We start from the raw sequence: 121,896 nt of genomic DNA, 5'->3' as shown, positions 1-121,896 counted from the left end.
CAGTTCAGATAAGAATGTGAGGTGCATTCACAGGCATTGGGTCATTACATAATTTTTTTCCCCAAGCAAAGACCCACTGAAAACAGCTCCGTGATCCACTTTTGGGTCCCGACCATCAGGTTGAGAACCACTGTTCTTGGGTATTCCCATATCCAAGCTCTACACTCATAAGCTTGGCAAAAATAAACTGGTTTAAAATGCAGGCCAAGACGAGAGGTAACTCACAGCTTGACACTGTTTCATTTTTATTCCAGGAATTTAAAAAAAATATGCTGTTGCAGCACATGATGTTTATCCAGTCCAACTGAGAGCACCTGGCTTAATTAATTCCTTTTAAAATTACATTTTGTTTTCTTCATGTCATCTCCTCTGTGGCTCTCATTTGCTGGCACTGGAGTAGCACCAGTCACGAGTCTGTGTGTGTGTGTGTGTGCATTTGAGTGAATCCAGGTCAGAATTTGGTGACAGCCGAGGCGATGTTTTCCAAGGCGGCTCGAGCCTCGGAGGAGGGGAAAGCCTGGATGGCCTCCACAGCCTTGTTGCCATGGTAACAGCATAAGTTGACCGCCAAGCTCACGCCTTTCTCCGATTTCACCGTTGCCACAAGCTGTTAAGAGATCAAAACACATATTAACTTGTCATGTTTGTGTCGCTCGTTTTGCTATGCAGCTTGGAAACAAACCAGCACAGTACAGGAACAAAACTTACAGTAGCATAGTAACTGTGAACCACTCGACAAAAACAACAATCGTGGGCGTTATAGTGTCAAAATGATATGTTCGAAAAGAAGAACCTGACACAAAACATACTTTTTACAATTATATTTGTCTTTACCTTGTTCCAGTACAGTTCTGTTTTCGTGTGTCTCATTTCAATGAGGCATCATGAATATTTACATAACCAAAAAAGGGCAAAGCCAGAGTATGAGAAATACTAAAAATACATTTAATCAGCCCCGACTAAGCACTTTAATTCACATAGTGATTTGGATGTCTTTCTGTGCCTGCTGCTTGTGTTGCTGCATTTCTTTTCGCACATAAATTCCAGAGGTGGTAAGCTCTATGGGCATTTTTTCTTCAAAAAAAGAGCAGATTTTCAGCTCAGCTTCACCCTGACTCTATATTTCATTTAGAAGATCTCTTTGTGCTCTCACTTCACACCAGCTGCTTCGCAAAATAAGTAAATTTCACCCATTCTTCCTTCACTGTGTGTGAGAGAAGCTAGTAGAGGTGACTTGGGCATCTAGTCCGGATGCCACCCTGGTGAGGTGTTCGGGGCATTCCCAACCAGGAGGAGGCAAACCTAGGATATGCTGGAGGGATTATGTCTCGCATCTGACCTGGGAACGCCTCTGTGTCCACTTCTTCCAAAGAGGTGATCAGGAACCAGGAAGTATAGACTTTCCTACTGAGACTGCTGCCCTCACAAACCGCACTCGGATAAGCAGAAGAAAATGGATGAATGGAGAACTTTTCATATCCTTTCCAATCCGATCCAAGTGTACTCCTTAAGCACATGGGTCGAACAAAGTGCTGTTTCATAAAATAAGGAGACAGAATATACAATATTTAGGGCTGTCAAATGATTAAACATTAAATTAATCAGGATTTTGGGCGGCACGGTGGTCGTGTGGTTAGCGCGCAGACCTCACAGCTTGGAGACCAGGGTTCAATTCCACCCTCGGCCATATCTGTGTGGAGTTTGCATGTTCTCCCGTGCATGCGTGGGTTTTCTCCGGGTACTCCGGTTTCCTCCCACATTCCAAAAACATGCTAGGTTAATTGGCGACTCCAAATTGTCCATAGGTATGAATGTGAGTGTGAATGGTTGTTTGTCTATATGTGCCCTGTGATTGGCTGGCGACCAGTCCAGGGTGTACCCCACCTCCCGCCCAAAGACAGCTGGGATAGGCTCCAGCACCCCCGTGACCCTCGTGAGGAAAAAGCGGTGGAAAATGAATGAATGAATGAATAATCATGATTTTCAAATTAATTAACCGCTTCCACCACATAAATGGCAACCGATTTCGGCCATGTTAGCTAGCGAAGGATGCTAACAGAGGCACTTTGTGATAAACACACGGTTGGACTCACACACTGTCTTAACAACACTACAAGACACAAAGCATATTGTAACCAAAACATGAACGCAAACCAAGGCAAAAAGTATGGAGTAAATTTCAAAACACGCTAACGGGGTGTATACATTTAAAGTCAAAGCCTTGCGTTATGACGTATTAGTATGACCACTTAAGCTGTTTGTCTTGATATTCTATCTAAGACTATCTAACTTCATTTTCACTGTGTATTTTTATTGTTGTTTGATTTGATATCTACTACGTGCAAGCCAGTAACAAACAAGGGTTTGCACTTCTGATTTAGAAGGTAAATTCAAAATAACAGGTTGAAGGTCATCAACCCCGTCGCATCATTTCTCCTTCCATGAAAACTTTGGCCCATGTGCCCTTTCCAGCTCAAGGAGATTGCCCCACAATGCGTCTTCGAGCCTCAGTGTCTCCTCCACAAATAGGCTTTGGTAACTAATCTATCCTGCTCTGGTTTCAGACAGGACTAGATAACCCTCCCAAACACCATCGGACCCCTCCTCTGGAGCATCCCACTCTTCTTGCGACCCATGGTTCCCCTCTTCTATTGCACTGACATTGAAAGTGATTTTTTTTAAACTAATGATGACAGTAAAATTGTCCAGCAACTCTTTTGGGGATTTGCATATGTTGTCTTATTTTGAGAAAAAGGAAACAATGATCCTTACTTTTGAGTAATCAAGTTGGTTTCTTGTTTTTGCCTGATGAAAAGGGAAAGAAAAAGTTAGGTAATAGTAATAGTAGTCGCAGCAAACAATCTAAAACTCTATCAAGTTGCTGCATTTGGTGTCACGGGCCAACCTCATAGTACCTGATGCAGTTGCTGCTGCCATCGCTCCTGGCCAACAATGTGACGGTGAAAAACCACAGGGGCGGCGCTAAAGCTGAAGGCCATCTGCTCTCCCATGTTGCTCTTCACAAATGGCTGCAGGTCAGAGTTTAGCTGGGGGGGAGAAAATCGAGGCAGTTTAACAAGCCCAGTGATGACATTTTGAATGATGCTAAGTTATACTCCAGGTGGCCTTGTTAAAGAGCAGCATGACGGATGGCCCTAGACAGCTAGCTAGATGAACATGGTTCTTTAAAATGCTCATTTTTGATATCAACCCATGTTGGAATCCTATATAGTTACACAGGCCTGCAGCAGGCTACAGCAAGAGCAGATGTAAAATGTTGAACTAACCTTGTGACCTAGGGACAAGTGTTTTCCATACTTGTAGGCCAATCTTTGGGACTTTTTGTCGTGTTGCGCCAGTTCCATGGCGGCTTGGCAGCTCTTAGCCAACAGCGCCCCGTGAGACAGGAATGTCTGTTCCTCCCATGCTGCTGTGTCCACACCATCGGTGAGATTATTCTCCTGCAAAATGGATGTGATGGCATGGATGTCGAGTTCTCACTGACCAGCAACATGGCTGTGACACCCTAGAACAAGTCACTCTACTGCTATGTAAAGCTGACATGCAAATATATCAGTTGTTATACAAAAACATCAATCATCCTGTCAAAATGCTAATTACATTATTCATTCATTTTCTACCGCTTTTTCTTCACGAGGGTCGCGGGGGTGCTGTAGCCTATCCCAGCTGTCTTTGGGCAAGAGGCGGGGTACACCCTGGACTGGTGGCCAGCCAATCACAGGGCACATATAGACAAACAACCATTCACACTCACATTCATACCTATGGACAATTTGTTTTTTTTTTTTTTTTTTTTTTTTTTTTTTTTGTCCCGTCCAGCCATTGGGGCAGATAGTATTGTTGATCTAAATGCCCTTACATGCTAGACAGATTTGCTCTGTGTCAGGAAAGGTGTTGGCTACAACTTCCCTGTACCATGAAATTTTATTTGCCGTTATTTGATGTCTTTGTTATGCCATTTGGGACGACCGGACCGGAGCAAGAAGAAGAACAGAAAAGAAGAAGAGAGAAGAGAAAGGTGGGGTCGGGGGGGGGGGGGGGGGGGCAGTAGAGGGAGAGACAAAAACAGCAGCAACAAGAATTCCCAAAACAACAACAGTGACAAACAGAACAGTTAAATGTCAATGATGGCTAAGGGTCACACTGGAGATGATATCAGTGGAATGAAACAGTCCAACTTACCAATAGCAATAGTAACAATGAGGACATGACCCATGATAGTAAACACAATTGCAACCATACAGTTACAGTAATTAAAATCTCATTGCTTGGCATCATTATTACTGTAATAATAGCATACCAATACTATATAAACATCAGGGATAAGAGAGTAGATTGTATAGAGAAGCACCCATGTGCTGTGAGTGCCCATATGGAGGTGTGTTGTGTATGTGAATGCGAGTGTGTGAATGTGTAATTGTCACTGAGAATGACAAAAGGAGAGAGACTGCCTTCTACCACCCAGCAAACCCCGCCCCGCGCAGCCAGGTCAAGCCCCCACCGCCAGAGATCCTCCGGCCCCGTGGGTGTGGGCAAAGCCAGGGCCGACTCCCCAAGACCCGCCCCCGAAGCAACTCCCCGAAGAGACCAGCAAGAGGCCATGGAGGAGCAATCCCAACCGGCAACAGGGCGCCAGCAGGCCGGAGGAGAGCCGCACCCCCGAGACCAGCGGGAGACCATACCCTACTAGGGCAGAAGGGCATCGAAGGCCACACACCCGTGGGCACAGGGGCGTCCCTGCCGGCCGGAAGGGAGCCCGTCCACGGCCGGAGGCACCGCCTCCCGCCCCCCACACACCCCCAGGAAGCAGAACCCGGCCCGCCCCAGGTAACCCCAGGCCCGACCACCGACATAGGACCGCCCCGGCCAGGACAGAAGAGGCCCGGGCACACTGCCCCATGGAGGACCGGGCGGTTGAGATGGAACACCCTACGCCAGACCCCCGCAGAGCCCCCCCCCCCGTATATCTACATGGCCATATACCCACATACACATCCACACATATACATATATATATACATATATATATAATTATAATAAAACTAATCATTAATTATCTAAGTATTTAAAACAATAAATACATAAAATAAACTCAGACACATGCACACCCCATCCACTCAATACACACACATGCTGTGGACGTCCCCGGGTGGGGTGTCCGGGGCATCACAGGGTGGGGGACCCAGGGGTCCCAGACCCACAACCAGGCCCCGAGCCCAGGGAGGTACGGACCGCCAAGGCATAGCACCCCCAGACTCCCCTCGACCACGGCATCAGGGCTACTGCAGTGTGGCAGACAAAGGAGCGGGCGAGGGGAGGAGGCCCGCACATGAGCAAGCGGAGGGGGCGAGCAGGCGAGTGGTGAGGCGCTCCACTGCGCCGGCCGACATCCACCGGGCAGCTCACCCCCGTGAGGGAGAGCCATAGCTCCAAGTCACGGGGAGGCCACGCACCAGAGCCGAGGAGTTAAGACCAGCGCAAGGCCCCCGAAGGACCCCACCATCCACCGGGAGGGCCAGCCCCCCCCGCCCCCAGAACCAGCAGCGCTCCGCCCACGTACCGGAGAACCATCCCCGACGAGCCCTAAGGCAAGACTGGGGATGGGCAAAGACAGGGACAGCGATGCGGCAGAGCATAGGACCAGTGGCAGCAGACACCCAAACGCCCGAAAGAGCACCGCCCCCCCAGCAGGCCCCACCCCGAGGAGCATGCTCCCCATCCCCACACGCCACCCCGGCCCCCGTACCCACGAGCAGGATCAGGTCCCCTCCCAACACACAGCCCGGTCCCCGCAGCAGCCACCACAGCGCAACAACCCCAAGCCACCACCGTAGACTTCAGGCCACCAGCAGCGCGGACCCCACTGCCTGGAGGCCGGTGAACGCCCCCCCGAGGGCACGTTGGCGCCCGCGACCCAGGACAGATCCAGGGAGGTAGCGCCAACCATGACACCAGGGCAAGCCCCGGCGTCAGCTGGTTCCAGCGGGACCCCCAGGAAGGCCAGGCAGACCAGACCAAAATATCCTGCAGCCCAGGGCACCCCGAGCGAGCCGCCAAGCCCCAGCAGCCAGCGGGCCAATCGCGGGGGTAGGCAGTAGGCTCTCCGGTCCAGCCCGCTACACCTGTGTGTGTGAAGATGGTATTGTGTAGATAGTGCAATTAAAAATAGGCCTGTCCCATAGGGCTGACCTATGTGTGTGGTGTATGTGTATGTGTGTGTGTGTGTGTGGAAGGAAGCTGAGCAATGGTGGGTCCCCTGCCTGCCCAGACCCCCCCCCAGAACTGAGTGTCTAAGGTGCGGTTAAAATTGAAGGGTGACCAGCCAGAGGAATGCCGAGGACAAAAGGGCATCCGCAAGGAAACCCTTCGCCCCCGGCAAAACCAGTTGCAGGCCACCCCCCAAAGTCCTACATGTATGTGAGGTGGTGCAGTGCAGCAGGGAGGATCGGGGCCCCACACACGCCCACCCCGCACTACCGGCCAACCGAGCCGGGCAAGCCAGCCGCCCGGAGCAAGCCCCGGGCCACAGGACCAACCACGGGCCCCACCCAGCCCATCGTGGCGGCCAGTCCGGCCTGCCAGCTCCCCCCCGGAGGGCCCCACCAGAGATTGAGCCAGCTATGCCACCCCCGGACCACCAGGAGCCGCGGACAAACCACACGCCCCGAGGCTGCTCCTACAACCACCAGAACAGCAGGAACCGCGCCCCGGCAACACATCCGTCACCATGGCAGCCCAGGGAGTGACACCACAGAGACCGCAGGAGAACCGGGACCCGCATGGGGAAGAGCCCAACCCCACCCCCCGGGCTCGTGAGCCAAGAGTGCCAGGGCGGGACAGAGACACACACACCAGGCAGCAGAGCCCACCAGGCAGACGATACCCCAACAGCCGCAAAAAGTGAATGCCCCCCCCAGTCCCACCCTCCACCACAGCGCCGACCCGTCTCCACCACATCTCCCATCCACCCACGGACCCGCCAAGTAGGACACCCCGGAGGCGGGAAGACCGCCACCAGACCGGAGACAGAAGGGGCCAACCAGACACCGGCAAATAGCAGGGGCCGCCCGTGAGCCACCGGCCAGCCCCACCCCCCAACCCTTGGTCGAGGCCCCCCCACGACCCAGAGCCCACCACCCCGCCCCCCAAGCAAGCCCCCCGCTAATTCCGGCCCACGCCGCGCAGAGCACCACCCCCACCGCTATCCGCCCCGCTACCCACGCACCCACAGCCAGCCCCCCACCCGCCCGCCCCACATCCACCACAACCCAGCCATCCCTCCACCGAGGGGAGGGAAGCAGGTAATGCCCCACCCCAGCACCGCACCTCCCCACCCAGAGCCCAAGCTGCACAAACGAGACCCCCCCTCCCGTATGAGCTTACCAGGCGCCCCACCCGGGGCCATACACCTACCATACACAAAAATTAAAATTGAGAATAAAAATAATAAAAAAAATAATAATAAATAAATAAATAAATAAAAATAAAGTAAAGTAATTGATAATAATAATAATAATAGTAACCATAATAATAATAGTAGTAATAATAATAATAATAATAATAATAATAACAATAATAATAATAATAACAATAATAGTAATAATAATAATATTTATTGATAGTTATGTATGTATAATAATGATACTACTATTGATACTTAATATATAATAATTTATATAAAATATATTTTCCAATAATTTAGATCTTTTAACTATTTTAGATATGATAATAATAAATATATACATGCATACCTACACACACACATATATAGCCATGTACATACCTAAGAGGGAAGGCTCTGCAAGGGCAGCGGGGTATAACCACCCGTACCTATGGACAATTTGGAGTCGCCAATTAACCTAGCATGTTTTTGGAATGTGGGAGGAAACCGGAGTACCCGGAGAAAACCCACGCATGCACAGGGAGAACATGCAAACTCTACACAGAGATGGCCGAGGGTGGGCTAATGACATTAATTACATTAATTTAAACATAGAACATCCAAAATCTATGACTATAAATGTTTCAAGTAACTACTGTACTTATCGACCTCCTGCATTGATGAAAAGTTGATGATTAGGTGAACTGGGCTTAGGGTTATGTTGTTATTTGTTATGTCACAATAATCAATAAATCAATTAACCAGACAATAAATAAAAACAAACTTGATACTTTTGCCGGCCTCGATATATTGACGTGCATACATGGCGTTGTTCCTGCTCGCTCTATGAAACAGGCTAGATGACAAGACACACTGTGCATCTGCCTCATAACCTAAGTGCATTGGTTCGAAAGCGGAATGAATAGAATGAGTGAACCCTCCTGCCAGTCGTTCAGTCTCTTTGTCCCAGTGGGGGGAGGCGAGGCACTAGTGAGTGTACACTAAGAGTGCTGCAAATGAGTGTTGTGTGGAGTAGCAAGCAAGCAAACGCAAATGGGTGAATTTCCTCAAAGTACCAGCGACAGTGCAGTTTGAGAGTCATGACACACAAATGATAGGGATTTGAGGCCATAACCATTTGATAATATACAACATTCAATGAACAGGGGAAACAGTACAGACAACATAATACCTCAAGTAGAATGAAGACTAAGTACTCTGTACAAGAGTAATTTACACCATGTACACCATGGCTCTGATGAGGAATTAATTTGAGTTGTTCAACATAGACAAGTTGGCGATCTAAGTCGGACTGACTGAAGTAGGTTCCACTGTATTATGTTAGATTGTCATTGTTACCTCATTGACTTAGCAGGTGAGAAATACTGAAGTATTGGTGAAGGTCTGTGCTTGCAGAGTGTTCTATTTGACCTTGCCAAAAATATCATTTTCTGTTATCACTGCATTCCTTCCATTAACTAAGAATAAAGACAGTTATTTACCTCATTGTTGTTGGAATTCTCAGAGTAGATTCCTTGAACTAAATCACCAATGGCACTGGAGATCAGTTCGACAACCTGTGGAACAAAACAAAAACATAAAGCAAAGCAGCAATTTGGGTTCAAATGCCCCCTGCCCAACCCCGACATACTCCCTTCAGCGACAGAAAACAAAGGTCAAGAACATAAAACGACATGGCAACAGGTGGAGGAACTGACAAGGTGACAACATATCTTTAATCACTAAGACTGCAGACAGAACCTACACAATGATAATCACGTCCTGCTGAAGTGTGCGCTGAATTGATAAGTGTCATTCAAGACATTAGTGCTGATCAGACCTGAAACATGGAGGTAAATAAGGTTCTTCAACTTTGACAAGTTAGTCAGTGAATCCAAGATATAATGCAATTTGCCTCGTCTGACTAAGAGGCATAAGGTGCTCTAATTTAATCAACAGGTTTGTGGAATTAATCAGAAGCAAGTTTAATAATGACGATGGCGATGGTGGTGTTCCATCATGCATTTTGTTCCATCAGCGTCAGATCACATTTAGTTTATAACAGGATGGAGTGAAGCTATAAGGAGTATAATGAGATGGAACAAGCAGACATTCATTTCACTGTAATACACAATTATCCCTGCGTATTAGCTATGTTTGGATGTATATTTTATTGAAAAAAAAAATATTTCGACATGCATTTATTTGCAGAGGCATCACAGTCCTCACTGCAACTCTCAAGGTTTCCTATTTTGTTTTGTTCAAGACTGCAGTTGCCAATTTCCTCTTACAGGGGGCATGCATGACTACATTTTAGCTTCCAGAATCACTGCTCTTTGTTTGCTTGTCATATGAGAGGCTGATTTGAATTTTCACAACAGAAACTATAGGAATAATTGAAGACACATTTACAGCTCATTGAGCTCAATCCAGACATCCTTAGTTGATCAGAAAAGTCTGGTGATGCTAATGCTTGCGGTGCCCTTAGGGTAACAGAATCCATCGGGGGAAAATATTGAGGAAACCCGAGCTTCACCCACTGAGCAGAAAGGACAATGTGCCTACAGTGTTACTCTGGTGTCTCTGCCTGTCTTGGGAAGTGGGGGCCCGGTGAGGTGGGCTTTTTTTGGAAAGTATCAGATAAGCTCTCGCTCGGCCTCAGCCTTATTCCATTCCCAAATCCAGCCGGATCGTGTTTTGCCGACAGGGCCTGCAAAAGGGAAGAAACCAGAGCTGCCGGGCGAGATTACTTTACAGTTTACACAAGTAACGGCATAGGTTACTTCTCAAGGCCATGACACCCGGTCTCCATCACAGCCTTACACTATCTCAAAGCCTTAAAATGCTCTCTGATAACCCATTTGCAGGTTTTCGTGTTGAACAGATGTTATTGGACAGACTACAAAAAATGTCATTTCAGTCGTGTTTTCCTGTAGGTTTCCAGATCATAGTAACATAGTAAATTAGTCGAGTAAAGCCACTTCTTGAAAATTATGTCAATAATGTGATCCACGGCTATTTCAATTAAAACCACATGTGCTCTGCCCCGCTTTTTCTCATGTTTTAACTGTGTATTAACGAATTAATGTAGTATTTTAATGTATCTTTTACTCTGTTTACTTGCTTTTATTCAACTCCATTTTTCTGTAAAGTGTCTTTGAGTATTTTGAAAAGCGCTATACAAATAAAATGTGTTATTGTTATTATGTACATATAAAAGAAGGACAAAATGACTCAACGTACATGAGATAAAACTTATCAACACATACAAAATATGCAAGACTTATAAGACTAATAATCCACATGACAGAATCCATATTATAACGTTCATCCTTAAATAGCATGGCTTAATAGCCTATTGTATGGAAAGTGTAGCTGATGAAGAGGCTTGCAAGATGATGAAGATGTGTGACGAAGGCAAGAAAAGGTTGGGGTCAACTGATCAACAAGAGAATATACACTGATGATAGTTTACAGCTTTCAATTAACCCTTTTATTCAATGTCCTCTCACGGCTACATTTTTTTCCCAGAACACCTGAATCACTTAAATGTCACATAACTATTATTTATAACGTTTCACCAGCTGGGTGAATTTATTCTGAACTCTATTAGATTTCAATGTTTCAAGTAAAGATATATTATATTGATAGCTATATAGATACCTCATTATACTACATACTGTACATATTTTCACAATGGATTATTCTGCCACCACGGGAATTTATAAGGAACTTTTCTAACTAGATGATGCGATCTTAGCAGACATTGCTAAGAGCGTGAATGCAGAAAAGCTGAAGCAAAATTGAAAAGCTTTGAAAAGTTACAAAAATCTACATTTAGAATGAACACGGTGGCCATTCAAAAGCTGAAGCTAGACTGAAATGCTGTGGAAATATGCTAAAACGTAGACTCAAAGTAAGAGTAAATTGCACTGTACTGTATAACCGTACTCACAGGTACAGTTAAATGTTTTTGATGACACACACATTACCTTAGTGTTGTTCAACTGGGCCAGTCCAGTACAAGCATTTGCAAGCAGGAAGTCGCCGCTCAGGACAGCCATTTTATTCCCAAACTCCATGTCCTTCAATGGGCCATCACAAGCCGTCAATTCTTTCAAATTGACAATCCCACGATGTACCAGGAAAGCCGTGTGGATTAACTCTGTGATTTCTGCCAAATTCCGCTGGCTAGGAAAGACAAAAAATAAAAATTCAAAAAGTCAAACAGATTTAAGGAGAAGCGTTCCAGAGATCTGACATTTAGAAAAGCTTTTGCAATGAAAGCTTGATTGTTGTCCTACCGGGAAAATATGCAGCAAGTATGATCACCAAACATAATATTCAATATCTACCTTGAATCAGTTATCACATTATTTATTATAGCAATGCCCTTTTAGAACAGTGCTTCGTCTTGTACTAAAATTAAAGACAATACATTTGCTTTTGTGGTGAGCAGTGTTCAAAATTAAAATACATTTATCATTAGCATAAAATAGCCATTTCTGATTGTGCACATCTCTGAATAGAGCCTTTCAGGGGAGCCTTGGGGAGGATATAATCAAATGTTGATTCAGTCATTGGTGGGGGATAATTAGGCTCCTCTCCATATGGAAGGTGCTCACGGTGTTGCGACAGAAGAGATTCATCCAGACAGGGTCGGGTGCCCTGATAGCCACTTACCTTTTTCTGCCACAGTGAGAAACTGATGAGCCACACACAAAGAGATGCACAAACGCACGCACACAAATCTTGGATGTAGCCAGGTAATTGCCGTGTTCCATGTCTTCCATGTTTTGTTTTTTTTTTAAAAAGATGTGATTAACATGCAATAATGTGATCTATTTTTGCTTTTCTCAATCACACACATTGTCTGTCTGGTTTCTATGCTGAGTGTTACAACTTAACACAATACTCTCCCTTGAGGAAAGTTAATATGTTCAAGCTTCAAATGTGCGGAAAAGATGTTTTGACAGTTGCTTGTTATCAAGGTGCCATGGGGGGCAAAATCGTAACAGCTTTCAACCATTGTTAAGGAGAGAAAGCAGTTGTGGCTCATTAAAATATCATTGTAAAATATAGCCATGTTCAATAAATGGCTAGAACATAACCAAAGATAAAACAGCCATGAGGACTGAATAGTCAAACTGGAGCAGTTATCTTGCATTAACACGATGCAAACTGTTGCACTAATACACTGGAGCTCTTGCAATGTAACGTCTAAATGATGACAAATTCTACATTTCACTTGAGGAGCTGCATCCCAAACCAAAGTAACAAAAGAGCTATCATTCATCGGCTTCTATGACTATTAATTGCATTCATTTATTGACTTGTCTTTTGACTTGTCTTTAATACATGCATGAATGTTCTGTCCAGTGTCCAGTATTTTTGACTTGAGAGATTACTTTTAAAAAAAGGAAAAAAAAACACCTTAAACTGTATTATGGAAAGCAGGAAGTAAACAAATGTAACAGTTACTGATTGTAAAAGTACCAGATGGAGGGGTAGGATTTAATAAGCTTTGCTTCTTCCTACTCCTTTTGGACATGTGGAACTGTGAACTGATTATGGGATGCACTCAATTGTAATCTGATGCATGTTCAAATGAAATAAAACCATTACCATTTATCTTTTTATTAATTTCCATTAAGAAAGTCCTTTCCTTCTGGGACCTCCGATGGACAACGACAAAGACCAATGGAAGTTATTCTTTCTGTAAAGTTACTCTTTACAGTAGGGAGTCTAATAAAAAGAGGAGCCTAATAATGTAATAATACTGATAACACTAATTACAAAATAGATACAATTTCTTTAATACATGTAATTCCATGACAGAAAATAGTCATTCTCATTTTTTTGCATAATCGTGCAGCCCTAATTCAAACTATTGCATTAGCATTTTCATGCTAGCCTGCAGAAGCTTGCAAACAAATAATTCAAAAATATATGAACACCATCACTGGCTAGCATATGTTATAAACAGTAAAAAAAACATTAAACATTTTGTTAGGCTATATATTCAATAGTTGCTGTATTATTATTAGTAGCTAAACTTTGTCAAATCGCTACCATTAGCTGCCAATAAACATAATTGATGTGCATGCATGCCTAACCAAATTTGGAAAAGGGTGTGTTGCAATGCTTTAAAAATGTTTTTTTGAAATTTAAATTAAAACATTGCTTATATAACAAGTCTGAACCTGTAACAAAGAATTCACTATGCGTTAGCTGTTCATCTTAATTTACTGGTAATTAGAATATGGGGCATTTTTAAGCCAGATTTGTAAAACAGATCTCTTTACTCTGCTATATCTAAGATCTTATTGTGTAACAAGTTCATGAATAAATTGCTTCAAGCATCATAATATAGGTATATTAAATTTCAAGAGTGCCCACAATAACCTCATCAAACTCAAGGTATTAAAATGATAGCTCGTATGGAGTTCATGAAATGTTCATACATTTTAATTGTCCTTTTATCTTCAGTAAACGCTTGTAGTGTCTCATAATGATCATGAAAAGATAAAGCAGAAACAAATAATTTGATAAAACATATACTGATTTTGAAGTAAAGTACAAAGTTTAGCCTCCAGGATGGCAGCTCAACTCTTTCTGCATCCACTACATCCCACACCTTATCTCTCAGTCCAGATCTGTGGCTTGGGGCTTTGGGAGGAAAAAGGGGGACAAGGGGGCCTGTGTATAAATAGCTTTGGTACCCGGTTGCATAGCAACTGATGCCATCTTGCTGAGTTGGAACGCCCCTCACCACGCCTCTCGTCCTGAGTGTTCTAAGCCATTTCCTCCCTCGAATGTCTGCCTTACCACCACAGCCTTGAAGATGTGAGTGTGACTTCAAAAAAGGAGGACTGTCCATCAGACAGGACAGTGTGATGTGTTCAATGGCATGCATATGAATATACAGTCATTTATTCATGCGACTGTCTCTCTCCCTTATGCTATATCTTATCTCTGTGTTTCTTATCTATCTGTATGTCCGATCTACCATACCTATCAACATATCCATCCATCCTAGCCGTCCATCCATCAATCATTGCTATATTTTGGTGAATCATCAGTGTCAGGCAGCAGAGTGGGGAATCTTTCACAAATGCTGCCTGTCAGGAGGGAGGACACCATCCCCCAGAGGTTTCAATCATCCCCCACCTTCCATCTCGCCATCAGCAGAGGTGTGCTAATGAGCCCGAGAGAGGTTAGAGGAAGAGCGCCAGGAAGCACAAATGAGGCGATCAAGTCATCCTACATGCACGTCTACGTGTGGGGTCAGGCTGCCCATCACACTACAGTGAGTGAATGCGTGTTATAAGTCAGTGATCCGGTATGACAAGGTGACGCCAGCACCAAGGCGAGAGTGGAACATCAAGCTACCAAAATGAGTTGACCAGAGTAGAGCACCTGTTCTGTATGTAGTTTATGGGAATTAATTCTAATATTAGGACCTTTGCACACAGACACTGCTCCAGTACAAACATACAAGTGTTGTGCCAGCCAGCAGTAAGAAAGAACCTTTTCAGGCATCCATATTACACGTCAAGCCAACCTCAGCAGCAGTCACTTCTGGAAACCACTTGGCACACACCCACATGCCTGTTCAGAGCCGCATTCTGCTACCCGATGATGTGTGTCAGAAAGGCAGAAAGAACCTGAGCCCAAAAGTGGAGGCCTTTTGACAGCCGGAAATGTAAACTAACACTTGACTTCTATAACATGAAAGTTTTACTCATAGAACAAATTATGACCATAAGGACAACTAATTGGATATTGGAAGCTATTTTACATCTCATACTACGTATTACTATGATCAAAAGTTATTGGAACGCGCATAAGCCCTCATGTTGCCTAACTCCTGAAGTCAGGGTCCACATTGTTCTTATTAAAAAGCGCCTGTTTTAGTCAACAACATCGACAACCATGGTTGACTGCTTTTGTTGACATAAAATTAGGGACTCAAGGGGGTAAAATTTGTATGAAAAATCTACCCATTTATGTTGACATACAGTGTGTTGTACTTTAGTCAACTTCCTTTTGTTACGCTAAGCAGCGTGAAAAGACAGCAGTTACTGCCGAGACAAGATTTTAAGATAAATTTAAAGAAAAGTACAATAAAAAAAATATGACTAACGTAAAGATTTTTACTTAACTGTCATAAAACAAGTGCGTTTTGAAATGTTAAATTTCCCAAATAAATGGTAGCGCTAGAATTTGCGCTGTTCTGTTTGTATTTAGTTTGTGTTGAAGGTTCTGTGGAGCTGGACAAGTAAGTTTTGTTCTTTTTTATGTTGTTGCCACTTTCATGCTGATGGGCTCACCCTAATCATTATTCATATTCCCACAGAAAAGAAATAAAAATACTTGCAAATGTTTACGAAGTTACTTTGCATTGCTCTTCACAACGCTCCCTCTTTTGCTGCAAGTATAGAGACAAAGTGCCTGTATAACTGACGAGATGTCTCACTTTGTTTGCCGTTGTAGATGGAGATGAGGAAAACAGGCATGCATGCCCAAGGCAATATATGGAGGATGACAAAATTTACTGCGTTCATAACAAAAAAAACTAAAACAACCATCTTCTCCCTGCACAAGTGGTTATGGCTCATTAGCATGGAGACAATGAGCAAAAGCAGCATGATTGAATCTACCCACCTCTGACCCTCATTTGACCTTACAGTAAAGTAAATGTCTTTATATATATTATTTTTCTAATAAAACAATCATCGTTACCTACAAATGAATTCATGACCAGTTTGTTACTAACTTTAATCTTTAATCGGTGTTAGTCACATGAGTGGATTTACCTGGGATAGATGCCACTGACCATGTCCTGGGCTAAGAGATCTGAAGCTGTGTGGCTCGGTCCGGCAGCTTTTGAAAGAAGCAGGACGACCAGTCCTCTCATTTGAAGGTTGTTCCTGCTGTCATAGACGAAACCTCTGCGAGAAAAAGAAAACAAATATATTTGAACAATCAACAAATGTCTTATTCAACTACAATGGAATGTGTACATTTTGATAAATGTATATGTCCACACGAGAGCAGAAAATCATTAATTAAAAAAAATTAAAATTTTATATTTTCTACTGTAGCATTAAGTCATTTATTCAGTCCCTGCAGGTCAACCACTTAGTGAGAAAATGTCATATCCAGCTCAATGTAAGTTCACTACCTAAATAAATTGGGGCTGCGCATGATAATACTGCTAGAATTTGTGACACAATACAAAAATGCCATGTATAGCGACAGGCACATACCTGCCTGGAACCTCCTGTTTGACCCAGGAAGATTTTACCCTTCTTTTGCTTGGATTGCTTGTGCTATTGGCATTTTTGGAAATATATTACTTTAATTACAAAGTTATGGATCTGCAATGATAATCTGTAATCTGATCGAATTGCAGCCCTCAGAGCCATAATGGAATCAAAAAAAGCCTAGCGATTCTCACTCTGATCTTCCCTGTAAAAGTGCGCCATGTCTGTCAGGCTGTGAGACTGTGTACAGCATGTCCAGTCATCCAACAGATTTTCCATTGGATTGAACACTGGCCTCTGGCAGCTGTGTACAGAATACTTAATAATTTAAAGAGTTTGAATGTGATGTGGTTATTTATGAACAAAACCAAGCCTGACTATTAAGCAGGTTAGGACAGTTTCTCAAAACTTTATTTTAAAGCTGCAACTATAAATCGATGGGCTCACACTGGATCCAGGCCGCGGCCGCCGGAAGCATTCTGTAAGATTGAAATGTCTGTAGTAGGCTCACGCCAGCTCTGTGTGGCGCTTATTTCTTTTGGTTGCAGCCCTACTTTAACAATTTTTTTGTATCCCTTAAGGATTTCCATTTGTGAGGTGAACAATACAAATGTCCTTTTCTACATAAACATTTATTCACCAGACAAAAAAAAATGCATCATTTTTGACAGTGATGCATACACATAGTATATTGTATGGCAATTATAAGGATATAGTAATAGGTTTTGCTTCTAAACTATATTTATTTTATGGACACAGAAATTCATGCACATAAACAACGACGGGCACGCACACAGCGCAATGGATGCAGCCTGTGTGGTGGCTAGATTAAATATCCTTTTAATGTCTCGGGGGAGCGCTTAGAGAGAGCACCTCTAATCCTGTCCCTATGGGAGCCCCTTGTGCAATGAATCAAGCTCTCGTTAGGGGCTCCGAGGCAGACAAGCGGCCACACCCCCACTGCTCAATGCCCACATTTCCCAGACATCAAGCTCACAACTCCCACCCACCGCCGTCAACCCAGCACCCCACTGCTCTAAGACCCACCCCTGCACCACAGGAGGAGGTGGAGGACAGAGTGGATGTGGGAGATGGAGCATGAAAAGAGGGAGGGAACGCAGAGAGCCATAGTGGGAAAAGAGCTTGGCCAGAAATGAGAATGCAAAAAAAAAAAAAAAAGACAGAATGAATACATGAGTGATTCAGTGTTGTGGTAATGGAAAAACACACAACATATGCAGGCAAAAGGTGCAAGTTATGCACCTTTCCTTAAAGCTTTTTCCAAAAACAGAGATGACTTTGTGGAGCACCAATTCTCCACCCTACTAAAAGGGTGCAATTATGGTCACTCTAATGTTTTTACCCTGTAGAACAATGAAACAAGGAACATGCTGCGTGCAAAACTGAAAAGATTTGGAGAGAGAATAATATGAAGCTGTCCTCCTCTGAGAGTCTGTATGGGCCAGTGACCTAAGGGTTGGAGATGATTAATATTTATGTCACTATCCACAACAGCATACATCAATCAATCAAAACTGGTCTTTTGAAGGGAATGTGACATGGATGGTATGAGAAAGTGAGCGAGATAGTGGCATAGATGGAGGAGAAAGAAATGGGCTGCTGTCATCTTTAAAAGGTTGTCAGCAGGTCACCGTGTATTCTTCTTCAAAGTGTGACACAAGAACTTTCACCAACCTACGAGGAACAGGAATTAACACCTGCAAAAATCCTGTCCATGAGAGAAAAAAAAATACATTTGGTGCATTTTCATAAAGCATATACACGGTATGTACAGATGCAAAACACGAAGAACAAGACTGTACTATGCTCATATATTAACAAAAGTGTCAGATTGCAAAGCTACACTAACTCTCTTTTTGGCGATTCAGTCCCTTCCTTCTGCAATATTCTTAGTCATTACTCACCCTCTTTTCAGCAACCAGTCTAGTTTGCATATTTTTCGTCCATAGGTTGTGACACAGTTACAGTATTGTGCAAGTGGAAAGGCAAAACATGTCGTTTTAGCAATACACAATCTACACCTCTTTATATAGGGATGTGGTTCCCATACAATGTATTCATTAATTTGTAGTGGCCCGTCCCAAATAGATATGGCACTACCTGTTCGCCCTAAACACATCATAATGGGACTGAATATTGCTTGCTTTTCCAAAACCGTACAGTAGATGGCATCGTATTTTCGCTTAAAAACACGTCAAATATGCACCTGGTCTGACAGAGAATAAGAAGACATGGCAGGAGAGACCACCAACTTAGCAACAATATATATGCGATATTTAGTATTCCAACCCCTCTAGGTTCTGTTTTTTGACTACTGAGAAATCTAGAGACTTTTTCTTATTGGATACTTTTGGAGACATTAAATCATGTATCACTTTTGTCAACGAGAAGCTGGTGCTGCTATCCAGGTGGCTTTATTTAGCTTATGAAATAAAATACAAAAATTAAGCTATACAAGAAAGTCCATTTGCAATTCTAAACTTTTTTTCATTTGATGTTTTTTTCTCACTTTTTGTCTTCCACAGCATCCATGAAAACTACACGCACATGCAAATTTGAGCATGACGTCATCTAGCCATCCATCAATTTTCTATGCCGCTTGTGCTCACTGGGGTCACAGGAGTATGCTGGAGCCTATCACAGCTGATTTTGGGTGAGAGGCTGGGTACACCCTGCGCTCGTCACCAGCCAATGCCAGACATATCATCTCGCCTCCCCACCAAAACCCATTGCCACAAATAGATTGTAATCCTGTGGGATTTTTATTTTTTTTTAAAAGAAACTCCTGATTTCAAAATACATCTAGAAGAATCTTCCACAGTCTTTGGTTTTGTATGGTTGATTTGCTCCTTTAAACCAAATCCCAAACTCAGTCGAGACTACTGACTGGCCACTCACATTCACCATTCACAAGCGTCGACATTAAAATGTTAAGAGGCGCTATCATGCAGGAAATGAAATCTGTCAATATTCACCCAAGTACTGATAACTAACTGTCCAGTCAAGATTATTATTAAAGAACAAACACAAAACTACGCTATTTTGTAAAACCTCAATGGCTTCAGTTTGCCATAGTCTGCGGCAATCGATTTCGGCGCGGTTGATCACTTCCTGAGCAAACCTTTTGCCATTCAACTTCAACTCATCACTCATCTTAACTAATAAAGTGTTAATAATAATTTCTCTATTACATTGCTGTGTGATGTATTAGCACTTTCTTGAAGACACCCTGAGAAGCAACAGTACGTGGAATATTAACCTGCCCGCAACTTCAATTAAGATGTTGAGTTACTTCTGAGCTCTGTTGTTACTCTGCTTGCTAAGTAAAGAATTACAGTTAAAACAGATTTCTTTTTAAACTAGAACTTCAAAACCTCTCTGTTCTCTAGATGTACAAACACACGGCACACTTCCACAAACTTCAGAAGACAGTTAACTTGGCCTCAATTCTACAGAATGAAATGAAAAACTGAAATCCCACACCAAGGGGACCTATCTGTCTGCTATTAAAGATATTTTTATCTGCTGCGTGTCTAAGTCAGAGACATAGTGGGAAATATGAACCAGCCTTACAATGATGACAGGAGTCAGACTATGAAGCGGTCTGAACCCCTGACACACACACACACACACACACACAATCGTTTTACAACACTCAAAAGGATTGTGATATCAGATTTAGGCATATAGGTTATTACACCCTTGAGGTTCTATTTCAAAAGACACAGGTATGTTCTCCAAGTCAATACCTGCAGAATATCAGTCAAACTACGCTGACATCTGAAGGTCTTTATCACTATCAATCGCTCACAAAGACTGCTTTTTGCTCCCATGTTTACAGTGAATAAAACTGATAAACTGTGATGACTTCTTTTAGAATTTGAAATGCTGCGATCATGTCAAGATACATAAATTTAACCAATACCTGAAAATGATGCACAGTCTTGCAACTTTGTCCAATGCTTACAACTTCCCTGCACATTATGGGTAATCATGATAATTTTCGCTAAAACGGTCAAACACGTGCTTGTTTCTTGTGTAAGCAGAGCTTGAACAGCAACGTGCTATTTAATTAACAAGAAATCAAAGAAATACGGATGGTCTAATAATTTTTTCAATGACTGTAGATTAAGTGCACATTTTTGTATTTATTTATGATGAGGGCTATTGGCTAATGGTACCGTATACAGGAAGGTTTGAACAATTCCAAGGTCCAAATAGGCAATTATTAAATTACACTGGTTATTTCGGGAGTTTTCACTTCATGGTAGGCTTGTGCCCTGGTAGTTCCTGGGTTGTATCTGTGCATCCTTACTGATTTCCTTTCAAATGCGGGTGACAGTATGGGTTTTCTTCCTAGTGACACAGCCAAGTAATTTGTATGTTCAAAACTATAATTTGAACCAATGATCTTGAAATCTGCAGTTACTTAGGAATTTACCTGTGTAAATTTACTATTATATTTCTTACATCTTTGCTGAGTTCCTGGACGTTCCCATTTTTGTAATTATAGGTAAAACCAAGAACTGTTGCCAAACCTTATTTACTTAAAGAGCGTTTTGCAAAGCTTTTATGGCAACAATAAAGCGTGGTTAGAAGTAATGATAGTCAACTTCACATAATTTCTTTACAGAATTGTCAGCTACTTTCGCATAATTTATTACATTTATTTCCTCCACCCGAAGACAAGGCCCCTGTTCTAATTTCCACCCGGAAATCAGGATAACATGTTTCATGCATACTGAATGATCCGAAGAACGATCGGTACAACCCACTTGTCTCAATCAGAAGAAGTTTGATCGGGTCTCAATATTCTGATTGACATTTTTAGGAGAATTATAAAAGGTAAGAAGAAACGTTAGTGTTACCTTGCTGTGTTGAGTAGAGGGTGTTGAGTTCCGACCAGCTTCCTGACATGCATGGCTACGTTACTGAGCTCATCGCTGAGCAGACAGCGCAGGCTCATAAAAGACGTTGGATAACCCACAATCTTCTCGGCGTCAGACACCACTTTAGTCCAGTTTGATGGCCCTGAGCTGGAGAAGAGGCTCAATGTCCGCTGTGCTGGTATGGACCAGACACGACAGGGAAGTCGCGTCCATATAGGTGCAATCATTCTAATCCCTGTAGCTCCAACTATACCACCATTTCTTGACAACCGTCTACACTGGCGGGCAAGTATTTAACGACATTTTACGACTTAGTCCTTTCATCGCGACACCCTGTTAAATAGTTTTCATGGGTTAATATGTGACAGACACAACTTACTGTCTCCTAACTAGCCGCTTTTCAACTCACGACCTGTCACAGGGCGCAGCCATCTTTACTGACGTCGAACGTGACATAATTCTACGAGTCGAACACGTCACTTCCGGAACTCCCAGCCTACTGGGCATTGGGCAAATCAGAACGTATTTTAGTTGCTTTAGCCAGATAGTTTGATAAGAACATGACTGTAAACATTAGATTTTAAGTTTTATATTTTAAGTTACAAGAGTAGAGAGGCCACTAGTAAGAAAACAATGTGGGAATTCTTATTTAACTCATTACAATTTGTAATCCTTGCAATGCAATGTCATTACTGCGTGCAAAATGTTACAGCGAAGCTAATGTTTTGAGGGGGAAATGACATTAAGGACATATTTTTCTTATTATTACAGATAATGATGTTTGGACTGTGAATTACCAGTCAAGTACACATTGAGAGGTACATCATAGAAACACTCACTTCCGTTTTCATTTTTCTGTACATTTCTGTAATATACAAATTTAAGTTAGCTTTAAAACATGTAATTCGAACCATGGTGATTAATTCATGATGTGCCTCCTCACATTTCTGCTAATATTTTATTTTATCTTTTCATGGGATAACAATGAAGAGACAACACTTAGTACTAAAGTAGTCTGTGGGCAGCTTGAATAACAGTGTCAATTTGCTGTCCCCTCAAAATAACTCAACACTCGACAATTAATGTATAAACCCCTGGTTCCTGTTAAACTATTAATTATGCCCAATTAGCCACTTTTCTTGTGTGAATGGGCAAATAAGCCTGTTCAATTTGATACTATCACTCTCACACTCTCTCATACTCTGCAATTGGTTGGCGACCAGTCCAGAGTGTACCCTGCCTCTCTGCCCGAGTCAGCTGTAATAGGCTCCAGCACACCCCCCTGGATCCTAATGAGGATAACTGGAAGTTTAACATGGCACCTGATGGCAGATAACTCTGAAGATGTGAAAAAGAAAACAATTGTTGGTGTACATCAATGGATCTCAATTAATCCAAGAATTTTGGATATCACCCTCATTTAAACCATGCAAACTCATAAAACAAGGGCACAAAAAAGTGACAAAATTAGTGCAATCATAAAAAGTCCCACCACCATTTTTCACAAGGATTGTCCAGTAGAATGAGTCCAGGTGATGACTAGCGAAGTTTAGCTGAAGCCTGGATGGCTGATGGAAGATGGAGATGAGGTGGTAGATGGAGGATGCAATCCACATTCACAGAGGATCCCAAAAGACCCTCCAAGCTGAGTACAAGAGGAGACAAAGATCTTCTCTAGAGTAGGATGATCACTCCTAACATATTTTTGTGTGCTTGAACTGCATTCATTCATTCTTTCATTTTCTACCGCTTATCCTCATAAGGGTCACAGGGGTGCTGGAGCCTATCCCAGCTGTCTTCAGGCAAGAGGCGGGGTAAACCCTGGACTGGTTGCCAGCCAATCACAGGGCACATATAGACAAACAACCATTCACACTCACATTCATACCTATGGATAATTTGGAGTTGCCAATTAATGCACGGGGAGAACATGCAGACTCTACACAGAGATGGCCGAGGGTGGAATTGAACTCGGGTCTCCTAGCTGTGAGCCCTGTACGCTTATCATTTGCAGCCCTTTTGGCGTGCATACATGAAGAGATAGTAACACAATATCAAACTAGTGCTATTTTTTGCCTTTTGACAGGTTGGTTGGTTTCAGGTTGGTAACAAGATTTATCCACATTTGCATGCAATTCATAAGACAACTTTAATGTGATGTTTTACTTGTTAATTTGTCAATTAATATAAACAATGTTTCCTTAGTTTCCTTAGGGATGGGCAACCTTTTTGCCGGCTACAGTGGGTTAGAAAATTTTGCAGGGCTGGACTCTGTAAAAAAATAAAAACCATAAAATATAACTTTACTGTAGAACTTTGTCGTAAAAAGCGAGCTTCTCTGCTCTGACCATTGCTATCAAACACGCTCGGGATGGTCTGCATGGACACTCCAACCCACTCAACTTTCTATCAGAATGCATTTATGTGTTATTTTGAGGTCACATCATTGGATTAAAATGTTAAGTCTGTTCACAGTGTGTGTTAGCGTCCGCCTCGGTTGACCTTTGTCGGTGGCATAAGGCCTCCATGGAATTCATAATCACATTGTTCATGAGTGTATTCTGTTCCAGATCATCAATCTTCCACATCATTTGAAATATAACGTGATTCTTTTCATCATTTTCCACCCTTGTATATTTGTATATTTACAATACTGGCACTGGATTTACTTGGGATGGATGGCTACCAACTTTGCACCATCTCCCCACCCCTAGATGTGACTACACTGATTGTACTCAATGGGAAAGCGAGAAGACACAGCTTTCCTGTGATCATCAACACGTCATATAATGTTTCAGCACAGGCTCCTCCCCCTGTCTCCATCGCCCCCCTCACTCAACCTCTGCTTGGACTCTTGGACAGAGAGGCGTCTCACCTACTGCTGCTGGGACCGCGGAGGGGACGGGTGGAAGATGGCTGACTTTTTAGCCGGGCACGGCGAGCCCTCGGCGGCATCAAAAGCGTCAAACGGGCCGCTGAAAAGCCACAAAACATCCGCCGTCTGGCGACTGTAAAGAGCTGCTTGTCGTAACCCCCCTCCTCCTTTCCACCTCACCGCAAATATTGACAGAAGTATCAACGAGAAAATATGGCAGAAACGGAGAAAGAGGGCAGACCTCCGGAAAATAAAAGAAGCCGAAAACCAGCTCACCCCGTGAAAAGGGAGATAAATGAAGAAATGAAGGTAACGAAGTCTGCATGCTATTACGCTTTTGTGAGGAGCATGTGTCAAAGCACCTACCGCCCTTATTGTAAATCATACACTTAAATGTAATATGTGGCATGAAACTTAAAATGTGTTTTGGTTCTTTATTATTCAAGTTATTTTGTTTTCAACAATAAGTTTTAATCTATCGCTTTGTGACGTATAATACACATGGTTAGTAGAAAATCCCGTGCACCATGAAGGCACCTCTACTACTATTAGAACGATCAACGCTACACGCGCACAATTAGGACAAATCAATAGGGGAACACTGCTCGTGATGCGTTTACGTGTCCATATGATGCCCGAGTAAGGTGCATTGGGGTGCATGTCTGCCCCTCTGCCCAGATGCGTGTGATCCAGATGTGCGTCTGCTGTGGACGCACATTGTCGCCTGTGTTGGGCCTTTAAGATTCGGTCCCCTCAATACACGTTGTTTCCATAAGAGGCTTTTAATCGGTGCATATTATGATATTTGAGCCTCGTGTGGTTAATTGAGGAGAAAGAAAGTGATGCTGGTATTTTGTGTGCGTGTGAGAGAGAGAGGAGCGGTCTGCTTTGTCTCCATCTGGGTATTGTTTGTACACATTTTGGCCCGTCACATGCAAAACACTCCTGAGGGTGGATGTACAGGGATCGCACTATAGGGATAATTGTGGAAATTAGATTTTTAATTGGGATGATAAGCAGTGTTGCTAGCCTTTTGATGTTTGGAGTTTTCCAAAATGCAGACGTCTCGTAGCCTCAAACTGTATTTCCCGGAGCAATTCAAATGCAATGTAGGTAATGTTAAATTATTATTACTATTTCCTTCTCATTTTCATTTGACAACACATATACACAATATCCATTCAATTAGAAAATGCTGAGTGACACTGGAGCAGAACAAACTTTTCAAGGTAAAAATCTAAACACACATGTTTATTAAATGTATAGTGTGAATGAATTATCAGTCATAGGTACGGCAAAGACTGGGATTAAATAAGATCTGCTTCGTACTCCCTTTTTGTGTGTGTTGAATAGTGCAATTGTAAATGTGGTGTTCCTCAATGTAACTTTCAAAACAAGTCCTGAACAAATAAACCACACCATAACAATAATGTTTTCAAATACATTTTTGATGCCTAGAGTGTAAAAAAAAAATCAGTTAATTTTGTTTTGAAACGGCATGAGAATTTTCCCAAGACAAACCTGTGTTTGGTCTTATCACACAGTGCAGGTGCACCTGAAGTCATTCACTATACAAACTGCATTACCGTATGTCACATCTGCCCAACATCGTGTTTGTTGTGTTGTGTTATGTCATATTTATTAAGATTAACTTGTTCATTGTTCAGGTGAACTTACAAAATCAGCAGGGAATCCACCCATCCATCCATTTTCTGTATCGCTTATCCTCACGAGGGTCGCGGGTACGCTGGAGCCTATCCCAGCTGTCTTCGGGCTACAGCCAACATATAGACAAACAACCATTCACACTCACATTCATACCTATGGACAATTTGGAGTCGCCAATTAATCTAGCATGTTTTTGGAATGTGGGAGGAAAACCCACGCATGCACAGGGAGAACATGCAAACTCCACACAGAGCAGGGAATCATTATAGTAAAAGTAAATAGGTCATTTAACACATGAACCTGTACTCATAGACTTGTACTTGTGTATTGCTGTAAATGTACTGAGTGGCGGGAAGACAGGAACTGATGCGGGGAGTTCAGGGTTGAGTTTTAGCTTGGCGTGGGTGACTGCCGCAACAGTAGCCTGTGTTTTTATTAGGGATTATTGGGTCTGATGTGAGATTATTCCAACTAATAAAAACAATAAAAACCTGTTTTTTTGTGTGGAATACTAAACATCATTTATATTGTGTTTGGATGCGCTTCTGAATGCCTTTAGTTTTACTTCATTTACCCAGTCTTATGCTTAATTTAGATTAAAAATATGTAACATTTGCTTCAATGTGCATGCAAGCCATGAGAGCGACGCTGCGAAATTTGAACTGTGGTTTACATGTTTTTAATTTTCTCAAGTACCCCAGGAGTGCCTTCAAGTACCCACAAATGCAGACAAGGACCCCCATTTGAGAATGTGTACAGTAGTACTGTAACTGCACTAGTCCTTACTAAATCCTTACCCTCAAATGATGAATTGCTGTGCTTCATTATGTAAATGACCAGATAATCAATTATTTGGGAAATAATTACATTTAAATTTAAATTTTTTATAGCTATCCTCAGATACAGTGTTGCACCGGTGATGTGTCGGGAAAGGAACACACTGCAGAATTTCCATCAATATGAGAAGAAGTATACGGTCAATGGATAGAATAGATGCGGTTAAAGTGTCAAAACACTTCTCAAATAAAAGACATGTTGGTAATGGTAGTTCAATATTCAAATCAAAGCTTACACAAACACCTTCATGGAAAAGTCTTCTTTTACCTGCAGATATGTAACTTATTAATTTATGTACAGTAAGTGATAGTATGAATGCATGCATTGAGGTTGTGTTGCTTTTCTGAAAACACTGTTCCACACAAAACTACAAAAAAGACCTGTCTATATTTTGATGTTGTTTCATCTTCAATATTTTACCCCAAAGCAAGAGGAAAAAATACACATGCACACACAGCTACACAATGTTCCCTTGTGAGGGTTCTTACTCCACAGGAAATCATAACAGTCTGACAGCGTTTGCTTCATCTGGCTGCAGATTAATGTGTGCCATGGCAAAGTAAGCCCTGGTGAGTAATCAGGAGCAAGAAGAGGAGTGGGCATGGAGGGGAGAAAGGAATGTATGGAGCATACATGGGGCAGGCTAAGCTGTAAAAACTGTAACCCGAGAGTCTCCATTGGATCCGATATCAAGGAAAGGAGAGGGAAATGAAAGCAGAGAGGCAGAAGCAGAGGGAAGGAGTAGGGGAGTGGAAAAAGGAGAGAAGGGAAAAGAGGAGGGGACATCTGTAAAAGGGAATGTTGGCGTATGGATTTGGGAATTGTATCATGGTGTTGTGTGACCTGCTCTGGTTTCTGCCCACCAAGTATCCAGTTATCACTATTATGGTAACTGCAAGGCACATTGGTTACTTTTGTTTTTGGAAACAGTTAAGAAACCCAGAGGATTTAAATATATTTTTTCTCATCAACTTTTAAAAAGGCCAGCATGCAAGGTGCATCATGTTCAAAATGTATTTGTCTTACAACTGAAACATGTACATGTACCTGTGTCAGAATATAGTCATGGATTTGCTTCATTCAGAGTATGCCTGACGTGAATTGACACTATTCTGTATAGTCAGACTTGGATCCAATTATTGGTGCCCTTAGAAAGAAAACACGTCAATGGTCACTATAACTCACACTACAGGAAATATTTGTGTGACAGACAAACTGGAGGTAACAGCTAAATGTTTACACATGCAAAAAAGAAACATACTCATAAAAGAACACTGTAGCCGCTATGAAACACGGAGGAGGCTGCTTTGCCGCATCTGGTACAGGGTCTCTTGACATTGTCCAGGGTACAATGACATTTCAAGACTATCAAGGTATTCTGGCGCAGAGTTTTCTCACCTTGACCAGCTGGTTCTCTTAGGTCACTCCCAACAGGATAATGACCCAAAACACACAAGAATGGCTAAGAACAAAGCACTCTACTATTGTGAAGTGGCCTTGAGCGCTGATGTAAATCCTGTCACACCTCTGTGGGAAACCTGAAACAGCTGGAGCACTTTGCTCATGAAGAGTGGGCCAAAATACGACATGATTGACAGGTGCAGAAGTGTTATTGAGTAAGATAAGATAAGATAAGATATGGCTTTATTCGTCCCTCAGTGGAGAAATTTGCATTGCACAATAGCAAAGAGGACAGAACCAGTTGGCGACTCCAAATTGTCCATAGGAATGAATGTGAGTGTGAATGGTTGTTTGTCTATATGTGCCCTGTGATTGGCTGGCGACTAGTCCAAGGTGTACCCTGCCTCTTGTCTGAAGACAGCTGGGATAGGCTCCAGCACCCCCGCGACCCTTGTGAGGATAAGCAGTATAAAATGAATGAATGAATGAAGATGTTTTGACAAGTCGTGATGTTGCGTAACTGCACGTTTTGGAAGTAGAATACAGCCATCCCTCATTTATTGCTGTTAAGCGGTTCCAGACCCAAGTGCAATAAGTGAATTTTCATGAAGTACAAATCAATATTAATAAATTGAATATTTTTGGTATTACAGCATAGAAAAACTTTCTAAATAGAGTTTTGAACATTATTAGAGCACTGTAGACATGAAATAACACCCCTACAGTCACCTTGACAGTCTGAATATTCTTTGTTCACACCACAATGTGCAGGTTACAGAATCACTTCGGACCCATAAGAGACAACCACCACTAACAAGATACTGACTAACTAGTTAGCCTCTCCGATTTACCGGTTTTAAACTTAAGTGGAAGTAAGGGAAGAAGGACACCTTACTGACACATTGTTGAGCAGTGTTTTTTGTCTTGGAACTTAGCCATGTCGGCAGAAAGTGAATGTAGACTAAACCCTCATAGATTTGATTTTTAAAAAGTATAAAAAGTAATAATGGTATTATCATGGATAACTGATCTTACATTGTACCGTCGTTTTGTCACTACGTCACTGAATTATTATGTTTCCCGTCATTAGTACATCACTCAATAATTAATTACTGGTATTTATAAATCAATGAAGAATCGTTCATGTGTATCTAAAAAAACATTTCTCCTCCCATTGCCTAAAACACATTACACAGTATAAAACCCATCAGTGGCTGATCGGTGCATTGCTGTCGCTTCCTCCCCAGCTTGCCCAAAGCCAAAGTTTATGCTGCTGCTCTGATGATCCGCCAACCAGGATTAGATTCCACTCTTAATAATCCTCCCACTTTCTCCAAGTAGTGGGGTGACACAGGGGACAGGGTGCTAGGAAGGAAAGTGAGGCAGAGAGCGAGAGAGATGCTTTTGTTTTTGTGAGAGGACATTCAGTTTGTCTGGAACTTGTTTTGCTCAGGGGAGAATTCTGGGTTCTATGGATTTGGCCGGGTGCTCTTGACGCTCACACAATACTTTGGGTTAAATACTGGTGAGTGGTGACTGTTTTTCTAATATGTATTTAAAATTAAACAGGGCATATGAGAACATCATAAAATAAGATATGAGAACATTAACATGGGCTAACACATGTTACAAACAGTGGTTAAAAGAACAAATGAAACAAAAAAAAGTATGTTTTTCCACTCTTGGAAGTTAATGTGCATGTGTGTGTAATGTTTGACAGTTAGCACCCTCTGAGCGGCCGCGTAACAGTTGAAAACGATCCTTTTACTTTGTATTTGATAAAACAAGTATTTCATCCAAGCAACCGGCAAGAAGTCTGATCCTCCACAACAGTTATGTTTGCATAAAGCTTATACACCAGTCCTGTCCTTTCAGCAAGAAGCTTTTTGAAAAATACAACTAACGGCACAATAATTCAGAAATGGACGAAAGAGCTTGTTAATGAGCTCAAGGGAGTTGCAACCACAGAAAAACACACTTAATGGTTGTTGCTGTAATGGATTTACATCCTACAGTTCCCACAAGGTCCCCATCTTTAAGATGACACAGGCAGAAAGACTTAATAAATGAGGCCATGAGGCATAGAATCCTAACATAACATACCCCGCCTCTCGCCCAAAATCAGCTGTGATAGGCTCCGCGACCCCAGTGAGGATAAGTGGTAAAAATAAATGCTTGGGCCAACTCCACACCTAACGTCACATCTTCTGAGCCATGCTCAAGTTCATAACACTTCCCCTCCTTTGAAGTTGAAAGTTGATCTAAGTGATACTTTGTCCTCAGTTAGGGCTGCAGGCCTGAATGCACAATACATGCAGGTTGTAGTCCAAACATGCACAACCCTGAATGCACCCTTTTGCATTGTTGTAAAAGAACACATATATTACAAGTTTATTTCAAACTCTGTTGAGTCACTCTGCAGTCAAAACACCTGATAGGTGTCTTTTTATGGGCCATAACAGTTGTTTATGTTACAGCCCATGAGGGCTCAAGCAACAAAACCTCAGTCAAACTGCTGCTTGCCATTTTTTACATGGCCATTTTTTACAAAGAACGTGCTTGAAAGACTGCTTAGACATTGTACAAATGAAGAGGTTGCAATGTTCGAGATGATTTTCTCAAGTATTTATCTCATCATACTAAAGTAGGCTCAAGTGTCCCTCTAAACAATTTCATCCTTCCTTGATTTGCAGCGTGGCTTACCTCTGTCGCGTCCGCCCATTGTCCTCACCACCACAGCGGTATTTCATATCAATACAGATCAATAGGTCCTGTCAGTGGTCATTAACAATGCCTGCTCAGCACCAAGTGTAAGATTAGTCATGAATTACCTACTGTATATTCTGCGTTGTGTAGTTTCAGAAGCTTAAACTGTAACTACATCGAATAAACAAATACACTTTTTAGTATTCTTTCTCAATTCTTGTAAAAAAAAAAATCTTTCCAGTTCAGTTTTCATGTAAATGAATGAAGAAGACATGTTTAACAACTGTGTAACTGTGGCCACTTGTAATTTTGTAATTCCAAAGGAGTAGTTGATAGTGGAAAAATTATCTGGAGTGGAACTAAGCATTGTTTTACAACCGTCACTTTTATTGCAAATGTTGTTCTGAAGTCAGCGGAGAAAGTGTTCACAAAGGTGGGCTGTGTGCCTTTTGAACGCTTCGTATAGATACAGGAAATGATGAACTAAAAGCAGACAAATTACAGCTTTGACGTCACCGTCAAAGGTGGCCTTTTGCCCAAAGTCAGGTGGATTACGCTCAAGTTAATCTGAGACCCTGAACAGGATAGGGCATGGAAAATAAGAAAAAGAACAGAATAAATGAATGATTCTTCATCTTTGATTGATCATTTAGATACACTTTTATCCTATATGATATGCTGGCTCCAGCCTGAAGTTAATTTTATAGACATGGGACGGACACCAAAGTGCTTATTTTGCTACATATAGCAGTATGTACAGTATATCAATGTTTGTATGTAATGTCTTAAATTAATTTGTCATCTCTCATTCTTTTTGTTGTATTGCAGAATTTTGCAGAGAACACCATGAACGAGCTGCTGGGTTGGTATGGCTACGACAAAGTGGAACTCAGAGATTCCGACAATCTGGAGTTAAGCGATCCACGGCAGCACATCTCTGTCCTTACAGGTGCGACAGTCACATCCATGAACATAACGCGTACTGTACACTCACAAAGATGGGTGCAGCTATTACCAGGTTGGATTTGCAGGTAACATTATCAAAAGTAAAATCTCTGCTTGATTTGTAAAGAATCCCTTTTCATCAGCTTCTTTCTATTTAGTCTTTCAGAATACCTTTTGGATCATCTGTATCCCATTTTAGGGTCCCGCTCAATTTCATTTTCAAGTTTTGCCTATGCAAACTTGCAACTATGCAATTTGCAGCTTGTTTCTTTGATACTTGTAATATGTTTTGTTCATGTATGACGTACATGAGCCCAGTGTATAATTTCACCCAAAACATGCTAGGTTAATTGGTGACTCCAAATTGTCCATAAGTATGAATGTGAGTGTGAATGGTTGTTTGTCTATATGTGCCCTGTGATTGGCTGGCGTCCGGTCCAGGGTGTACCCCGCCTCTCGTCCAAAGACAGCTGGGATAGGCTTCAGCGGATGATGGATGGATGAATGTATCAGTCCACACTTTGCACTTTGGACCACAAAGAAACTTTTCAAATTGGAGAACTTTAGCTCAAAGGCCAAAACACACAGAAATAGTTTCCAAAAATATACCTGCCCTTTTTTCTCTGTCCTATTTTATGAAACGTAGACATTCCTAAGCCCTTTCACAAAAGCTTTTGAGACATTCACTGGTTTGCCAATGGGTAGGACTGTCATGTTGGAAAGCCGTGTTTGTAGTTACATACAAGCTGTACTGCACAATGAAAAGTAAGAGCTGAAAGAAGCCAAATCCTGCACAATGTTGGAGGCATTTATCGATACAGTCTGGTCTCTTGGCCCATAGTAAATATATAGTAAATATTGCTTGGTTTGGTATATGCTATTATTGAGGTCTGTTTTTGACTACACATTTTCATACTCAAATCTGCTTCGTAAGATTTTGTCCATAGTCGATATTCCGTCCATCCATCTGTTTTCTATACTGCTTGTTCTCACTAGGGTCGACTTTTTGACTTTTTCACGTCAAAGAAACAGGCTGAAGTCACTCAGATAAACAAATAAAAACATGGTAGTTGTACAACAATAGTATAATCATATATTGCAACATTGAAAGCAAAAGAAACAACACGGAACACGGTAGCTGACGGCACACATAAATAATAATAAGTACACATAAAACAGGAAGAACATGGCTTGAAAAACAATAACTTGTTGGCCAAACAGCTTTACCCTCATATTGTCAGAATGGTACAATCTTGATCATTTGACAGTTTTTATGTCTTCTGAATCAAATCGTTGAATAGTCGACTAGTCTAAGACACCCCTATAATAATAAACCCTAATTTAAAAATAGTAACTTTAGTTGGTAGATCACCTGTCGGACCGTGCTCCACCTCTCTGTCTGTCATACAGTACATTAGTACATTAGTGTTGCTATTGTGATTAGAATGAATGGTATTCAAGGTCGAAGCTCACTCTAAAAAAAAGATGTGATTTATTTATGAACTCTGACATGCACCAAGAAGGAAGTAGCCCAATAATTTGCATTTTAGGTATCTTGGCTCACGTTGTGATGAATGCACTTACAATGACTGGCAAACCGCATCTCATCAGTTCTCTTTCTATCGCTCTGACACAGAAAACTTGCCAAAAATTCCAGCTCCAAGAGAGAGCAACGAGGCTTCTCCGGATCGAGCCAACAGCTCCCAGTCTCTGCCAAACACCAGGAATGGAGTCACAGAGCCTTCCACCATGCCATTCACCTCCACAACCAGCACAAAGGAACATGGCAACCAGTCCATCACTGTCCCTGTGGCATCTCTGCCACTGATCAAGGGCTCTGCAGGTACTGGCACCTTTTCAGACCCTTTTGTTGTGCACATATGCACAGTATGACAACATAGAAAGTATCCTCATATCCTACACAAATTTAGAGATAAAAAGTATTTTTTTTTTCAATTTGGTGAGTGGGTTTCTTTTAACTGAAAGTGGCAATACACTGTCAGATGTTTATATTTATTTTTCTGGCTAGGGTATGAATAATGTTGGAGCCTAACAGAATATACATATCACTTTTGAGACTCCATGCAAGAAGGATAACACTCAAACATGAGCCTACTTGCTGTGCTACTGTGTTGGTTCTACTACACCTAATGGAGTGAAAATGATGAATGAGTGAGTTAAAATTGTTGTCCGCTGCTTTGAGTGTTGGGGTTTACAGGTCACAAAGCAATGCTGTGGTTTCTCTTACACACTGGCTTTGAGTTGTCTGGGTCCTTTCTGCATTGGCAAACAGGGGGCATGAAAGGGTGAAAGGGGCACAACACTAGACGAGTGGACCAGGAGGCACAAATAGTTCACAATACAACTCATGCTATGACACTGTGTTTGTAATACTGAATATAGTATACCGAGTATAGTATTAGTCAGAAAATATGCATATTTAAGCAAACTATATTTTTTACAAACATTTGCATTTCAAGCATAAAAATTGCTAAATTAACTAAAAAATACAAAAAGAGCAGGTGTCACTAATTATTCGGTGAGACCACCACCGAAGCACCCAACTTGAACAACCGTTTTTGATTGCAGATTTAAATGATCTCACAACAGGTACAATAATAAAACAGCAACGCACACAACACACAAAGTAACCTAGCAACTGCACTATGTTGGCAAACAAAAAAATGTCATAATACCCATGCAAAAAAAAAACCCTTATATTCCCATCGCAATGTATACTGGGTAGCTTGTGATACTTTTTCTCCCAACATTTTGCAGTGTTTGTCGCATTTTTACTTAATTGCAGAATATGTAGAGGAGGATGTCATAGACGTAAACAAGGAGGAGTTTACATACTCCTGATATCTACTGTTTTATTGTTCATATTGTTGCCACTGGACTTCCTAGCATGTGTTGCGGGCATTTGGGAATAACAGTTTTAAGTTACTGGATGTGTTTAGCGCTTAGTTGTTGTTTATCACACATTTAGTAGTAGTAGTAATAGTAGTTTTATGCGATTCTGTACATTAACTTGCTGTGGATGTGTTTTGTTTTTGTTTTGTTGCACCGTGAGGAAGTATGTCATTCTGTTTGATGACCACTTATACACGGACGACCCTTCTGTCCCCTTTTTTTGTACCTCAATGTGCCCCGCGATTGAAAAAGTTTGCCCACCCCCCTCCCTAGTATTGTCCCTATACTTTTGCCCTGTAGTGTTTGCAGGTCCTCCGCTACATAACACACACTAAAGGCACATACAACAAAAAACTTATTTGCAAGGTGCCCAATAAACTAGTTTACCTGCTATAGACTTTGTTTTTCTCCACCTGCTCAAGTGTCAATATTAACCCATCAACTCTCCAAGGAAATAGCTGTGCTCTGACCAGACAGGCTTCATTATCTCTTGCGTCTGCTGTCGCACAGGAGGTTGGTACAAGCCGCCTTGGCATTGCCCAAGAGGAGTCCCTACTGGCCCTTTCTTGGCAGGTGGTAACAGATGGTGCAGTGCCACTTAAAGCCCAGTACCTGGCCAACACCCCCTTTCGAGGTGCTCTCCCTTCCAACCACACACACACTGAATTATTCATGTAGCCTGCAAAATCTTACCTTTGGAAGTACAGTTACATACTTGTTATTAGGTGCTAGGCAGCCGTAAAAAAAAGGTGAATAACAATTTCTCCTCAAGATGTGGATTTTCATGAAGAGATATTGTGAATGCACATAAGATTTTGCTCATGTTCATTACACTGTAGGACATTCTTTTATTCCAAGCAATTTATTCTCCTGTCTGATTTTTCATCTTGTTTTTTTTATTATCATGAGCAGTGGGCATGAGTCCAGAAATAAAATAGTTATAAAAGACAAACAAAGCCTCAAAGATTGAGATGTGGAAGAGAAAGGGAATTTCAATTTTGATTTTGGTCTTCATTGTTCTGTCAAAAGAGCCTCAAGGAGTGATTCCCTTAATTGTGAGTTAGTCTTTTAACTTCAAAAATGATGTCCCTGTAGACGCATTAATCCCAACAAGAGGTGAAAAGCCTGGCCAGCATATGATGAGGAGGTGAGCAGGGCTGAGCGACTAATGGCTTGGCTTTTTTTCACACCTGCACAATCATAATGTAAAAAAACGGTAGATGCGGAAGGACTCTCATAGGATCTCTTTACTTATCACAACACCATTAAAAGCCTGCAGCTCATCATTACCAGGAGTCCCGGCTTAACATGTACAAGTAGCATTTCCGTATGTTTTTATTTGCTGTGCAAACTGCCACTACATATATTTGAATGTTTAATTTCATTATTCGTTAATTCATTTTATATGCAGCTTGTATTCATGGTCACTGGTGAGCTGGAGCCTATCTGTATCCAAATCTCAGGTCAGACCTCTCTGCGTGGGGTTCTCCCTGTGCATGGGTCGGTTCTGTTTGGGTACTGCAGTTTTGTGCCACAGTCCAAAAACATTTACATATGTTAGAACTAGTTGGAGATAGGGGACCAGTCCAAGGTGGCCAAAGTCAGCTGCTATAGGCTCCACCTACGCTGTCTCTGCAACAAGCGGATACAATTAAGGAGTAGACGAGGCAGTGAGGTGTAGCACAGCTAAGTTGGGTTTGAGTTTAACGTACGGAGAATGGCCAGAATGAATGCACCATTACTCGATGCCGGTATATCTGTTAAAAAGTCAGATTTAGCCAAGCAGCACAATGGAAGCTGTAAAAAACATTAAAAGAACGTTAAAGGAGGGAAAGTGGGCCGTACCTGGGTGCGGATCAGTGCGTTCACATTAGCCAAATGTACTGTACTTAAGGTGTGAAGTGGGGACTCAGGCACGGTTCGATTGGAGTGTGGGCACGCCCGAAAAGGAGCTGGAGAGAAGCAGCCTCTACAAGTGCATAGCCTTCACTCAAACTTGTGTCGCTTTTTTTTAGTAAGAATAGTGCTATGGAATCAGCTATGGTGTCTACACAAAGAGTTTGCTTTGTTTCATGAATTTGTCCTCTGTCCTGTTCTTCAACAGATGAAGACGCAACCAATATTCAGATTGTGTGTGCTTGGTGCCAGAAGATCGGCGTCAAACGCTACTCTCTGAGCATGGGAAGTGAGCTGAAGAGTTTCTGCAGCGAGAAGTGCTTTGCTGCTTGCCGCAGAGCTTATTTCAAGAGAAACAAGGTAATGAATTCTTTTTCTGCAACAAATTATAACAATACCTGTTTCCAACAAGCTTGATAGTCATCTTGGAGATCTGATTATAAAATTAGACCTACCGGATTAGTCGGTTTTAATGAGTGTAAGTGTTTACCAATGATACATGGCAATTTAAAATCAAAGGCAAATTAGTGACTGGTCATGAATGGAATGTGAAAAGACCTTGAGATGAGTATGGTACCATTGTTTTAGTAATCATTCACTGACATTCATTTCAATGGTCAAATTTTAGATGAACGTGTTCTATATTCATGAAAAAAATATCTGGAAGTAAAGACATGAAGCATCGAGAGCTTTGCACACAGCTCAGGCACACTAAATATAAAATATGCCATCTTCCAAAGTGGAACATTTAAAAAGAAATCTTATTTATTTTAGTATATTTATAACTCTTATTTCATGAAAGTAATTTTTAATACATTAAATTCCAGAAACATTTTTATACCTCACACAGTTTACTATTTCCAATATGCAGTTTTTTAATATTGTTGGCTTTTTATTATAAAGACATGAATAGGGAGCCTCCATTGTCCATCAACCAGCAGCATACACTTTAGCATCTAACATGTTGACACTCTAAAATGTTTCTGGTTTGTCTTGAGTACTAAAGTGCATAATGCATCCACAAAAACCAGTGAGGACAAGCTGTTTAGTGTATGACAGCATTTATCAGTGTAGCTATTGTGTTTGCTTTTCACCCCTGATTTCACCCAAGATTACTCTAGATCAGTTGTTCCGAACCACCAGGACACAAAAAATATTTAGATGCAATGAAAAAAATTGGGTGCAATGTTACAGGTAATGCATGGCATAGTCCATCCCTCGGTTTTGGAGCTGGGCCACTTTTGCAATCTACTGGCAGGGAATACAATCAAATAATCATAGATTCATGTAGCCGAAAATTGATGTGGAGTCCACATTGATGTGTACATTAAAGGTGGACAAAACAAATGTGTGTAATATCTAATCATGTTAGATTAATCACTGTATTACAGTGGGGTTTTTAAGTGTAGCGTTAATTGTTGCAGCATGCAAAACCGCTCTCGTCTGTCCCGAAAACGCTACTTTCAACTTATATACCGTATTTTTCGGACTATAAGTAGCACTTTTTTTCATAGGTTGGCTGTTCCTGCGACTTATACTCCAGAGCGACTTATAAATGAAAAAACTGTTTACGTAAAATACAACATACAACACTGGACACCTTTTCATGTTCATGTTTATTTTTCGTGTAGCTGAATAACCATTGTATTAGCATATCTTACATCTATTCAGCCTGTTCTCTATTCTTTTATTGTTAGAACTTGCCTTCCAAGAGGACGTAATGTCAGTTTTGTAAAGTAAATTACCCGCAAAAAATGCGACTTATACTCCAGTGCGACTTATGTATGCTTTTTTCTACCTAATTATGCATTTTTGGCCAAGTGCGACTTATACTCCGGAGCGACTTATAGCCCAGAAAATACGGTACTTGTCTTTGTCCATTTATTGAGGTGCAATGACCTCAGAAAACAAAATGAAGTACAAACGTGGAATCAAACGTGGAAATAGGTGGAATCAGCCAGAATGCTTCTGGAATTAAAATTCCTGGTTTATTCCTTGATATTCAAAGTGCATTGTAAATATTTGGGCCGACCCGAATGTTGTCAGCACACTAAAAACTTGAGGTGAATTCGAAGTGCAAAGATTATGGTATTCCAACTGCACTCTGACAGTCAAAATATTTTTAGCGGTATTTTAACAGCATTCTGATCACATTCGGACAAAAAAAAAAAAAGCCAAAACAGGACTATGAAGCGTCGTCTTCCTTCTTTCCTCCTCTTTTAAGCAGCTCAACACAAAGCAATTGTATCGTAATCGTATCGTAAACTGCACATTTAAAAAGAATTGTGCCCCATCATCCATATTCTTTATGTGAGACATGAACACATTTATTTACATATGAGGTGACATGCACATTAAACAAGTTACAAAAAACATTATTATTATTAATCACATTATAACTGTGTTATTGGTGCATTGGTACCTTCCCACACCAACTAGTGACTGGCTTCATTACACACTTGCTCTCTCAATGCCTCAGAAAACTACAAAAAAGGCAATATTACTGAGTGGAGCTGCCGCCATTGCTGTTGTGTTTTTGAGTTTGGAAACGGTCATGCTAGGTGTGGGCGCTCGCTATTTGAAATGAATGCACCCGGGAAGGAAGTTGCAGTAATGCTTAAAAAGACCAAATTACTTGTTATCAAGAATGTACCTGTTACTACATGGATACAGCATCTATATAAAACCATAAAACCTTTTTGTTGGTTTTTGGATGTGTTTTAACCGGGTCATTGTATCTATTTGTGGCTTCGTGTCCCATTACAAGCAGTAATGAGTTGTCTTTTATTTGTTTTTAAATATTTAAAAAGCACAGAAAAGAGAAAGAAATGTGTGTTCATGTCTTACATAAGGACTGTGGATTATGGGACATTTTTATTAAGTGTTGTTTTCCTACAAAGCCAAACATCTAATGTTTTGTGCAACTTCACATGAGGGAAAAAAATAGTCTTTTGTATTTTCTATACACATTCCATCCTCTGGTAAAATTGGAAGAGATGGTCAGCAATAAATATGCATAACTTTGTTCTTGCCTGTAGAATCACCTGGCAGGACTACAAGCGTTAATGTTTAAAAAAAATTTGTTGTTGAACAGAATTTTTAGAACACTTCAGAAGCCGGTTTCTATCCTCTTCACTGCCTCTAGTACTTTCACAGGGCACAGCAACTTCTTTAGGCAATTAACAGTGATGGATTACTAGCCGAGAGTGACACCAATGGAAGCACAAAGTGTTAGAGGACACATCGCCTTTGGTTGCATTAGTCAACTTCAAAGGGAGCGCCTTCCCCTCTGCCTCTGGGTGGGATTGAAGGATGCATGCAGCAAATGCATTGCTGCAACATTAGTTGAGATGAAATGTCACTTGTGGTTGTTGCAGTTGCTCCATCAATCGAATTTTGAATTGAGTTCCACACTGGTATGTTGTGGTTGAAATGCTGCTGATAAGGATTTTTACTAAATCACAAAAATAAACAGCATGGACCAAGGAGCCAATATATGAGCTGTATCAAAAAAATCTTTGTACAAAGTGAACATAAATATCCATTGTTACTTGGCTAAAAAAATGTGGACGAGAAGACTCATTGGCTGTGTGCAATTAATGAGCCACTCAATTAGGTACACCAATATAGTCCCAATATTGGGAAGTGAATGAGCAGCACCTTACTCAGATTCAGCCTTCCCATTGGGAGCAGATTTGCCTAATTCGGAAGAGGCAAACTAACATGCACTAAAGGTGAGGAAGTGGTCGGCACTGGGATAAGTGAATCCACTGATTCAGAGGAACAGGAGCTAAAGAGGCGATAACAGAGGCAATACGGACCGAGTCCTCCATCAGCCACTGGGTAGAGCATGACACAAACGCCACATGTTGTTACAAGGCAGTTACACTGAAAGTAGGAGCCCAAAGCAGAGACACACAAATAAATATAAGGTTTATTGAACAAAAGGCGAACTGAGATAGAGGATTCAACAAAAAAAATGACATTGCAAAAAGACCACCATGAAAAATGTAAGAATACAAATGAGAAAACTAACAAAAGGATGGTGAGGTGAACAGGTCAACCTCACACAGCGCTGTTGTCCTGCCAACTCGACGTGAACCGTGAACACCCTTAAACAAAACCGAAAACAAGACAGCTGGTCACACCAGGACAAATGAGAACTAACTAGAAAAACTAGAAAAACCCAAAACTCAGCCGGCTGCTCAGCGTTAAGCCAGCAGCAAAGATGAAGCACCTGAGTAGCCCTGGAGCGTGCCGAGGTGGAATCGAGTCTGCCGCAGACGAAGGCAGAGTGAAAGGTGGAGGGCGATGAGAGACAGAGACAGAGCACACCTGCACCCATTTATAGTCTCCAAAAAGGGTGAGGCCAATCACCTGCTTCCTGCAAAAAAACGAAACAATAAAGATCAAGCAACAAAATAGTGCTCAATAGTGCTCACCCATATCATCATTTTGCTCAGATGAAGTGAGGCGACTCAAGCAGAATACTCATGGGTGGAGAGTAATTGAAGAGTACAGTAAATAATTTCTTCAGTAGAATGAAAGCTGCCTCAGGCTCAGATGTCCGTTTTAAAGGTAATTCGATGTAAGATATAAGACTTGTCAGAGGTTCCGCTTTGCTGCTATAATTGTGAACGAAATGACTGCGAAAAAAAATGGCGCACCTCAAGAACCTCTGCAAGTGATTCCTTGATGTTGCCAATCGACCACTGCCTGGATCTTGGCAGGAATGACAAAATTGGCTCTGTTTTTTATACATATCGGTTCACCATTCACAGTTGGTCTGTATGGCGACAGTAAGGAGAATACTTTTTGTGTTTCTCAGGTTATTACTGCCGCAGCACCACATTTTTTGTTCTTACCATAAAATTTGTCCCCCGGAGACCTCAGACCCTCATCAACATTATACCCCATGAGCTTCCTCCAGGCACCAGGGGGCAGAGTGCTGCCTCATGTCATCTCAGAAATGTCACATCACCTCAAACACACACGTCTGCTTCCTGTGGTTGGCACGCATGCAAACTGAATGAGCAAGGTGTGTGTGTGTGTGTGTTGTGTCTCAGCGGTGGTGAGGAAACCTTGAGGCCTGCCTTACACAGCTTCAGGATATAGAGAAGAAGGTGATTATATTGTAGCTGCCAGCTATTCTCTTCAAATGAAGACAGAAATGAGCCTCACTAACTAGGCATTTGAATTCTACCGTTTCCTTTTAGAGCAATGAATTGGAAAAGTTTATTTCCGTACTGCAAATGTACCTTAGATTTCTCATTACTGAAGTATAACATCCTTACCTAGAGAAATCTAGCAATCTATGCTGGAGCCTATCCCAGCTGTCTTGGACTGGACTGGTCGCCAGCCAATCACAGGGCACATATAGACAAACAACCATTCACACTCACATTCATACCTATGGAAAATTTGGAGTCACCAATTAACCTAGCATGTTTTTGGAATGTGGGAGGAAACCGGAGTACCCGGAGAAAACTCACGTACAGGGAGAACATGCAAAGTCCACATAGAGATGCTCAAACGGAGATTGAGATTGAAACCCAGGCCTTCCTGATCTCCTGTGTGGCTAACATCACAGACTGGCAGACTGATATACTCAATAAATGGTCAGATCTTCACTTACGTGTTATGCTCGTGCTTGAACGGTTGACGTCTGTCTTTTGGTGGCAGCTGTGTGGAATAGGCTTCCATGTGCAGTGGTTCACGTTGTTGACTTTCTTGCTGTGGCTCTATTCCTGGTCAGTGTCCTGACTGGGGCTCAGTGCAGGATATACATAACTCTCCTCAAACTCCTAAAAGTCAGTTTTAGTAGCTTCCCTGTCAATGTTAACAAGTTATGTACAGAGAAAAGGCGTGTGAATGAATGATATGTGTACCTATCATATCATATATCATGAATCATTCTTACAGAATCCTTCTTTTCGTGAGACCTGGAGTCTCATCAACGGGCCAAAAAGTTTTCTAGGCAAAGAATGTGATCTATAAAACTATAACCTGTTGTGACAATGTGCACACCAGTACAGCAACTTTGTAGTTGGCATATAAACAAGCTGAGTGAAGTCAGGTTTATATCGCCCTGGACTGAGAAAATGCCCAGGAGAACAACCTTGCTCAAAAATCAACACATTCAAGTATAACTGAAATTTGACACTCCCCACATGAACTTGCCAAAGGCTTTCTGGACAAAAGTAGAAATGTCAACACGATGGGACAAACAAACCTGTAGACCAGGGGTCTCAAACTCAATTTACTTGGGGGCCACTGGAGCTAGGGTCTGGGCGAGGCTGGGCCGCATCAGGTTTTCCAAAAAAAAACAAAAAAAAACACATTTATTAAAAACAGAAAAATGAATAAACTTTGCTTTGGTTCTGATTTTCTACAAGAAAAGCTCTGATAAAACATTCCATTGTTCTCAAATATTTTACTTTTTATTTTTCTACACAAAATAAGATTAAAAATAAACAAATAAATAAACAAATCAAGAATAAAGAAAATCAATCAATCATTAATAAATAAATATAATAATAATAAAACGGCAAATAATTAAAAATTAAGAAACCACATATAGTTGGTGGTTAGACAAATTATTTTTTTCAGATTAAAATTAACAAAGCATTATTAGAGCCCTGTAGACATGACAAAACACAACTATAGTCACATTTATTCTCTTTTTATTTACAACACATTGCGCAACTGCAGGGTCTTGAGACACATGCTAAATCGCAAACTAGAGATCTAGCGACCTAAACGGTAGCCTCCAAGTTATTTCCTTTAAACTTAAAAAAGCCAAAAACATACCACTTCCACACGGATAGGGAGGATAACTATTAACAGTTTTTTAACCTTTAACATGAACATTAATCAAACGTAATAATTTTTTCTGGGTACATGATACCATACAGCATCCATATCAAACTTGCGCGGGCCGCACTAACACTAAACGTTCATATCAAGGCGGGGGCCTCAAAATAGTGTCCTGCGGGCCACATTTGGCCCGCGGGCCGCGTGTTTGAGACCCCTGCTGTAGACCTAAAGTCCAGCACGGTACACATGGGCCCTGTGAGAGCCTTGTTGTACGTAAACTTCTGACCACAAAATAAGTAATTTCCTTGACTGTGTTTGTCTTTGCATTTCCATAAGCATTTTTTAAGTGGGCAATGCAGCTTGTTGGCAGGTGACGGCCACATACCACTGGACATGTATACAGGCCCAGATGGAGACTAGCACACTGACAGCTGGTGTGGTGTCCCCTTAGGACAGTGGAGTCTATCTATCTATCTCACTATATATCTGCGTGGCTTCCAGTGGATGCCTCACACCTCGTTCACAGTGCCAGCACCTCATTAGTACAATATGCAAATGAACTGGCACATGGCCAGAGGGTCAGAGCACAAACTGGAGACAGAATAATGGTGTGAGTGTCTTGTCAAGTACAACCAAAATCAGCCCAGATTTGTGTGAACATTTGTAATAAGACGAGCTATGTGTGTATGTGTGTGTGTGTGTGTGAAGACTGAGTGTACCAGAGAAACATCATTCACTTTATCCACACTATCAGATTTTGCTTGAAATCTATTGTCTTGAGCTCAAATTGTTTGTTACATTGTAAAAAGTATAAAAACAAAACAAGCATGTCAGTGATTGCATTGTCAACCTTTTGGCTACAAAGACCGTGGCGTGGCTGTAGGAATGAGGCTATACTCACAGCTGAAAGATGTAATGACCAACAACTGTAAAATAGTTTTTACCATTGTTTTATCCCACGGAAGATGCCTTTCATTTAATGTGGAAGGATGCCTGGGAAAATCTTCTTGAGTAATGTCTCTGTAACAAAATAGCTCCCACCTGGCCAATGGTTCCAGCCACATTACTTTTCACATTATGTCTGACTAACACATTGCAAAATATCTTGTTTATGAAGCTTGATTGACAGATTAAAGGATGCTTGTATCATTACGGCAGTGCGGCAATATACAATAGGATACACACAAGGACATTTGTCTTAATGATCTTGCCTCAAAACGGCTAAGTCCTCTCAATAATAACATGTAATATTTTAGTTCCTTTGTCACACCTGTATCATAGGACATCATGAATGCAAAAGGTAGAATGCATTCAAGGTGAAAATGTTACAAATGTAAATATTTTGCATTGGTTATATTGCTGGGTGTGGAAAAAAATTAAAGCAAAGACACGATCAAAATATGAATTATGTATGAAACCCAACATTTGTGAATGACAAAATTATTACATACAACATAATTTTTACAGTTTTTTTTTTTTAGATTTTCCCCAAAAGGGAAACATACAACATTTTTTAACATAAGGGTTTATGACATCCCAGCTAAAATGAAATGAAAAGTATAAAAAACTGGTGAGACCAGCCATGTTGTTTGGTCTAGAGACAGTACCACTGAGGAAAAGAGAGGAGGCAGAACTGGCGGTAGCAGAGTTGAGGATGCTGAGGTTCTCATTGGGAGTGACCAGGATGGATAGGATCAGGAACGAGTACATATATTGGTGCTGCAAGGATGCTGCATTTAGAGCTGCCAGGTAGGAAGCGGAGAGGAAGACCAAAGAGGAGGTTTATGGATGTAGTGAAGGAGGACATGAGGGTAGTTGGTGTGAGAGAGACAGATGCAGAAGACAGGGTTGGATGGAGGAGATTGATTTGCTGTGGCGACCCCTGAAGGGAAAAGCCCAAAGAGAAAGAAGAAGAAGGTTTATGACATCCCAAAAAGCAGTGTAGTGCATCAGCAGTGACTTACCTTCATCCGTGAGCCGAGGATTTTGGTGATGAGGAACATAGTTCCGGTTAGTTGGTGGGGACGCTTAAGTAAAGAGTTTGGTTTCTCAAAACAATATTTGTTCAAAAGAGTTCATATATTTGCATAATAAAATTGCCTCTGCAAAAAAATCAGATGTCACAAATCATTTGGCGTTACTTTATCTGCTGTCATGGCGTCCACTGTTGTGTATGTGTTCCATCTTGCTTCGCATCTGCCCATGTAAGCACTATGAAACACTCCAGGAATACTGCACTTTTTGGGGGAATTTTGCTCATCATCCACAATACTTTGAAATGATACTGTGAAACATGAACACATATTTCTTTCCAATTCCAGAAAAATATTTGTTTAAAAAAACCTTTGTGACATTTGACCTTCTCGACTAGCCCAATATCTTGGATGATGAACTGTATCTTATTAAAACCCACAGAAGTGTCCCTCCGACGTACAACAATAGTGATAAATGATGATACACTAATGATAATGCAAATTCAGTGTTCCAGCTCACCCGTGACCCTCAGGAGGACACACACTGCAGAAAGTGCATGGATGGATAGATTAAATGTAACTTTAAATTACCAGCTTCATGCCATGGTATGTCGGCACTAATGATATTCTGTGTAATGCATGTTAATATGTTCTTGCGTGGTCAAATGTGAAAATAATGAGGTTATCACACTGGTTTATGAATTGGCTTGTGATACTTGTGATCATGTCTTCCTCTGAACTATTATGGAATTTTTAATTTTTCAGCACAAGTACTTCACAAGTGGACCCACATGTGTATGTTGGTGTGAAAAGGTGTTTTCCTTAGTTTTTGCATGTTTGTCACACTTGAATGTTTGAGATCATCAAAAAAAAATGTGTTTTTACACAAAACTTATTATTATTAAAAATCCAAACCTACATAGCCCTGTGTGAAAAAGTGATTGCTCCCTAAGGTTGGGCCAACCTTAGCAGCAACAACTGCAATCAAGCATTTGTGATTGCAATGAGTCTCTTACAGCCCTGTGGAGGAATTTTGGCCCACTCATCTTTACAGAATTGTTGTAATGCAGTCACATTGGAGGGTTTTCAAGCGTGAAACGCCTTTTTAAGGTCATACCACATCTCAATAGGATACAGGTGTGGACTTGCTGGTGTGTTTTGGATCATTGTCCTGCTGCAGAACCCAAGTTGGTTTTAGCTTGAGGTCACCAACAGATAGCTTTTTGGTAGATTTTTGGTAGCCAGCAGAATTCTTGGTTCCATTTATCACAGCAAGTATCCAGGTGCTGAAGCAACAAAAAGCATCAATACAATTCCAGACCATCACACTACCACCACCATATTTTACTGTTGGTCTGATGTTCAAATCACAGAGTATTTTCCCAAAGTTCTTGGGAATCATCAGGATTTTTTCCAGTTGTTTGCCATTGACTAATATTTTTTTTTGCTAATCTGAAACATTTAAGTGTGATGCATGCAAAAAAATAAGAAATAAGAAAAGGAGCAAACACCTTTTCACACAACGGTATGATATTAAATATTAGCCTCAACTTTGAATTGGATTTCTGGTGAAAATGAAATAAATATGAATGGAAATTTGTCTGTTTAACTGGTAGCTTCTGCTTTGTGTACTGCTCCCAGAAGTCAGGATCAAATGAAAAATTATTTAAAATTAGGAGAGTTTCATATTTCATTTCTTGGTATCATTTACATTTTGTTATCATTATATTTTCATTTATTTGGCATGGGATTGAAGACTTGACAGCTAAAAAATATCAAGAACACTCACTCCCACAGTTTAAAGAAGCTATTTTATTGGTTTCCCCTCAAAACCAATAAATGTTTAGCCATGTTAAAGTCACCATTTCTGTTCCTCACTTTTGTTTTTCATTCTTGAGTTTACTTGTTGCGTCTGTTCACTTGTTCATTTTGTCCATCCATAAAAAGAAGCCATTATTTCTTCCCCCCCTCCAGGCAAGAGACGACGATGGCCTCGGTGGGAAATTACTCCAGCACAGCTTTACTCAGGACACGCCCAGGCTTGTCTTCAAGACAAACAGCGATGTGCTTGTAAGGACCCTAAACCATTTAACACCAGGATAGTGCTTAAGCTTGACGGCTTACTGCCCAAATATGTTTTCATGTTCTTCTTTTCTGTCAGGTCTTCAACAAAGACTGGCACCATCATATTCGGGATATTACTTATACTGTCAGCTCAAGTCAGGTTTATTTTGCAACGCTGCAATTTAGGCACATATTGCAAAATATTAAATTATAAGCAAGCCAACATGTTTTACATTTAAAAAATGAAGCCATATATCTTCATGGACAGAATATTACAACACAAACCACTCGAGCCACAAGAGACATTTATAGCCAAATGGTTGTTTACATAATATTTACATATTCAAGTTTATGGATTTTCATATGTAAATCACACATTTTCTCATTTTTCATTACTTTTAGTGACTTTGTTTTGTTGCATCTGCAACATATTCAGTCTGAGGCGAGGTGAATTGAGAAGTTTTTTTGTTTTTTTTCCAAGGCTAAAATTGTTATTCATTTACATTTTTCTCACTGCGAGCATGAGCAAAAGTGCGGAATCGATAACATTACTCAGTGCTCATGTTTCTTGGAAGTGTCCAAGGAAGAGATACTGATGAATCATCAAAATCTAAATGTGATTTAGGCATCATGTTTTTCCTGCATTGACATGTAAAAAAAAACAGTGCATTCTTCGAACGCCTGTGTCCCTAAAAGGATGTGGCATTATGTAAACAAATGCACATAACTGTACAATTTGTATCCCATATTGACATTTAAGAGGAAATAACGATGGATCAAAACAGCATGTAAACCCGCATGGTGAAAAATGGCAAGGAACCGCTTATTACTAGGGGTGTCGCAAGATCCCGCATGATTAAAATGGGACACGATTTCTCATTCAGAAAAAAAATGCCTCGTCCAAGGACAACAATAAATCCATTAGTTAATTGCACAATACTGTCAATGAAAATTTTCCCCGCCTTAATGCATTGCCATGTGAAGAGGGTTCATACTTTGCATTGGTTTCAGCAACCTTGGCACGCTTGTCCCATAGCTACCATCTTACGAGAATACAAACGTTCAACGCCTCTTTCAATATTAAAGTTAATGTAATTTTAAACAATTCAGCTATGGAATTTTTTTTTTGGCATTCAATTCCAGCAGCAATTGTAATGTCTTATACGCTTCTATGAACTCTCTTAATCACGAAACAATTCACTAACAGTTTTTAGCCCTATCAATGATAAAAGTGAACAGTTTCATCCAAACCTTTATTGAAGGATATGAACAATACAATAGTGTAATCAATACCAAATCTGACCTAATTGGGACATCTTGTTTCAAATAGTATTCTTAAAAGTGCTCAATGTTTTTCACTTAAATTTCGAGCAGGGGAACACAAAAACTGGCCTCGTCAACATGACATGTTAAGTGAAGAATTGTTGAAGCAGATTCATAAATTTACTGACAAGTGTTTTCCCCTGATGAACTTAAAGGCTATGATTTATTTTGGGGCCTTGTGTGCATAGCAGCAGGGAGCCCTCTTTATTGGATCAGTCTTGTCTTCAAACTCTGGGCTGTTTCCTGAGAGTTGTGTCGCATCCAACTCCATTACAAACCTTTGTATCCCCTTGAATGTGAAGCGGAGTTGAAGAGGTGATGTTCAAGGTGTAAAAGGTAAAAGTCAGAATGGCCACATTATCTAAATCTTCAAGTACCGCAACATCCTCCATGATGATGCCAATATCAGAAAAGTCATTGCCTTGCGTCCTTCTGGTGACATGAACAGTTGTTTTTTTATTTGATGGCACTCAGTGAAGCATAAATGAAGACATAAATGTGTAAAAATTGTGAGATTCGTAACAGCGGTAAATGTGCAGTATGTATGTATGTACATTTTACCTGCATTAACATGTATGCAGGCGGCACAGTGGTCCAGTGGTTAGCGCGCAGACCTCACAGCTAGGAGACCAGGGTTCAATTCCACCCTCGGCCATCTCTGTGTGGAGTTTTCATGTTCTCCCCGTGCATGCGTGGGTTTTCTCCGGGTACTCCGGTTTCCTCCCACATTCCAAAAACATGCTAGGTTAATTGGCGACTCCAAATTGTCCATAGGTATGAATGTGAGTGTGAATGGTTGTTTGTCTATATGTGCCCTGTGATTGGCTGGCGACCAGTCCAGGGTGTACCCCGCCTCTCGCCCAAAGACAGCTGGGATAGGCTCCAGCACCCCCGCGACCCTCATGAGGAAAAAGCAGTAGAAAATGAATGAATGAATAACATGTATGCATTTTTTTTACCAACTTAACGTTAATTATGTGATTTTTCAGAATTTTTTGGACGAAAAAGCATCAAATTTTGAGTGCCATGAATGCTGAATCACGAATGTGTGTGGATCATCTTTGCATAGCTTTTTCAGTTTCTCACTTTCTTCAGGCTTTTCAACTGCACACTCTTCTCTCTCTTAACACCAACACCAACAGCTATAATCAGAATAAGAATAACCTCTGACACAAAGGCCCTGCAAGGGTGATAAACTGCACACACCAGTCTTGTCTTTCCAATTTTCCCTTTGAAACAGACGCTGTCCCGCCTCCATTATAGTTCATGCTTGGAATATTAAGTACAACTTAAAGCCATTCAAATTCATGGACTGAAGCTATTGAAGTAGATGGAAGATTCATTGACTTCAATACCTATCAATATCTATCTGGAAATAAAATAAAATAAAATAAAAAATATATAAAATAAATAGGAATTGGCCATTTTCGTGTTTGTTTTTTTGCCCAGAAGTACTACAATACCATTCATTCATTCATTCATTTTCTACCGCTTTTCCTCACAAGGGTCGCGGGGGTGCTGGAGCCTATCCCAGCTGTCTTCGGGCGAGAGGCGGGGTACACCCTGGACTGGTCGCCAGCCAATCACAGGGCACATATAGACAAACAACCATTCACACTCACATTCATACCTATGGACAATTTGGAGTCGCCAATTAACCTAGCACGTTTTTGGAATGTGGGAGGAAATCGGAGTACCCGGAGAAAACCCACGCATGCACGGGGAGAACATACACACAGAGATGGCTGGGATTGAACCCTGGTCTCCTAGCTGTGAGGTCTGCGCGCTAACCACTCGACCACCGTGCAGCCCTACTACAATACCAATTCAATTTAAATGACATTTAGTCTGCAGATAGATATTAAAATAAATGTATCTTCCATATACTGAATATACGGATTATCTTCTTTGATAGATAAACTTGAAAGGCTTAAAGTTGTACTTAATTTTCCAAGCACAAATTCACTCAATGTGGTCCAACACTAAATTTAAATACAATATGAAATTGAAAATGAAGAAGTAATCTAGCTATCAGTAGTCTATGCCACCCACAAAAACCGCTATTAAAACACCTCCAAAAACCTCCAACAGGGTTTTATGGTTTTATATACATGCTGTAACCGTGTAGTAACAGGTACATCCATGATAACATACAATATTTTGTTGTATTTTGTCCTTTTAAGCATTACCGAACGTCCTTCCTCTGGCGCATTGATTGATTTTACATAGCAACATAGAAACGAACCCCTACAGCTAGCACTCACCTTTCCAAGCTCAAAAACAAAAACAGCCAGTAACATTTTATTAACACAATTAATAAATATAAATAATATATATATTAACATATAAATAGTATATATAAATAATATAAATGGCACATTATATGTAAATTGAATGTTGCTGTCTCTTTTTGGATGAAATGTTTCTCATTAAGTGCATTCTGGGCTGCATCTTTTTAGCTGTTTATATATCTTTAGAATGCACAGAAAAGAGAAAAACACATGTGTCAATGTCTCACATAAGGATTGTGATGATGGGCAAAATTCCAAAAATAGTGCAAATATCCTCTTCATCACCTGTTGGTTCTGGTTCTATTTGTCAAGTGAAATCTCCTTCAGTTGTCAAATAAATCCTCTTATCCAATCTATTGAAGTCGGTATCATCAAATCAAGTGACAGGCCTTCCATTACAGTAGGTCTGCACATCAGGTCACATGGCGGACAGATGAAGACTTGGTGTGATGACAGACTGGCGGAAAGCATGATAATTGCTGCACTGCAAATGGTTAAACCGCACCACCGATGTCTGTATGTCGGCCGCAGTGGAAATAAATGACCATAATTAAATTCAACTGCAAACATCTGTGTGCAGGATGTGAAGAGCACAGCTCCATTAACGTAATGTTGCAGTAGAATTTCACTCACAGTGCACAAAGTTGTTAAGTGCTCTCCATCTGTCTTTCTGAGTGAAGAGAAATTTCAGCGCATTTATTATTCAAAATATCCAAGGCTTACCATCAAATTCAACTGATCAGGGTGCTATTTTGACTTTAAATTAGTAATGATCATTGCATTAAGCAGTTCTGAATAGCCAACGTAAAATCGCAAAGAGTGAATTTGACTGGCACCAGCTCTGTCTGTGCTTCTTAAAAAATTTTTTTTTAAGTAAAATACCACTTAATTTATCAGAGTTATGCCCTTACTTGCATCCCTTTTTGAAGCAGTAGCTTTTTAATGCACAGTAAATTGTGACCAACTGAAGCTATTCAATAGACGCAGGTCCACTTTCAGCTTCTGCCAAAGACGATAGTGCCAATTAAAACAATGTCGCTATACTATGGGCTTAAAAAATAGTTTTTCCAGTCCGGTTGAATCCTTCGTCTTATTAACATTCAGTACCCAGGGATCTTTAGGATGTGTGTGATGGATGGATGTCGTTGAGGGGTCTGACAACTGATTAATGCCTTAATTATCTCCAGCAAGGACCCGCCACTCCTCCCTGAGCTGACAGAGTGAGCTGTGTGTGGCCTGACAAGTAAAACTGTGTTTGGGGCTCGCCCACTGCTATCTGCTCTACCAGGGTCACATTCATTCTCTTCCACAAGAAAAATGTGCACTGTTTTGTTTGCGCAAAGGTGTATTACCGAGATGACACTCTGCAGCAGGTTCTTTAGGGGTTATGTACAAGAAAGATAACTTTTAATTTAGCATTTGTGTGGAGTCAGGCGAACATTTGGTTCATTCTGAATTTCCGGCCAGTTTTGGCATTTATAAAAGATTCCGATTGGATGTGAAACAATTCATCTGGCAACTAGAATAAGACTGTATGCAAAGTAAATGTTGAGTTGAGTGATTCAAACTGGCTTTCATTCATCTACTGTGGGAATTCCCATTGCCGCTACGGACTAGTGAGTAGACTAAAGTGTAGTCAACTGGGTGGGGTTCAGACTCCTACTGTGTCTGTGAACAGGACACATGACAAAGAAAATGGATGGCTTCAATGGACAATTGTCACTTAGTTAAGCACACACTTAGATGCAAAGTGTGAAAAGCCTTGCTAATGGGCCTCATGTTTTTATCCTTGTTGAGGACATTTCTCCAGTCATCATCTTAATTGGGTGTTTTACAGTGTAAATTTGCATTGTTAAGAGTACAATGTCACATTGTTGTAAATACACACATACGCACAATGAATATATGTTGGTTTGAGTATCATTCAGTCAAAGTTAATTGTTGTCTATGAAAATGGAGCAACACTTTATTTAATGTGTATCTCCAGATGGTTCAGGGTACCTCAAAGGAGAATGTGTTCTGTTTCCAATTTTATAAGCAGACTGACTGAGCCACTGTGTGCTATGTTTGCTCTGATATAGGTATGTGACTGGTGTAAGCATATCCGCCACACAAAGGAGTACCTGGACTTTGGGGCTGGTGAACGACGGCTGCAGTTCTGCAGTGCCAAATGCTTGAACCAATATAAGATGGACATCTTTTACAAGGAGACCCAAGCAGCGCTGCCTGTGGGTCTTTGTAATCCAGGACTTGGACCTGAAGGGGAAGGTAAAGCAGAATGCAGTGGAGGTGTACAGCTACTCACTCCTGAATCCTGGGGAACGCCTTTAACGGACCTTCGGCATAAAGCTCCTTCACCTGGAGGACCCATCAACTCCTCAGCTCCTTGTACTTCTTCTGACACCTTGTCCTCAGATGCTGTTTGCTCACCGTCCAAGATATCCACACCTCGATCCCATGAGAGCCCAACACTCCCACCGCCTCCGATATCTTCTTTGCATCCAGCTGTTGGGGTTTCTCCTGGCAGCCCTCCAATGGTGATGACCCCCAGGGGACCAATGCCTTTGCCTCTGTTTATGGAACATCAGATGATGCAGCAAATCCGCCCACCATTTTTACGTCCATCTGTCCACCCAGGCGGACCCAACAGTCCCCTGTCAAACCCTATCATCCCCGGGATTGGTCCCCCACCTCCACCTCGAACTCTTGGTCCTACTTCTGGCGCCATGCATAGACCCATGATGTCCCCTCATGTGCACCCCTCGTCCAATCCAAATTCTGGTATGATTCCGCCCCATCCTGGTCTCCACATGCCAGGACTTCCCCCTTTTCCGCCTATCAACATGATGCCCAATGGGCCCATCCCTCTGCCACCAATGATTAATTATGGCCTTCCATCCTTAGCCCCATTAGTACCGCCACCAACCCTATTAGTCCCTTACCCTGTCATCGTACCTCTTCCGGTCCCAGTTCCCATTCCGATTCCCATCCCCTTCAACCCTAAATCTTCCCGAGACCAACCAGAAAACAGTGTTCCTGTGTCTTCAGATGTTTCAGCATCTCTGCCATCTCAATTTCCAAATCCTACTATAGGAGAGCGTGACAAACAGCGACAAGTTCCTGGAGGTGTTGAGTGCCTCTCTCCTGGATTCTCAGACAGAAACAGGTTAGAGGTGATGAACATGACTGTGAAGGTGGAGGACAGTATGAAAAACATGTGTCCAAACAATGACAATGGACTGCTGGAAGGCGTCATTGATTTAACTGTGAACCAGAAACCATGCCAACAGCATGCCATTCAGAGGATGGCACCTCAGGCTCAGGTCAAAGTGGAGGCAGAGGTTGAGTCAAGATCACCATTTGCTGGGCCGGAAAGGGACGTTAACGGCTGTCACGATGTAGGAGAAGGGCCCGCACTACAGCGACCTCTCAGTCATACTGAGATGTTCGGAACCAGACAGTCAGACACACTGGAGATATCTGACTCAACTTCCCGCAAAAAAAGCTGTTCTTTGAATGCGAATGGTCTTGAAAAGGACGTCACCCTACAGCTTGGTCCCAGAACACCAAGGATCCAACCCAGCCCTGCTGCCCCGTGTAATGTCATTGTTAATGGTACAGGCTGGCATGCGCTTCATACTTTTGACTCTGAGAAAACAAGAGATGTGGTCGCAACAGAAGGAAAGCCAGACGAGCAACCCGCAAATGGAGAACTGGAGCGGGAAGCTCTAAAAGAGAACAATTGTTCTGTGAGAGAATGGGAACCTGTGAAGCGGGGCTCAACGCAAGACCAGATGGAAGAGGCAACAGAGGGTAAGCCAGACCCTGACTCCAATGTAGAGGAGGGTGAACATCCCTACACCATGCCACTACTGTCTACAGGGGGTTGCGTGGTTATCCAGCCTGTGCCAAAGCCTGGCACTGAGAAGACAGCCATCCTGTCCTGTTCCATTAGTACACCATTATCAGCCACTGGCAGCCCTGAGCTTGGGCCTCCACCGAAGAGAAGGTGTCTGCGAATCCGCAATCAGAACAAATGAGGTAGGTTTACCAGTCGCGTCCCACAAACAGCTGTGTTTACCCATCTGTGTGTATATTAATTCATACAGATTTATTCTATGACATTTTGTACCTCTTGTTATGGGCTACTTAATATCAGCTATTTTAATGCTACAAAACAACACAAGGTGGCAGATCATAATGACATTACATCTACAGACATTGACAAAACTTTCATGAGTGACCTAAATTTTGTGCTTCAACAACTTTGCAGCTTCATTTTTCATTTTCACAGACACCACTAGTTCATATTGTGCACTACATGGCATTGTACTGTTTCAATTTCATGTAGCTAAATAGCCACAAAATACACAAACTACAACAATAACAATATTGTGAAATTATTATCTCTCTGACAGTGTTATTCAAAACTTCATATTTTGTATTGGTTTTTTGTAGTCTTTGAACTCATTTCATTGCGCGGGTTTATTTAAATGTATTTCATGTGCTATATACCGCAACTAGAGTTCTGCGCACTGAACACATCCTTTATTCAGCTTTTCTAATGCTACTTTGCAATAATTTCAAACATTTTCGGATACATGTTACCCATCTATGGTCACAAGAAATGAATGAACCATGCAGCTGCTTAAGGTCAAGTCTCATGAAATATGCTGATATCTCACATAACATCATATACAACCAAATCCAAGCTTTTGTGCGACCTTTTCAGGTTCCGCAGTAACAAGTAACAAGTAACACGTAACAAGTAACAAGTAACAAGTAACAAGTAACAAGTAACAAGTAACAAGTAACAAGTAACAAGTAACAAGTAGCTGTTATTCCAAGACACCTTGCAAGGGTCGGAAAATTGTGAATAATGGACGCACTGGCAAAAAAAACCCTTAAGAATACCCATTTTTGATACTATAATAAGAAATACTAGGGATGTCCAAAGTGCGCCGTGGGTGCCATTTGTGGCCCTCAGCTTATTTTTTATTGGTTCACAGCACATTGTTGAAATAAAATGACCCCCCACCCCAAAAAAAACTGTCAAAATGGCAAAATGTACAGAGAAGAAGCTGAAAGTTGATACAAATAACTAATAATAACACAAAGTTTTGTCTAAAAATAAATTTTTTTTAGCCGTTTTATTTTTTACATTTTTAAATAACACAGTGGGCCCCCACATCTTTTGATTTTCAGCATGAAGCCCTCAATGGAAAAACTGTTAAATTCAGTTTTACGCTTTGACAAACAATTACAAGCATAGCGTACACAGTCAAGCCACTTTCTATTGAAATTAATATTTTAAAGCAGAGAAAATAAATCACAAATATGCAAGGTCATGAATGCCGACCTATGAGAAGACTGGAATCAACTTTTAGTGGGTTCTACAGTATATATAGAATCTCATCATTGACTAACCTTAAAAAATGCAATGATGGTTTTCTTCAGTTGCCAACTGACTGGTTCTCATTCTCCTCTATTCCACAGATGGATGCTCCAAGGACCGCTGTGCCATCCACACCACAACCCACACCGCATACACGCACACCATCGTCCAATCTACCAGCATCACAAATCGCCTTTGAATTATATTAATATCATAGAAAAGATGACAGCTGTCCATTCTTCCTCATGGAAAGATGGATTTGATGAACCAGTTCATAGTCAACCCATACAACAGGAACGCCATTTTTTCCCACTACACACTGCCCCCATGTACAGTAACTCCTATTTGAAGCAGATACTCTCTCTCCATTGTCTCTTGTATAATGAATGCACTATAGTACAAAGTTTGGAAGTTGCGGTCCAACACTTACGACATCCATGCTGCGGTGTGACTGTAGCTTCACCCAATCACAAACATAAAAATGTTGCCCTCGCTTCAGTCTGAAAAAAGTGCACTTGGAAACCTCATATGAAGTTCTGATAACTAACCTTTTGAATAATCATCAATATATTATGATGATAACAAACTATAATACACCATGGAATCGTGCACCCTGTCGGTGGCTCTCATTTGTTTTGTCTTTGTGGGATATGGAGACGTAATACAGACCCCTGCTGTTTGAGAACTGTGAAGGCATGGCAGCTTATAATGGCAATATGCCACTGCAGGCTAGTACTTTTTCTATAATACATTAGCAGTGATGTTCCTGTCACAGGGCACTTTGAGACTGACAGGGCTGAGAGAAGCCAGCTTTTATAAATAATCCCCAGGGGGCCTACAAGGGAAATTGTTAAAACAACACACACTCCAAACATAAACACATTGAAGATAAATTGATTTGGAAATGGTTGCCACCGGTCTTGCCAAGCTGTTTCTTTATTTGCCAGTAATTAAATCGAACTCACTAGCCAGCATCATCCTTGATTCGGTTTCAAGATGTTTTTGACTGTGACATAAATTCCTATGGATCCTTTTTGATCGCATTTTGTTGCACTTAAACCAGTCACCTTGGCGGCGTTTTGTTGAAGTTCATTGTGCCTCTGGGAATGCGTATATAACATATGCCAGTGTTAAAAATAAGAATTATGTTGCCAAACTAATAAGCACTTATTTAAAATAAATACCCATGGTGTGTGACATCGTTAAGTCATTGTTTTGTGACACGTTGTTCAAGGGCGAACCTTGTTCAGCATTTAGTCGTACCTCTCCCAAGATTCACACATCAAGTCGTATTCGTCTTCATCCAGTAAAATGCACTAAATGTATTTTTGTGTGTGGGATGTGTGGGCGAGTTACAGTAGATGCAAGCATAAGTGGAGATTGCATAGTTCAACTTCGTCTGTTGCCTGTTAGTCATGCTTTAAGCCTCACCTACCTGCTTGCTGAGGCTTTGTTTTGCTGACACTTAAAGCATTTTCATTCCCTATTTCACTTCTCTCCATCTACGGTGCCCCTAGGGGACATGGGGGGAAATTATTTTGAAGAATTTTTGCACCAATGTTTATGCGATAATGCAATAATAATATATATGTTTCACATTGGGCAGTGGAAGTGCTTGCCAAACAGTATGTCACATATACGTATGTAACAATAGGCGTTAAAGGGTTGTGTCAACATTGAGGTTTATCGGCTGATAATGGCCACTGACTCTGATAATGATGTCATTAGTGTAGAAACTTAGAGCATGAATTCCTGTCCATGGACAAATTTGGGGTCATAATAAGTTGCAAAAGTATTATGTTAACTCCCAAAATTTTTTTCTCCCATGTCCCCCAAGGGGGCTACGTACCAATCAGTGTCAATCACAGTGAAAACAATCATTTTCTAAACTGTGCTATGTGCTATACAATAAAAGGTGGGGTGCACGGTGTGTACCCGTGCATGCGGGTGTGGGTTTTCTCCGGGTACTCCGGTTTCCGCCCACACAACACATTCATGTTAGGTTAATTTGTGTTTCCAAATTGTCCATAGGTATGAAAGTCAGCGTGAATGGTTTGTTTATACTATGTACCCTGTGATTGGCTGGCAACCAGTCCAGGGTGTACTCCACCTCTCGCCCAAAGCCATCTGGGATAGGCTCCAGCATACCCCCCTTAAAAAAGACATGGTGTCCTGAGTGGATGTAATCATATCCACTGTCCTTCTTAAAAGTAAAAACACATGTCTACTTGCAGACTTAGGTTACAATACCCTGTTTTACATTGTTTCTCTACTCAGAACATTAAAACCTTGCAGTTCAAGCAAGGGAACTAATCAGTTCCCTTGGTAGGTTTGAAGCATACATTCTGTATATACGGTATTGAGCTAAAAGATATAGCTGACAAACAAACAGTAAAGGTTTTCTTACAAGGCATGTTCATCAATCATTATTGGTCCTGCCAGGATAATGTTGGGATAAGCAATGATATTTACTTTAATCACAAATTGTACCTTTGCAATAAAGACACACTCAGGTGAGTGTCACCTCTGTATACAAGATTAAAAAACATGGTTAACATCAAAAACACCCTGCATAAGCTGGAATAGGGATGGACACTTAGTAGGAACACTTAAAATTAAAGGAAAACTGCAACTCGTTTACAAAAACGTGAAACTTGAATTTACATGTTTTTCTCTTTTCTGTGTGTTCTAAAGATACACAAACTTCGGTTTCCTCCCACATTCCAAAAACATGCTAGGTTAATTGGCGACTCCAAATTGTCCATAGGTATGAATGTGAGTGTGAATGGTTGTTTGTCTATATGTGCCCTGTGATTGGCTGGCGACCAGTCCAGGGTGTACCCCGCCTCTCGCCCGAAGACAGCTGGGATAGGCTCCAGTAACCCCCACGACCCTCGTGAGGATAAGCGGTAGAAAATTAATGAATGAATGACTTTTGGTTGTGTCATGATGAAAATTAGGCAAAATGGAGTGCACTACATGGCTGCAACCAGCAGAGGCACTGATGGGTCAAGTCTTCTATTCCTGTTATAATTTATAGTAAAAGTCTGTTTCAAGGAACTCATGGAAATTAAATTAGCTATAGCTGTGTAAAGAAGTTTGAATAATATCACCCTTGGTGTTGAGTCATGAACATGTACTGTATGGAGAGAATGAAATGGAAAGATACCACAATTTCATGCATTTGAACACTTAACTTTGTCATACAAGTGTAAAAAGATAAAATAAACTTGATGTTGTGTGACCTGCTTGTTCCACACAGACACACAACATAGGTTCTAGGTCATTATGCAACCATTGAAATAATTTTTATCCAAATTGACATGTGATGTTGGAGGTTCTACGGTAGCATATTGGATCTTAAAAATATGGGAAAATGGGACTGTGTCCAAATGTTGAAAAATTGCACAGTCTGCAATCTTTATGCTGATCTAAGCAGTGGCAGCTCAATTCCTTCTAAGGCAAATGAGGTTATTAAAATGTCTAATGACATTTCCACATTTACAACAAATCTTTCTCAACATATTTTTGGACCACCACCATCCATTGTCACTTCATTTCACAGTCACATTATTGGTGATGGAATGTCTCATTGAAGTCACACAGTCTGTTGTTTCTCCACTTGAACACATTCCAAAACATGATTTATAGTTAGCCATGGTGCTAATCTTCTGTATTGTAAACAAATGACACGCTGAAGACATAAAAGCATCATCGTTAGCGGCAATCCTGCATCAAGGAATCATTATTTGTGATGTACCACAGTCAAAGACACATCTCCGGGGTTCCTTTATGATGATCACCTGCAAGTTGGGAGCACCATATGTATTGCAATGACAACCAACCCTTAAAGATGCGAGAAATCAAGTTTCATCAAAAACAACAGAGAAGTTGCCTTATCTCTTGCTTGTATAACCTGTACAGTTACGACAATGATGCTCACGCTCCCTTCTTTGTACAAAATGAAATATACCACAAACTTTGTTCTCTTCCTCGTGTCAATGTATGATCAGCTTTTTCTGTATCTTGTATGAATTCACACTTTTGCTCTCAACCCTCATGCGGTCTCTGTTCCCCGATATCCGACCTGTCAACGTTTTACCTTGTGGTGGACTGTCAATCTTTTTGTATGATATTATTTATTGTTGACATGTTTTGCATTTGCAAATAAAAAAAAAGTAACTCCAGCAATTTATTTCAAGGGAAATGCCTGTAAAAGAGTGCAATGCTTTTGTAATTATTCAAATGAAGAAAACAATATGATCATTTTTATTATGAGGTTGTAACATGTTCAGAACATGTGGCCAAAGTTTGGAAAATAACATTTTTTGTGTTGTTACAATATTTGTTAGTGAATTGCTTATGATGAAAAAATAAATGAGAAGCGCACACCCCTGTTTCAGATTGGTCCATTAAATTGCACAAATACAATCTTCACACATCATGGGAATTACTCAAGGAACAGAAGGATTTTTTTTTAAGAATTTTGATAACATATTTTATTTTGGCTGTCCTTGTTTATTTCTTAGCAATTAATCATTGTTTCCAATCAGATTAAAACAAACAAAAAAAGACCTCCAACTGAAAATATTTGTGGAAGTGATACTGACTGCATAAACAAACTGATGATGTTAAATATTACATGGCTGTTAAACAGTAAAGCATGTGTGGGAGGGAAAGGGCGGCTTAGCTCAAGGTCACAGTGTGGCAGTAAAAAAAAAAAAGTTAATTTTGCTGTCTTACAGCGCCATCCAATGGTTTGTTTAAGTATTGATTACAGACGCTGCAGGGTTGCAAAAAAAGCAATGCTGAATAATCTGCCCTTGAATTCGATAGGTAGCAAAAATGTTTTGCTCATAGGAGAGTTCAGTTGATCTTTTTAAGCATCCATGAGTTAATAAATAACTGACGTAAACGCGTGAAAAACGCTGGAATGTTGATACTAATAACTAATAATAACACAATGCTTTGCATATATACTGTATTAGGGCGGTGCACGTTAAACTGATCCGATTGCACAAGTGAGAGATGTGCCTGCAAAGGTAGCAGCCTCCTAGATCGATAACAGTCGACCATATATCCTTAGATTAATCGATTGTAGAGACATACACCGTGTATGGCAAGACTCACCACTGGTTGACAGTGAGTCTCTTAAACAAGGCAAGAGCCTGGGCTGCCAGTGGAAGGATTGTCGCGCATGCTCTGTAGCTTAGCATAAATGAGGAGAATGGATGTAAATAGTAGAAGCGCACTAGCTAGTCTCTAGCTAACTATCAGTTTACTTATGCAAATATCCTTGTTTTTGTTGTGTTGTTCATATTGTTACGGTGTTAATATTGTTATATTTGTATATTATTTTGAAACTTATGAGGTAAGTTGTAAGTTTTTTTTATTGGACACATGGGGACAGGAAGGAGAGCTAAGTAATGTTTTGCTTATAGCAATGTGACATATAGCAGAATACTTTTAGTATTTTTTGAAGTTGTTAGATTGTTACATATATTGTATGTATTTGATGAAAATATTCTTTGTTATTTTCCTAAAATATTTGTCCTGACATTATTATAATCATTATCAGCAATCGAAAGCAGAATCACAAATGTATTGTATTGTAATCCAGTATTGGCAGTATTTTATTTACGATGTACCGGATTAATAACAAAATTTGAAGGCAAGTACTTTGCTGTGTTCATTTTTTAAATAATTTGTCTTATTATAGTAGCTTTGCTGTCAAATGACGTATTTAAGATTTGCGTACGTTAAAAATAATAACTGCAAATTTTCAAGCAGAACGCATGTAGTGGTACACGGACAGGGGGGTTATGGGTAATGGTGTTCTTTCTGTTGACGGTGGGAGGAGGGAGATTCCAGACTGTGTATGTGTGTGTACGCGAGTCAGTATGTAGATGTGATGATTGTGTGGCAGTTGGACTTTCCATTCCAGGGAAACAACAAGAACTTTTTTGCAACATCAAGCGAGAAGAAAGGAGACAAGAAGGCAGTTTGTGAGGTGTTGGAAAATGCGAGAAGGACTCCAGGAAGAGACAGCATGCCTATTAAATATTGAGCGCGGGAGAGCAGACATTGTTATCGTGTCTCCTTCGCGACACTTGTGGCACCGCCGAGTATAAACTCCCAGGCGAACGGACGTGTAACTTTCTTGAATGGGTTGAATTGAAGCGTTTTGTCTTCGAAACGCGAGTCTGAGGCATTTCCAGACGTTCAAAAAAGGAAAGGGGAGGCGAAGGGGCTTCAAGAAAACGCCCTGTTGCCGTTTGCCTGTTATCTCCAACTCAAACTTTATCTTCGACTTGGGAAAAAAATGCTGGAGGTGAGACGTTATGTGGAAGGCTATCTTTGTTGGCTGAACGGCTAAGTGCCTTCTTTCTACAAGTTTGGGGAACACGCTTTGCTTTGGGAATATTTGATTTCATTGTTGCACACAATTCCCGTCGGAGGCTATCTGGGTGGGCTGGGAGCTCCAAGGCTGCTCCTTTAGGCCCCACGAATAACCAAGTTTCACATGTAAACCCATACAATCAGTGGAAAAAAACCCCACCATTCTTCATATTATAGTACCAGTGACATTACAGACATGTCTCAGGGCGCCGAGAGGAGGATGGAAACCCGACTGAAGAAGTTGGAGGACATGATGAGAAACCCCAGGTCTGCCTTAAACCTGGAAAGTTTGCTGGTAAGTCGAGCGGAACGCATCTCCATTATTAAGAGAATGTCTTGAATAATGTTATGCTCCCTGCAACAGTACACACATAATGAGAACGGTGAAGTAAATAAGTAATGCCATGTGCAAGATGTATGTATGTTATTCCATGCGTTTCTGTCATCCTTAACTTGTTGTTAGCATTGTCCTTTGGTGTACTACCGAGGGAGACCTCATCCACTTTGTCGTCCCTGTAAAACTACATTTTCCAGTCTGTCCTGTAACCAGATATCTCGCCATAAATTAATGGAAAAGGCAGGGTAAAACGCGGTGTACTGCTTTACAGTGGATAGGCCTGATTAATGGTTAAGACTGAGAGCAGACAGTGCAGTTTTGGGGAGGGGGCAGGGCTGTGGTGTCTACAGATTAGGATTCATTTGTGTGGGGAATGTTCCACTTAGGGTGTGTTCACACTTGTCATTTTTGGTCCAGCTAAAACAGACTGTAATCAATTTGCCTTGCTAGTACCGTTCGTTTGGTGAAGTTTGAATGTAGTCCAGGACCATACAATGGGCCGAGACCGCCTGAGAGATGGGTCTTGGGGCCATTTGCCAGCAGACTCCAGTCGTGGGTCTAGTCCTGACTTAGTGAGTGTGCCTACTGCACCAATAGATTGGATATGATGTCACTAATGGTATTGTAGCCAGGTGATACATAGCAACACCCAACAGAAAGCTGAGAATCATCAAAAAATAAAAGTCAAATGTACGCCAAGAAGCGTAAATACAGTAGTTAAACATACATGACGCATTTCAACAAAGGGGCCGTGTTGCTCATTTCAGTTTGGCAATGTTGTCAGAAAAAGCTGTCTCCTAGCGACACATTTCTGGGGAACTTTTTGACATCTTTATGTACTTCCTATCCGCTTTGTTACAGCTCAGCTGATAAAATTCCACCATAGAAACAAAAGTCCTACGATGGTATGTGACCCGGTCAGGTGGCAACAATACAAGTGTGAATGCTGACCGAAGCGCACTACAAAACAGTAATCACTACAGTAATCAAACCTGACCATGATAAGTGAATTTACATGAAGTAGGATACTTGATATATGAATTTAATATTTTTGTAGTTTGACCACAGAAAACCTATTTACGATCTTCAAGTACAGTTTAACACTACGTATTAGAGCACTCTGGACATGAGATAAACCCCCTACAAGCAAGTAAACATGATCAGGAATAAGACAGGCTCCCATTTTAGCATGCAGAGAGTTCCTTCTTGTTGTTTCTGTTTTTCTTTTGTTTTTTTATTTCTGGAAATTCTTGTGTTGGCTAATGTAATGTAGCATTCACAGAACCTGATGTTCTTTTAAAGTTTTATTGCAAACCTTAACACCAATAAGGAATGCTCAATTGCAACACAGAACACATTTGTCTCTTCCGCACTCTCTCTCCCACCACAACACAGCCTTCTTATCCACCAATAACTTCAATACATCAGAATTGAGAAAACATTACAACACCAACAGGTACTGACTTTTAGTGACCAGTGTACAATACGACATATCAACATGTCATTCAATGTGTTATGACTTTCAATGTCTTATATTTGTGTTTTAGTTCAGGGACAGTGAGGGACGCCTTAGCCTTTTTTTGATGGTCGGGCCTAGAGAACTACAATTATGAACTCACCCTTATTTTCACAGAAAATGTATACTGCATTCAATGACTGTTGTTTTGTCCCACAAAAGAATGGAACCAGTCTTGGTTGCGGTATGTCTTTACCTTAGAGGACAAATGCTTGAATCCTATAACATCCCCTCAGACTAGCTGTCCTATCTAGTCTTTGAGTATGAACTGATGAAGGCTGTTCAGATAAGAGGTGAAGCTTCTAGTAAGACATTCTGAACAGTCCAGTGATGATTGATTCAACGGTTGGGATTTCAATTACATTGTTAAAGATTTACAGTATAGGGTTTACAGGATGTACGGTTACAGGCAACCATAACTGTGATGTGGCCCATGGCGAAAACAGGTTTGACACCCCTCTGTGTTTTGGGCATTTAAGTTCTCCCCTGGTGTTCCTTATAAGGTCTTCAGAGGAATACTGAAGTTACACTCGGTCTGAGGCTGTGATTTGAATTGTTAGGTCCCCTAACCGGATCTAACAAAAGACAAACACAATGTAATTTCTGTCTTTTAAAAAGCACCACCTCACCCTTTCAACAGGCCTCATCCAGCTTGGGGCCCCTTGTTCTGGCCATGCATACACACACACACACACACACACACACACTGCTTAAGAATCCTCTGCTCAAATCTTTATGACATTTAATAAGCATTGTTGCTTTAGTGGTGTTTTCTTCCTGCATGCTAGTTGGCGATGGAGGCGCTGAGTGTTTGAGACAAAAGATGAGTGGGAAGCATGCTTTGGGAGAACAGGCTGCAGGTTTCCATTTTTAGAAGCCTCGCTGCTGTTGCTAAGATCGAGAAGTTTTGCTGATCAGGGAGGGTGTATTGAGCATGGATGCAAATACTCCAATTATTGATTGGAATAATGCTGCGTGTATTTGTTTCTTGGCAGGGGTCTCCGTGGGTGCGGCGCCACTTCATATAGATGACACTAAGGATGGCCAATATGAATGATATAAGACAGAAACTATATAAATTTAGCCTACAATAGGGCGATAAAGTTAAAATCTCTATTGTGATAATGCATATTGAAGACGCAACACAGCTGTGTCCTGTGAAATTGAAAGCGACAAGCTGCAATAAGTTGTGAATGGGATTTTGCACAAAGGGTTGGACCTTAGCATACATCACAATATTTTTAGGATGTGTCATGTTATGATGATATAAAATTGTTGCCTAAAAGCTACAAACCTTAAGCCATATAATGAAATAGACTTATCTCAAATTATAAAGCACTTTTATTTAACTGGCTAACTTTTCTAATGGGATGTCAGCCTCTGCACACATTGCTTCTAAATCTTCAACAAACTGTAATACCTGTACTTGTCATTAAGGAAGATGTAGTCACCCATGCAATTCCAACTGCATATGTAAGATATTTTGCATGACACTCTTGTTTTGTTTACGCAGACATGGGACAAATGGCACTCTCTGTTTTGAACAACAGTCATGGAAGTGGGTTCCGTGTATGTGGAGATTGTGTATTTACAGCAAAGACGAGCCTACGCTGGCTCTAGTTTGTGATTCAGGGAACCAACAATTTGCTATGCATCATAAACATCTGAAGAAGTAGAAAATATTGTTAACTAGCCTCTGTGTAATTGCTGTACTTCTGCTTCTTTTACCACATGCAGGAAATAAACACTGTTGGTGCTTGAGCAGCAATACTTCGGACCCTTTGGACCTTCATGCCAAATGTCATTTTACAGTAGTGCTTAACTAGTGTTAAGTGTCCATATCTGACACGACTGTGTTTATGTTTACTAAAACATTTAACCTTTGCACATGGTCAGAAACGTAACAAGAGCTAACTTAATGCTAGCTTGGCCTGTCACGATAACAAACTTTGCTGAACGATAATTGTTCTACAAATTATTATCCATAAAGGATCTTATTGTCAGCATTATTTTGAGACCATTGTTTTCATTAATCTAATGGTATTATATGGCAACATCATGTGAATACACATCTGAAAAGCAACAAACTTACATTTCTCAAGAATTTTTAACATTGTAATTTGAATGTTTAAAACATTTAAATAAAATAAACAAACAAGATAATAAATATAGACTATTATATATATAGACAATTCTGCATAGCACATATCAGAACAGATCTGTCTTTTTTATTTGCATAATTACTTTATAAGTATTGGACTTTCTTGTCTCTGCTTGTTCAGGGCAAGAGAGAGACTTAATTTTGGATATTAAAAAAAAAAAGTACACTTGATTGCTAGGCACATAGATTGTCATTCGACCATCGAGAAGGAAATGACCTCATTGGGTAAATAGTTGGCAAGTACATATGGGACTCAAAGTCCCTGCAAAGGACTGCACTTTCCCCTTTCACTTTTTAGCCTTATCTTGTATTATCTGGCTCACTCCACTCTCAGTATGCAGTCTGAAAGTCTCAGATCTGATAAATGCACACAATTGTGTTTCAAGCTATCGACTTTTTATTTCACCTCTAATTTCCGAAACAATTTTACCTTTCGTCTGTTTTTTTTAATTATGAGACCGTGTAATGATATAATGTGTCAAGGTCATGTAGCACCATAAATGATCCGGTTATCACTGGTTGTTTATTCACCACGTATCTGTTTCTGTCCCCAATAGCCCTCACTGCTCACATGCTCCTCTCCCCTTTTCCTTTCTCCCTATTTTGGCCACGCTAACGTTAATGTCTTCTGCTCTTCCAACATTTCCTGTTCCATTTTTGTCTGACTTCTCTGCCCCTTTCCACTTCCCATATTGAGCAATTTGTTTTGAATGTGTGGATCTTCAAAGAGGTAGGGATAACCCCTCTGTCTTTCAACCTGATAGTAAAACCTAAGCATCCGCTTTGTCTCTGGAGTGCCGTTGAGTTGCTCTTAGGCAAGCAACAACAGTACTGGTATCAGTATGCTAGCTGGAAAGAAACACTGCCTTATAAGGCACTTGGGATGGTGGCCCAGGCCAATTTTTTTCTTTTTTGCAAAACAAGCCAGTCGCTCTACTCAGCACCTACCCTGGAAAGACAGCTAGGACTTTTTGTGGCCTTTTTTTGGTTTGTTGCTCCACTTCAATGAAGAAGACCCAGTGTCTGTCAGATGTCCAAGTCGGTAATGGCTTGAAAATACCACAATCCACCTCAGATATGTGGCTTCAAGCCTTGAACACAACTGGAAAAGTTCATAGGAGTTTTCCCTGACTGTTAGAGACATAGAAGGTACTACACCAATCGTTACTTATATTATTATCACTGCCAAATGAAAAGGGTGGCGCAGACCGTTATGTTATTGACTGCTTTTGTATCCACGACATGTATGATTGTTATCAGCATAACTCAGAAACAACTCTACCCGTGTCCTTTCATGAATGATAGCGGACATTATTGCATCCTAAATCAGACAGGTGTTTGGCCTAGTCCTTTTATCTGCTCTGCACTCATTATGTTTAAATCACTGAAAACAGGCAAGAAAGCTTTTTGAGTAATGTGCAGTCGGAGTGACCATTGCTTTTTGATCATGTTTTAAAACCCATATTTTAACCACTGCTATTGACACCTTTCCATTGCAAAATCTGGCACTGCGAGGTTATATTTCTTGTACATGTCAAGTCGGGTTTCCATGTTGGCCAAGCTGAGACCACAAATGTAAATGTAAACCACTGTTTGTGGCTCTCTGGTCTAACAGATTAATCATAGTGACTCACTGTAACATTTGACATAGCTAAAAACAGAAAAGCCAAATGCTAATGTTAGCTTACCTTGTTGCTGTGCCTTAGCTCTCTCTGGATGCCACCGTTCTACGCTGCAGCGGTCCGTTATTGTGCTCCGCTTAGCTCTTCTCCCTTACTGTTATGGCCATCTGCTACACGCTGAGAAGTAAATAAGAGACCCTTGTTAATATTGTTGTTTATTAGCTTCTATTGTTCAGTGTGGTGAGGTTTTTGCCACAGTCGCGTATAATTTTTAATAAGTGAGTAAGTAAATACAAGAGGTGACTTGAGTTGAACACTACTATTTGTGTCATGTGCAAAACATTGAATGGTAGGCAGCATGCAATTACCACAGAGGCATCGACAACTGTAACTTTATGCAACACCCTACCTGTCAAGCCGCCATACACAATGAAGTGACACGGCTCATCGCTTAAGATAAAATCTTTCATAAAATGTCATTTATTGTACTAGTTATACTATATCAAGAGGATATTCATTTTACACATGTAATATCTAGCATGAAAAACATATATCTAATTGATGCCCAGTAATAAACAAAACCTGGATAAATTATTATAGTGCACTGATAAAAATTGCAGAATATGATTTGGTTAATGAATCATGCAGCTGAGGTGACACATCTGCTGTTTTTATGTTGTCAGATTTGCAAATTATCGATCCTGTGAGTATGTTAAAGAGTTTGCCACCTTCTTCTTAGTGTATTTTTAGTTTTAAATGAGGGTGTGAGTGTGCAGAGTGGCAAACAGGAGGCTCCCACGCGCAGCACTCTCCATCTGGCTTCATCTTATCAGCCCATCTCAACCTGCTGGTGAGACATAACCTCCCACACACACACAATAATTTTTCTTACACAAACACACATACTGTATGCTGTAGGTTTAAGGTTTAAGTGCTTATGAGACTACACCAGTCTGAGCAACTGCCGTTATCGGTGCATTATGGGTGGCTGACATAAACAAAAAACACACGGGCATGCACATAGTGTAGCCGACTATTGCAATCACTACTCGTTACATTTGACAAAAATAAAATATGAAGCAATAGAAAGACTTCAATGTGTGACCATGTACAGATAAATGTTGTAAATGTGTAAACCAGACAGAAAAGACTATTTTGTTTGGGTAGTGGAAAATATACTTCCTTACAATTATTCTTAAAAAAACAATTGGGGGGAATAAAATAGCAAATTGATTATTTTCCAAAATAATTCACCTCTAGTTTTATAGTTTAACACTTGCAGTCAGCTTGGGGCATGGGGGGAAAAATGAAGGTATAATGTTTGTAAATTTTGAAAAGAAGTGTCTCGCAGTTATGAGATGTTAATTTTGTTTGTCACACGCATTTTTTAAGCATGCACCATTTGTTTCCTTAAGCATACTTCACATTAAATACAATGTATAAATAAATGTAAATACAATGGCATTGATTGACATGTCACTGCTTGTTTCACAAGGCTGCTATTAATGTTTTGCCTTCTGACTGTATGCTGAATCTGGGGTCTTATGCCACGTTCTATTTACATGTTACGTATACAGATACTGATGAAAAGTCTTACTCCCCGTCATTGCTTTTGAATATTGTAGCTCAACTTAAAACCTCATTAAGGTCCAAATGTGCAAAATGCATAGTATAGCAATTTTTGAACTGGTTTTAAGCTTTTGATCAGGTCTGTGTGTCATTGGAAAGCTTGTTGACTGTTATACACCATACTGGCCGCACGATGTATGAATGTTTAGCATTTTGGCCACACAGTTTTGTTATGAAAGCAAGGAACACCTGTGCAATGTAGCAATGGAAAACATGGAATGCGTGTCAATGGTGTGTCAACATGTGTCCCCATATATTATATTGATTATATCAACTATTTTCTCTGGGAAAATGGTCTTAAAATATCAACAAAATGGTTTTGTAATATTTCATACTGTTGACAGCTGCAGTCGCAATAATTTCCCCATTGATGATGATCTAGAGTCATTCAAGTTTAATGGACCTCATGGGTAGAGTTCCTCCCTTTTGCTATTTTTTGCCAGCACATTCCTTAGTTGACTGTCGAATAAAGCCTGGGCACCAAAAATGAACAGGGCACAGGAGCATGGGACACAAATCAGTCAAATTCGAAAGAAAAGCTTACTCTTTCTATTCCCTGTAGGAACATTCACTGTGCTATTTGAGAGCCTCTGCAGGATTCCTGCTGTTGTGTCTGTTTTTGAGAGTTTATGGGCCATGCCAACCCCAGTCCTCTTCACTATGCTCAGTCCACCGTTTATCTGGACAGCTATTTTTAAAACGGCTGGAATTCAATCAAAACAGTGACATTCTGCACAATCCGTTTAGTGAGGCTGCTGCGTGTTTATGTTCCAGCTTCCCACTGATGAGGTGGTTAGTAAGAATTTTTAGGGGGCTACATTCACACTAGTTTCACAAAAAGAAAGAGTGACCTGCACATGACTTCTGCCATGTGCAAGTTGAAAAAGGAAATCTATCTAGCATTATGTATTGAACCAGCAAAAGGAGTGCTCTACAATACCATTCTAATAAACCTATGAATAATCCATCAATCCATCCATTCTCTATGCCGCTTGTCCTCACTAGGGTTGCGGGAGTATGCTGAAACCTATCCCAGCTGACTTCGGGCGAGAGGTGGGGTACACCCTGGACTGGTTGCCAGCCAATCACGGGGTGCTATGAATTATAAATTACTCAATATGAAATGGAACACTGACGCAAGCTTGGCTGCAGTTACTCAACTCTTTGCATTTTACAGTAGTTGCCAAGCAACCATCCACTTTCCATTGGCTATGGAAAATAACTTATGATTCACAACTGGACAAATATTTCCTAGGAAGACATCACTGAAAGTGTGTCAGAAACTGAAGATAATCGTGCAGGAATATGAAAGAGAATTCTGCAGTAATTATCTGCAGCAATTGTAAATGGTTTTGCAGTCAGTTGAAATTACCCATTCAGCTTCATGCCTCCCCAAATACCCAGTTAATTAATATTCATAGATGGACGCCCTGACTAAGTAGCTGAGAATTTTTTTTTCTATTTTTTCTGTCGCATTGCTAATGGAAGTACATTGTCACTCAGTAAAATGTCTGCAAAGGCGACATTATGTCGTTAAAACCTTGTGGAAAATGTCTCATGTAGAACCCACCTACCTAAGCCATCCATCCATTCATCTATTTTCTGTGCAGCTTAACATCACTAGAGTTGCGGGTCGTGTAGAACCATTTAAATCATTTCCTTATTTTGTTGCAGACATTTTCAGATGGACTGGTGTTATGTTGCCTGGGTGATATGTTTATTTATTAAATCCACCCTCCTCCACATGACAACTTGCAACAGTGAAATGTAACTGCGAATGTAATTTCCGAGTGAGGGAAGTGTTTGCTTGGTGGCTGTAGTGGTTCCAAATATTGCAAGTTTACACTTTGTATTTTGCAATCTGGATTCACAATTACATGTAATCCACTTTGTAAATATGTATTATTTTTAAATTTTACTTAATGATTGGCATCACAAACACTGCCATTTTACACAAGGACTGTCATTGCATGTCCTCTCCCCATCCTCCAGCGTGGGGGCTACACTGGATATCATCTTGTGAATAAATGTACTGGTCAGTATAGACACCTTACACGTGACTTGTTGGCTGTTTTTGGCATAGGTTAGAGATGTATGCACTGTAAATGTTCACGCAAGAATTCGTAAGTAAACCAAGTTTAAAGATTGATATGTAATAGTCATAGAGTATATTTAAATGTCATGCAGTATCTCTATTTACACTAAAGTAGATATCACTACAATGATCGTTGGCCCAGCTTTTAAATAGAAAGCCTATCTTCTTCAGTGTCATTGCATGTCCCTACATTTCCTGTAGTGTGGCAAAACCACCACATTATTGCAACTTGACCACAAAACTAAAATATTGGGACATTCTGAGTGTCATCACATCTAGTATTGGTTTATGAATTTGTATATGCACTGTTTTTAATTAATAGTAGTTTTTCTGGTATGATATACAGTACTGTACATATTATCTACATGTAGTTGCATTCAAATTTGAAAACTGCAGTGTAAAATGTTAAACACTATCTTTTGTGTATATGAGGATCCTTGATGTTGTCTTTTTTTTTTTTTTTTTTTTGAAAAATTCAGAGCAGTAGTCCCAGGCAGTACGCCCACACAGGAAACGAGTTGCACACAGGGACTGTCGTTGTCACAGTGAAATTATCTACCAGGCTCGGGGCGGGGTGGATCATTTCCTGGATTGCTTTTAGGGAGATCCTCGTCCGTGTATTTGTATGTGCACACCCCCTGCCCCCCCCCCCCCCCCCCCCCCAACTGTATGCCCTTCTCCACCCCCTGCATGTGTATTTTTTTTTCCTTAAATAGTAGTTTTGTGTGAGGTTAGTCCTTTAATGGGGAAGTGCTGTTGAGACGGCTAAACAGTGCTAGCCTGCAGTCGAGCGGGGAACGATGGAAAGAACAGGAGGAGAGGCAGATAAGACACTGAAAAGAGCAGGGGGTAGAGAAACGGATACTATTTATACAATTCAGACGCATGTATTTGGGGACACCTTTTAAACAATTCATTCATCAAAGAGAAATTGGGCTAGATCCCACACTTAAAGTTAAAAATGTGCAATTATGTTTAATCCTGCTTGAACAATTGGAAAATGTAAGTTATACATTCCAATTAGGATCCGTACAGGTCCGTACAGACATTGGAAGAGCCTTTAAGGCAGGGTCAGCAACATGTTGATCCAGAATGACCAGTTGATTTTTGGGCCGGCTGATCACCCATAATCTTCAGCCCAGTCTCCAAAACCCAGACGAATGTACCAGCATCCTGCTAGCATCCAGCGTTGAGCGAGAAGTGTGCAGAGGTTGAGCAAGAGGGAGAGACCACACCAATGTGCCTGAGCCCACAACAAGTGACAGTCTTGTAGGCGGCAGATGATAGGAAAGTGAGTCATGCAGTGTGCAGACAGTAGACTCAAAATGCAGTTTGTGATGTTAAAGGGTAAAAACCCCAAGCTAACATTAATGGAAGCCTGCTGCTGTTTTAGGCCAGTTAGTTTTGCACGCCACCATAGAGTCTAGACATGCACATGTGAGCTTTTGATAGTAATGATATGTAATGTAAGGAAATGATAGTACATGAATGCATTACCTTTTATAATCCAGTATATTGTTGTTATTCATTTTAAAAGTTGAAACTGCCTAAATTTCTCCCACATATTTAATAAAGTACTTTATCTAATGTAGTTGTAGTTGGTGACATGTTTTACATGTATTTTCTCATCTGTTGGTGTTGTTATAGTTACTTATTGCTTTTTAGAGAAATTTTGAACCTGTTTAAACAACTGAAAATGACATTTCCTTTGGTATTATTTGTTTGAATTTCCTTTTTCTCTCTCTCTTTTTTTACAGGACTCCATAAATGCTCTAGTCTTAGATTTGGACTACCCTGCACTACGCAAGAATAAAAATATTGAAACCTTCTTAAATAGATGTAAGTACATTTTGAATGGAGATTGATTGGGATTATCTTTGACGCATTTACCCTCTTATTAAAAGCTGAAATCTTTCCACTCAATACTCATAATGTATGTATAATGTTTTATGTAATGTATGTTTCAGATGAGGCCGTCATAAGTCAAGTTCGAGAGCTCCAGATGAAGTCAGATGACTTCGACAGAGTTAAAGTTATTGGTCGAGGAGCTTTTGGTGAGGTTCAACTGGTGAGTAATGAAAGACCCTGATTCCATTCCATTGACGCTTTGTGTCACTATATACACTACATTTGAATCTTCTCAATGAGAAGACGGCCTTGGTGTCACTATATAAACTACATTTGAATCTTCTCAATATTGCATCCTCACCTTCAATCCAAAATGTCAAAAAGTACACATGTTGTTTGCTGTATCATTCAACTCAATGTGGCTAAACATTTTTTGGGATATTGACTATGTACCACTATTCAGGTCAGGCATAAAGCCTCCCAGAAAGTCTACGCCATGAAGCTTCTTAGCAAGTTTGAGATGATCAAACGCTCAGACTCTGCCTTCTTCTGGGAAGAAAGGGACATCATGGCCTTTGCCAACAGTTCATGGGTGGTGCAGGTAGGTCATTTAAGTCACCAGTCAAACTAATATGTATCGTCTTTTACAGCCATATTTCTTATAATATTTAAGGTGGGCGGTACTGTTCTGTACTTTAGCTAGCAGAGTATTTTGAATATATAAGATATAAAGTATATCCTGGTATTTTCTATATTTCTAAATAAAGTCAAAACAATATGTAAGATGTGACAAGCACATCTCCTCAAAAAATGAGTGGAGCAAGAAGAAAGACTAACACACCCGCATAGCTTTCCGAGAAAAGTATTTCAGTATTTTGAACACACCACTAACTGTAAGCTGTATTGTCTTATTCTACATCTCGTCAGCAAATATATCAAAATATCTTCAAAACTTGATATCCTGCCCAGCCCCATATGATGAACGATGTACCTTAAATACCTACAGTATAAAGTAGCTCATCTTGTCTTCTTGCCCAGTTGTGCTGCGCCTTCCAAGATGAGCACTACCTCTACATGGTGATGGAGTACATGCCCGGAGGGGACCTGGTCAACCTCACCAGTACCTATGATGTGCCAGAGAAATGGGCCAAGTTTTACACGGCGGAGGTGGTGATGGCACTGGATGCTATTCACTCGATGGGCTTCATCCACCGCGATGTCAAGCCAGACAACATGCTGCTGGACAGACACGGACACCTGAAGCTTGCAGACTTCGGCACCTGCATGAAGATGGATTCTGTGAGTTGTATTCAAGCATGGAAGGGTTAACAATGGCAGGGGAATGATGTGTTTTTGAAGAATAAACCACACTGAATTACTCATATTATGTACTGCATTACCACTCGATCCTAGTGAGGGTAAGTGACCACAATTACATAAAGTCAAATGTGTAAATAATATCCATGATGAGGGGAAAAAACAGAGCTTCAACACATTAAACCTTAGGAGCCATCTGAAATGGCAGAATTGCTACCACACCCGGGACATTTGAAATTTTTGTGTTAACAAAATGAAGGTGTCAAAAATAGACTACACCAAAATAATTGCAGCAAACAAAGTATACTACTTTTGTGTAGCTACTTAAATATATATTTTGTGAACATGTAGTCCTGTAGAAAAACATTTTTTCTTTCATATTCAAGTTGAATTGTTCGATATTTATATACTGTTTGAAAATATCCCTGTGAGAAATACATAGTAAAGTTGATAAAGTTAAGGCGTTATAGCAAAAGAAAACCTCACCTGAGATTGTCATATGAATTTGTGTTGCAGACTGGTATGGTGCACTGTGACACAGCAGTTGGAACTCCTGACTACATCTCTCCTGAAGTATTGAAATCCCAGGGAGGTGATGGGTGTTATGGCAGAGAGTGTGACTGGTGGTCTGTTGGGGTCTTCATCTTTGAAATGCTTGTTGGTCAGTCATTTTTTCTCGTCCAAAAGTGTTGGCAAAAATATACGTTTTTTTTTCTTCTGAGAAGTATTAAACTGCTGTGCTCGCTCCCAGGTGACACGCCTTTTTATGCTGACTCTCTGGTGGGAACCTACAGTAAGATCATGGACCATAAAAACTCCCTCAACTTCCCTGATGATGTGGAGATATCTAAAGATGCCAAGAATATAATCTGTGCCTTTTTGACTGACAGGTATGAAGATGGGTCCTGTTGTGTTATCTATGGATGTTATTAGTCAATGACAACGCAACTGAACACAAAATGCAATTTTTAAATGAATATACGATCATTCAGGCTATGTAGGTTTTTTTCTCTCCCTTAATTAGTTTCATTTAGAAAACTGCACATAGTGTTTAGTTGTTGTCCTTGACTAATATTTCAATTTTGAATCAAAAACACTTTTTCGCACCACTGTATAACCTGTACTCGACTTGCTGACAAGTTTTACTATGTTCGTTGTTTTTCATTTGATCCCAGCACAACAATGCATTGGTTAACACTGCTGCCTTGAATACTTTAAGGCTTTTCATAGTGAAGTTGGTTTGTGCATTTGTTGTGTTTATAATCGCTCAGCCCAGATACTCTGGCTTTCTCCCTCAATCAAAAAAACAAAACAAAAAACATGTTCAGGTATCTTAGGTATGTTTAATGAAAGCCTAACCCACTCTTGATTTAGATGGCTGTCTGGCTTGATGTGTGATTGTGTGATTGATTAGTGATAAAGCCAAGGAGTAACATGTCGGCTAGAATAGGCTTTAGATTTGTGGCTAGTTACACAGTTCACACTGTCCCCAAAAATGTTGTTGATAGCATGTTCTTTGTCAGAGCCACCTCAACCTCAAGGCATTTATTATATGAAAAAACAGCACAAGTGTATTGTTTGTGAACCTTGAACTAAGTTAAACTTGGTCATTCTGTATGTTCTCTTTTTTTTCTTGGTTAGGGAGGTGCGATTGGGCCGGAATGGTGTGGATGAGATCAAGCGGCACCCATTTTTTAGGAATGACCAGTGGACCTTTGACACCATCAGAGGCAGTTAGTATCATCTTATTGCTAAACAAAGAGTGCAACTGTCCCAATAATGATTAGTTTAGATCACTTAACAATATTACTTTTTATTTTTAGCGGTTGCACCTGTGGTCCCTGAACTAAGCAGTGACATAGACACCAGTAATTTTGATGAGATTGAAGATGACAAGGGTGATGTGGAGACGTTCCCAACACCCAAGGCTTTTGTTGGAAATCAGCTTCCCTTTGTTGGCTTCACCTACTTCAAAGAAGACCAGTAAGTCTTGAGCGTATCATTTTTAGATCTGTGGCTCTCACTTTATGATCAATATAAATTTTTATTTACATGTGTTACATTTTTGTGCTTCCTTTTTCAGGTTACTAAATTCTTCCAACAACTCCTCAGTTATTAATGATAATTCAAAGGTAGAGGTAGGTAAATTCACCTCAACATGACTTTAATTTCAAGGCTGTGTCCGATAGGTTTGGTGAAGTTAAAACTAACTCTTAGCACTTTTAAAATACTTATTGTACAGTTCATTTTAGAAGGTCTTGATGAAATCTTATATAAAAAATACCCAATAAGACATGAACCCATGTGACTCTTCAGACAGCATCATCGTCTACAGCGCTCCAGAAAAAGCTTCATCATTTTGAGGTACAACTGAATAATGAGAAGCAAGCCAAAGATGATCTAGAGCACAAATTCAGGTGCAGGAAGCGTTTCTCATTTTTCACAATTAATTAACGATGAGACATGAAATTCTCACATTAATTCTTCAATTCTATCTGTGCAGAGCTGCCACAAGTCGTATGGACAAAATCTCCAAAGAACTTGAAGAAGAGGTAGACCAATTGAATATATTTGTTGCCTAGACAGATTTGACTTGAATTATCAGCTTATATTGTAATATTTTGCGAGTGCTACAACCCAGCTTGTTGTTAAATTAGTGATAATATCATGGTATGGTGAAAGTGATACTTTATGATATTTGAACATGTCAAATTACTTATTCTAGGTGACCAGCAGGAAGAATTTGGAGTCAAATTTGAGGCAGCTAGAAAGGGAAAAGGCCCTTCTGCAGCACAAGAGCCTGGAGAGCCATCGCAAAGCTGAGAGCGAAGCTGACAGGAAACGCTGTCTGGAAAATGAAGGTGATAGGAGAACATCACTCAAAATGACATTTACTCTGGTATATAACAAAAAAAAAAGATTATCAAATGAAAAGCAACTCATCATCATCAATTCGTGTTTTAAGTTATTGAAGAATTATTCATGGTTATAGGACAATTAGTCACATAATACTATAAAATGTAATACTAAATATTTATGTTGTATCTCCTCTTGCAGTCAACAACCTCCGTGACCAGCTTGATGACTTAAAAAGAAGAAATCAGAATTCACACATTTCCAATGAGAAGAATATTCATCTGCAGAAACAGGTCAGTCACTTACAGTTGAACAGACCACAATAAATATTAAGTCCTTTAATAAGAAATAGACCCATGTCAATAACTGATCTTGTTATGTTTGTAGATGAAGGTGACATAATTGCAAATTACATCACATTTGGGAAAAAAGACATTTAAGAAAATATTAGCAAAGATGCATACTACTAGTGAGTATAAAGTTTGGACACAATGCTATTCTCCTAGTGTCCCACAATAATTAGCAGAATGTTTTTCACATTCCTCAATGCACAAATCTTTCACCATTGTGGTGTTTGCAGTTTTATTTGTTTTTTGGGTTTTTTTTGCATGCAGAGCCATTTTCAAATCTGCATCTGAATTGGATTAACTTCCAGGCTTTGACTAGGCCACTCCAGAATTCTCCATTCTTTTTTCTTTTGAAACATTCTAAGATGAATTCACTGGACTATTTTTGAGTCATTGTCATGTTTCAAAGTATAAAAAGAAAAGTATTATATATATAAAGAAAAAAGTATTGGTGCACATAGGAGGGTTCTTGTAAAATTCACATTTATTGTCAATGTCAGCTGGAAGAAGCCAACACATTTCTACGGGCTGAATCTGAGTCTGCGACGAGGCTGCGTAAAGCTCAGACAGAAAACAGCAAACAGCTGCAGCAGCTGGAGATCAACGTGCGCGAGCTGCAGGACAAATGCTGTCTGCTGGAACGCAGCAAGTTAAGCCTGGAGAAGGAATGCATCAGCCTACAGGCCGCCTTGGAGACAGAACGTAGGGAGCACAGCCAGGGGTCAGAGACCATCAGTGACTTGATGGGTGAGTAAGATTAATGCCTTACTGAGCACAAGAGTTTGTATTAGTAAATATCAGCTAATGCTGATAGGACTCCGCAACTCCTTGGGATGCATTATATTGATCAACAGGTCTTTGGAAATTGACATGGAAACAGGTTCAAAGCACTTAGATTAAAGTGAGATTAAAGGGAGATTAAATCAGTGCTTTTCAAATTGTGGGGTGGGGGCTGAGATGCAGGGATGACTTTCAATATTAGTGCAGACCTGCCCACATGTCTCAATTTGCATATTTAGCATGCAATTTGAGTCTTCAATACGCTTGTATGCTCCATGTTGCTGCATTTCGCTGGATTCAGACTGTGCAGTACAGGTAAATAAATAGATATCATCAGTTTATCAATATAACTTCGGCTTAAAAACATTTCTGTCCCCCCCAGTTGGGGCATGACAGAAAAGAATTGAGAACCACTGCATTAAATTAACATACACTCCTGATCAAAATTTTAAGGCCAGTTGAAAAATGACAACAAATTACAATTTGCACTTTTAGATCTGAAGGAGTAGAGCTCCAAAATGCAAAACAAAGAAATGGAAGTGAGGCAAAATGTTTTTTTTTGAGTAAACAATTTACTGCAAACAACCAGTTACATGAAATAGGATGTTGATACATCATAGCTGATGTAATGTTGGAGGCCATCGGGACCATCAAGGGTCCATTTTTTCCCTATTGGAGAATATAACTTTCGTCCACCTTTCAATCACCTTTGTGATGTTAAAGGAGATGATGCATTTGAAGACGTTTTTTGTTCTTAAGGAGGTTGTATGACATCCCCACTAACGGCCACTTACCCCCACATGGTCCAAGACCAGTTCTGGTCAGGTTTCTGTGATGAAGTACGTAGATGCGCTTAGTTGCTGGGTCCTGGGGCTTGTGTCTTTAAAAAAAATGCCTTCAAGAAAGTAATACATTTGTTATAAATTGAAGTTTGTGTTGTGTGTAATAGTCACCAGTGATACATCTTACAGGGCGTATTTCTGGCCTGGAGGAGGAGGCACATCAACAGAGACGAGCTCTTTCCAAAGTGGAGACAGAGAAGAGGCATCTTCAGGAGAAACTAACTGACCTGGAGAAGGTAAATATACATATTAAAATTATGCAAACCAAACTGAGTTTAAGTATTTTATATCATTTGATTCCCACATGTGTCATCAGATGGGGAGGTGGAATGATTGACCCACATTGTGTGTTAAAACATGTTTGCGCTGGCCCACAGGAAAAGAGCAACAAGGAGATTGATTTGACTTACAAGCTGAAGGTGCTGCAGCAGGAGCTGGATCAGGAGGAGAGCTCTCATAAAGCCACCAGGGCATTGCTGGCTGACAAGAGCAAGATAAAAGTAACCATTGAGGGTGCCAAATCAGAGTCCATGAAGGGTACGTTTCTCTTGTCTACAACACATCCTGGTACTGTCATCAACATTTAAACATTCGGAAATGTTTCTTGGTGTGTGTCTTAATGAGTTATGCTCTCCTCTGTTAACATCCAGACATGGAACAGAAGCTGGCAGAGGAACGAGCAGCCAAACTGCGACTGGAGAACAGAATACTGGAACTGGAGAAGCACAGCAGTATGATGGACTGTGACTATAAACAAGCTCTTCAAAAGCTGGATGAACTGCGCAGACACAAAGACCACCTCACAGAGGAGGTGAGACACTTAGCAAATGTATCCATAAAGAAAAATACTTTTAACAAACTATTAACCCTTGCGTTAAATCCGGTGACAACTTTATCACTATGACTTCCTTTACAAGGACCACAGTGTCAGGCAGGCATGAATTTATTGTATCTCATTTTGCTCCAGTAAAGGTGTTTGGTTCCTCGGGTTGTGACTGGTTATAAAATACAAAGAAGAGTACATATGAAGAACTGCTACCTCCAATTCATTTACCATCTTTTTCCATTGTACAATGTGTTCAGGTAAAGAATCTGACGCTGAAGATTGAGCAAGAAACACAGAAACGTAACTTGACTCAGAATGACTTGAAGGCCCAGAACCAACAACTCAACTCTCTGCGATCATCAGAAAAGCAGCTCAAGCAAGAAACAAATCATCTACTGGACATTAAACGCAGCTTGGAAAAACAGAACCACGAGCTACGCAAGTCAGTTAAGGTTTTGACTACTTGTATCTTTCACATTTGACATGTCGATGATTCGTAAAAGAGATTTTCTTGCTTTTGTCCACAGAGAAAGACAAGACACAGACGGCCAAATGAAGGAGTTACAAGACCAATTAGAAGCTGAGCAGTATTTTTCTGTTAGTCGACACTCCTAAATGGTTTCTATGTACATAAAAAAAATTATATTTGTATATGTGTTTGATGTAATGCCGACTAACCCTTCTACTGTAGTAACAAATGCACTTTGATATTGATATGCAAACAGCAACACTAAAGGTACTAAACCAATAGCTCATATTATACTTAATGGGATTCATCATAGTTTGTTTAGTAGTCAGGTTTACTTGACAAGGCTTTGGTGTTTTCCAGACGTTGTACAAGACCCAGGTTCGTGAACTAAAAGAGGAATGTGAGGAGAGGAACAAGCTCTTCAAAGAAATGCAACAATCACTACAGGAACTACAGGAGGAAAGGTGTTTGGACTTTTCTGTAATCTTCCTGACAAACAAACCAACAAATGTTTATGACCATCCTCGGTAATGCTAAAACATGTACAGTATTCTGCATTGGCCACAAATGGATATGAAGTTTTTTTTCCCTATCTTCAACCAGATGGTTGTTTTTGTTGACATTTTGTTGTTAATAGCACCCTCTAGTGGCAAATATGCTACATTGTCAAAATTTGCAATTTTGCATTAGCACAGTTTGTAAACCCTACTTCTGGATAATAATAAAAATATACGTTATTCCTATACGGCCACATATTCTATTATGATGTGATATTTTCCCATCATGGGAATGTTAAAAAATAAGAATTCCCATTGTTACCCTCATGCCTTTAGAGGGTAGTGATTACGTGCTGCTATTTCTGAATTACAGATGGATGAAGGGCTTATATAATGGAATATATTTGTGGATGACAGTCGCTCAGCCTTACATTTTGCTTGTCTTTTAGAGATTCTCTGGCAGCCCAGCTGGAAATCACACTGACGAAAGCTGACTCAGAGCAGCTGGCACGCTCTATTGCTGAGGAACAGTACTCTGACCTGGAGAAGGAAAAAATCATGAAGGAACTGGAGCTGAAGGAGATGATGGCTCGCCATCGTCAGGAATTGTCAGAGAAAGACATCACCATCAGTTCGGTAAATTGTTCAAAATGTCTTTTAGTATAATTGCCAGAAGTGGCAAAAAAAGGCACCTTTTCGCTTACAATGTTGATGTAACAGTTGGAAGAAGCCAATAGGACCTTGACGAGTGATGTCGCCAATCTGGCCAATGAGAAGGAGGAGCTTAACAATAAAATGAAGGACGCTCTTGAAGGTATTATGTCATTTATAATAGTTATGTACAGTAATATATCTAAAACGTCATTATTTTTCTATTTTGTTGTTTAGAAACAGAGAAGTCAAATGATTGGGAGCAGCAGATCAGCCAGATGAAGAACACATTCGAGAAGCAGTTGCAGTCTGAGCGGACGCTGAAGACACAGGTTTGCTTTGTTGCTTTGTCCAATAATGGCCACACTAAGCTGCATTTCTTTCAACATTTTAAAATATTTGCCTTAGCAGACGAGAGTTCAGTGGGGGAAAAAAACTTAACTTTACATGTCCATTTACAGGCCGTCAACAAGCTGGCAGAAATTATGAACAGGAAGGAGGTACGTGGTGGAAGTAGTCGCCGTGGCAATGACACTGACATGCGGCGAAAGGAGAAGGAGAACAGAAAGCTCCAACTGGAACTGAGATCGGAAAAGGAAAAGCTCAACAGCACCATCATCAAATATCAGCGAGAGATCAACGAAATGCAAGCGGTTAGTAGAACTGTCACATATTTTCACTCCCCAACAATGGAGGGACTTCATAGAATAGATAGCTAATACTGTCATGGTGAATTACTGGATAAATACATACAAGTCATCCTCTGACAAAATATTAACATATCTAGTGTTTCCCATACATTCCAAGTTCCAAATTCCAAGCTTTTCGCTCTTGCTCATAAACACATTATTAGAATTCATATGGTCTGTGCAGACAATAAGAAAACAGAGCCAATTTTATTACTATACAGTATTTAGCAAGTAATCAGAGCCCTCCAAATTCTCAACATTTTCATAATGATGCTGCTAGCGACGTGTGTGAAGAGACTTTTGTAGACTCTGAAATGAAAGTATGGATCGATCCTCTTATGAGAGTATAAAGTGCTGCTATCTAAAAGCACTCACAGGCTTGTCATGTTTTTCTCTCTTTCTCTTTTTTTAGTCGGTAACTGATATTTTCCTGAAACTTACCTATGTTCTACTGCTGATACTGCTGAAAACATGTAAAGAAAGACAATAGTCTAAGATATCTTTGGGTATGTTCCATGTTGATATATCCCTAGAACACAATTTGTTCGTTTTTTACCGCTTATCCTCACAAGGGTCGCGGGGTTGTCTTCAGGCGAGAGGCGGGGTACACCCTGGACTGGTGGCCAGCCAATCACAGGGCACATATAGACAAACAACCATTCACACTCACATTCATACCTATGGACAATTTGGAGTCACCAATTAACCTAGCATGTTTTTGGAATGTGGGAGGAAACCGGAGTACCCGGAGAAAACCCACGCATGCATGGGGAGAACATGCAGACTCCACACAGAGATGGCCGAGGGTGGAATTGAACTCGGGTCCCCTAGCTGTGAGGCCTGCACGCTAACCACAGCGACAAACAACCATATTTAAAACAAAACAAAAATACGTAAATAAAAAAATATATCATTTTTTTAATGCGTCATGGCCAATTATGCAAATTTGCTGATTACATTATAATGTCATCCCACACAACCCACCACCACCACAAATAGATTGCAATTCTGTGGAAAATATCTGTAAAAAAATGAATTTTAATAAAGTATGTGTCTATTTGACCAGACCTGTTTTCCTTCCAACTCCCCTTTGTAGCAACTGGCAGATGAGAGTCAAATGCGAATTGAGCTGCAGATGGCTCTGGACAGTAAAGACAGCGACATCGAACAGTTGAGAAATCTCCTGCAATCACTTAGTGTGCAGTCAATGGACTCTGCCAGCATCAGTAGTGGACCAGAGTTCGAGGCCGATGATGCGTTTACAGGTAAAAACCCACTCATTGGTTGAAGCTTTTCACAAATGTTTCATTGCATCAAAGTATAGTAACTTTTCAATTGATTAATACTTCAAGTGATTTGCAGGAAAATGGTTTAAACGTGATATACATCTTAACTACAGTTTATCACAATGCTAGCACATTGTAAAAGTCTCTTCCTTCCTGCTCAGAAACAAGGCTTGAAGGATGGTTGTCCCTCCCAGTACGAAACAACACTAAGAAGTTTGGATGGGAGAAAAAGGTAACTGAAGTGAATGAAATGAAAACTTGATGGATTTTTAACTTAACAATGTTGTCTTCATGCTTTAGTATGTCGTTGTGAGCAGCAAGAAGATTCTCTTCTACAAGAGCGAACAAGACAAAGAGCAGTCCATTCCTTATATGGTACTTGATATAGAGTGAGTATCCACCCAAACAAAGGCTGTAGTCACTTATTTGAGTTGTTTACTTCCTGTGAGTGAGTACTTCATTTGTGATAAGGAGGGTTACATGTTGTTGTTTCACAGCAAACTTTTTCACGTGAGACCTGTCACTCAAACGGATGTCTACCGTGCTGATGCCAAAGAAATTCCAAGAATATTCCAGGTCTGACCTGTTTTTTTTTTTAATTGTTGCTTGATGTTGGTGTTGGTGTTGGTGTTGAGTTAAACAAACTGCCACATTCATACTTCTCATTTTGCCTTTTTATCGTTCATCCAGATTCTTTATGCCAACGAAGGTGAGAGTAAAAAAGAGCCAGAGTTTCCTGTGGATCCTCTACCAATCGGAGAAAAATCCAGCTACATCTGTCACAAAGGCCACGAGTTCATCCCCACACTGTACCACTTCCCTACCAACTGTGAGGCATGCACCAAACCGCTATGGAATATGTTCAAGCCCCCACCGGCCCTAGAATGTCGGCGTTGTCACATCAAGTGCCATAAGGACCATATGGACAAAAAAGAAGACATCATTGCTCCGTGCAAAGGTAAACAGTTTCATTGTTCAATACAATATTGATAATAATTGAGTATCTTTAAAATGCCAATACTGTAATAAATAATGTTCTCTTCTATATGTTCAGTGAACTATGATGTGTCCACGGCCAAGAACCTGCTGTTGCTGGCCATATCCCAGGAAGAGCAGAAGAAGTGGGTGAGCCGCCTGGTCAAGAAGATCCCCAAAAAGCCACCACCTCCTGAGAACTTTGCACGCTCCTCACCACGAGCTTCCATGAAAGTCCAGCCCAGTCAGTCCATGCGGAGGCCCAGTCGACAGCTCCCCACCAGCAAGAGCAGGTAGCAGAGTTGTAAACTTCAACATCAATTTTACGAGTACATCAGAGGGACATTACATGTTAGTCGCCTTGGAGAGATGGTTGGGACAGATAGTGAATATATTGGTAGAAGGATGCTGCGTTTAGAGGAGGTTTATGGATGTAGTGAAGGAGGACATGAGGGTAGTTGGTGTGAGAGAGACAGATGCAGAAGACAGGGTTGGATGGAGGAGATTGATTTGCTGTGGCGACCCCTGAAGGGAAAAGGCCAAAAACAAAGAAGAAGATAAATAACATCATCTTCTTACATTCATTCATTCATTTTCTACCGCTTATCCTCACGAGGGTCGCGGGGGCTGCTGGAGCCTATCCCAGCTGTCTTCAGGGGGCGAGAGGCGGGGTACACCCTGGACTGGTCGCCAGCCAATCACAGGGCACATATAGACAAACAACCACCAAAACCACCGTTTTGGACACCTCCCGAACCAGAAAAGTGTTGTATAAACACCTTTTTTGGCTCCAGGGTTATAGTACCATTGTTTTGCCCAACATTATTTTCAGCTTTTTATTTTTTTAACCATATTAATATTAACACTTTTTACTATAAGTTTCACTATTTTGCCAATTTTTGGCTTCACACATCATTCATTCATTCATTTTCTACTACTTAGTATCCTCATGAGGGTCGCGGTTGTGCTGGAGCCTATCCCAGCTGTCTTCGAGCGAGAGGCAGGGTACACTCTGGACTGGTCGCCAGCCAATCACAGGGCACATATAGACAAACAACCATTCACACTCACATTCATACCTATGGACAATTTGGAGTCGCCAATTAACCTAGCATGTTTTTGGAATGTGGGAGGAAACCGGAGTACCCGGAGAAAACCCACGCATGCATGGGGAGAACGTGCAAACTCCACTCCATGTCTTCCCGATGTCCTGACTGAGTGGCTCACATGCTAACCACTCATTGGCCTGATATGACTGATCATGGTTATTTGCTTGATGGTAGACAGCTTTATATCCTCTGCTCTCTTCTCGGAAAAGGAAACTACAGTAAGTGGATGTCCATACTCTATCATTATCATGCTGTACTATTGCTTCACTCTTTAGGTCAAATGGTCTTAAATTGATGCGCCAAGACTCCAGCAGTGGACTCTGTTACAAGTTAAGGCTTCTCTGTCTTTGGGGTGTTTTTCCACCTTTTACGCTTTAGTCAGGATGCATGTTGAACTCAATGCGGGTTAGTGTGAGGTGCAAAAATGAACATGAACACGGTGCTTAATAAAGTGAATATGGATTGAATTTGAAATCATCTTGGTATTTCATAGTTTGTTGCGTCTTTTTAAACTCCGCATCTGTCACTGTCTCCCTCCAGCTAACCTCGTGCTGAAGGATTTGTGGTCCATCTGGAGGAGGTTTCCTCTTAAACTGAAGACTGTATACCAAGCTCTTTTGGCCGATAAGCACACTGATCTCCACTTCTTCACGACTTCTTCCTCCTGCTTCAGACCACGACTTCCATCAGCCCATCTCCATTCTGTTCAAGCTCGTACGACTGCAATGGAAAAACTGCAATCCATTTATTGCAGCCAGCGTTGGGGCGCACCCACAAAACAGTGAAGCATCTACACATACCTCAACTCTTAATTGAAGGGCCCAATACCAAAATGATGTCATCTCATGTTTTCTCTATTAGGAAGTAAAAATAGAATTACTTTATCACATGAAGTGAAAAAAAACACACAAAATCCTGTATAATTTCTTGGTTTATTCATTAATTATGCTGCTTATTCAGATACCAACATACCTGTTGAATCGGTCACAAATGACCAGAATTTTCTTCCCGGATCCTGTTAATCATACCAACGTGCTCTGTCACCTCGGAGTTATATTGTTTACTGAATTTAAGGGGTGCACCCTTAATGCTTTCCTAATCCAAACTCCGCCCCTGTTGTTGTTTGAATGTAAAATCTGGGATGTACCAGAGACAAGACACAAGCATTGTATTCCTTCAATCCAAATATACTTGACTGAAGCCCTCTTCTTAACACAAATGACTGAAAGATCTTGCATGTCAATTTTTTTTTTTTTTTTTTTTATCACGCACTTAAACATTGTGGACCCATGAAGACGTGTAGTTTTGTGTCATTCTTGACTATGAAAAGAAGGGAAATGTACCAATAAGCGGAGTCAATAAGGGTTTGTAATCATAATCCGATGAACGTACTGAGTGGCACTATTCCATTTGAAAGTTTTTCTTTATAAAGTCTTTGTTGTAATATTTTTGTATTAAAAGTAACCAGACGCTAGAGTTTGGCCACATTGTTTGTGTATGTGACTTTTATAGTAGCTGGAGAGACACTAAGTGTTTTGTGTGTGTATACCAAGTGCTCTCCTTTAACTTAGAAGCATGTTTTATACATAGAAAATATACACAGTATATATTTTACATGCCATACAGTGCACATATTATTTATACAGCTGTGTCCACTTTATGTTTAAGGGCTTTACATCCAGATTGCATGTTGGCTACCAAACAGTTCTCTATAATAACCACTTCAACAATAAAGATGTGGATGTGCCTTTTGGCTCTTCATTATTTTTCTTTGTGGTAATCCTGACCACAATGTTAGGTATTGATAGATCGCAAGGGAACCTCAGGTACAGGTTTCTGGGACAGGGTTTCTCGGGAGTGGAACCTGCACGCCACTTGCTTGAGGTTGTGTCGAAGAGATTCAGAATTCCACACTTGTTCAAGTGTGGAATTGGAGTTCAAGGTGGAGGTGGGACTGCATCAGGGATCAGCTCTGAGCCCCTTCTTGTTTACTATAGTGATGGACAGGCTGACAGATGAGGTTAGAGAAGAATCTCCATGGACTATGATGTTTGCAGATGACATTGGGATTTGTAGCGAGTAGGGAACAGGTGGGGGTGATGCTAGAAGATTGGAGGTTTGCCTTGGATAGGAGAGGAATGAAGATTAGCCACAGCAAGACTGACTATATGAAGAGTGAGGTTACAGGGAGAAGAGATACAGAAGATGGAGAACAATGGAGATTGTGAAAAAGAGGTGAAGAAGAACATGCATCATTTTAACTTTTTAGTGATTAAGAACAAATATTAAGATCAAAAATCAAATAAACTAATAAAAAAAATGTTTGACTGTTTTCTCCGGGTACTTTTCCTCCCACATTCCAAAAACATGCTAGGTTAATTAGCGACTCCAAATTGTCCATAGGTATGAATGTGAGTGTGAATGGTTGTTTGTCTATATGTGCCCTGTGATTGGCTGGCGACCAGTCCAGGGTGTACCCCGCCTCTCGCCCGAAGACAGCTGGGATAGGGTTCCAGCACCCCCACGACCCTCGTGAGGATAAGTGGTAGAAAATGATTGAAATTTGTGTGAAGCCGAAAATTGGCAAAATAGTGAAACTTATAGTAAAAAGAGTTAATACTAATATGGTTAAAAAATGGTCAAAGAAGTAAATCAAAGAGGTAAATCACCAAATGACAACAACACGTGTTCTGATCCTCTTTTAAAGATATTTATTATGTTTATTTATTATGACATTTAAATAGAAACAACACTATGACAAACTGTGTGGGTGAAAGGTGGATTTTGGGCGTGTCCAGCAGTCCTGCCTTAGTGTTGGCTCAAGCTCAAAGTTTCGTTAGCCATCATATGAAACGTTTTAGGGACTCTGTGACGTTGGCTTCCTGTTGCATTGAATGTTCTCCCTCCATTAGATCAAACACAGAAAAACAGAAAGGTGTAAACTCCCCTACAAAAACAACCTAAACGACATAATAAAAATGCATTCTTTTGTTTCTTGATGTCTTTGAACGCATTATTGTTGATGTACAATGACATGACGCTAACAGGCAGCAGAAGGTGAAAAATTAAAGAACTAAAGAACATGAAAATGTATAAGACCGTACAAAAAATAATGTTCACTATTGAATACTATTATTTGTAGTCTCAAATGGTCAGCCATCTTTGGAGGACAGAAACAGGAACCAATATTATCTGGGCTCTGAAAGGTGAAATGCTTGCATTGATTTTTTTTATTATTATTTTTTTTAATAATAATAGAGAAACGAAGATCCACCCTGGAGTGTTAACTACGATGAAATTCACATTCCTGTCGCCGTTTTTGAAGCTCAGTCTACTCCTGCTTTCTCAGCTTGTACTCCCGCTTGATTCTGGCGTACGGGCCGATGCTGTCGTCGAACACAAAGTCCCATAGTACCCTGGTCCAGGAAGTGTGTTGAGGCAGGCAGTCGTAATATTCTGCTGCGATCTGCTTCACCTGGAGACCCGAAGGAGACTGTCAGTACCAGCAAGAACACAAGTACTTGGGAAAGTACATGTACTAAGTATCAATGACAATATTCATTTGAGAATTATTACATATGTACCTTTAATTTGCCTAAAACACATTCCGAATGACCAAAAACTAATCCTTTTGATTTGATCCTTGATCCTTTTGTTTTTCTATTTGTCCACTAGATGGTGCTACTTTTTCCTATTCAAAGCATGCAGCAAAATTTCACACTTTCTACTGTTTTTCAGCTCCTGAATGATGAATATTGTATATGAAATAAAATGTGTTTGTGGAATATTAAAAAAAACAGTTTTGTATGTATATTTCAAGTCAAAATAGTTAAATGATTGATTTTATTTTTTTATTGTCGGCACAAAGACAACCTCCATATTCCATAATAAGTTATTGGCTAATGGAAATTAGCTGGAAATGACGACCCATGAAGTAACGCTGTGTGATCCATGTAAATAAAGCAGGAGTGTCCAAAGTGGGGCACATGACCCATTTACAGCACACAAGATTAGGGCCAAAATTAAAAGTTCTCACAATAACTATTAGCAATTGTCAATAATGAGATGAATATTATTTCTGGTGAAATATCAGACAAAAAAAATCCTCTACACAAAATTTGAAGAAATCAAACCAAGCTTTGCAGTGACATAGCTCAGTTCCAAATATGAACATTGTAACTACTTCATGGTGTTTTGCTTGAAATTTGCTGAAACTTAACTTACTGTATAATCAAATTCTGATTACTAAAGAATAGAAAAGGGTGGAAATAATGATGTTTATGGGATTGTAATCTTTCTTTTGGTACGCTCCATGGTTATATAGCCATAAAAAACATTATTCTGTATGCATTGAATGAGGTACTGTAACCCGCTAACCATGGTGGACACAATAGTGAATAGCCTCAGTGAGTTGCAGGTGCAAGTGCAGGGTTTCTTATTTGACTTTATGATTATAAGATGCAAATAGACAGGATTTTCTTGGACAGGAAGTAGTGAGTTTGATCTGCAGTGAATAAGCCATTGTATTGTACAGGTATTGTGTAGTTCCCATTCTGATTGTTCCATAATATGGATAAAACTCCAGTGTTTAACACGTCCTGTCGTGTCAAAGTGTTCCTGGACTAACAGGTTTTCTGCCACAGTCAATTAGTGTCGTTCCATGTCTCGCATGGAGGCCGGCTATTGACTTGCGATCCCACGTCTTTGTGTCGGGACGAGTTAATCAGTTACCAAGTCTTTCATCTGATAAAAGCTTGCAGGTAACTTTCTCAATGTTTAGTTTGTCAAAGATGGGCGAGGCCTATCTTATCTGTCCACACCCCACGGAAAGGTTCACGCTAACACCACCTCCACTATGCAACTAAAAGCTGGATTCTTCTACACCACTATGTACATCTGTGTAATACTTTGTTTTTATACTCAGTATAGTTACTCCAGACCCCATTCACTGTGCAATATCTGATCAACCTCCATGTGCAATATTAAGGGCTCTAAATGCAATATACTAAGTTCTATGTGAAGTATTTCCATAATGCCTCATATTAACTCACTAACATGATCTCAGTGTATAGACTGGTCATATATCTCATCTCGTTTCATATTATCTACATACTGTATTGTATAGAACTGTTGGTTTTGTTAATACTTGGGTTGTTTATATTGTTTATATTTCTATATTGTGTATTTTGTACTGCTTAACTGATTCTGTACTCTTGCTGCTGTGCAATACAAATTTCCCCACTGAGGGACGAATAAAGGCATATCTTAATCTTAATTATTTGCAGTCACCTGTTTAACAAATGTAGGCATTAAAAGTAAAAAAAAAAAAAAAAAAAAAAAAAAGAGAACATTAATGTATCATGTAAGACTTCAGCTCATTGAACATCTAAATGTTTGTTTGTGCACTTTGGCTTCTTTGTGACGCACTGTGATAAAGACCATAGACCAGTTGTGTCCAAAGTGTTGCTGGGTATAATATGCTGGTCTGCCTCGTTCCCACTTACAACCTACATTTGAGAACTGGGAAGGAAAAAGAACCTCCTATCGTGAACTGACCCTACTATAGATATAAAATGAAGGTCTCACCTGAGGTAGTTTACTGCCAGGTATGCTCGGGAAGTCGTGGTGCTCCATATGATACCCGACATTGAATGTGATCCAGTTGAGGGGTCCGTAGTAGGAGTATGTCTCGTGTCCCTTCAGAAACATGTAGTGCTCGGCTATGAAATGTCCGGAGATGGGGTGCAGTCCCATACATAAGATCGATCCCGCGATGAGGTAAACAATGGGCTTCATCCCCCACAGATAGTAGATTATGGCGTCCGCGGCCAACTGAACAGCAGCATTCTGGACCTCCAGCATAGATACTGGTTTAGGGTTGACCAGCAGAGGGCGCAGGGCGTAGAATAAAGGCTGCAGGAAGAGCCAGATGATCTTCCTGGCAGGCGTGCAGAAGAACCACCCCTCAAAGTCCGTAGGAATGTCCACATCCAATTTGTCGCCGCCGAGGTAGCGGTGATGGTCGATGTGGTACTTCTTAAAGGACGCCGAGTAGGGCACTCCGATGGGAAGGTTGGCCCACATAGCGAACCAGCGGTTCCACTTGGCCAACTTGTTGCCAAAGGCCACGTTGTGGGAGATGTCGTGGATGGCCAAGGTCAGAGAGTGGTTGATGCAGCCTCCGAAGGCATAGGCCCAGAACAGAATCCACTTCCAGGGGAGATTGTGGATCAGGTAGCAGGCAAGGAGCTGGGACAACACCATGCCCGACACTACCCACTTGAGCTGGGGATCTGGACCCATGAGGGACTTGATCTGTGGGTACTTGGCTGTAGGGAAAACAAGGCCACAAAAATGAGACAAAGTAAGTCGAGAAATCAAAACAAACGAAAGCAAGGCAGGGTAGAATGAACTGCAATACAATATTTATATAAAGTACTCTTTTTTTTTTTGATCAAAGACATATTATTCATGAAAATTTCCATTTACTTACAAGGCTTTCTAACATCGTCGGTGCATCCAGTCCAAAAAAAAAAAAACAATTGCACTGATTAATCACAGCAACACGTAAGAAGACCGACTGTCATTTAGCGCACAATATCAATGGTCTTATTCAAGATTAAACACTTTTAATGTGCAACATCATCATAAAATGTTGGCTAAAGGTGGAGTCATATTTTTGTAACAAGCAATGTTCCCAGCTTTCATGCTTTTTTTGGTTTATACTTTATTTTTATATTTTTCTAAACAAAACGTGAAGTACTCATTTTCATGGTCATAACAGAGCATGAATATCCATCCCGCTACTATGGTGGTGAGTTTAGCTAAATAGACATTTGTTCGATTTCTTGTTACAGTGGCTGCAAAATGTTGTACGTACTGAGACAGAACTATTTTCGTAACTGTCGCTGCATCCCGCCTAGTATGCAGTAAAAGTAAACACTCAGTAAAAGTAAAGTGAACATTGCACTTAAAAGCCGATTGAAATAGCATAAAAAGGCTTGTTTCCAGCTTGTGTAGTCAGATGTAGTCATGCTGATGGGAAAGCAAGTCAACAGAGCATGTTGTGTAGCGGCAGCTCTCATGGGAGCCAATTGCTTACACCTTTAATTGCCACAGGTGAGACATCATTCGAATAAACACGAAGAAGAAATGGCGTGACTCTTTGCTTTCACACTGACAAGAATATTCCGGTCGCTGATCTGTGTGAAAAGCACCGATACGAGAGCTGAAGCCCAACCAACCGCAGATTTTTCTGCTTCACAATCACAGATTTTAACAGAAGAGCAACAGCGTCTGTGTGAAAGGGTATTCCCGAGGTATGGAGGTTTTTCTTGGAGCCCATTAATCAGCCGCCTAATTTAATCAGCCAATTAGAGCCATGAGACCAGGGGTGGGCAAACTCCAGCCCGGGGGCCCCATGCGGCCCACCAAGCATTTGAATCCGGCCCCAAAAAGTTGCTGTCTAAGTATTTCAACTTTTTACATACAAACTGTCAAGCAACATGACTTGCAAGTTGGATGTCTTATTTAGTAAAAAAATAATTAAAAAAATGTAAAATTAAATTTCATAGTTTGATGTGGTCTGATGTTTAAAAAGGGACATGAGAACATACAGCTGATAGTATTACACTTTTACAGATAATATTAGACAAATAATTCAAGGAAAATTATAAGTATAAAATAGTGTGTGTATGTATATATATCATATATATACGTATATAATATGTTCTGGTCCCCCGGACAATTTTGTTAACTCAATGTGGCCCACAAGTCAACATATTTGCCCACCCCTGCATTGTGCCAAAACTGTATGAAAGGGAAGGCTCTGTTCACTATTTCCAGCCGTGTTGTGTTGAAAACAATTATTGCCATCATTGCACGGTGTAGGAGTGGTTAGCTCGCAGGCCACACGGTTAGGAGACTCGGTTAGGTTCGATTCGCATCTCTATGTGGAGTTTGGATGTTCTGGTTGTCTCCGGTTTCCTCCCACATTCCAAAAACATGCTAGGTTAATTGGTGACTCCAAATTGTCCATAGGTATGAATGTGAGTGTGAATGGTTGTTTGTCTATATGTGCCCTGTGATTGGCTGGCGACCAGTCCAGGGTGTACCCCGCCTCTATATTGTCGATGTTGACACTTGTAATTATCTAATGTAATTATCTCCATGATTCTGTGTGAAAGGAAAATAAATGCTGGTCCTACGGTTGTGTCGGTGACACAATAAAAACCCAGGAAAACCTGACCTTAGACAAATATTTAAGGTCAAAGACCTTAATGGCATTGGCGCAAAATGCCTTCAATCTTCTTTACAGTGTTAATTTTTAACGTTTTTATATAACCAGACATCAAAATCATAAAAACACACCATTTATACTTACAGCATGAAGTAGAGTAGAAGATGCTCATGTGTTTCCCTGTAAATGGTGTTAGCTTTCATCTAACAATAACAGCAAATGATTCACTCATTTTCTTTTGTCATGCGGTGTGATAATAAAAAAAAGGGACAGTGCTTATCACAATAACCTACATGAGCATATGGAAAGATTTTACGTTACCAGGCAGGACAGAGCATAATCACAATAAAGGAAGGCTTTAATATTTAATGGCTGGGAGGTGTCATGAACCTTTTGTCTTATTTCACACCTGTGAGAAACACAATACACCAGGATACTGTATGCTGTAAATTCATACAAAGTCACCCCCCTTTTTCAAATTTTCTGATAAAAAAAGCGTAAAAAGTCCGCCACTTTATGATCATTTATATGATTAAATCCACAGGTTTTGCTTTTTTGTGTTTTTTGCAAAAATGTAATGATAACTATAGAATAGACAATGTAATTTATAGGGTCTTAGGAAAGTTCCGCACACGTGTTTCCCAGCTGCTGGGTAAAATATGACTAAAAGCAACAATGAGTCAACGTCAACAATGAATGGAAAAAAGAATTTATGCAATGCCACAAGCGGGAAAGCAGGAAAAGTAACTTATTGGGACAGATGAAAAATGATGTCTTTGTTCTGGCTGCTCAGTACGATACAGCTCAAGCAATAAGAATTCAACATCAACAATAAACAAGGAAGAATTACTGTCTGTTATGAAGAGTCTAGATCTGTTTAGTGTTTGAATACCTGGAAAAAAGCTATATGAATATCATTTCATTATTAATTATGATTAATGCAATAAGATTGCTTAGTCTCTCTCTCTCGATCAATTGATTAATTGTCAGCAAATAATTTGTTACATGTTTTGCTGTATAGCATGGTAAGGAAAATGTTTTTTCGGACATGCTCACCAAGTTCCATTAAAGAACATTATGTAATGTAGTAGGAAGAAGTAGAGCTTATTTAATCCTACCCCTCATCCATATCTTTGCGCTTCGAATTTAATGCCTTCTCTCTATCACGGTTTTACAAAATATAAAAATTGATAAACCAAGACGTTTCACGTTTAAACCCTATCATTAGTCAACAAATATGCATGTGTAAGAAAATGTTACATATTTGATGGCTAAATTAAGCATTTTCAAGCATAAAATTAACTAAAGTAAAAATATAAGTCTTTCAGAAGACATTCAAATACGTGACATGTGGTATTCTACACTGATCCTTAGGAGTCGGTAATGTTAGGGTAATATTCGGTGAGACACACAAGCACCAGACTTGATTGCCGGAACAACAGGCTTTTATTGCAGATTTGAAGTTATCTCACAACAGGCATAATACTCCCGAGTAAAAACATGGGTTAGTGTTGCATCCGTAACCCAGGCCAAGCTGAAACTCAACTCCAAACCAAACCCCAACGTCACTTCCTGTCCGTCCCCTACCAGAAGACATTCATCCATACGAGCACAATTCTTATTTATGTCTTAAATGACTTATTTTCTCTTATTATGTCTATTGTATAGAGTAATACAAAGTGTAGAGGGCTTTAATCATTTAAAAAACTGTATTTATTTGCTACTTCTTCCATGCAGATTTAGCATGACACACTAAACACATGATAGCAGCTGTGGTTTACACTGAGTATTTTTTTCAGTGGACGCTTTTATTGCCTGCGGGCAGATGAGTGCCATTAAAGCTTTCTTCTCAAACACACTATATGGAAGGTTGGAAGGTGTGTGTTTGTCGAGAACAGGTACAGAATGTCCCTCGTTACCATTATCACTGCTTCAGCTGCAATATGCTCCCATTGTCCATCACCTCAAAGCAAAGCTGGAAAAGACAGGTCCAGCTCCCATGAGAGTATAGACAAAGCAAAATGTAATATACACTTGACATTTGAGATGTGTGCTCATGCAATGGCAAACTCAATTTTTGATAAAGATAATGAGTAAAGTTTGTGTCAACTATATGTTATCATATGATGTAATATGCTTATGGTTTATTTCGTTTCAAACATGCTCAACATGTTATACTGAGGAATATCACATTGACCCTGGCTTAATCCAGCATGTTTTGAAAAAGAGTAGGAATAACCAGAGCTTTTTCACTCCCTTATTGAATGTGACCTTTTTGGGAGAGGGAACAAATAAAATACATAAATAATGATTGTAGAAATAAGTCAATGGCAATAATAGGTATAAAAATAAATACAAAGAACCAGATAATAAAAAATAGAAATTACTTGAATAAAGGGAAAAAACAGAATAATTGTTACATAAATAGAACATAAATGATATTAAGACAAATAAAGATACTACACATAGATAAATAAATAGTGCAGACATAAGAAACTGATGGAAAAATGTATGATTGAGCAAGCATTAATAAAGAAAGAATATTAGATGATTAAAATTCAGGTTAAATTTGTGATATGGTGCGATTCTAAGTCTTCAACTTATTCTAAATGTACACTTTCATACATTGTTCCAGTTTGACTTCATATTCCGACATGCTAAAGAAGGTGTTTTAGATTTATTTTTTCTCTTTTTATCTCTTATTGTTAAAAACTACTTCTGGGTAAAAAAAAAATATTTGCTTCATGCATGATTTGATATGTCTGAAAGTACATTTGTGATTTAATGGATATTTGTGTGTTCTCTACAGCCAGTGTTTTCTATTATACTAAGGTCATATTTGACTAGTTAGTGACTATATGATTGAAAGATTAGTATAATCTTTATTGACACATTCTATTGACACACACACAAACTCATATAGTGTGTGTATGTACATATGCATATATGCACATATGAACATAGCAAGTCCGGGGGCTGAGCCCCACACCTCTCACCCCTGCCCTGAAAACCTATAGCGCCCCTTATGCTGGTTAAGTAAGAGCAAGTAAACAGGTTTAACCGGAAAGCACTTGGTTATGGTTAGAAACGACAGCACCTGCCTAGCAAAACACAGCAGAAACAATGACCCAGCTCGCCGGCTTCTAGCATTATCATACTTTGAAATGACACAAATGTCGTCTCACCCAGAATTTCTTTTCTCCTCGCCGTGTGCGGCTGGTCATTGTAGACCCATTCAAAGTCGCCTCTTCCACCTGACTTTCCCATTTCGTCCTCTCAGCTTGGCAGATGAGAGTGGCTCCCCGCGCTCAACATGTCATCAAGAACTTCCTCCAAGCCACGCCCACTTGGCAGGTAAGCAGGGTGAAATGTGTAAAATGTGACCACAAGCCACGCCCCCCGCCCAACCCCTCCCTCGTCCTTTGCTGCTGGTGCGGGCAACTGCTTCAATAGTGCGGAACCTTGCTCCTTTTAAACTACTGAAACAACAAAGTTCCTCACTTTTCCTAAAAAATTATAGGCTGTAATGATATTTATTGACAAAAATATTTCTATCTATATAATATTCTATTAGTTTAAGTAAATATTTCACATACTATTTTATTTTCTTATCTGTCAATTGTTCTTCAATGAGTGAAGAAGAACATGTAAAATCATTGATTTCCAATAGAAGCACAATAATACCAATATTAATAACTATGAAAACAAATCTCATGTTTAATTTTAAATGGGAATGACTAGTATAATTTCATTTTAACCTGCGTATGTATGTTTGTATGCATGTACTGTATATTTGATGCCCTGCTAATGTTGTAAGATTACTCCCTTACAAAGATATGAACAGTGCAGTACTTTTATGGCAGATTTATTGCAACCGAGAGCGACTGAATGTAAAAAAAAGTTTTGAAAAAAAACATTAAATATGTTTTATAAATTGTTTTGTATTTATTTATAAATACAGTGTAGTCCATTCTCAGCTAGCTCATATTAACTCATTTTCTCACACTAGAATGCACAGAAAAGTGCAGCTCTCTTCCATGAATTTATTCCGAACATGCACACAGGTTAACATTGGAATAATTACACATGTTTGAAAAGAAAATAATCAGGATGTATGAACAATGTGTTACGGTATGATTTGACAGCATGATTATTGCACAAGTGGGCCTCAGGTCGGCTACCATAAAAGTCCACTACCAAATGTGCAGTTTAACTGCATTGGGTGATGTGTCAAAACCGGTCAGTGTCTGGTATGACCACCATTTGCCTCAAATTCCGTATATACTAATCCAGAGTGTCCCAAACATGCTTAAAGGGTCACATGTCCGGTGAATATGCTGGCCATACAAGTGCTGGGATGTTTTCAGCTTCCAGGAATTGTGTACAGATCCCTGCAACATGGGGCCATGAATTACTATGCGGCAACAAGAGGTGATGAATGGCACAACAATGGGCATCAAGGTATCTAAAAATGCTCGTGCGGTGCATGGTGGCGTGTGTTATGAACAACAAACACAGGCTCATTTTAGAAATGGCATTTTGAATGCAGAGATACCAAGCATGTGTTGTACGCCCTGTATGGTGTGTATGGTATTTGAGGCAAATGGTGGTCACACCAAATCCTGACTGGTGTCAGCCCCCATACCACAATACGGTTGAACTGCATATTCAAGAGAGGCCTTTTATTGTAACCAACATAAGGCACTCATGTGCAATAATCAGCATCTTGATGTGGTGGTGGATACATTAGGAATTCTCGATTTGGGAACAATATTTGACAGCGAACAATGGACTAAATTATGTGCTATCATCCAAAAATTATAACTTGTACAGCTTCTGTATTTATATAAGATTAAAGCTGCTGTACTTTTTGAACATACTGCAAGAGTTATATCCTGCCCTCTTCCTGCTTTGAGGATGTGAACTCCGGCCAATGTAACACACAGACTAGTTAGGTTTGTTCTCAGCTAATGATAGCGATTTAGCTAACTAACTACTAGTTACTAACATTAGCTAACATAGAATGTACAGCCTAACATAACTGTGTGTATGCTAAGATAACTGCGTGAATATCAGCCACTCGTGAGTGACCAGTATCTGATTTTGTCTGAATGGCAATTTATGCCAATTTTTATGCAGTTTAACTCATAATTGTAAAAAAAATACATTTTTGGTTTGGTCTATTATTTTTTACTACTGCTGGTAAATTATATTAATATTATTTTTTACCATTATAATCTACAATACAGTTCAAACTGTTTTTAAGTATATGATTTACTAACAATAACAACATTGACGACATATTTAAACATGTTTATATAAAAAAATGTATTCACGAGATATCCTGTTGACATAAGAAATACTTTAATGTTGAAGTTGCTTGGACGCGTGAAAGCGCCTTGATCCAAATCACGCGAGACTTGATAAGTGGAACAGAGTGGCTTACGAGAGTAGGCGCGTTGAGAGATGTTGTCGGAGAGGGAGGAGGAAAAAGAGTAGACGTAGAAGCCGGAGTGTGGCTACATAATATTCGAAGGTGGAAATACGGCATAAATCATGGCATCGGGGGATACCCTGTACATAGAGACGGACGGCTCGGAAATGCCCGCCGAAATAGTGGAACTGCACGAAATTGAAGTAGAGACAATCGAAACAACTGTTGTTGGAGAAGACGGAGAGCACCAGCCTATGATCGCCTTACAGCCACTTGACACGGACGATCCAAACTCTATTCACCCGCACCAAGAGGTGATTCTGGTGCAGACAAGAGAGGAGGTCGTGGGCGAGGACGACTCGGAGCTGCACACCGATGACGGTTTTGAAGACCAAATTCTTATCCCGGTGCCCGCCGTGGAGGAGGACTATATCGAACAGACTCTCGTAACAGTTGCGGGGAAAAGCTCGTCAACAGGCCGTATGAAGAGAGGTGGAAGTGGAAAGAAAGCGGGCAAAAAGAGCTACCTAAGTGGGGGAGAAATCGGCAGAAAATGGGAACAGAAACAAGTCCAGATAAAGACTTTGGAAGGGGAGTTCTCGGTCACTATGTGGGCATCGGGTAAGTTTTGAGTGAATTACTGAAAGCTGCCCCCTCGCTTTGTTCTCACTGTGTGTGTCGTGGGACGAGGGCCCAACTGAGGCCTTGTCCTTCGACAAAGTTGCAGCGAATTCCTGACTTAGAGCTACCAAAACTTCATTTGGAATGTTTTTGTTTTTATGGGAAGCCATGTTTTATGTGCCGATGGGCGCCGCCATATTTCCCCGGTCTAGAAAGTATGGCGGCCCGAAAAAATGGCGTTTATTTGGCCGAGGAAGATGGCGGCGACAGTGGGGGCGAGTGCAGCTGGCTCCGCTAGGCCGCTGTGGCGCAGTTCACTTCAGATGAGTCGCAAAGGCGGGGGTGCTACCTTCAAGGACCCTCGGTTTTTTATTGTACTTTTTCATTAAAGATAATTGTTTGATATGACATAACCGTTGAAACGTTTTCTTTACGAATGTTTTGTTGTTAAAATTAACCTTTATCGCGTCTTCTCTTGCGTTAGCTTCGCTTTTAGCCTATAGAACTTCGTCAGTCAATGCACTTTGGAGTCGATGGTTCTTTTAAAAGGCGATTTCTATAAAGAACCCTTTGATCGTTATTCCAAAGGTTGTTATCGTTGTAAACACGACAGTTTTGCGAACGGTAAATAAAATAAATTGTGCTATTCAAGAATAAGAACTAAAGCGTATGCAATTTCAATGAATACAACACCTTTCGTGTATATTTCTGCAGGTGTTGCACTAACAGAACACACATGACATTTTGACAGAATTGATAGACGAAGCTAATGCAAAAAAATGCACTTGTTTTTTTCTGGTTCCCTTGCTTTTATTTAAATGTCAACAATTTGATTCAGATGACAAGAAAGACATTGACCACGAAGAGCAAATCACGGGTGAAAACTCTCCTCCAGACTATTCAGAGTACATGACCGGCAAGAAACTGCCGCCAGGGGGCATCCCAGGCATTGATCTGTCAGACCCCAAACAGCTGGCAGAATTTGCAAGGTAAGTGTTGATGTTTCTCTCACCTCAGGATTGCATGCATTTGGCATTGAAACATGTATATTTTATCGAACAGAATGAAGCCAAAGAAAGTGAAAGAAGATGATGCACCCCGGACTATAGCATGTCCACACAAAGTGAGTGACTTTTTGATGTAGTGGTAAGATGCACTTGACTGGAATATAATTTGGTACATCTGAACAGTATAGTAGGATCCAATACAAGAGCTGTATCAGAGAAAACTACAGTGAGTAGATTCACATGTAAACAGCAACAAAGAGACCGAGGATTTAAAAAAAAAAATTATTATACTGTAATAGTGTGTCCACAGGTTACGTATTTGGGGGTTTGGACTTGATACCGGCATTTGCACAGTAATCCGATTGCTTATCGTCAGTTACAAAATACACTGTCAAATTTTCATAAAATAAATCAATAGACTCTTAAGTAATCCAGTCATAACTTGCCGCATGCTCACATAAAGACATGGCACAGAGGTTACAAGCATCCCACGGCACACCATAAGGGGAGCTGAGAATTGTAAAGGCAGGAGCACATACAGACTGAAGTGGCACGTCGTCATAGAAATGAGGTATTCTGTTTGATGAAAAATAAATATATATATGTATATTTGCGAATTTCCCCATGGGGATGAATAAAGTATTTGCCTATCTACTTTAGGCATGCGGTGCATGAACACTCCCACTGGGGAACATTTCGATCATTTGCAGTTGAGCACTTTTGTAGTTGTCAAATATGTATTAAAAAAGTAGTCAGAGGAAATTAACATTTTGATTGATAAATACTGTCCCCATCCTCAGGGCTGCACGAAAATGTTCAGGGACAACTCAGCGATGCGGAAACACTTGCACACTCATGGGCCTCGCGTGCACGTCTGCGCAGAGTGTGGCAAAGCCTTTGTGGAGAGTTCCAAACTGAAAAGGCATCAACTGGTACACACAGGAGAGAAACCTTTCCAGGTGGGTGTCTTCTTGCTTCAAACATTTTAAGACACAAATGTCTTGTTGCTATCTATTCTAATTTAAGGGCTTTTTTTTGTCTCCAGTGCACGTTTGAGGGCTGCGGCAAGAGGTTCTCCCTGGACTTTAACTTGCGCACACACGTGCGTATTCACACGGGGGACCGCCCGTACGTGTGCCCTTTTGACGGCTGCAACAAGAAATTTGCTCAGTCCACCAACCTGAAGTCGCACATCCTCACACACGCCAAAGCAAAGAACAACCAGTGATTCAAGCAGACCTTGAAGGAGGCCCACAATAATGACATACACTGGAGGACACATGCTGCATCTCCTAGACAGGGACAGTTGATGTCCAGTGTGGCCTGACTGCCTGCTTGTGAGATAACCAATAACCCTTTGTATCATTTTTCAACACAAACCTTTAAAGAGACTTTTTGATAATGCGTCTGCAGATGGGAACACTGACCCTTGCTACACTTGAGGCCTCCCAACTCAACCCGACTCTGGCGCTACCTGAATTAACACTTTCTACTCGTCACCTCATGGTTATCTACACCTACAATCTTATTTATACCTGAATACAGTCAGATAAAAATGTTTTACATTCAAAGTCAGACATTTGCAATGAACCTTTTTCAATTTTGTACTTCTCCCCAAGTGTGCATATTGTACACTGATTGACATTAACGCTGTGGCAAATCTTCAGTTTTACTCTCCTTTGTGTTTGGACGAGGGATTGGATTATTTTCATTTTGTACAACACAATATCAGTCATGTAGATAATAGCCATGTGATTTTCAATAGTGATCAATGATTAAATTTTTTTTCCCCTTGAAACATTGTTTTTCTTGAGCCCAAAATGTTTTTCCCCTGGGTCTAAACATTATTCATCCCGCAACCAAATGTCTTGTACAGGATCTAATGACACTCTGCAGAGTGAGAAAATGAACCCGATCACAAATGAATATTTTTATTAGGTACAACAGTCGACATTACTGCACAGCAGTTCTGTTTTGTCATTTCCACATTTGCATTTTCATCAGCGCTGCAGAGCATTTGGCATTTTCTACCGTAGAGCAATCATGACATGATAAAATTAAATTCTGTATTACCACATTTTTGGAGATGGTGCTTTTTAAGATTTAAAACAAGTACCACTGCTGAGTCATTTAAAAATTTGCAGTGCATTTAATTGGTGTATGGCTGCCAATCAGACATAGACAACTAAGAATCAAGTTAATGCGATATAGTCCTGAATTTTACTTCACAATTGTGAGTAAAAACATGATCATGTGGTGTACCAAAAGTGATTATTGCATCCAGTGTAGTTATGTGGATTTGCTTATGGGTTGTGAATGATTGGTTTTTAAAAATAAATTTTAAAAAGAAATGCACATCTGGCTGTTAAATGTAGGGCAGTTGCAAGAGAAAACAGATAAAGTGCAATGGAGCTTTAAAATAGAACTGCTTTAAAAATACCCGCTCTTCTCACACTTAGCCTTGAATCAATCGTGTGAAAACAAATACAAACATCGCTGCAGACCTGAGTAAGGCAATGATCCAACAAAAATGAAAATCAGAGTGTTCAGTACCTGCTCTCAAGGGTAGAGGCTGTCTTAACTACTTGGCCTTTTTTAGTCAACCAGGAGGGCAGCCAGTAGTGAGGGGTAGTTTGGTGTTCCCCAGCCTGTGACGGGGTCCCATGACGGTGCAGCACAGAAACCTTGACCTTGAACTTGCTCGTCCAAGCAGCTCAGGTGACAACCTTCAGTCACCTGGAAAGATGAGATAGAGATGTTAAACAAAATACTTTATATTTATCACTCGCTCAGCTCAACTTGTCTAGATTCTGCATAGAATGTTGATATGAGACATTGCTTAAGTTTTGGTGTCATGTCGTTCTGTCTGCGTTTTTGTTCATCACCACAGGTGACACGTTTCCATCTGGATGCAACTATTTACTAAGCGGTCACTGTGGACGCACATTTTTTGTCCAACCAGCAAAGAATAAATCCCAGAAACATTTCCATGTGAACAGGGCCTATCAGTGCCAAACAAAACCTTTAGAATGCGTAGTAGTAGTAGAATATGGACTGACGTCAAACAGAGCTTGCCCCTTCAGCTTGTAGAGGCGAGGGTTGAGGAAGCCCAGGACAGGAAGGCCCTTCATCAGACGCTTGTCATTGATGAGTGCAAACATGCCACCAACCACTGGAGTTGACGCCTGCAGCAACAACAACAAATAAGTCATTGGAAAGAAGGCCCGCATTTGATGCTGTTGCGATTAGGACTGTAAGTATTTTACCGAGGTCCCGGACACCCAGGGCATGGGTATTCTATTGATGACCACCCAGTAATTATCAGACAGGGCGGCCATATCTGGATATGCCCTTCCGCTGACGTTAAAGTATGATTTGGGAGGAAGTGTTTCCTCCACAGACTTCAGGTATCCTGCCACAGCACTAGCCTGTTGGAAGAAATGCACTGTTTATCTGGATGCATGACCTTAGCTAACAACAAATCCTGTATCCTGTTTGTTACCTGGTAATCAGGCATCTTGAAGACATTACTGAAGCCTCCTCCGCTGATGTAATCAGTGACTTCATACGTTAGCTTGAATGGATTCTTGAACGAGGTTCCTCCGACTGTGGTCACGTAGGGGCTGGAAACAGCAAGGACAGCATGCTGAATTGATGCATTTTTATAGTATGCATTTTAAGTATAAGCATTACCTTGAGGCAGGGAAACTGGGTCTGAAGGAGTTTTGCTCTTTAGCCATGTGCCAGCAGCCAGCACCACTGTCACCTGAATGCAACACAATGTAACACCAAATTGAACATCTACCAACAAAGTGACCCTCCTTCTAGACTTAAATGTTTGTCACTTCCATAAGTAAACATGCATAGCAGCATCATATTCTGGTCACTACTAACCAGAAGCAAAAAGTAAGGAGATTCCCCTGATGCCAGCTTTCATGAACTCAGTGTTGATGCGCTGCATGTACGCAGTGGACAGACTGTCCTCATCGTCGCCATAGCTGATGGTGTGGACCCAAGGTAGGTCAGACATGTTGCTGAGCAGAACAATCCACTGGAGAAATGGCTCCTGGGACTCATGACGACCTAAAGGACAATGAGGAAGCGTCAGTATGCTGCAGTCATATTGCAATGTTTAGCTCTTTCCTGTTAACGCCGCCATCAAACATACCAGGATTAGTGAAGACCCATGTGGGGATGTTGGCACCTGTGCTCATGATGTACTCTACATCCAGACTGGCCTCTAAGCCGGCCTTTCCTGCACCCTGTCTGCCCACGACACGGTCCACTTTGGACAGGTGCTGGAAACTGCCTCCATAAATACTCATGAACTCTGCCAGGTCTGCAGGGCTGAAGTACTGCTCCAAGAACTACAAAACAGATATTGCAGTGAAGTGGATTTCAAACACATACAGTACAGTACAAAGGCATTCAATCCTCATAGTAAATTCTATTTGTCAAGCGGCATAGAAAAAGGATAGATGGATATTTGCATCATTTTATGTGTGCATAAAATTTCCCTTCAATGCACAACCTCCTTCACACAACATGGCGAGATGCCTTTTCACTTCCTGGTTGTTTCACAGTGTATTTCAATGGAAGAGTTCTTAAAATGCATTTCCAACACCTTATTGTCATTTTTGGGGCTTTTTGCAGTTGCATCATCACACAAAAGACAAAAAATATGTCTTTGGGTGCAAGCGGTTGGGATAAAAAAACAACAACAACATATAAATACATCTTTGGTAGTTAATGAGTTAACCAAGCTACAGCGACACCGTTACTGTAGGAGCTATATATATCTATGCTATATTCTGGTGTAGTGACACTGTGCCACTCAATGTCTCAGGCCACTGTGCTATAGGATATTCTGCTGCATCCTATGTGAGTTTGTAAAAGTTAATGCTAGGTTATAAATCATGCCTCACATGTACGTATATAGTTGTGGAAAAGTGTATTCCAGTCCAATAGTGTTGTCCCTTGAGAAGATATTGTCTTATGGCTGACACTTACACACCTGAGCTACAGCCTGGCTGTTGTTCTTTGCTGCTCCCACATCAGTTGCGCTCATATTGTAACGGGCTCTTAAAACAGCAGGGGTCACTCCCAGGTGAAACTCAGTGTCAGAATGCATTTGTGTCCAGCTGGTTGAGGCCTCGCTGGACTTCTTTCCTTTAGGAGGAAAGCGGTGAAGCCCTCCCACTGTTCAAATACAAGAGCAGATCAATTAACATAAGCAATTCATGAGAGGTGGGCATTTTTCTCACCAAAGTCAAGGTGTTGGCCAACATCATCGTGAACGGAGTATGGCGCTGAGGACCTTACAATGGAGTGACCGTCTCTGATGTAACGCTGGAACCTGCTGCCTGGCAGTAGTTTCTCTGCAACCCTTGATGCACAACACAACACAACCTTACACAACACGGGAAAGTGAAAATTACAACAGGATGTCTCAGCTTCACACACAGGCCATTATGTCATTCTATGGTCATATCACCTCGTACTTCGGTACGAGGTGCATTATTAAAAAAAAAACAAAACTTAAACTGTATTATGGAAAGCGGGAAGTGAACAAATGTAACAGTTACTGATTGTAAAAGTACCAGATGAAGGGGTAGGATTTAATAAGCTTTGCTTCTTCCTACTCCTTTTGGACATGTGGAACTGTGAACTGATTATGTGATGCATCCGATTGTAATCTGATGCATGTTCAAATGAAATAAAACCATTACCATTTGGAAGATTCGGGTGAAATGCTGGATGAAATGTGCACGTTGCCGGGTGAATATACATTTAGAAAAACAGATAAAAACAGTATAATCGTGGATGTGCCACAAGCGGTTCTTTTAGTAATACTATTAACTGCTGTAAAGTGCAAAAAGAAGCTAACCAACATCCCAGGTAAAAAAAAATTCTAACAAACAAAACAGCCTATCTTGACTTTGGCAACACAAGTCTGATCCTGCTTTGCTTTGTTTGCTGGTCGCCTTACGTAACTGCTGCACATTCTTCTTCCCCATTTCCTCAAACGTAACCTTCGGTTTAGATTTTTCTTTGTTTCATATTCCTCTTTTCTTACAACCTACTCCTAGCTCCTACTGTATTTCTTCAGTTCTTCTGTTTCTTCAGCAACAAAAAGTTAAGTCCAGCCGTTGCTGGTTTATCTCAGCTAACCAGTTCCATAATTCTGTGAAGTAGGATTCAATATTAATAAATGGAACATGTTTGTAGTTAAAGCATACAGTAGATGCTCACAGCTACCAGAGCGTTGAGGCTGCTGCTAACTCATTCTTAAGGGCCTCTGCTAGACTGTTGATAATAAAGGATGAAAATAGTGCCACCTATGCTAGTATTTCATTTGTTTCCTTCAAAAAGTTCCCACTCAATGTAAGTGAGAGTTAACAGAAATAAAAAGTGCACCGAGTGTTTTTCACACATCAGCAAAATGTTGTTTTTTTGTGTCCTGGGTGAAAAGCACAGCTGTTGTTGAGCAAGAGATGCAAAATGCTGCTTACTGTGCAGTCATGGTGCACTGTAAGAAGTCCTGAGTGTGGACAGTCAAACAGTCTGTGATGCCGTGACTCTGCAGCCAATGCTGCACCAGCTTTTGGGAGACCTCAGATGGGCGCACAAGGGAGGCAACCTCCTCTAGCTGGAGGTATTTACCTGTGAATGACATGGGAATATTTTTCATGGGGATTGCAAGAGAGCAAAGTGAATGTTTTCGAACTTTGAAATGAGGAAGTGATACATTAAGTAAATATTGTTACTAGCTATATCAGCACCATTTTCATGTTATCATGTTGAGTATGAGAAGAATAATTTCTGAAGGGTGAGTAGTCTCACATTGAGACCTACCATACTGAGGAGAGTCAGGGTCGGACACCAGTTTAAATGTCTCCTCCAGCAAGTCAACATTCTGCTGCTTGAGGGCAAAGGTCAGTTCCACTGCCTCTGAGGGCTTGAGCCGACCAACCCAGGTCCAATCGTCGGGTATCCTAAAGGAAGCAGATAAAAAACTTGTCTTTATAACAATGTAATAAAAATAATTATCTCTATTAATACACCTGTGCATTAAAGTGATTTTCAACCTATCCTCCAGCTTGTTAGATTTTCCAAATAATCCAAATTACAATTCAATCTTAATGGCTAATACTGTTTGTTGTCTTGTTTATATATGTCACATTAGACTGAGTATGCAGTTTTAAATTACAGTACAAAAAAGTAATTTAAAACTATTTACAGTGGATCCCCACCTAACTGTGACTTAGCATTCATGGACCCACATAAAAAATTATTCAATGCATTTTTATTTTTTCTTCTTCCCAGATAGGCCGTTTTTCCTCACAGAAAATAAGTCATTCCGCCAAGTCGGTAATAATTTATAAATAAGCACGTAATACAGGTAATATGTACGTCAATGTACCACTGTTAAAAATGCCCACAACTTTTATATGTACCATAGTTGCTGTGAAACTTATACACCATGACTCAATTCTATCGATTCATTTAAATTATAAGTATTACATGAAATTATCATTCAGTAGTTTTAAATATTCATTCATTAGTGAGTGCTTACACATTTTACGATGACAAATGTGTTTAAGAAGACATATGAAGACAGACGGTTCTGAAGCTCAATGCAATCTAATATTTACTACAGTCATTTTATTGAAAATAATGATCCAAAATCGGAGAATGTCATTCTAGCAGGATGGTTTGGAGGGGCCAAGCAGCATGTCTCGTTTTTTTTTTTGCAGGCAATCTAGAATGCTTTGTCCTAAAGCATTTATAATGTGAAGTTTTATGGATATGAATTCAGTTTTGAGTGTGAAAACCAATAAAGAATATAATGCTATGATAAAGTATTTATTATTTAGATTTAAAACATGCGTTAGTTATGATGTTCAGGACCTCTGCGGTCTTTTATGATAAACCTTTGTTAAAATTTACATGTGCTGTACTGAATTAAAAGTTGGATCTTGAGCGTGGACAAGATTTTAAGAGTACTTACAGGACATCTTGATTATATTCTAGGTACACACTCCACACCAAAGGGCTGACTAACAAAAGGATGGCCACGATCAACCTAAGGAAAATAAAAGAGACAGTATTGTAATAATATAAACGCATACATTGTATATATACATTGTACAGACATGTTGCTGAGCATTATTGCGTTCAAGTAAAACAGTTGCTAGCTAGGATAACAGGCGGCTAACTACAGTATGTAGGTCATGTCGAACTGTAGACTTAAAATAAGATTCCCTTTTTAAAAAGGCGACACAACCATTACCTGAACGTCGTTAGAGTGCCTAAATAAAGACAGTTGAAAAACACTTACAGTCTGTCCATTGTGTCCTCCGCGGTGACAAAATAGTACTGTATGGGGGCTAGAGGACAAGCTACTACAGACCTGCACTGCAGTCACATGACCTTTACCACGTGATCAGCGGCACGCGACTTGGACAAAAACATTAGGTGCACCTTTACAATGAAATGCTACTGTAGCGTCTCGACAAATGTATAAAGTCAGACGCTTTTAAACATTTTTATTGAAAACCTTAAGGCCAACAGCAGTGCTCAGTTCCAAAACACTATACTCCGGCTTTACACACCAGCAAGTTAACAACCACACTTCCGCATTATGCACCAATCAGACTCACGGTCAGATGCATTCAGGAACACCAGAATTCTGAAAATCGACGTTACGAGCTGTATTGCATTGTAGCCATTTAATTTATTGAGTAAAATTAAGACAGGGTAAAACTTAATACAGACTCACTATTTTGCTGTTTTTTTTATTTAACAGGTAATGTGCTAGCATGACTACCACTCAATAACGTCCTCAAACATAATCTTTATGTGTTCCCGCATAGTATCGGCATTTGGACCAAAAATGAGGTGAAAGAAAAAAGGCATAGCAGTCTATCTGTGCAGTGTGGGAGTAAGTTAACGCACTCACAATGGTGCGTTCGCGGACTGCCAAACAAAATGGGAAAAGTAGCTGCTCACAAAAACATGATATAACTGAATATTAACTGTTAACTAACTTAATGTCCGGTATTTCCAAAATTGCTTGATGTAGTTATTTACAAATTTAATTTTTTTTGGTTTGTTTACAAAATGGGAAAAAATTCCCCTGGCAATTCTATGCTACACTCAACTTTTTTAATGTTTAAGGTAACGCTACAACATATTGGAACCGCCACCATTTTAGAGTTTGGAAAAGTTAACACTAGATCTATGTGTTTGTTGTGAAACCAATGCGACAAGGAAGGCAATGCTAAAAGTACCCAAATATGGCAAAATACTGTAAGTGATGTATGTTATCATGAATGTAACCGTGACTAAAGCATGGACATACAACCATAAAAACTTGTTGAAGGGATTTGGAGGTGTTTTAACAGCAGTCTTTGTAGGCAACATGGGTGTGCTCATCTGTTTTTATATCATTGGAACGTACACGTGTTCATGTCTCAAATGCAGATTGTGAATTACAACATGTATTTGTACAATTATTTCATAACCACGTATAATTGCTAATGTGATTTTATTTCTATTTTTAAAAACATCTCTAGTGTTCCAGAGTAGCATTAGATGCAGGCTGTGTTTTTACACATGTCGGCTCAGTTATCATCTGAAAAGTAAAAGTCTTCTTCTCCACTTTCGGACAGCAAGCTTGCTTTCTCTGGAAACATCTCCCAAACAACGAAGGAATGGTTTTCTAGACAAAGTGGAGAGAAAAAGCAACACCAGTCACTTTAGGGTTAAGGTATGAAAAGGTACATTTGTCATTTTTTAAAATTATTTCATGAGTACAGAAAGCAAATAAACATTATTTGCTTATAGAGAATTTCATCAGTGAATACTAGCTGATGAATGCGATCTAAAAGAAGCCGCTCCTGTGGTAGTGCTGCCCGAATAATTCTTGTGACCAGGTCAACCGGGTTCTCAATAAATTTTAGCAAATTAAACATATAGTCCATCCATACTGCATGACTAAGCTTAAATATACATCATATAATCAAAATTATGCTATAAAATTCCATCAGACAGCTGTAATAAAAATTTTAAAGCAGTGACAACTGAGAAATAAAACCTACCTGGGTTTTCACATCTTTTCATTGTCCGTTTGACTGATGGTGTGGGTGAGAACCTCTAGAAGGAAAAATACATACATTGTAACTGCTTAAACTCCTTGGTTAGAAAGTTAGCTGCTTGTAAATTGTACCTTTGCTGGAACGTGTTTATGGACATTTAACTGATTTGTTTTCATCCTCTTCTGGAGCTGGAAGACGTACTTATTGTTGTTGTTGCTTGAAATAGAAAAGAATTGAGTTAAGCTCAAGACATTCAAGACAATTGCATTCAGTGAAAATGCAAGCCAATGAAAACATTTTGCATTAACTGTGTTGAGACACCTTTTTGGAGAGACCATCATTCCAGGAGTGATGGCGAGACACTGAGGAGTCTTTACTTCAGGGAAACCTGATGAAATAGGTGTCAGAGGTGCCACATTTCCCAGGGTAAAGTCCTCATCGTGGCTTGAATTTATGGATGGCATCTACTCAGTGTTGGAAATGGGGAACACGTCAGATTGTGCTCATTGCAACAATAAAAAACAGAAGAAGAGACCTCAAACCTCAAAGCGTTTATTCTGCATGCTTGATGCGCTAAAAGCATCATCCATGTCCTCTCTGGGCATGGTCTCCAGGAACTGACGAACCTGTTGCTTTCTCTTGAAGGTGCTAAACTTTGCAGATATTACAGGACAGTCTGAAATGGAAAATGTCCAAAAAATGTTGGGGTGCGGGATCACTTTCGTTTTGATTGTAAGCAGGTCTTTAACAATAGAAAAGGCAGTGAGGACTAATGTTGTGTTGCTGCCACACAGTATCAGTTTGGACACCCCTTCTGATTTATAGCAGAGTGTGTCCAAACACAACACAACCATATATACTTGGATGAAAATCCTCTGAAGACAAATCCATCGCCATCATGAGATAATTAGTAAAGGTTATGGTCATATTTATGACTATGTATACTGTCCAAATACAGCTGAGGCACCAAAAATGCAGCATATCTACACAAAACAAATTATTAATTTGCGGGGGTTGTTGGAACCTATCCCCGTTGTCTTCGGGCGAGAGGCGGGGTACACCCTGGACTGGCCGCCAGCCAATCACAGGGCACATATAGACAAACAACCATTCACACTCACATTCATACCTATGGACAATTTGGAGTCACCAATTAACCTAGCATGTTTTTGGAATATGGGAGGAAGCCACGCATGCACGGGGAGAATATGGGTGGAATTGAACTCAGGCATCCTTGCTATAGAGCCTGTGTGCTAACCACTCATCCACTGTGCAGCCCCATAAAACAAAAAATCCTAAACAATCAATACCTTATCGTGGGAAATCTCTAAAATGAAGCTGAGTGTCTACACTTCAGTGACATGATTGATTGTTTTAAATCCATTGTGCTGCAGTATGACAATAAAATCATTCAGGAAAAAAATTATGTTTTTAAAATAGCCTTGTTCAAGACACTAAATACAGTACAAGTTGTGTCAGCACATCCTCCTTTTCATTACCTTGTTTTTTTGGCACCTCATTATTCTTGGTTTTATAGGTGCTCTTAGGAGGACTGTCTCTGCAGACCATGTGCTTGTTGTAGCACTCATTTGCAGAGCGCGTGCCAACCATCATGGCCACCTTTTCCCAGTAGCTTGACACGTGCTTAGGATACCTGGACACAGCCCTGCCAAGGATAAACACAATGAGTTATGAATATTCCTGTTCAAAAGAACATCATGTGAGACTTACTGTTCTAGTTTTGCAAGCTCATCCTGCGTCCATGTGTGTTCGTCTTCGACTTGAGGCTGCACTGTGCGTCCTTTGTTAGATTTCTTTTTAGGCTGTGTGAAATCAGCTGGAAGCTTTGCGGGTGCTGCTGCTTTGACACTTTTGGTTTGCTTAGGTTGAGACGGTGCCGCATTGACAGTTTTTGGGGCCCGCCCTGGATTTTGAAGTGTCTTCTCACTCACCTCTGGGCATGACCTGGATGTGGAGTGCTTCCTGCTTCTCTGCCTCTGCTTCCTGTTGCTCTGTCTTGTTCTCTTTGTAGTCAACACCTCTTCTTCATCCAACGACTTGTACACTGATAATTTGTCATTATCAAAATACTGAGGGTGAGTGGTTGTGCATTTCCTCAGTGAGATTCGAAGCACACGCTGGTTTAGGGTTTCACTTTGAGGTGGGAGCTTTTTTTCATGACTCGATTGTTGATCAGTGCTGGTGGTGCGACGGCTTTGCCTCTGCACAGCACCTCTGTTTGAAACAGGGGGATTCTCCTCGGGTTGAATTTGCTTAACTTGTTTATGTTTGCTGAGTGGTGCCTTGACTTTCCTCAGTCTCGCTGGGGGCTCGCCATCACTGCTGGACTTACGTTGTTTACGTCCTGGAACCAGAGAGTGTTGGTCAGCATGCTGTACATAATGCATGCAAAGTACCGACTTGATGAAATGTCTTTGAAATTGCACTGCTGTTGATAAGCTGATGTCAGAATTAAGTTATAAATGTGTGACTGTGTGTGATTCTGCGAGGATGCTACTGTGCCTCCATCTCTGCAACAGAAAGGTGTGGCTTGCCTCATATTATGCATATGATGCAATTCCATAAATTAGTTACCACCATTATTTTTGATAGCCTAACTAACAAGCAATTTAATTCTTCCTTGGTACATTCATACTAGCTCACTACATCACAGTTTGAACATTACTCCCTCACTGTATCGCATTTGTTCGAAAATTAATTTATTAAGTAATGGCCGCTGTTACTTATTGCAGTTGGATCTGGAACCAATTAATCGCGACAAATGGGGGACGACTGTATCGCTTTGCAGGCACACATAGCATTCCTATGCGCTGCATGGGGAGTATTTGTCCGCCAGCACGACCTATAACGAGTGTATAGTAGCTACTTAGCCGATAAAAAGCCACATTGTACAGTGTCTGACAACACACAGGCTAAAATTAATAGAAAAATAATACAAATCTAAAATATCCTTACCCCTTTTATCGGTGCATTGCAAAGCCTGGGCAGATTTCTGAGATGCCTCACGAGACACCACTGGGGAGACTTGCCTCTGGAATTAAAAAAAATATATAGATTGTGACCTGTTATGTCAATATAAATACTGCTGCTGCATTGCAAATTAACACCATTCATTATTGCCACCATCCTCAATCCGAGGCTGTGAAACAGTTTTTGTACTATTTGACACAGACCTGAATTTACTGTATTTGATGCAAGTAATATGAATAAATGAGATGTAAATTCTCCAGTAATGTATTTTTTTAGTTAAGACAATTACAAATAAATATCTTAAATAAAATACTATCTTTATCTTATTCTGTGGTTACAACATTTATAATACAAAACTACTTAGAGTTGAAGCAAATATTCTTTGACCCTTTGTGAGCTACTCAAAATCACAGAGCGAGCTAGACGACCTGTCATAGCACCATCATAACCTATGTGGTATTGTTCGTGTTAAATGACACACAAATTGTGTTTTAAGGACAAGACATAATTAAGTAATGATAAAAAGAGCACAATTATTCAGTGACACTGGAAAAAGTTATGTGATGCACACCTTCCCGTGGGACAAAAACAAGCTCCAAACTAACTGCATTGCTTGTTTGTTTTAAAAACAAAACGTCACTGTGGTAAAAAGTCACATTTGGAGTCTGAAGACCAAAAGCTAGGCAGACAATTCTTGCTCGCCGCTGCCAGTGACATCTCGGCAAAGTGTGTAAACAAAGATGCAAGAGAAGTCGAACAACAATAGGTTTGCTGGCATCAATTGGTGTAGTCTGTGTCAAACTGAAACTATTGAGGTTGTGCGTCCATTGGTGCATTGGCTCAATACAGGTGTTGGCAACCTTCCATAACTCAGCACAAACGTAGGGTTTGCCGCTGCAGGCTGATTGGCTTTTATCGGCCATCGTGTGTTTTTTACAATACTAATTTGCGGCCGATTGATCGGTGCATCCCTAGTTAATAGATATAAGCAACAGTATCGCTCAGCTTTCACACACGACTTCTGCTAGAATTTTAAATTAGAATGATTATTCTAGAATAAAGAGAATAAATGGTGGATGCTTACATAATTGCAGATGGAGGTATCGTAACATTCAAAGATAGTAACATTCATGTCCGCATCCAGAATGACCCTGCCTCCTTTCCAGTACTCCAAAGGCGGCTTGATCAGACGACCACTGCGAGATACTTTTGTGGAAGTAGAGGAGGAAGGCAGACACGAATCTGCTGCAGAAGAGGAGCCTGTATATAAATGAAAAGACTGTTAAATGGTCTTGGTGTTGTCCTTGAATGGTGTTGATAATCTTTTACTTACAGGTCCTAACAGGATTTTTCTTAGGCAGCTTCATTGTAGGCGTGGCGGAAGTTGTCTCAGACATTGTCCTAGTAATTCCTCTTCTTCCTTCACCGTTATGCTTTTTACCCCTGCTGAAAGAATTTCAATGTGGCTCTTGATTAGTCATCATTTTAAAGAATTCAAAGAATACAATTAAATTGTGCAATGGAGGGATAGGATAGGATTTAATAAGCTTTGTTTCTTCCTGTTCCTTTTGGACATGTGGAACCATTAAACCATTACCATTACTAAAAATGCTTACTCTTTTGAGTCGGACAAAAACTTCTCAAAAAGCTCCTTCCAGTTTGCAGGAAATCCATTCACAAACTTCCGCAAAAGCCACATTGGGAATTCTGGAACATAAAACATAGAAATTGAGTTCACAAAAAGGATAATATTTGCTGGGTTTCCAAATCATTAAATACACAAGCACAGTATAGTAATAGTACAATGACTATAATCTGTGTCAAAATTTTGCCTCCATGCAACTAAACGAGGTAACCACCACACTACTTTAAACTACAACCACCTGGCTATTTTAGTAATTGTAGATGTACTCAATGAATCATGTGATCAGAAAAGGATCCACTCTATTGGTCTTACCAGAGTCAACATCCATGTTGAGCTTGCCCATCAAGATATAAACCCTGCCAGAGACAGTCTTCACTACAGTGCTGGAAACTCTCTCCACCACAATGTTACTGTTCCAGGGTATGTTGTCCCCACTGCCAACAAAGATGCAATCAGAGAAGACATGTGGCAACTGAGACTATGCTTTTTGTCAGTAAAACTTACACACGGATTCCATCGACAAACAGGCCTTTGCGATTCCTCCTCAGGAACCATTTATTAAGATTAATGATGCTATCCTGCCAAGGGGAAAACACAACTATGGTCAATATCTGTCTCAAAACATTGAGAATTATTCTTAGTTACACAAACAATGTACGTATATAGTAACATTTGAAATCACAGAAATAAAGCCATAGAATCCAAGAATAATGTTGCCACAAAATGTATTATTCATATGAAAATAGTCCTAATGTGATGAAATATTATTGTATAACAAAATCAGAACATATATTACAAAGAAAATCTCAAATTTGGAGAATAAACTTTTACTCTGTGCCCTGTGATTGGCTAGCAACCAGTACAGGGTGTACCCTGCCTCTCACCCGAAGACAGCTAGGACTGTTATACCTTGCCCTTCAAATTTAGTATTAAATTAATATGCACACAATAGCAACAATATGAATATTAAAAAATTAGTAAATAAGGAAGTAATTTACTGATGTGAATATGCACTTGTGTGGAAGCCCGTTTTCGCAAGTTATCCCAATGATAAGTCATAATTATGAGATAAAAAGTAGAAAATATGAGATAATAAAGTCAAAATTACGAGATTAAAAAGTCAAAATTATGAAATTATTACCCACCCACAACTGAAAATTGTGAAGTGGAGTGACACAAATCACCTACTTACACTGGGCATGGTTTCAGGGTTTGGCCATTGCTTGTTCTTGAACATCGCCTTGTGTTTCTTTGGAATGGTGATGCGGGGTGTATTGAGGACAATGGGATCTTCAAACAAAACAGGTTCCGACATCTCAACAGAGGAAGTGGTGTTCTCAGGCTGAACAGTGTCCAATTGGCAGTTGACAAACTTCGGTCGGGGCTGGGTGACTGGACTCTCGCTGTTCAAATCAGCTACACAAGCATCGTCTTCATCCATCTTGTCCACATTGGAAGCAGGGGAATGACAATTCTGGTCTGTGAGAAATACAAAATACAAAAGTAATACCTTGCCACGTCACGCTTTTTCCACTGTCATAGTTTTCCAAATACCAGCATATATTAAATAGAAGACAATCTGCTTTGTAGTTTAATATCACCTAGAAATATACATACTTAAGGTAATTATTTTGCCCAAATTAAACAGTTTCAAGCATAAATATGACTAAATGAACTGAAATACAAATACACTGATGCATTCAAAAACGTTGTGATGATACTATGTTGTATTAGAGCTCTAGGTGTCAGTAATGTTCTATTGGTGAGACAATAGCCACCACAGGAAGTGCTGTACAAAATAAGAGGTAAAAAAGACAAGTTACTTTTTTTTAATTTTAATAATTAATTACCTATTTGCCAGGAGCCCTTTTTAATATAAATTCAGGGTTTTCAAAGTATGAAGGAGGCACCTGGGAGCTATGGTAGCTTGAGAAAAAAATTCTTAATTGCAAAATTAATGGTGTTTTGCTCCATCAGTGAAAGTAAATATTGCAGATAGCTCCTAAGAATATGCTACAGAAATTTTGGAGAGTAGGGGAGACCACATCCTTATTATGAAGGGTGGGCTCTTTGTGCCACATTTCGGAAAAAGTCAGTTATACCTGTAAGGTACGTATGTATGTACTTTTGCGTTCCTGTGTACCTCCATCATGTAGGAGTTCCTTGCAGACTTCAATGTCTTGGTCCAGCTCTCTTCTGTTCTCTCTCTCCTTCATGTAAGCAAATATCTTGGCAGGCGACATGAGGGTTTCAGAGCACCCTGTTCCAAGCAGAAACAACATTTAAACATTAAAAATTAGTAAATAAGGAAGTAATTTACTGATGTTCATATGCACTTTACTTGTTATTCGTGGATATTTTTGGTCTCGGTTTGTCGTGAGTGGACACCCTTTTTCACGCTGTAGGTCTTCAATATTGCTGTTATTCTCTCCGTCAACATCCGTGACTCTGCTGATTATGTCCATGTCTTGCTCCACCAGTTTTCTTTTCTTCACTTTGTTCCTCGTGGGGGTAAAATATGTGTCTGGAGGTAAAGAAGCATCAAGGGGAGCGAATCCTTGAACCCTTTCAAAACTTTTGTCAACATTCTTTTCTGGAGTTCTAGTGATGTCATTGTAAACAGGGTCTCTAGTAGAATGGAACACTGCACTGGACTCCATACGATGTCTGTTTGTGGATCGGAATCCATTTTCTGCATTTGTCATACGAGGGATTTCCTTTGCTGAATAGCCTTTCGTTGGACTCTTTATGGGTGAAAGAGTCAGAGCTTTCACTTGATCAAACCTGTCATTCCGCTGGAGGTCATTTGCTTCCCAAACGCCCTCGGTTATCCTCAGTGGTAAACAAACATCTTCTCCGTGTTTCTCCTCTCGAACGCCAAACCTCTGGTCTTTACCACTGAAGCCTCCCTCTTTGGCGCACATCGCTTCTCTTTGCACTTTGGATTTCATCTTGGCAAATACCTTAGCCGGGGATTCAAACCAAGTGCTTGAATTTCGAGACGACGCCATGGATTTTTGAAGTTGCTGGAGAAAAAAAAACAAACACAGTGTGCTACACTAGCAACTAGCTATCCCACACACATGCTAACAACTAGCCGCGCTCCGTTCAAAAATGTTCATGGTACCGCCTTTGGCTGGAGGGGCGGGGATTATGGCCAAAATAATTACGTCACTTCCTCTTGGAAAAAATTTAATACGTTCGCGTGCAAATGTATTTTTTTCTTTATAGTCTTTACGTACCTGAATCATACTGTATTGTGTTATTTTACAATTAAATGTGATCTAATTAGTTCCAGTTTGGTTGGGAGTAGACTTGGAGACTTGGACTTTGGAGTAGGCTATATAAATAAACTTGACTTGACTTGACTAAACAGAGGCGGCTCTTTTGGCTCTCGGTTGCTTAAATTATTACCAAGTTATGTAGACAATAACAACATACATAGCATCAAGTTATGGTAATTTATAAGACGTATTTTAAAGTCAACACGAAACAGAGTGCTAAAGTGAACTATAAATTCTCACTTTGAGAAATTTGATTATATGTACAGTGAAGAAAATAAGTATTTGAACACCCTGCTATTTTGCTATTTCTCCCACTTAGAAATCATGGAGGGGTCTGAAATTTTCATCGTAGGTGCATGTCCACTGTGAGAGAGATAAACTAAAAAGAAAAATCCAGAAATCACAATGCATGATTTTTTAACAATTTATTTGTGTGATACAGCTGCAAATAAGTATTTGAACACCTGTGTATCATCTAGAATTCTGACCCTGAAAGACCTGTTAGTCTGCCCATTAGAAGTCCACCTGCACTCCATGTATCATCCTGAATCAGATGCACCTGTTTGAGGTCGTTAGCTGCATAAAGACACCTGTCCACCCCATACAATCAGTAAGACTTTAACTTGTAACATGGCGAAGACCAAAGAGCTGTCCAAAGACACCAGAGACAAAATTGTACACCTCCACAAGGCTGGAAAGGGCTACGGAGCAATTACCAAGCAGCTTGGTGAAAAAAGGTCCACTGTTGGAGCTATCATTAGAAAATGGAAGAAGCTAAACATGACGGTCAATCTCAATCGGAGTGGAGCCCCATGCAAGATATCACCTCGTGGGGTCTCAATGATTCTAAGAAAGGTGAGGAATCAGCCCAGAACTACACGACAGGACTTGGTCAATGACCTGAAAAGAGCTGGGACCACCGTTTCCAAGGTTACTGTAGGTAATACACTAAGACGTCATGATGTGAAATCATGCATGGCACGAAAGGTTCCCCTGCTTAAACCAGCACATGTCAAGGCCCGTCTTAAGTTTGCATATGACCATTTGGATGATACAGAGGAGTCATGGGAGAAAGTTTTATGGTCAGATGAGACCAAAATAGAACTTTTTGGTCATAATTCCAATAAGCGTGTTTGGAGGAAGAAGAATGAAGAGTACAATCCGAAGAACACCATCCCTACTGTGAAGCATGGGGGTGGTAGCATCATGCTTTGGGGGTGTTTTTCTGCACATGGGACAGGACGAGTGCACTGCATTAAAGAGAGGATGACTGGGGCCGTGTATTGTGAGATTTTGGGGAACAACCTCCTTCCCTCTGTCAGAGCATTGAAGATGGGTCGTGGCTGGGTCTTCCAACACGACAACGACCCGAAGCACACAGCCAGGAAAACCAAGGAGTGGCTCCGTAAGAAGCATATCAAGGTTCTAGCATGGCCCAGCCAGTCTCCAGACCTGAACCCAATCGAAAATCTATGGAGGGAGCTCAAACTCCGTGTTTCTCAGCGACAGCCCAGAAACCTGACTGATCTAGAGAAGATCTGTGTGGAGGAGTGGGCCAAGATCCCTCCTGCAGTGTGTGCAAACCTGGTGAAAAACTACAGGAAACGTTTGACCTCTGTAATAGCAAACAAAGGCTACTG

The 121,896-nt window shown here is 40.4% G+C and overlaps 7 protein-coding genes across 14 annotated transcripts; 3 read left to right on the top strand and 4 right to left on the bottom strand.

Moving 5' to 3' along the window:
• Positions 1-228: 228 nt before the first annotated feature.
• pdss2 (prenyl (decaprenyl) diphosphate synthase, subunit 2) lies at positions 229-22,081 on the bottom strand. Of its 2 annotated transcripts, XM_058090424.1 has the most exons (9): positions 21,561-22,081; positions 16,222-16,356; positions 11,395-11,593; positions 8,905-8,979; positions 3,288-3,461; positions 2,916-3,047; positions 2,773-2,805; positions 1,340-1,532; positions 229-607 (listed from the first exon to the last, which is right to left on the bottom strand). In XM_058090424.1, exons 1-9 carry the CDS (start codon positions 21,806-21,808, stop codon positions 324-326), a joined length of 1,473 nt encoding a protein of 490 aa, XP_057946407.1. In that variant the 5' UTR covers positions 21,809-22,081; the 3' UTR covers positions 229-323. The 2 variants fall into 2 exon arrangements, with proteins under 2 accessions (XP_057946407.1, XP_057946408.1); XM_058090425.1 differs by lacking the exon at positions 1,340-1,532 and having other exon boundaries at positions 21,561-22,076.
• sobpa (sine oculis binding protein homolog (Drosophila) a) lies at positions 21,448-61,075 on the top strand. Of its 4 annotated transcripts, XM_058090422.1 has the most exons (9): positions 21,448-21,537; positions 24,296-24,765; positions 31,897-32,017; positions 33,650-33,856; positions 37,031-37,182; positions 47,586-47,681; positions 53,371-55,102; positions 55,172-55,330; positions 56,786-61,075. In XM_058090422.1, the coding sequence occupies exons 2-8, from the start codon at positions 24,670-24,672 to the stop codon at positions 55,327-55,329; spliced, it is 2,562 nt and encodes an 853-aa protein (XP_057946405.1). In that variant the 5' UTR covers positions 21,448-21,537; positions 24,296-24,669; the 3' UTR covers position 55,330; positions 56,786-61,075. The 4 variants fall into 4 exon arrangements, with proteins under 4 accessions (XP_057946405.1, XP_057946404.1, XP_057946403.1 ...); XM_058090421.1 differs by having other exon boundaries at positions 24,444-24,765; positions 53,371-55,330; XM_058090420.1 differs by having other exon boundaries at positions 53,371-55,330.
• A 1,425-nt stretch (positions 61,076-62,500) lies between these two features.
• Positions 62,501-88,682, top strand: rock2a (rho-associated, coiled-coil containing protein kinase 2a). 3 transcript variants are annotated; one of them, XM_058090752.1, is made up of 33 exons: positions 62,501-63,378; positions 74,201-74,282; positions 74,411-74,511; positions 74,755-74,892; positions 75,330-75,590; positions 76,125-76,269; positions 76,360-76,498; positions 77,250-77,341; positions 77,432-77,591; positions 77,692-77,746; positions 77,925-78,025; positions 78,112-78,160; positions 78,334-78,469; positions 78,666-78,757; positions 79,312-79,558; positions 80,563-80,669; positions 80,811-80,970; positions 81,084-81,244; positions 81,517-81,701; positions 81,787-81,856; positions 82,089-82,192; positions 82,675-82,861; positions 82,946-83,039; positions 83,114-83,208; positions 83,338-83,529; positions 84,662-84,830; positions 85,013-85,083; positions 85,152-85,240; positions 85,349-85,427; positions 85,542-85,809; positions 85,906-86,119; positions 87,211-87,264; positions 87,476-88,682. In XM_058090752.1, exons 1-33 carry the CDS (start codon positions 63,280-63,282, stop codon positions 87,477-87,479), a joined length of 4,200 nt encoding a protein of 1,399 aa, XP_057946735.1. In that variant the 5' UTR covers positions 62,501-63,279; the 3' UTR covers positions 87,480-88,682. The 3 variants fall into 3 exon arrangements, with proteins under 3 accessions (XP_057946735.1, XP_057946736.1, XP_057946737.1); XM_058090754.1 differs by lacking the exon at positions 62,501-63,378 and adding an exon at positions 73,535-73,734; XM_058090753.1 differs by lacking the exon at positions 87,211-87,264 and having other exon boundaries at positions 62,504-63,378.
• A 955-nt stretch (positions 88,683-89,637) lies between these two features.
• degs2 (delta(4)-desaturase, sphingolipid 2) lies at positions 89,638-98,530 on the bottom strand. Its single transcript, XM_058090472.1, has 3 exons — positions 98,360-98,530; positions 92,522-93,264; positions 89,638-90,410 (listed from the first exon to the last, which is right to left on the bottom strand). The coding sequence occupies exons 1-3, from the start codon at positions 98,439-98,441 to the stop codon at positions 90,267-90,269; spliced, it is 969 nt and encodes a 322-aa protein (XP_057946455.1). The 5' UTR covers positions 98,442-98,530; the 3' UTR covers positions 89,638-90,266.
• A 2,076-nt stretch (positions 98,531-100,606) lies between these two features.
• On the top strand, positions 100,607-104,034 carry yy1a (YY1 transcription factor a). The gene is made up of 5 exons (XM_058090967.1): positions 100,607-101,229; positions 102,068-102,218; positions 102,292-102,352; positions 103,037-103,195; positions 103,282-104,034. Exons 1-5 carry the CDS (start codon positions 100,731-100,733, stop codon positions 103,462-103,464), a joined length of 1,053 nt encoding a protein of 350 aa, XP_057946950.1. The 5' UTR covers positions 100,607-100,730; the 3' UTR covers positions 103,465-104,034.
• tpp1 (tripeptidyl peptidase I) lies at positions 102,069-110,747 on the bottom strand. The gene is made up of 13 exons (XM_058090966.1): positions 110,578-110,747; positions 110,248-110,322; positions 109,092-109,231; positions 108,749-108,899; positions 107,501-107,622; positions 107,251-107,435; positions 106,405-106,603; positions 106,131-106,319; positions 105,930-106,002; positions 105,739-105,859; positions 105,503-105,664; positions 105,296-105,421; positions 102,069-104,972 (listed from the first exon to the last, which is right to left on the bottom strand). Exons 1-13 carry the CDS (start codon positions 110,586-110,588, stop codon positions 104,832-104,834), a joined length of 1,695 nt encoding a protein of 564 aa, XP_057946949.1. The 5' UTR covers positions 110,589-110,747; the 3' UTR covers positions 102,069-104,831.
• A 101-nt stretch (positions 110,748-110,848) lies between these two features.
• mis18bp1 (MIS18 binding protein 1) lies at positions 110,849-120,109 on the bottom strand. 2 transcript variants are annotated; one of them, XM_058090964.1, is made up of 16 exons: positions 119,314-120,109; positions 119,116-119,232; positions 118,165-118,451; positions 117,477-117,550; positions 117,285-117,406; positions 116,944-117,034; positions 116,661-116,773; positions 116,412-116,587; positions 115,313-115,388; positions 114,068-114,701; positions 113,836-114,002; positions 112,879-113,012; positions 112,658-112,800; positions 112,468-112,552; positions 112,340-112,394; positions 110,849-111,960 (listed from the first exon to the last, which is right to left on the bottom strand). In XM_058090964.1, the coding sequence occupies exons 1-16, from the start codon at positions 119,981-119,983 to the stop codon at positions 111,863-111,865; spliced, it is 3,042 nt and encodes a 1,013-aa protein (XP_057946947.1). In that variant the 5' UTR covers positions 119,984-120,109; the 3' UTR covers positions 110,849-111,862. The 2 variants fall into 2 exon arrangements, with proteins under 2 accessions (XP_057946947.1, XP_057946948.1); XM_058090965.1 differs by having other exon boundaries at positions 116,661-116,770.
• Positions 120,110-121,896: the final 1,787 nt, after the last annotated feature.

The sequence above is a fragment of the Doryrhamphus excisus genome, chromosome 13 (assembly GCF_030265055.1).
Source record: "Doryrhamphus excisus isolate RoL2022-K1 chromosome 13, RoL_Dexc_1.0, whole genome shotgun sequence".
Lineage (NCBI taxonomy): Eukaryota > Metazoa > Chordata > Actinopteri > Syngnathiformes > Syngnathidae > Doryrhamphus > Doryrhamphus excisus.
Note: the sequence above shows the minus strand (reverse complement) of the source record. Positions and strands in the feature narration are given on the sequence as shown.

Bases quoted from the DNA above. Each gene is read 5' to 3' on its own strand.
- mis18bp1 (XM_058090964.1), bottom strand. From the start codon at position 119,983: ATGGCGTCGTCTCGAAATTCAAGCACTTGGTTTGAATCCCCGGCTAAG. The intron at 117,551-118,164 runs GTAAGTAGGTGA...TCCCCTTGGCAG, and splicing joins ACCCTGAAACCATGCCCAGT to GATAGCATCATTAATCTTAA. The intron at 114,702-115,312 runs GTAAGGATATTT...CTCTGGTTCCAG, and splicing joins GCAATGCACCGATAAAAGGG to GACGTAAACAACGTAAGTCC.
- degs2 (XM_058090472.1), bottom strand. From the start codon at position 98,441: ATGGGAAAGTCAGGTGGAAGAGGCGACTTTGAATGGGTCTACAATGAC. The intron at 93,265-98,359 runs GTGAGACGACAT...TTTTCCCTACAG, and splicing joins GAGGAGAAAAGAAATTCTGG to CCAAGTACCCACAGATCAAG. The intron at 90,411-92,521 runs GTGAGACCTTCA...TCGGGTCTCCAG, and splicing joins CTGGCAGTAAACTACCTCAG to GTGAAGCAGATCGCAGCAGA.
- yy1a (XM_058090967.1), top strand. From the start codon at position 100,731: ATGGCATCGGGGGATACCCTGTACATAGAGACGGACGGCTCGGAAATG. The intron at 101,230-102,067 runs GTAAGTTTTGAG...AATTTGATTCAG, and splicing joins GGTCACTATGTGGGCATCGG to ATGACAAGAAAGACATTGAC. The intron at 103,196-103,281 runs GTGGGTGTCTTC...TTTTGTCTCCAG, and splicing joins CAGGAGAGAAACCTTTCCAG to TGCACGTTTGAGGGCTGCGG.
- tpp1 (XM_058090966.1), bottom strand. The intron at 105,860-105,929 runs GTAATGCTTATA...TGCTGTTTCCAG, and splicing joins CCCAGTTTCCCTGCCTCAAG to CCCCTACGTGACCACAGTCG. The intron at 104,973-105,295 runs GTCAGTCCATAT...TCATCTTTCCAG, and splicing joins AGGGGCAAGCTCTGTTTGAC to GTGACTGAAGGTTGTCACCT.
- pdss2 (XM_058090424.1), bottom strand. From the start codon at position 21,808: ATGATTGCACCTATATGGACGCGACTTCCCTGTCGTGTCTGGTCCATA. The intron at 11,594-16,221 runs GTAAATCCACTC...TGTCTTTCCTAG, and splicing joins GTCAGTGGCATCTATCCCAG to CCAGCGGAATTTGGCAGAAA. The intron at 3,048-3,287 runs GTTAGTTCAACA...TCTCCCCCCCAG, and splicing joins ACTTGTCCCTAGGTCACAAG to CTAAACTCTGACCTGCAGCC.
- sobpa (XM_058090421.1), top strand. From the start codon at position 24,670: ATGGCAGAAACGGAGAAAGAGGGCAGACCTCCGGAAAATAAAAGAAGC. The intron at 32,018-33,649 runs GTGCGACAGTCA...GCTCTGACACAG, and splicing joins GCACATCTCTGTCCTTACAG to AAAACTTGCCAAAAATTCCA. The intron at 47,682-53,370 runs GTAAGGACCCTA...GCTCTGATATAG, and splicing joins AGACAAACAGCGATGTGCTT to GTATGTGACTGGTGTAAGCA.
- rock2a (XM_058090752.1), top strand. From the start codon at position 63,280: ATGTCTCAGGGCGCCGAGAGGAGGATGGAAACCCGACTGAAGAAGTTG. The intron at 77,592-77,691 runs GTAAGTCTTGAG...TTCCTTTTTCAG, and splicing joins ACCTACTTCAAAGAAGACCA to GTTACTAAATTCTTCCAACA. The intron at 81,857-82,088 runs GTTAGTCGACAC...GGTGTTTTCCAG, and splicing joins AAGCTGAGCAGTATTTTTCT to ACGTTGTACAAGACCCAGGT.